Source organism: Lissotriton vulgaris, chromosome 7 (genome assembly GCF_964263255.1).
Source record: "Lissotriton vulgaris chromosome 7, aLisVul1.2, whole genome shotgun sequence".
Taxonomy (NCBI): domain Eukaryota; kingdom Metazoa; phylum Chordata; class Amphibia; order Caudata; family Salamandridae; genus Lissotriton; species Lissotriton vulgaris.
The window spans coordinates 1,710,590,208-1,710,734,386 of record NC_141695.1 but is presented as its reverse complement, the minus strand read 5'-3'; positions in this window follow the sequence as shown (position 1 = coordinate 1,710,734,386).

The window sequence follows — 144,179 nt, the reverse complement described above, 5'->3', positions numbered from 1 at the left end:
ATATGGGAATACATGTATTCTTTTTTTTTTTTAATTTTTTAAAACCTTTATTGTAACAAAGCACACAGCTATTCAGCCTAACATCCCGGAGGCAAGGCAGCATGGTGTCAGAAGAAGTAGTGCGCAAAGCGATTCACATCAGGACAATGCAGGTTTGTTTTTTATTTTATGTACAAATAAGAACCTAAACAGAGGCGCCCTAGGGCGCAGAAGAAAGGCAATTGAGAAGGATAAAGGTCGATGAGTCAGTAGGAGGCGTCAGAGGTCAGGTAAGATTTAGAAAAGAACGTAGGTAGGATGTATGAAGGGGGGGGGGAGGAAGGAACAGGAGAATTACAACACGAGTAGCGTAGCTGGTGTCATCGGCTATGGCGACAAGTGTTCGTCACGGGGAATCGGCTCTGGCGGCAGGCACAGGTCACCTCTGTATGCATTCCATTCCCCCCACACCTTATTCCATGTCTGCGGCCGCCCCCTGGCAGTATACACAGTCTTCTCACGCAGCATACACCAATCCATGTTGGCCTTCCATTGTACCACCAGGGGGGCCGTGTTGGATCCCCATTTCTGCGCTATATCCCTCTTAGCGACCATGTTGCTCAATGTAGCCCAACGAGTCTGCGCCGTGTTGTAGTCATTCGGCTCCCAAACATTGAGGAGGCACCTACGTGCCTCTGCTGCCAACTCAACTCCAGTCACCTCCCTCATCACTCGATGTACTCTCTCCCAATAAGGGACAATAACGGGGCACTCCCACAGTATATGCATGAAAGTAGCAAGGGCTCCGCAGCCACGACGACAAATGCCATCAGGCGAGAAGCCCATACGCACAAGCCGGGGACCGGTAACATACACCCGGTGGAGGATCTTAAACTGTACCAGCCGCAGACGCGAGGAAATGGCGACCTCCTTAGGGGAGGACACAGCACTCTGCCAGTCCTCGTCGTCCAGTTCCAGGCCATCGGCTACCCACTGTTCCCGCAAGCGCTGGAGGAGGTCGATTCTAACATTAATCAGCTTCTTGTAGGACAGAGAGATGGAGCTATCCGGCATATGCCCGTCCAGGATCCTGTCCTCCAAGGGGGAGCTTTCGGGGATGTCGCCCTCCTCCGGTCCAGCGGTAGTTATCGCATGCTTGAGTTGGGCATAACGGAAAAACTCCGTTCCACCCAGTTGGTATTCCGCCTGTAGTTGCGGAAAAGTCTTGACTGCCCCCCTGGCCAGCATGTCCTCCACTCTCGAAATACCTATGAGGTCCCATCTGTCGAAACCCTTAGTATGCCAGAGCTTGCCTAAGATATCAGAATCGTATAGAGGGGTGAATTTCGTCAGTCTGCCCTGCCAGCCCTGTATCTTATTGATCGTTCGCCACGTATGTACCGCCGCCTTGGTCGGGCCTGTGAGGCGCCGATCGAAGGATTTAGAATAGAGGGCTCGGTAGTAGTTGCCCCCCTGCAAGAGCCATCTATCCATAGCATAGCCCGGGCTGTCCACAGGGCCGTAGAGGCCATGGTTAATAGCGGTAAGTTGAGAGGACCAGTAGTACCTCCGCACATCCGGTAACGCAATGCCCCCATCATACCACGGCAACGTAAGCTTCTGGACAGCGACGCGGGGCCGACCATCCCAAAGCAGAGTGCGCTGCAGGCTCTCAACCTCCCTAAAATAACGAGCCGGAACAAGATCCTGGGTGTTCTGCAAGGCATACAAGAACCTGGGCAGGGACATCATTTTAAAGAGTGCCGCCCGGCCCAGGAGAGAGAGAGGGAGCTTGCGCCAGCCCTCCACATCCCTCCGCAATCGTTGGAGCGGAGGGAGCAAGTTGTGGTCATACCTCGCCTTAGGATTATTCGATATATAGATCCCCAGGTACTTGAAGCCTTGCCCGGCCAGTTGTATGTTGCAACCTCTGGGGAGGCGCGGCGTGTCCCCCTTGAGGATGTAAAGGGAGGACTTGGCCCAGTTAATAATTAGGCCGGAATAGCGCCCAAACAACCTGAGCACGTCACACGCCACAATAAGCGACTTACAGGGGGAGGTGAGGTAAAGCAGGATGTCGTCCGCATACAGGGAGACCCTGTCCTCGAAGTCCGGGGACCAGGAGATCCCATGCAAGTCAGGATGCGAACGCATCATAGCCGCGAGTGGCTCCAGGGCCAACGCAAACAGGAGTGGAGACAAGGGGCAACCCTGTCTGGTACCACGATGGAGCGCAAAAGGAGCAGACATGCGGCCATTAACTGTGACAGCGGCCAGAGGGCAAGCATAAAGAAGTTGCACCCAGCCTAGGAAGCCCGGACCAAACCCAAGCTTTGTTAGTACCGCCCATAAGTAGCTCCACTCTAGGGAATCAAAGGCCATCGTGGCATCAAGGGAGGCAAGTACCGCCGGTTCCGTAAGGGCGTGAGCTCTGGCCATGACCCCATGCAGGCGTCTCAGTTTGAGGGCAGTGTTGCGGCGGGGAATAAAACCGCATTGGTCCGGGTGTACCAAGTCGCTGATAACCCCGACCAGCCGATTAGCCAGTAGTTTAGCCAGGATCTTGGGCTCCACGTTAAGGAGAGAGATGGGGCGGTAGGATCTACAAACATCCCGCGGCTTGCCTTCCTTATGGATGACCACTATGGTGGCCAGCCGCTGGTCCAGGGGAAGGACACCTTCCTCACGGGCCCGGAGGAACATACCCCTCAAATAAGGGGAGATCACATCCGGCCGGATCTTGTACAACTCAACCGGTATGCCATTGGGTCCGGTAGCTTTACCCGCTCGCAGGGCGCGGATCGCCAAGGCAATCTCGTCTGCAGTGATATCCCGGTCCATATCGACTCTATCCTCTTCCGAAAGACAAGGGAGGTCAATCGCCGAGAGGAATTCAGCTGAATCGGCCTCGGAGCGATCCGAGCCGGCTGTATAAACACCCCGAAAATAGTCAGCAAAAGACTCGGCGATGGCACTCGGATCCGTAACCACCACTCCATCCTCACCCAGGATTTCCGGAACCACCCGGCTTGCCATCTCCCGCCTGTCCAGCCAGGCCAGCAATTTACCGGCCTTATCACCGACGTCATAAATGCGGCCCTGCTGCTCCTTGGCCAGAACCAGGGCAGCATTCGTGGCGAGATCATGATACTCTGACTGTTTCAGGGAGAGTTCGTGTAGGAGAGAAGGGTCAGGCTCAGGCCCCATACGGGACTCGAGATCCAAGACTTCCTCTTCCACATGCAGAAGGTCAGCATCACGAGCTCGCTTAGCCTCAGCAATGAGAGCTAGAGCTTCACCCCGCAACACAGTCTTGAATGCCTCCCACAGGGTGACCGCAGAGCCAACGGAGCCCGCATTTTCAGCGAAATACAGGTCGATGGCCTTCGCCAGGAGTGCTCGTGTTTTATGGTTGCGGAAATACCAAGGATTCACCGCTGCCGGATGGCTGGACAGGACGACACCAAAATCGAAGAAGACCCACAACGGCGAGTGGTCAGAGACGCCCCTTGCCAGAAAACGGGCCTCGGAAACAGCAGGCGATTGCGCCGCCAGGGTGAGAACATAATCAAGACGGGACAGGCTCCCATGGGCACCAGAAAGGAACGAAAACTGGCGGAGTGCAGGATGCAGTAGCCGCCAACAATCCACCAAACCCATAGAGTCAAGGAAGGTCGGCAACCACAATTGGGAGCCCAGTAGGTCCCTTGGCGGCTGACGATCAAGGGTGCCAGAGCAGACTGAGTTGAAATCGCCCCCCAGGATCAATAGGCCCGAAGGCAGGGACAAGATGGCGCCACCAAGGTCTTGGAAGGTGCTAGATTGAAGGCCTGGGGGAACATAAACCGAAAGCAGCGCCAAGGAACGCCCCTCCCATCTTCCCGCCACAGCTGCGTAGCGTCCTCTGTCATCAAGCAGTGTGACGTCTATTTCGAGAGGAAGGGACGCACGCACAAGGATGCCCGCCCCCCGGGAACCCGAGGAGAACCCAGAGTGGGCAACCATTTTGTAACCCTTACGATTGAGGGCCCTACAGGAGTTTCCCACCAAGTGCGTTTCTTGCAATAGCACAACATCAGGCATGTGCCTCTTTATCAGTTGAATTACCACCCCTCTCTTAACTCGGTCACCTAGTCCATTGACATTCCAGCTAAGCACTTTCAATTTCCTACCCCCCATCATCCAACAACCCGCCCCACCCGACTACAACCGACTCAAATATCAATTGCACAGTAAGACACCCAATCCATTGCCTCAAGAAAGAGATAGAGAAAGAACAAACAAACAATAAAACTTGCATAGTTGCACCCCCACCCTGCACCCCTGCATATGACTAAAAAGCCCCCCCAACCAGCAGTGTGCCTGTCGCCCCATAACTACTCTACAAGAAGACACCCAGAGGAGTGAGGAATCTCCGCGAACACCCCCCGCCACCCTCCATGTACTAACAGGAAAGATAATACGGCATTCAAACGCTACATTCGATAGTCAATGGAGGCAAATACAACAGACGAGGTATCACCCACTATAGAGCCAAGTCTCATAGGTCCGGACCGCCAGCAGCGCCACCTTCATGATCCTCCTGTGCGTCTCGGCGCGTCGATAAAGTGTCCAGCCAGTCACTTACATTCTCAGCAAAGTCAAAGAAAAGGGCACGACCCTCGTGCTCGATCCGGAGCTTGGCAGGGAACATCATGGAATACTTGAGCCCCAGGTCCCGTAGTCTTCGCTTCACCCCTGCGTAGCTCTGGCGTTGTCGCTGAACCGTCCTGGTGAAGTCCGGATAGAAATGGACGTCGGCATTCTGGAATTTAAGCGGTCCATGTCGTCTGGAAGCCTGCAGGACAGCGTCTCTGTCACGGAAATTGAGCAGCCGGGCTACGATGGGTCTGGGTGCCACGCCCGACTTCGGCGGGCCACCAGGCACTCGGTGGGCTCGCTCCACCGAGAAAAAGTTGCTGAGGCCAGGCGGCGCCAGATGGGTCTTGATCAGGTCTTCCACGAGGAGGTCCGTCGCCGCCGCCTCCGAACCCTCCGGTACACCGACAATGCGGACGTTCTGCCGCCTGGCACGGCTCTCAAAGTCATCCAGCCGCCTTGCGAACTGCTCCGCTGTTCTCTGCAGGTTCCGGACTTCAGTTTGTAAGTCCGAGACGTCTCCCGTCAGACTGGACGTCTTGATGTCCAAATTCTTGACTCGATCATTAGTTTTACCCAAGTCTGCCCTAATGAGAGTCAGATCGACGGCCATGCCATCCACCTTATGTGTAAGGACTTCATGCTGTTGCTGCATATCCACCCGGAAACTTGTAATGGCCCCCATAATGTCACTCAAAGTGGGCTCAGAGCCGTCCGGCGAGCCCGAGTGCGGGATGTCCTTGGTAGAGGGCCCAGTAACAGGCGGCGTCTTTAGTTGGGTATAGCGCTCGATCCTGTTCTGTTGTTGCTGTGATTTGCCGCGGACGCCTCTGTTCGATGTCTTATCGGGGTCCCCCTTGCCCGCCATGTTGGGTCCAAAGAACAAAGGGCTATGCCAGGCAAGTCCGAGCCCAGGGACCCGGAGATTCGTCCGGGACGGACTGTAGAATGCCGTCACAGGGTCACTCCGCTGTCCAGTTCACCTCGCCGTTGGTGAAGGCAGGCGGGTATTCCGCAGATCGGCAGTGCATAGTGGCGAAGTCTGGAAAGACAATGGCACTGCACTGGCACGGAGTCCCACTCGACGTAGCTCAGCGTAGGAGACACCGATTCGGGATCTGAAAACGGTTCTCGCCTCAGTAGACCATCGGCAACAAGTATCCACCCACGTGGATCAGGATTACGGGCAGGATGATTGCGGAGGATCGGAAGGTCCGCGGAGCTCCGAGCTTACGCGGCCATCTTGGTTGCCCGCGAAGCTCCTCCCCCCGAATACATGTATTCTTGAAGTCAGTTAGGCTTCAGGATATGTACTGCTAGAGAATCTTAGGCAGCATGTCTGTCAGGCCTCTTAGTTCCCAAATAGGCTCTATGCTGTGCAATAAAGATCCAGGGTGTGCTGTTGAAATTAAAAAGGAATGTTATGTCTTGCTTATATATATATGTTCTGTTTTTTTTGCCAGTAGAGACGGTGAGATGGTATGAGCACATGGGTGGGGCCCGATGATGAAGCATGACACTGACCAGGTCAGTGTGTGAGGGCCTTCCTACTCAAATTGAGTGATTGTGGTATCCTTCTATAATTTGCTCCAATTTTGTGGCAGTCTTGTGACTGACCAGACCTCTCTTTTTTTGTTGAAATACATGTAACCGGGGACTGAGAGAGTGTCCTTTATTCTCCCTACCTCTCCCTTTGTTGAAATATATCATAGCAGCGCACAGCTGTGAGAGTTTTTTTACTCCAAGCAGGATAATAAACCCCTTATCACTGCTTGCTCTCTTTGATCTCCTTACATTGATATCTCACTATGACGAACCTGGGTCTGACATACTCTGAGGCTGAAATCGAGGAGTTGATGTCAGATGCTACCATCTTTGCAGATCCACACATATCACAGGCAATAGCCAACACTACTGAATGGGAAAACTTATCAGAGAAAAAGAAAGACCATATACGCACTATTCTTCATGGCACAATCCTCAAGGGTTATTTGACCTCCAATACAGCACCTAAAGGTCTGTTGGTAACAAATGCCCCACGCATCTTCCTCAATGATGCTGCCTTCAGAAAGGACTGGGCCATGATCACGTGGCACTGCACGCGCGATTGGATGTTATTAATAATAAAGACAGCATTAAGACTCTCCGAATCACTCATGATAGAAATCAGAGAGACTGAGTCTCATTTTAAAGCCACAATTACTGGCTATAAGAAACGACTGGATGAATTAAATAAAGAAATGAATGAGTACAAAGACAACTTGATGCAACAAAAAGCCACCAAACTTCAAAAGGACCAAAAGAAGTTTGATTTTGAAAAGGTGTACCCTTATTCTGCTGCTACTTTTACTCCACCAACACGCAATACTAACAATGCTGATTACTCAGGCGATGAATCTTCCAACAGTAGTGGATCAAGCAGCAGTTCCTTTAAACAAACAAAGAGAAGAGGGAATCGTGGCAACAGGAATAACAGAGGTGGACATGGCAATCAAGGTAACCATCAACAATGGTACCCACCACAAATGGGGATGGGCCCACATCCTTATGCCTACCAACAACCACCTTATCCATTCATGGGCTGGAACCCGGGCTTTTTACGCCCCAGGCTAACTTTCAGCATCAGTACAGACAGCCTTTTTTAGAGAGCGGCCGGAGAGGCCGAGGCAAAAGGAGAGGCAACACCAGAGTATCCTGGCAAGAGGACGACTCGGTAGCGAACCACACCCGGAGCAACCAACAACCAGGGACGAGCGGAATATGAGCCTAGTGACAAATTTGTCTGCAAGAACATTAACTCCAATGGAAATCCAAGTATTAGAAAAGGGCTTAGGTTTCGTACCTACAGCAAAACCTGACAAATTTAAGTTGCATTGCGAACTCGCTGGCTTTTTTCGCAAATTGAAATTGAAAGCGTTCTTTGAGGGAAAAAACGGACCCAATGGAGTCAATTAGGAAAGGCGACACGGGAATAAGACCTAGTTCCACTTTTATTCCCCCTCCGCACACAATACCAACGGCTATAACAGCCTTTGAAGAAGCTGTTTTCGAAGACCTAGAAAACTCACAGAACCCAAAGATATTTGGGAATTTCAGTACTGCTGAATTCCAAGCTTTACATCAATTGCAGAACGATACCTCTATAACTATAAAACCGGCAGATAAGGGCGGAGGCATTGTTATCCAGAACACAACTGATTACGAGAACACCTGCAACGTGTTACTCGGGGATGCCAGAAACTACACCCCACTTACATCTGATCCCACTGCTGACCTTGCTAAAAGGATAACGTACCTAGTAAAACAGGCAGAGGAACAAGGCCACTTGTCCAAAAATGAAGCTGAATTTTTGAACAATACCAGTAGTGTCACACCCTACTTCTATACGTTGCCTAAAATGCACAAGAACAAATTACCACCCCCTGGACGTCCAATTGTCTCAGGGATTGGCTCACTTTTGGAGCCTCTGTCTTAGTTCTGTGACTACTTTTTAAAGCCTCTCGTACAGTCAACACCCACTTACCTGAAAGACACAAAAAGCTTGTTACGGCTACTAGCGGAGATCACATTCCCTGAGAATTCAATCACTCTCGTGACCCTGGACGTAGAAAGCCTCTACACAAGTATCCCACAAGATGACACCATCAAAGTACTAACCAAGGTACTTGGCTCCATTGTTTGGGAGTACCAGACACCAAAAAACTTCATCATCGAATGTGCTACCATAGCGTTAAAAGAAAACTTTTTTTCTTTCAAAGACCAACCATACCTCCAGTGCTCAGGTACATCTATGGGCAGTACTTTTGCACCGAGCGTGGCCGGGCTCTATGTAGCTGACTTTGAAGCCAAACACATTTTGCCACCCAATGCAGTCTTCTCGTCGTCTATGCTTCTATGGAAGCGCTATATAGACGATGTCTTGCTCATTTGGACAGGCAACAACAGTGATCTTGATAATTTCTTGACATGGGTCAACACTCTAGACCACAACCTGAGGTTTACCAACACTGTAAGCAAGACAGACATTGTCTTCCTGGATGTGGTCATTTCTGTCAGTAGGACAACACTTACCACCAAAACCCACAACAAACCAACTGCGAAGAATAACCTTCTTGAATTCAGTAGTTTTCACCCCCGTCCTCTGAAGGAAAACCTTCCCTATGGACAATATCTTAGACTAAGAAGGAATTGCAGTACCACTTCAGACTTCAAATGCCAGTCAACCAATCTTACAGAAAAACTAAAAAACAGAGGCTACCCGACATCCACCCTAAATAAGGGATTCAAAAGAGCAAAAAACCAACCAAGGGAGGCACTCCTTGAAGAAAAAATCTAACAATTCAGACCAAATTCCACTCACTTGTGTCACCACATACAGCAGTCTCTCGAATCCTATGAAAAAAAGCATCAACAAACACTGGAACATTGTGAAATATCTTAAAGAAAATTGGGAAAAACCCCTTTTTTCTTTAAAAAAAGGACGCAGTTTGAGAGATGCATTGGTGCACACTCGCCCAAAAGAAAAACCACTCAACACAATGCCGTCAGTGACGACAGCTTGGGGTCTGCCAAAAATCACCGGACATTATCCCTGCTCGGACTGTAGCATCTGCCACTTAACACAAGCTACCAAAACACTGTCACTTGAGGAAGGCAGAGTGTGGACCCAACGTCAACACACGAATTGTAATTCAGTAAACGTGGTCTACCTAATCACCTGTCCCTGCCAGCTCCGTTACGTAGGCATGACTACAAGAAAGGTCAAACAACGCATATGCGAGCACCGCAGTAATATAAGGTGCAAAAAAGCAACAACTAAATTGAGCCGTCACTTCCTGGACAACAATCACACTACCAATGACATGAAATGGACCATTATTGAAGCAATTGATGGCACAAGAAATGTCCAAAACAGACTGTTCGAAAAAGAACAGCGTTGGGTGTATCGTTTGGGGACCAACATCATTGGCCTTAACAACGACATCCCTTGGAACACTGTCCTATCATGAACCCCAGGACTGGGCTCCCAATGTCACTATCACTCTACTCATATTGTGTCTAACAACTATACACATACGCTTTCTGAATTTCTCTGTTTTTCCCTAATTGCCAACTAAATCCTAAATGCTACTGAAACATAATTCCCTTCCTTTTTAATAACTTGTGTTAATTAACACTACCGTGGAAAAACCTGCGTTTTATACCACTTTCATTCCCACAATGTTGCACATCATACCCAGTGCCCCGTCATTATCGCCCTCTTTTTTCACAGGAGCACTGTGAGTAATTGTCCGACATCACGTAAATGTTCATTGTTTCCAGGATTCACCTAACCGGTGAGCCGTCGAGCGATAGGCTCCGCAATCCAAGCCTCAGTTTGACAAACGGACCGCACCCCGCCCACACGGGCGTGTGCGCTCCAAGCCTCGCTCTCAGCGAGACACGCCACACCCGTAATCACGCACTGGAACACAAACAAGCGCATTTAAACTCTCCCTCCGGCCCCGCTCGTTATCGTCGGGGTCCGGTTCCGAGGAACTTTGAAGGTTCAAAGCGGGTTGTGAGCACTGAGGGCGTGAGTCTTCTTTACCGGCAGGACGAGTATTCCGATCTTCACGAGCTAAGTACCGGAATGCTTTGGAAGCAATGCCATCTAACTCTTTTCCTTTTCAGGATGTGCCAGGTGCGCTCCAATCCTCCTCCCGAGACCCATGGTGCTAGTAGCGCCCTGTTTTGAAGTGAGATATCACCCATATTTACCATCTTAGGGGGGTCACAGACCTCTTGGTCAATTGATCCCTCCTTTAAGGAGAATCCATATCGTGTTTTAATTCCCCCACCTACAACTGTAGTTTTAAACACTTCTAGCACTTCACTTCCCAGAGTTTAACGCTAAACATCCCCAAAGGGCTACTTGGATGGTGCTAAAAATAGCGTTTACTATGGGCACACTAATGTTTGCCACCATCTATGGAGCACTATAATAATTCACAATGACGTATATTAATTGTATGTATGTCTTTGTATGTCTGTTTGTGTATTTTCTCCCCATAGGTGCTGAGATACCCTTGATTTTGGGGTCTTTTTCTTTAGAATTGAGCCATTGGCTCTTCTAAAATTTAAGCACTTTTTCACTTTTTATCTTTTTTCACTTTCACGCCCCCAGGTTAGGGTGAACTATTAGAGTGTTCATACCGCCGGGGTATAGTCCTGAAGAATGCCTTGGTGAATTTATACCACTAGTATGGCAGAAACATGTTGACTGATTAATTTACTCTGTGGTATTTAGCTGAATTTAACCAAATCCTAACAACCTTGGCACGTAAATTCAGACACATATACCACTCACTTGTGTCTTAGGGATCACTCAATAAATAACTTTTTTGATACCCTCTTAGGCACTTTTAATTATATTTTACTCACATCACGCCCTCCTCACACTACCAGCTCCGCAGTCTTTCTGGCGTCGCAGCACACCGAAGGGGCACTCGGCCTCTTCGGTGGGGCCCGATGATGAAGCATGACACTGACCAGGTCAGTGTGTGAGGGCCTTCCTACTCAAATTGAGTGATTGTGGTATCCTTCTATAATTTGCTCCAATTTTGTGGCAGTCTTGTGACTGACCAGACCTCTCTTTTTTTGTTGAAATACATGTAACCGGGGACTGAGAGAGTGTCCTTGATTCTCCCTACCTCTCCCTTTGTTGAAATATATGGTATGAGCACAGACACAGATAGTGCAAGCAGACACAGACATGGTAGATTACATGTAACATCCTGGTGAAAAACTTTAAAAGTGCTCATTTTACTAAAAGCATTTATCCGAGTCATTTCTTTAAGACAGAGAACACAGCCCATGTGTTATTTATTTTATTTATTTTGGGAATTTGTAGAGCGCGACTGATACCTTGCAGGCTTCCTGGCGCTGTAGAGTACTCTGTTAGCGAATAACCGGGGGAACAATCAAACGGACAGTTATTGAGGGAAAAGCCAGGTCTTGATACGTCTCCTAAACGGAAGAAGCTGGGACATCTGACGTATGTCGGTGGGCAAGCTGTTCCACAGCTTGGCCGCTGCAACTCTAAAGGATCTTCCCCCTGTTCTGGCTTTATGAAATCTGGGTACCTTTACCAAACAAGCCGAGGACGAGCGTAGCTCTCTGGCAGGAGTGTACCACATAAACAGGGCTTGCAAAGGTTTAGGTCCAAGTCCATGCAGAGCCTTAAAGACAATGCAGAGGGACTTGAAGGCCACTCGTTGTTTTAGAGGTAGCCAGTGTAGCTCAGACAGAGCTGCTGTGGCCGAGGCCCTCCTCGTCCAGCCAAGAGCCAGCTTGGCGGCGGCAGATTGGATTCGCTGTAGACGATCCATCAGCGTGACTGGGGACTCCAGGAGCAGGGCGTTACAATAGTCAAGGCGACTGAGTATCGTACACCTGACTATCGACGCCCTGGCTTGTGCCGGGAGGAGAGGCATGATTTTTCGCAGTGAGCGAAGCAGGGCTGTGCAGATCCCTACAGTTTTCGTCACCTGGGTTTCCATACTTAATTTGTTGTCAAGCATGGCTCCCAGGTTGCGAACCGAGGGAACTGGCAGAGGTTTGTCACTGAACTCTGGGGGCCAGAAATCAGTCGGAAACTGACGGGGTATCTTGGTGCCTGAACAGAACAGGACCTCCGTTTTTGCGGAGTTAAACTGGAGGGAGTTTATGTGAAGCCATCCAGCCGTCGCTCTTAAGCAGTCGTGGAAGGTCGAAAAAGGAGTGGCATCTTCACCCTCCCAAGAGAGGATGAGCTGTGTATCATCCGCGTAGTTTACTGTTTTGATCCCAAAGGATTGGATTAGTTTGATTAGCGGGATGAGATACACATTAAAAAGGATGGGGCTGATGGAGGAGCCCTGAGGGACTCCCTGGGGTACTGGTGCAAAGGTGGATTGGAATGGGGGGAGAGAGACAGCCTGTCTTCTGTCCCGAAGGTAGGAGTGAAACCAGAGCAATGCAGTGCCCTCCACTCCCACCTCACCAAGTCTCTGCAGCAGCATACCATGATTGACCGTATCGAATGCGGCAGACAGGTCCAGTAATATCAGCGCCACTGGCTGACCCCTGTCTGCACGCATGCGAAGATCCTCCATGGCTGTCAGGACTGCTGTTTCGGTGCCGTGGGCAGGACGGAACCCGAACTGGTGATCATCAAGAAAGTTGTTTTGTTCTAGGTGGGCGGACAGGCACGAGCTGACCCATCGTTCGGCGATCTTCGCTGGGAAAGGCAGCAGGGAGATGGGTCGGTAATTTGACAGGCAGTCCGAGCTCAGGGAAGGTTTCTTCAAGAGAGGTGTAATCAGTGCCTGTTTCCAGGGAGTTGGAACAAAGCCACTGTGCAGAGACTGATTACATATAAGGCGCATGGTGTCAAAGAGCTCATTTCCAAAATTTTACCGACTTTTGGTGGAAGGGGGTCGAGTGGAGAACCCGAGGTGATACCAAGCGCCAGTCTTTCAAACTCGAAGACCGGAATCGGGGGGAATTCCTGAAGTCTAGCCAAAAGGACAGGGCCAGGAGGCGACGAGTTTCGAGAACTGGTGTCTGGTCCCTGCATATTGGAAATGCCTGAGGCTGGGGGTATTTTCAGGTTGTGAATAATAGTGTTGATTTTGTTGATAAAAAACGCTGCAAGATTGTCACAGAGGGCTTGGGTGGGAGGCTGTGTGGAAGTGACACAGTCCGGATTAGTTAGATTTTTAAGTATCTGGAAGATACTTTTTGAGCTGTTAGTGGCGTTGGAAATGATGGAGCAGTAATGTTTAGCCTTATTTTGGGCGATAGCCGTTTTGTACTCCCGGAGGTTTTCTTTCCAAAGAATTTTGTAGGTGTCAGAGTAACCCTGCCTCCATTTTCTCTCTGCTTGTCTGCATGCTAGTTTGAGAACTCTTAAAGAGTCATCAAACCATGGGGCCGGTGCCCGTCTCTGGGGTTTACCCTTTTTCAGAGGGACGAGGCGGTCCGAAGTGTTGGAAATTCTGGTGCAAAGGGATAGATAGTTAGCCTCCACTGGATGAGTAATGGAAAAGCAGTCTGCCACTTCAAATACTGGGCCATTCAGTCTGAGTTTGTCCAGAGCCTTCCAATCTCTGTACGGGGGTACAGGGCCGTGGAGTGCCGGTCTACAAGACCTGCTACCTGCTATATAAAATTTAATGAGTGCGTGGTCGGTCCAGCACATCGGCAAAATATCGCTCAGATGTGCTAACTGGGGGGAGGAGAAGATTAAGTCAAGCTGGTGCCCTGCTACGTGTGTGGGTTTGTTCACTAGCTGGCACAGTCCTATTCCTTCACAGGAAAGTAGGAGATTGTCAAGTGCAGAATCTAGGCTGCCATTGGGCCAGAGGTTGAAGTCGCCCAAGACAATCAGATTGTTGTGTGAAGTGGCCAATTAGTAAGGGTGGTGAGGAGCGACTGCTGCTGGGTGGAGTTGAAGGCTCCCGGCGGGCGGTAGCAAATCACAGCCGTAAAGGAAATTCCGAGATGACAGTCGATGGCAAGGCCAAGTATTTCGGTCCCGACCACTGGGTCCATAGCAATAGTTTTTACTGACCAGGACGCTCTATGGATTAAGCCGACTCCGCCGCCCCGCCCCTTAGGTCGTGGGAGGTGCAGGATTTTGAAGTCTTGTGGGCAGGCCCAATCCAGTTCTATATTACAGTCAGAGTGGGTCCATGTTTCCGTCAGGAATAAGGCATCAAGATGGTGATTGTCTATGAGCTGAGCGATTTCATGGGCGTGTTTGGGCAGGGACCTGACATTCAGCAGGCCACCAGTAAATAAGCCTTTTCGCGCAAAGTCGTGCAGAGGATAAGCGGTGTCTTGGAAGGACAGTTGGCCTTCGTGGGCGTAGTCTCTAAGTGCGGAGAGCTACTGGTGAGCGAGGAGAGCGGGGCCGCGGGTGGCACACCGGGCGCTGCCGAGGCGCGGACGAGCGCAGACGAGCTTGCCTTAAGCGCGCCTTCGGCGCGCATTCGTCGCGCCCGCTGCGCTCGTCCGCTGCGCTTCCGGCTGGTACTCATGTTTTGTAGAATGGACTTGGCAGTGGGAGGGGGGGGCGTGGCCACCGGAGGTGGGCGTGTCCCTCACGCAAGGAATGGCGGCAAGACTCGGGTCCGGGCAGAGACAGCAAGCGATCTGCTTCCCTGCGCCGACCAGGTAGGGAAATAGTGCAAATAAGCAGTTTTAAAAACGATACAATAACACCTAAAAACACAGTATCAGTCACCAAATGTTTTTTTAAAAAATTGTAGAGCTCCCGGCTAGTTCGCCTCAGGAGTATTCACAGAGTGGGAGCGGCGCTGCAGTCAGCGCGAGGTTATAGCGTCCTGGGAGGGGGGGCGTGGCCACCGGAGGTGGGCGTGTCCCTCACGCAAGGAATGGCGGCAAGACTCGGGTCCGGGCAGAGACAGCAAGCGATCTGCTTCCCTGCGCCGACCAGGTAGGGAAATAGTGCAAATAAGCAGTTTTAAAAACGATACAATAACACCTAAAAACACAGTATCAGTCACCAAATGTTTTTTTAAAAAATTGTAGAGCTCCCGGCTAGTTCGCCTCAGGAGTATTCACAGAGTTTATTAGACAGATTTGTTGGCATGAGCTGGAAGCCATTTTGTATTTCTGGCACCCATTTTGTTTCCCATGTGCTCTCTCCTACCTTTCTGTTAACTGTCCTTGTAGCCTGTCTAGAGACACACTATGTTTAACATACTCCACTTCACACATGCCCAGAAGGGCCTAACTAACAGAATGCACCTACTTCTCTAGTATAACTCTCAGACTATTTTGACCAGGATCACAGAGAGTGTCTGGGTGAAAGAAAGAATTATATTGGCACGTTTTTCTGTAATCTGTAAAGATGGTGCAGAGAGACGGTGAGATGGTATGAGCACAGACACACATAGTGGAAGCAGAGACAGACATGGTAGATTACATGTAACATCCTGGTCATGTGTCTAAGATCACACTGTGGGTGAAGCTTGATTTTAAATGAATCTGGGTGAATAATTTGCTTAGTTGATGTGTTTAAAAATATGGGAATACATCTATTCTTGAAGTCAGTTAGGCATTAGGATATGTACTGCTAGAGAATCTTAGGCAGCATGTCTGTCAGGCCTCTTAGTTCCCAAATAGGCTCTATGCTGTGCAATAAAGATCCAGGGTGTGCTGTTGAAATGAAAAAGAAATATTATGTCTTGTTTATATATATATGGTCTGTTTTTTGCCAGTAGAGACGGCGAGATGGTATAAGCACAGACACAGATAGTGCAAGCAGACACAGACATGGTAGATTACATGTAACATCCTGGTGAAAAACTTTAAAAGTGCTCATTTTACTAAAACCCTTTATCACTGTCATTTCTTTAAGACAGAGAACACACCCATGTGTTGAATATTAGACAGATTTGTTGGCATGAGCTGGAAGCCATTTTGTATTTCTGGCAGTCATTTTGCTTCCCCTGTGCTGTCTCCTACCTTTCTGTTAACTGTCCTGTAGCCTGTCTAGAGACAAACTATGTTTAACATACTCCACTTCAAACATGCCCAGAAGGGCCTAACTAACAGAATGCACCTACTTCTCTAGTATAACTCTCAGACTATTTTGACCAGGATCACAGAGAGTGTCTGGGTGAAATAAAGAATTATATTTGCACGTTTTTCTGTAATCTGTAAAGATGGTGCAGAGAGACGGTGAGATGGTATGAGCACAGACACACATAGTGGAAGCAGACACAGACATGGTAGATTACATGTAACATCCTGGTCATGTGTCTAAGATCTCACTGTGAGTGAACCTTGATTTTAAATGAAACTAGGTGAATAATTTGCTTAGTTGATGTATTTAAAAATATGGGAATACATGTATTCTTGAAGTCAGTTAGGCTTTAGGATATGTACTGCTAGAGAATCTTAGGCAGCATGTCTGTCAGGCCTCTTAGTTCCCAAATAGGCTCTATGCTGTGCAAAAAAGATCATGATGTTTTAGTAAGTGTAAGTGTTTTATTCCTTCATACTCCCTCAGTCTTCTTGTGTTTGTCTATTTCACTGTCTCTGTCTCTGTTGTCTATTTTTCATTTTCTTTTCTCTCTTTCCATAAATACTTGTCTCTCATTTACTTATTTTTCCTTTCTGTTAATATGCTTTTTTTTCCATCACTCCTTTCCCCTCACTCTTATATCCCTTCCCTCACTATCACTGCCCTTTACTTAATCTTACCCCTCTTCTCCCACTTCATGTTCTCTTCTCTGTGCATCACTCCCATTCCTTTTCTTCCTCTCCAATTTCATCAATACCCCTCAGTTTATTTTCCTCACTTCATCTGTCAATCCTGCTCCCTTATTTCTTTTTCCTCATTCCCTTCTGCTAACTCCCTTTCATTTACTCTCTCACTCATCTTTTGAACATTTTTCTCTCCCTCTCTTGCTGTGTCTCACTCAGTCTAACCTCTCTTCCTGTCTGTATCTCACCCCTTTTCTGTTTTCCACTCTCTTCCCCTTAGTCTCCCTCGCACTATTTCACTCATTTAAATCCTCAGAGGCAGATTTAGAAGCCCCTTGCACCTCTTTTACACCGCCGCTGCGTCACTTTTCTTACACAGTGGCAGCGCAAAAGAAGCGCTACAGTGTAGGGTATTTAGAATGTGACGCATCAGGGAGATGCGTTACGTTGTAAAGCCCTGCATCACATGAATCCAGTGTCAGGTTTCATGTGGGCGTTTCCACGCAGGGGTGGGTGTTCCGTTGCAAGAACGCCCTTGAAAAGTGATTTAGTGAAATCTACAAGATTTCACTGAGTCACTTTACCAACGCTGATGCATCAAAACCTTGCACCTGGTTGAAGCAGTTGTAAGGCTTGACGCACCACGTTACAGATAGGGCAAGTTGGAAAAGTGCTAGAGTTGCGTGCCGCATGCAACACAATTTCAGCACTGTGCCAACTTTACGCCCTAGATGCGACACGCATCTGTTTATTCCTGCGCCATGGTGCACCACATTGGAAATGCGGTGCATCATGGGTGGCGCAAGGATACACTTGTGTGCCGCATCTTTCCTGGTGCATCTCTGCTAATTTGCAGAGATGTGTCAGGTAACATAAATCTGTCACTCTTTGACTCCCCTTTCTTCACTCACCATACTCGCCTTTCCTCACTCATTCCCTCAGTCTCTTCTCTTTTCTTTACTGCCCTTCCCTTAGTTTTTCACTCCCCTTAACTCACTCCCCTACCCTTAGTCCCCTTCTTTCAGTCACTCTTCGGCTCTACTTTTGTCACTCACCATACTCCCCTTTTCTCACTCTTTCTCTCAGTCCCTTCCTCCCCTTCACTCAGTCATTTCAATCATTCATTTATGCACTACACTTTCATTCAAAAAAATGAATGACACAGTGTGTTAGGAATACAACTCTTTTTGGAGAAGTGAATGAGTTCTGAAAATAACTTTTTTTGTTGTTGTTTTATATTTTTTTTATCTTTTTTTAAAGTTTTATATATTTTTTGTTTTTTTGAAGAAGATTCAGGAACTGCAACTTGGAAATTATTCAACGAGAACAAAATTAATGAAAAAAAAAAATCCTTTCAGAGCATTTATGGTTCTGAATGCGGCGTTCAATTAGATTCCGGCTCTGTTCTCCATATACAATAAGATCAAAGCATATGTTGCACCGCATATGCACATGCGCCAAATATGGCCTAAGGTCAATTTCTGCTGTTGTTGGCGATGGAGGTGGAGCTGTAGATGTGCTGGCCACAGCTGGTGGAATATGCTGGGCCAGAGCTCTTGTGGCTGCTTGGGCATATTGCACAGGGTGCACATTTTTTACATGTCTGATCATGGTATGAATTGAAAAGGAGTATTTTTTGAGAGGGTTTCCCCTTGAAAGAACACCACCACAAAGGGTACACGTTACTTTAGGGGCATTTACCTTTTTCAGTCCCTCTGGGAAAGTAAAAAACTTCCAAATAAAAGAAGATGTCCCCTTCTTGGTTCGCAGGCAATATTCTAGGTGGGAGTCAGAAGAAGAAAATGTTGTTTCCTGTCTTTCTGCCATCCTGTTGATTTTTCTGCTTGCAGCTCCAAAAAGGGTCCTTCTTCCAGGAGAATAAAGCAAAGAATGAGGGAAGTGGGTGGGGTTTTTGAAGATTCCAGAATAGTAACTAGTATTAACCAATAAAAAGTGTTGTTTTTAAGTCACATGATTTGACATGCGCGAAAATGATGTATTACTCGATTATTATTAAAGTTTCAAAACACACAAAGGAGGCAAGGAACAGACTCCCTGACCCCCTAGGTTTTCTCAGGGGGTCCCTTAAAGACCCCGACGGCCCAAAAAAAACATTTTTCTTTTTTTTTTTTAACCCGAGGTGCACGAACGGTGCTCGCACCCCCGAAGCAGAAGAGAGTTCAAAACAAAAGTGGAAAACAGGAAAAGGGAGCAGGGTATACACTTCCTGACCCCCTAGTCTTTCTTAGGGGGTCCCTGAAGGTCCTCGAAGGGCAACAAAAATATTTTCTTTTTTTTTTAAATCGCATGGTGCGCGCACGGTGCCCACACCCTTCAGCCGCCATTTTGTGTTTTTTCAAACTGAGTGCAGGGGTGCGCGCACATTGAGAGCACGCCAAAAAACATACAAAAAAACAACAAACTAGTTTGAGTGTTTTGATGTTGTATTTATATTCATGATAAAAAACATAGATTTTCACACATATTTTATTTAGGGGATAGCATTTAAAAAACCTTGCAAATTCACTAAACAAACATAGGTTTCACACACGTTATAGTTCGGAATTAGCATTTAAAAAACCTTGCAAATTTGCTAAAAAAACATAGGCTTTACGCACATTATAGTTAGGAATTAGCATTTAAAAAACCTTGTAAATTCACTAAAAAAACATAGGTTTTACACACAAAATAGTTAGGAATTAGCATTTAAAAAACCTTGCAAATTCACTGAAAAAAACATAGGTTTCATATCAGTTATATTTAGCCGGACAATTTACTCATACAAAACCTTTGAAATTCCCACGTTATAGTTAGTTGTACTCACTATAACTGGCGCGCCCGCAATGCACTGCTAATGACGTCACATATTACATCACTCATGACATCACTGATGGCATCTCAAATGGCATCACTGATGACATCATACTTGTGATAGATAGATAGATAGATAGATAGATAGATAGATAGATAGATAGATAGATAGATAGAAATATAGATAGATAGATAGATAGATAGATAGATAGATAGATAGATAGATAGATAGATAGATAGATAGATAGATAGATAGATAGATAGATAGATAGATAGATAGATATAGATAGATAGATAGATAGATAGATAGATAGATAGATAGATAGATAGATAGATAGATAGATAGATAGATACATGTGACCAAGAGCTGGATGGCTCGAAACATGTCTTTTTTTTTGCCCTAAATAATAAAATACCTTTTGACAAACTTGGAACTAGGTGTGGGCGGAAAATCCGTTCCGCTCGCGGATTTTGCGGATTTTCGGGAAATCCGCAATCCGCGAGATTTGCGAATTTCCCGCAAAATCCGCAAATCCGCGAGCAGCGGATTTTGCTCGCACTGCTCGCACTGTTCGCGTGAGTTCGCGCCCCGCGAATAAGTGCAAAATTGCAGAAATACGATTTTAGCAAAACTGAAAGTAACTACTTACCAGGTTCAAAAGTTCAGGCACATCATTAGTAGCCATTTCCTGTAGTGCTTCCTGAGGGGCCCCTCCAGAGTTCAGTTGCCAGTTGAAACTATTATGTGACCCTGCTCCGAACCTCAGAATAGTTACACATATGCCACAAAGGTCCTGAATTACAGCTAAGGGAGACAAGCAGGAGCCAGGCTGGAAGTTAAAATCCATTAATCAGCCCCTAATTCATTATTGTCAGTTGGGGCAGGGCAGGTGTTGTAACTAATTTTGCAACAATGAAAGCACTTAGCAAGTGCAAAAGATCACTAATCAGGGCGCACTAAGGAAGCAGGTGCCAGCTAAAAAAATATTCTGTGACACATTAATCAGCCCCAAATTAATTCAGGTCACTTGAGGCAGGGAAGGTGTGCTTTGCTTTGCCGAAAATAATGTACACTGGACAACCAGAGGGTGTGATGATGAAACAGAGGGTGGCATGGGTGGGCCAGAGGGTGGCATGAGTAGTCAGAGAGTGGCAGTGGTGACAGAGAGTGGCAGTGATGAAGAAGAGTGTCCCAAACAGGCTGGACACGTAGAAACAACAAGTTCGCAAAACTTGCGACCCGACAGGTAAGTTCGCAAATTGCGAAATTGTAAAAACCCTCGCGAACTGGCAGAAACACGGGCGAACACAAAAAAAAAAAAAAATCCGCAAATTCGCGGGAATTCGCGGATTTTGCGGATTGCGAATCCGCAAATCCGCATAATTCGCGAACGCGAGATCCGCAAAATTCGCTCATGCCTACTTGGAACGTGTGCCTCGTGCTTACAGGAATCGGTAAGCTTATTGGTTGATATATATATATATTAGCTACTGGTGGTCGCCAGTAGGTATATATAGTTAGGATTTTTTTACTATGGGATTTCTGAAAATTCTATGTCGAATAACTTTGGCGTTTGTGGACGGAATTGGCTGAGGAAAATGGCACATTTTGTTTCTGAGCAGCCCCTGAAAATTTGGGGGGGTTTCGTCAAGGGGGGGAAGAGAAAAAAGGGGGGTCCCAAAACGCGTTTTTCCCATTCATTTTTCCATAGGGCGGTTGGAATCACTTTTAGCTTGAACGGCTGAATGGATTTACACAAAACTTGGCAAAATTGTAGATATGGTTTGCCCGACGTGCCTTTGCTATGTCTCAATATATGTGCTCCAGTGGATTTTGAGAAATTAACGTTTTAAAAAACAGATATATCTGTGACAACGCTCCGGTTAGCGCCCCGGTTCGCGTACCTGACGCGTAACGGAACTTCGCGAAGCGAAGCTGATTGGCTCTCCGGTGTCTGTCAACATTCTAAACAATCCGGAGCGGCCGCCATCTTGTCTCTCGGTAGGATCGAGAGACAAGAGGTGGAGAAAAACGAAGGGGGAAATGAAGGAAAGGGGGCAAGGTAGACCCTTCCTGACCCCCTAGGATTGATGAGGGGGATATTAAAGTGCCCCGCGGGGCAAAAAATAAAAAATAAAATGTTTTTGCGATTTTTCGCCGTAGAGGTGCATCCCGGTACGCGAACCGGGCAGCTAACCGGGCAGCTAACCGGGCAGCTAACCGGCAGCGTAACGGGAGTCTGAGGAGAAGCCGATTGACTGCCAACATTGTAAACAGTCCGGATCGGCCGCCATCTTGTCTCTCGGTAGGATCGAGAGACAAGAGGTAGAAAAGAAAAGGTGTACATGAAGGAAAGGGGGTAAGGTAGACCCCTCCTGACCCCCTAGGATTGATGAGGGGGCTATTAAAGTGCCCCGCGGGGCAAAAAAAAAAAATTATAATTTTTGCGATTTTTCGCGGTAGATGCGCTTCCCAGGACGCGAACCGGGCAGCTAACCGGCAGCGTAACAGGAGTCCGCCATCTTGTGTTTTTGGAGCGTCCGGTTCACGTACCGGGTAGCGTTCCAATAAGCGTAACAAAGGGAAAACCAAGAGAAACAGTAAAATAAAATTTAAGGGAATAGATTTCCACCAAAATTGTAGGGACTGTTTGTTTGATGTGTCTTTGCAAGGCCTCAAGATATGTGCACGTGTGGATTTTGTCTAATTAGGGTTAAAAAAATATATATATCTGTAGGCGTGCTCCGGCGCGCTTACGTTACGGGTTTTGTTTGCGCTGCAGAGCCGATACGTCACGGTTATGCGACGCGTCATGAGGCGTCTCACGTGGCTACGTGATACGTCACGTAATAAAGAATATATTTTACAGGTATAGATATTAGCTTTTAAAAAACCAATGAAATTCACTGAAAAAAAACCATAGGTTATAGACCATATATAGTTAGGAATTTGCATTTACAAAACCTTGAAAATTCACTGAAAAAACCATAGGTTAGAGACCATATATAGTTAGCTGGACATTTTATTGATATAAAACCAATGAAATTCCATATATAGTTAGTTGCACTAACTATATATTTTGCGCATCCGCAATCCAATGCTGATGATGTCACATATTACATCATTCATGACATGGTCAGTGACATCACTGTTGACATCTCAAATGACATCACTGATGACATCACTGATGACATCTCAAATGACATCACTGATGACATCTCAAATGACATCACTGATGACATCACTGATGACATCTCATTTGACATTACTGATCACATCACTGATGACATCATTCATGTGATTATACAATGAACCTCCTCAGACTCTAATATAACCTTAGATACACTCAGTGTAAACAGACACTCACAGACTGTCACTCATCCATGGAGTTACTCACACACCTAGTCAGTCATGCAAAGAATCAATCACACCTCCATTTCCTCAACTATACAGTTATACACACCTTACTTATTCAAACATATACTAACACATATTTACTCTCTTATACAATCCCTGATACAAGTTCACAATGATCCATACAGCCACTCACACATTCACTGGCTCTTATGCACAGTTATTGATATATGTCAACTCTCACATGTACTGTGTTTTACATATGTACTTACTTTGATATGCAGCACTGAGATATCCATTCACTCACCAATACACTCATGCACACAGTCAACAGCCCATACAGCTGTTTCCACATGCACGTTTGAACCCATACATCTAGTGAATCAACTGCTCACACATCTATGCACAGAGTCATACACCTCCCAGCCACCCACACACACTCAGTCTCCCATACAAATACTTGGGCAACCAATCAATAACCCATATAGTTACTCATATAGCTACTGATCAACACATGCAGCAGTTTACAGAACAACAGACATAATGATGCACAAATTAAGACAGTTTAGTCACTAACCCATGCACTCAGTGAGACACATTTAATCACTCACTCATACAGTCAGTCATGCACCTACTAAATCCTTCATCCAGACACTTATACATCCACTTATTCTTCAATATGTAAGACATATTTTAACTTTACAGAAACATACAGTCACTGGATGTTGTCATCAGTGATGTCATCAGTGATGTCATTTGAGATGTCATCAGTGATGTCATCAGTGATGTCACTGACCATGTCATGAATGATGTAATATGTGACATCATTAGCAGTGGATTGCGGGTCCGCGATATATAGTTAGTGCAACTAACTATATATGGAATTTCAATGGTTTTGTGCGAGTAAAATAAGGTTTTTTAAATGCTAATCCCTAACTATATATGGTCTATAACCTATGGTTTTTTCAGTGAATTTTCATGGTTTTGTAAATGCAAATTCCTAACTATATATGGTCTATAACCTATGGTTTTTTCTGTGAATATATATATAGATAGATATAGATATAGATTACCTACTGGCGATAGCCAGTAGGTATATATAGTTAGGACCTAGTTACCATAGGAAATCCCCAACATTCTATTGGGAATACCTTTGGTGCCGATTGAGGAATCTGTGTGAAATTTTCCCTAAAATTGCCTCCCTCCGCTCCGCTCCTTCCCTGAGAGGTTCGGGGGATTCGTCAAGCGGGGGCCGAGAAAAAAGGGGGGTCCCAAAACATGTTTTTTCCATGTTAATTTCCATAGGAAACTTTAGACAAGGCTACAGCCCGAGCGGCTGAATGGAATTACACCAAACTTGGCAAAATGGTAGGGACTGGTATGGAGATGTGCCTTTGCTATGTTTGGTGAAAATCCCTCCAGTAATTTTTGCAAAAATTGAACGTGAAATGTAGCCCAATGCAATTTTCCATAGGACCTTTAGACACAGCTACAGCCCAAACGGCTGAATGGAATTACACCAAACTTGGCAAAATGGTAGGGACTGGTATGCAGTAGTGCCTTTTTTATATTTGGTGAAAATCGCTCCAGTAGTTGTTGAGAAAATTGAATTTTCCCAAATTATATATCTATGGGTGGGACACTGTGAGTGCACTGTAAGCTTACTGTACTCTGTACCTTCCCGAGTATGAGCTGCATGCTGATTGGCTGCCACTGTCTGTCAACACTCCAAAACAGAAATTGTTGGCAGCCATCTTGTGCCTCGGTAGACTGAGGCATAGGAAAGCAGAAAAACAAACGTGTAGAACTCAAAAAGGGGGCAGTGTAGAAGCACCCTGAACCTCTAGGCCTGCTCAGGGGGTCCCACAAGGCTCCCCCGGGCCCAAAAAATTATTTTTGTTTCCGGAAAATCGCGGGGGTACGCACACCATACGCGTACTGTGCGCGTACGGTGCGCGTACAGTGCGCGTACAGTGCACGTACCCTCGCAATTTCCCCCCCAAAATTTTTTGGGGGGGGCCTGGGGGGGCCTTGTGGGACCCCCTGAGCAGGCCTAGGGGGTCAGGGTGCTTCTACCCTGACCCCTGTGCGTGTTGTGCACCTTTGTTTCACTGCTTTCTTGTGCCTTGGTTCTACCGAGGAACAAGTTGGCTGCCAACACTTCCTGGTTTGGAGTGTTGACAGACAGTGGCAGCCAATCAGCATGCCTTTCACAGGAAAGCAGCATGCTCATTGGCTGTCAACACTTCTAACCAGGAAGTGTTGGCATTCATCTTGTGCTAGGTAGACAGAGGCACAAAAGAAGCAGAAAAACAAACTTGTAGAATTCAAAAAGGGGGCCTGGTAGAAACACCCTGACCCCTAGGGCTGCTCAGGTCGTCCCACAAGGATATTAACATATTTAAACGTTGTCCGCTAATAGAATTAGCATTTGAAAGACCTTGCAAATTCACTGAAAAAACATAGGTTTCAGGCCTTATATAGTTAGGAATTAGCATATAAAAAACCTTTGAAATTCACTGAAAAAACCATAGGTTTCAGGCCTTATATAGTTAGAAATTAGCATATAAAAACACTATTGAAATTGCTCCTATATAGTTAATTGTACTAACTATATTTTGTGCACCCGCAATCCACTGCTGATGATGTCACATATTACATCATTCATGGCATGGTCAGTGACATCACTGATGACATCACTGATGACATAATTCATGTGATATTATGATGCACCTCCTTACACTCTAATATAACCTTTGATACACCCAGTGTTAAATCCAGACTACCATTCTTGAAACCATTGACACACCAATACCAGTTACTATATACGCACTCACTGATTGCTAGGTTTACACACACATCCACTTATTCACCCATAAAATCACTCATACATACAGTTACTCATCAATACAACACTAATATATGCACTCATACCCCTGTACAGACACTCACACACTGCCACTCATCCATGGAGTTACTCACACACCTAGTCAGTCATGCAAAGAATCAATCACACTTCCATTTCCTCAACTATACAGTTATACACACAACACCTTACTTATTCAAACATATACTAACACATACTTACTCTCTTATACAATCACTGATACAAGTGCACAATGATCCATACAGCCACTCTCAAAATAACTGTCTCTCATGTATAGTCATTTATATATGCCGACTCTCACATGCACTGTGTTTTACATATGTACTTACTTGGACATGTAGCACTGAGATATCCATTCACTCACCAACACACACATGCACGCAGTCAACCGCCCATACACCTATTTCCACATGCACTCTTGAACCCATACACCTAGTGAATCAACTGCTCACACATCTATGCACAGAGTCACACACCTCCCAGCCACCCACACACATACTCAGTCTCCCATACAAATACTTAGGTAACCAATCAATAACCCATATAGCCACTCATATAGCTACTGATCAACACATGCAGCAGCTTACACAACAACAGACATACTGATGCACACATTCAGACAGTTTAGTCACTAACCCTTGCATTCAGTAAGACACAATTAATCACTAACTCATACAGTGAGTCACGCACCTACTAAATCCTTCATCCAGACACTTATACATCCACTCATTCTTCAATATGTAAGACATATTTAAACTTCACAGAAACATACAGTCACCCGATGATGTCATCAGTGATGTCATCAGTGATGTCATTTGAGATGTCATCAGTGATGTCATTAGTGATGTCACTGATCATGTCATGAATGATGTAATATGTGACATCATCAGCAGTGGATTGCGGGTGTGCAAAATATAGTTAGTACAACTAACTATATAGGAGCAATTTCAATGGTTTTTTCAATGTTAATTCCTAACTATATAAAGGCTGAAACCTATTGTTTTTTCAGTGAATATAGATATAGATATAGATATATAGTCACTGTACACTTGTGTGCTGTTAGGTATAAAGAATCTCTACTTATCTCTGCTTAAAAATACAATATGTCATGGCCTCGAGATTCCCCTTTCTAAATTGCGGGGGCACACTGCTCCTTCAACACAGCAGTGACAGAGATGCCATTTTAAGGGTTTTAGTTCTTTTATTCAGTAATTCTTTATTTTGCCTGTCAGGTCATAAAAGACACAAAAAAACACAATGTTGCACAACAAAGTAAAAACAGCATCATAGAAAAAGAGAGGACCACAGATCAAGCATCAATAAAATTTAAGTGCTAATCCCGGCCCTCTAAGAGGAACAACATGGTATTAACACATCACATTGTGTATTACTTTCCAGAAGACCATATTCTCAACGTGGTTCAATCAATGTGTTGAGGACTGAAGCTTATGCAGACACATTCTGCGATTAGCCATTCTTCTACAATTTCAGAGCACACCAGCTTTTTCTTTGCATTATTTTTTGGTCACAGATGAATTTGTTCTGCAGCTACTAAGTTAAAGCTGTCATATAATTATCAATGAGTTCCTGCTTTCATGCAAATGATGTGCATCTATTTACTGCAATTTATATTTTGGAATATAATGGCAATCCAAAGCAGTGAATGCCTTTTCATGGCATTGTTCTGCCAGCATCCTTGTCATCCTTGGATGTCTTCCAATAAATTGTTTGCTCATTGTGGCCCAGAGAATGCTGCACATTCACAAGTTCCCTTTTGGGGGCTTGTTAGTCCTCATCAGTTTTTCTCTGGTAATTCTCTAAGTACTCTCCCATTATAGTCTCACATCCTCCCCCAACCTAATGAATTTTCCTGTCACACGCAAAAGGGGTGCCGTTGAGCCTATGAGTGCAAGGCCCTTGATGATCTGGGTAATGCATGTGTGTGAAAAGATGCATGAATGAATCGGTGATTGGTGAATCAGCTGCAGTGGCAGTGGTGGGAGGGGCAGCGCCATGGCACCAACTGGAGGGTGACCACATCCAGCAATCTGCCCTTAGCAGCCATGCACTCACTTTGCATCTAAAACAGTCGCCCACCGTGCACTCACTCGTGTAATCTTTTTCATTGTATGACCCATATCAGTGCTCCTTAACCCAATCATCCATGCACTTACCTATTCACTCAGCCATCTATGACTTTATTCACTATTCTTGCATTCACTCACCCACTCATGTACACACTCACTCATACATTTATTCATCCAAATCGGTCATGTATTCATCCAAACTTGCATTTTTTCATAGATGATGAATGAATTCTGTAACACTTTTTTTTACATTATAACTTAGATATCTCTATATAAATACTTACATGTGTAGCTATTCGGCACGCTAGCCCTGCCCCTATTGTCATCACCCCCTGCCTGAACGACTTTGTGTCTTACCTCACAGTACCCATAATTTCCTTTCAACTTACATCACTTCCAGCATCATGAATCGTTTTATCCCTATACATCCTCCCCCCCTCAACTGTTTTCTGCACACTGGCCACCCTGCTCGGTCTCCAGTCCGTTTGTTCCATTTTGTGGATGGCGTTTGAAGCTGACTACTTCAGGGGGATAAAGCAGGGTTGATCCCATGCCTGGGATAAGCACAGCTGTAAGGTTCTCAATGAAGAAAACTTTAACTTACCTTTAACAGCCCGGTCCCACGTTAAGTCTGCTCCTCTCCTGGAAGCAGGAAGCCTCCCTCCCCACCCCTAAGCCAATAAAAACGCTGCAATGGCAGCGTTGTGATTGGTTGGGATGCCGAACAGCCAGGCGTCTATGGGGAGGCCATTTTCTCCATGTCGGCTGCAGCCGACATGGAGAAAAAGCAGAGTGCATGTTAGAAAGGGGATATCTGGTTGGCTAGGGCAAGTGCCTAACCCAGGCAGAAACCAGCACTGTAGTCAGGGCAAGGGAGTTACACACTGAAGATAACCCCTGCTCACCCCCTTGGTAGCTTGGTACGAGCAGTCAGGCTTATTCCAGAGGCAATGTGTAAAGCGTTTGCGCAACACACACACACAGCAGTGACACACTAGGCAAACTACAAAAGATCTGCGCACAAGGTTATTTCGAAAATAGCCTTTGTATTATCCATAAAACACATTAGAACATCATCACAAATGTACACTGTGCCATCTGGCACTTAGGTATCACTTTACAGGGGATTATATACATTACAGGGTTGATCGGGCCACTGTCATCACCATTAGACCAGGTAGGGAAAATAAAACAACCAGTAACTGCTGGCAATTTCACAGATAACATAACTCATTACGTCTAAATCACATTAGGCACACAGCCTAAATTCGCAGTGCACCTCAGTAACACTGATAAGGTGCACACAGCTTGTTAGACTCTCCTGGGCGTAAATATCACTGCTCACGAGCACAACATGCCACCATGTCCCCGAGAGCCCACTTGCCCCCAAATGGCAGTCCCATCGCCTCTGCACTCTCTACCAGGACTGTCGGCTAGTTCTGTGGAGACTCCTTGCTCCACCCAGGCTCGGGGGCCTCCATTGAGTTTCCACCCCCAGTCAGTGAGCCTAATCAGTCCATGCCCCCAAACTCAGGGCAACACAAAAGTGATCCCGGGCAGTCTCGGTCCAAAGGGGGAAAAGGAAGCCGACACCTTGTTCCTCCTTTGCTGCCCCGCCCGAGCGGTTGGTGCTCCCGCCCTCACGGTGACCCAAGCTAAATGCAAGAAGTTTATTCCCACTCACCGGAGTCTGTCCTCTCCTAGGATCAGTCGGGGGTGACAGGAAGCAAGTGGCAGAAAAGAGCCTGTGAGGTCCTGGTCCTCCTTATTGGTGTCCGGTGCGCCTGCGAGGCTCCAACCCAATCTCACTGCCACAATTGCCATCACACAATGTGGGGCTCCCCTCGATGCTCCGGGAGCCCAGCCTCCAACCAGGCACAGACCTTTGCATGGCTTCTGGCCGTCTGCTTCATGGTTGGCTTCTTCCCTTTAGGCAGCCTCGCCCCTGGTCAGTCAAAGGGTGCCTGACTTCCAGTTTCTCTTGGCGATGACGGCTGCTTATTGCTGCAGTGCAGCCCGAGTCCAATTCTAGTGCTCCACAGGCGAACAATGGAAAAGTGCCCACAACGCGCTTTTGGGGGTGCGGACATCGCACTTTTGCCTGATACCAATACTGCAGGGTGGGCTCCAGCATGCGCTGTCTCAGCTGGGGAGCCCGTACCTTGGGCTCCGGGGCAAATTTCAGCCCTCCACCCTGCACATTCTCCATGGTGGGAGCCAGCTACACGCTCTCCTCGGCAGGGCAGGAAATCAGGAAAAATGAGCAGGGCTCCGCCGTCTTTTCCCCGCAGACACAGCAGGGAGAAGGCAGCGTTTCTCCTCGCGAAGGTGCACAGGCAGGCCAGCACACTGGGTCTCCTGGGAAGACGGCAGATCCTTCGGCTGCCAAGCAGGGCAGCAGGTTAGTCCCCCGGTGGCAGTTCCTCCTGTCAGTCCTGCAGCCAGCCGGCCTCAAGTAAGCACCAAGCAGTACACAGCACACATGGGGTACCAGCCCCAATATTTATATCAGCCAGGTCTTTGTTCTGCCCTGGCACAGAGCTTTGGGATCCAATAAAAACCAGTTCTGGGGGGAACGCAATATTTTATTTACAGTGCACAATAGCCACCTTTGACTTAGCAGGTTTGGACCCCAGACACACCACAGGAGGGTGGAGACAGCATTGTACAAGGCAGGCAGAGACCTATTCAGGGTCTTCCCACTACTCCAAATGCAGATCTGCCTATTCAGCCTAGCACTGACTCACCCAGGCCCTCTGGAGATACGGCACCTCCCCAGTCCCTATCACTCAGAGCCAGACATGCGATACACATAAGGCAGGCACAAAGACACATAGCACACAGAAATGCCAACTTCTAAAAGTGGCATTTCTAAAATAGTGATACTAAATCTGTGCACACCATTACGTAGCATTTATTACCACTATTCCAAACATACCAAACTTGACCACTCTTCTCCTCTCAGATCAGGAATTACCATTGACACACTTATCAGGGAATCCCCAATGCATTCCTATGAGAGGGAATTCTCACAGCAGTGAGAAACCAACAATGGCTGTTTGTCAATACCAGGACATGCCACACAGTTAAGGCATGTGTCCTACCTTTTACCTGCAATGCACCCTGCCCATAGGGCTAGTTAGGACCTACCTTAGGGGTGACTGATATGTAGTAAAAAGGGAGTCGCAGATGTGGCACCCACTTTATGTGCCACGCCACGGCAGAAGTAAGCTGCGCGCACATGCCCTGCAATGGCAGAGGCCTGAGACAGGTTTGAAAGACTACTTTGGTGGGTGGCGCAATCAGCATTGCAAGCCCAACTTAATTTACTCGCCCCGGGTATATGAGATACCACATTACTATGGACTGATAGGTAATTTAAATTAGCCAAACAGGTGTAGACCAATCTTACCACGTTTTACAATAGAGAGCACATGCACTTTACACTGGACAGCAGTGATAAAGTGCCCAGAGTCCTAAAACCACCAACACCAGGTCAGAAAAAATACCAGGAGGAAGGCAAAAAGTTCAGGGATGACCATGCAAAAAGGGCAAGTCCAACAGCACGCATGTCTGGATGGTCAGCACCCTCAGCAGGGATGAAGTCACTCCTCCCCTGCCTCAGAGCAGGACCACCCATCCACCTGCCCCCTAACCAAACACTTCTGCTTTCTCGCAGTTAGAGAAGCAGAAACATGAAAAGGTATGTATAATACCATTTTATGTCTCTGCTTCACGCATTCCTGGAAAGCAGTGGGGCGACGCTCCTCCGCCCACATGGAGGAGCTGCCCCTGTTCTTGTCATTGGCAGTACAAGCCGTTCTAATGCAAGCACCAGGTTTCACAGACCCTTATTTCACTGTCCAGTCTTAAATGGCCCTGCTTCGCTCCACTGCTGAGATGCGGTAAAGCTCTCTGGCCTCTACTCTAGGGGTGCAGGCAGGGCTTTAAGTGGGATGAGAAAACTGGGGGGCTCGCAAAGGGGCATGACTTATATAATTAAGGGCTTGGCTTAAAAGCATAAAAGCTGAAAATCAGTGCTTAGCTTACTGTCCCACCCACCTGGTATTTTGCTAGTTCTGTCATTACATCTAGATATATCATACAGCAAGTAACATTACACTTGCAACAAGCCAGGACTATTGACTTTGTCAATGGTTGTTAGTTGCATAACATAAATAAGCAGCAGCTATGGCTTCGTAGTATGCCATACAGAAAAGGCTTTGGTTCTGAAGTGGCGAGAGTGTGAAAAACCCATAACGAGTCTCTTTGAAGTTACATCAAAGGCTTTAAACAGTGGTACTGCTGCAGAGTTAAGATATTTTTGCATCCTGAGGGTAAGGGCAGAAATGGACAGCCCAATAGGGACCTGTCCTAGCACCTGCTTTATAGAACTGCTGGTGCTGAGCACCGGCAGGACCTGGTCCACTTACAGCCCCAGTGCAGGTAATTTTAGTGCAGCTGGTGCACACTAAAGTGGGTGTGAGGGATTCACTGCACCCCAGTTATCTCTTTCACTACCCAACATGGGGCCAGGGGGCCAGTTTTGCTTTCTTATATTGGGCCCAACCACTATGCCACGGATGGCAGGTCAAAGGGCATATGAATCACTTCCAATGCATCTGGCATTTTGGTGAATTGATCTTCAATAAATATAATAGAATGATGCTTCTTTTACAACTGCCAAAACTGGAGCTCCTTGTGTAAACAGCTCACACCCTGCAGCAACGCTGACTGTCCCTGCTTTGCCGCAAGAAGGCAACTCTTCTTCGAAGGGGGAGTGTGGCGCAGCGGCCAGAGGGTCTCACTCTGGAGCGTGGGGTTCACGTTTCGATCGCTGGCGGCTGCTCAGCTCAGCATCATGTGACTCTGGGCAATAGCTCACTGAATCTCCCCGACTGCCCCCCAGCACCTGAATACTCCTAGGGGTGCTCAGTTCATGCTTAACAAATGTGGAGTTTATTCAGTTTTAAGGTGCAAATTGTGGCGCACAGTGGTGCTGGTGCCACAGGGCCTCAGCCTGCTCAGCTTATGCAGCTGTCAGCCCCCCCCCCCCCACTCCAACCCTTGCACTGTAAATATAAGAGTCGAGTTTGTGCAGAATCATGCAGTCTTGCCATACTTGTGCAAGTAAGCATTTTCTGGCACCTGGTAATTAAGAAGCAGGGCAGTGCTGCCGAAACCGGTGCGCGGACGATGAATCAAGGCGACGCTCTGGAAACTGTCCATTGACCCTGTTTTCTGTTGGGTGCTTCATCATTCCTGCTCCAAGAAAAGCAGCGTAAGCTGTGAGGTGAGTGCGGACACACGCAGAGTATCTGAGCACCCACAGCATCCTGGGCTGCCCCTTCTATCCACTCGAAACACACAGGGGTAGAGCTGTGTCTATAGCTAGACGTCACAGGCACGCGCCTAGGGCGCCCTCTGTTAGGGTCGAGACAGACCCAGTCACCACCACCAGAACGCATATGTTTCCCAGCTGTTTGTGTGCTGGATGCAAACATCTAAGTATTCTTGGGCTTATTTATTTACAAGCCTCTTGCACCACTTTTGCGTCATTTTTAACATGGGAAAAGTGACGTACAACTGTAAATAGGCCCCTCAGTGCCTGTGGAGAATCGTTCATATGTACTTGGGCAAGGTGCACTGCTGTGTAAAAGTGACAAAAATGAAATGTGAATTCAGCCCACTGGCTACGATCTGAAACACCAAAAATGAATGCCACAGCACTAACTTTAGATGTCGGGAAGAGATGCACATCTAGTGGCTGAATTGCACAGCGTGAAATTGGAAAATCCGAGAATAATCCCAGCTTTCCTGTTTGACCAAATTGTGTGATCCCAGGCAAATAATCTATTACTGAATATTTAACATCCCTTTGGTGAATATAATTTGTAAATAAAAATAATTGAAAATAAACCATTCCCTAATAGTTCAGAAACATTAGCAATACTAAAGTATGACGTGTATTAATGTATTATCTACATAAAACACTCATGCTCACTTTCCACACACATGTATGTTCATAAAGTTGTAAACTGCTGTCATTGATTAGTTTTGCCACAAACCCAATGGCATTCAATTCATCAACATTGAGCGAATCAGAGGCTGTAGCGGTCAAGATCGAACCCTAAGAACCCGGATTACAGGTACAGGGGCTAAACCCACTGCACCATGTTATATAATCCACATGGGCTCAATAAAAGCCCCCTGCACCCTGCTTTGTGGCTTTGGTTTACTCAAGACTGGTAGAGATGCTGGAAGCTGTATTTGTGCCCTCGTTGCCTGGGTCAGATAAATCTGTGCAGATTCTGAGCCCTGTTTCCCGGAATATGCTTCACTGAGGAAAGTAAATCTGTAAAGAGAGGAGGAGATCAAAGTGCACAATCCCTGAATTATTTGGTGACTCAGTCTGAAGCTGGGAGCATTAGAAAGTTCAGAAATCTTCATTCACCCGTTCCCGCTCCTGTAGCAGTGTTCCCTTCCAGCGTTTTCATGCTACATATCAGGCAGAGTGTGTGTGTGTGTGTGTGTGTGTGTGGGTGTGTGTGTGTGTGTGTGTGTGTATATATATATATATATATATATATATATATATATATATATATATATATATATATATATATACATATATATATATTTTTATATATATATATATATATGTATATATGCGTGTGTGTGCAGATAGATAGATAGATAGATAGATAGATAGATAGATAGATAGATAGATAGATAGATAGATAGATAGATAGATAGATAGATACATACACACATATATATGTGTGGTCCATTTTTGTTATGTTTGCAGGACAGTTTTATGGTCAGCTGGGCCAGTTTTTAATGTTTATTTCCCTAATATTAAAATAAATTTTGCCTGCAGTTAACTCAAATCCATGCAGTTTTCCATACCTTACAAAACAGCTACACAGCAGGTCTTTACAAGATGAAAACATTTCCAATTTCCAAATGCGGGCCACTTTCAAAGCCATCTGATTCGCTAGTGGGGCCACTTTTATTTTGGGGCCCGGGCCTATTTTCTGACCCAGCCGGGCTGTGATGGAGAGTCTTTTTTACAGTGCACCCTGACCTGCTTTATGTCCAGTTGCTGATTACTCTACTGTACGACAGGTTAGATTTAAACCCATCTCTATCCCTACAGGGTATTTTATACCCACACACAGCTCTGTCTTTCCCCAACCTTACACTGTTAAACAGACATCAGGCACATTGTCCTCATACACAGCCTTTAATGCACACTATTCAAAAATTAAACTATTTATATTAATTACATTTTACTCTTTCTTCCTCACATATAGCTATGAATACAAGTAACTACGGGGCAGATTTACAAGCCGCTTGCGCCACTTTTGCGTCATTTTTAATATGGGTTAAGTGACACAAAAGTGGCGCAAGGGGCTTGTGAATAAGCCCCTACATTGCTACAGCTGGGGGAAAAGTACTTGCTAATGTGGCAAGGCAATATACAGGACATCTCTAAATGCAGACCAATAGCATACGCAGAGCTATCTTAATGCTATCGGTGTCAATAACTCGCCATGGGGATAGCTATAGCAGTGTTTCTATAGGTGTTTCATTTTGATAAACTAATTTACTGGTAAGCATAATACCGGCTCTTTTGTTTTGGGTCAAGCATATCTGCAAACTGATGGCTGGGAGTAACAACCTTCAGACGAGACCTTGGAAACAGTCACGGCTCGTGCAGGTAAGCGCGGTGGGGAGGGCGGAAGTGACAAACAACGGAATAGGGAAAGTAAAATAAATAAATAAAACCACTTACCTTGCGCTTGCTGCATCGCCATGTCGTTTGTCGCTTACTGCGCTTACCTGCACGAGCCGCAACTGCTTGGAAATAGACTGCCAACCGGCCAGTAGGTCTCGGTTGTTGGCTTCTATGTGGGGCTAATACTATACTGTTCCTCCTACTACTCCTCTTCTTCTTCCCCCAGCTCTACCCCATCCTGCTTCTTCTCTTCTTCTTCTTCTGTGTTGGCTGCTGTGACAGCTGCTTGGAGGAGGATTGGATTTTCTCCTGGGATTGTCTGTTGCATGGTGCAGCATTATTGCCAGGATCGTGTCCTCAGTACCTGTCAAGAAAGGCGATAAAAGTTGAAATGCCTAAGATAACATTTCTGCTTAGTGCTTCACTAGCACTATTTCACAATTAAGTTATCAAAAAAGTCACTCTTTAAGTTGGTAACATGAAAATGTACTTAATCATATGAAGGTAGGGGTTGACCCAGACATAGAATAGCTTTATAAATATGCAATTACAACTCACCTGCTCACCTGCTCTAGCAACGGACTGTACTTAATTTTTTACAGAACAATAAGTGCCAGGACCTTAGGTTTTGCTCAGAAGTCTGTGACTGGCACTATCTGAGTTCAGGGGTTACGAATATCAAGCCTAAGTAGTCTTGATTTCATCTCATGTCTCTTTCATCCACCATCAGACTCTCCATGCCCCTTTGTCTTCCTCTGACATGTTCTTTATTATCCCTGCTTTCTTCTTTTTAACTCTATTCCTATCTTTTCTCATCCTCCTTCTTTCTCCCTTTTGTATTTTTCTCCCTTTTGCTCTGGGTCAAAGTCTGATGAGAAACAATAAGTGCTGGTCCCCAAAAAAGAGAGCCTGTGGGCATCAACTGCAACCACCGGCTCAAATTACATACTGGCCACGGATGCTTGCATTGTGGATGTCAGCTGCTGAACATGTAGCCTTGAAGACGGGTGGTGATAAGTTATGCCCTGATTCAGCCGCTGAAAGAACATTAATGCAAAATCTGATAAAAAAGAGATTTGGCTTTGGGGGCAGCCTTCACTAGGGAGGTATGCCCCCCAGGGATATAGGGAGAATAGGTCAGCCCAGACTGCATATGGGCTTTATTTGGGCTACATTTGTTGGGATTGCAGCCCAATGTAAACAAGCATTTGCAAGACAATAGGTCTCGCATTAGGAAAGTGTGAGCTATTGGTATTGTAAATGACACATTTTGTTAATATGTGTATGCTTTGAAAATATATAAATTAATAGCATTGTTATTCACAAAGCCAATAGCTTACACTTTCCTAATGCGAGTCCCATTGGTTATGGCAATGCTTGTTGGTAGCAAGCAAGGACAGTGCTGTTGTGCTGCTGAGTGATGATGTGATTGGGCTGAGTGATGTGGTGGTGTCCCTGAGTGATGTGGTGGTGCCCCTGAGTGATGTGGTGGTGCCCCTGAGTGATGTGGTAGTGTTCCTGAGTGATGTGGTGGTGTCCCCGAGTGATGTGGTGGTGTCCACGAGTGATGTGGTGGTGTCCCTGAGTGATGTGGTGGTGTTCCCGATTGATGTGGTGGTGTCCGTGAGTGATGTGGTGGTGCCCCTGAGTGATGGAGGGTGGAGTTGGAGGGTAAAGGGGGAGTTTGAGGGTGGAGTTGGAGTTGGAGGGTGGATTTGGAGGGTGGATTTGGTGGGTGGAGTCGGAGGGTGGAGTTGGAGTTAGTGGGTGGAGTTGGAGGGTGGAGTTGGAAGGTGGAGTTGGAGGTTGGAGTTGGAGTTGGAGTTGAAGGGTGAGGGTGGAGTTGGAGTTGGAGGGTGGAGTTGGAGGGTGGAGTTGGAGGGTGGAGTTGGAGTTGGAGGGTGGAGTTGGAGTTGGAGGGTGGAGTTGGAGGGTGGAGGTGGAGTTTGAGGGTGGAGTTGGAGTTGGAGGGTGGAGTTGGAGAGTGGATTTGGTGGGTGGAGTTGGAGGGTGGAGTTGGAGTTAGTGGGTGGAGTTGGAGTTGGAGGGTGGAGTTGCAAGGTGGAGTTGGAGGTTGGAGTTGGAGGGTGGAGTTAGAGGGTGGAGGGTGGAGTTGGCGTTGGAGGGTGGAGTTGGAGGGTGGAGGGTGGAGTTGCAGGGTGGAGTTGGAGGGTGGAGTTGGTTGGAAGTTGGAGTTGGAGGGTGGAGTTGGAGGGTGGAGGGTGGAGTGTGGAGTTGGAGGGTGGAGTTGGAGGGTGGAGATGGAGGCTGGAGTTGGAGGGTGGAGTTGGAGTTGGAGGGTGGAGTTGGAGGGTGGAGTTGGAGGGTGGAGGGTGGAGTTGGAGGGGGGAGTTGGAGTTGCAGGGTGGAGTTGGAGCTGGAGGGTGGAGTTGGAGTTGGAGGGTGGAGTTGGAGTTGGAGGGTGAGGATAGAGTTGGAGTTGGAGGGTGGAGTTGGAGGGTGGAAGGTGGAGTTGGAGGGTAGAGTTGGTGGGTGGAGTTGGAGGGTAGAGTTGAAGGGTGGAGGATGGAGTTGGAGCCTGAGGGTGGAGTTGGAGGGTTGAGTTGGAGGGTGAAGTTGGAGGGTGGAGTTGGAGGGTGGAGTGTGGAGTTGGAGGGTGGAGGGTGGAGTTGTGGAAAAAGGTAGGGCCGATGACCTTTTTCAGAGTTGCCCGGCGTTAACCGCCTCTATACCCACTCAAGTTACCAAACAAAGAGGCAGGCGCTGGAGACTGGAAGGCAGGAAACAGAAGTTTTATTCCGACGGAGCAGAACACATCAAATCAGACAACAGGGTATCTTCTCGAGGTGCTCTAACCGCATCTCTGAGGCCTGGCCTCTTATACACGAGTTTATTGCTTTATTGTATGAAACACATCTCTGTCAACCCTTTGATGTACGGAAAGACATCCTCGGAATCCCCCCTTCAGGCCCGTTCCCACACACATTTACAGTTGGAGTCCCCACCCCGGTCACAACAGGTGATGATTATCGCGCAGCTGGATATTCCGCCGATTCACGGAATGTGTGGGGTTGATCGGATCTCATAGGGTGAGGGCTTTGATCAACTCGAGGGTCCTTTGATGGGGGAAGCTTCCTACTGTACTGGGGGGGCAATAAACAGTATCCGCAGGGCCAGGTGGCGGCCTGGGAACGAGGAGGACAAACGGGCACACAGGAAAAGGGGGTTGTATCAAAGGACCCGGGACCATGAAACGAATGAAGGGAGGTGTCGCGCTGGGAACAGGATGGGGTTGCGAGGCAGAGCTGCGCTGAAGAGGGGTTTATGACCCAAGGCATGTGAGAGCGGGGGTTGTCAGCGTGCGGGGGATGCTTGCGAGGTTAGGAGAGAGAGAGAGAGACGCGCTGGCTATCAGCGAGGGGCAGAGAGGCCATGGTACTCAAAATGGCTGCCGCTTACGCGCACGAATGGGCTCAAAAAGGGGCAAGATGGCGCTGATAATGTTGACGCTTTCGGCCTAAGTTTTAACAGTCCTCCCTTTTCAACGTATCTAGCCAACTTGCCTACTCAATGTCAATCTTCATCAAATTCCTAACCTCGGCATCATATAATGCTCCCATGCGTTCATTTCCAAAGTCCACAGTCTTAGGGCAAATACAATTCATACGTAAGGAACACAGAGGCGGCAGGCATTGGATTCCTAAGCACAACCCACATATAACAACTACAGGAATCAGGATAATCGTAAACAGTCTCCAGCCCCAGTTCTTAACGGTGTTCCAGAACCAACCACCAAGCGACCATTCTTCCTGTTCCTGGTGGACTTCTGAAGAGAGTCTGTGGAGGTGTTCGATGGCCTTGTATACTGAGGGTGAATTGTCCGGTATATATGTACAACAGCTGGACCCAATGATGCAGCATGCTCCACCACGGTCCGCAAGAACCACATCTAGAACCAGGCGGTTCTGGAGAGCCACCAGGCGGACCGCTTGAAGTTCGGCTGTGTTATTAGCAAGAATACCAGCTGTGATGTTCATTGTTGTCTCAACTGCCTGAGTCAGATGTCGGATGGCACGGCTGTTTGCCATCGGGCCCCAGAGTGGAACAAGTCCCTTCATAGCATCGAGGAACTGTGCTCCTGTTGAGTCGGCTTGTTCAATATCCTTGGCTCGCTTTTGTCTATGGTGATTTGCTGGGGCCACATAGGTCGGAGGAAGAATGAAGGAGATGAAACAAGTGCCCCCCCAGCCTTTGGGGAGCCAGGTGTAAGCCTTTGTGCCACAAACGAAATACATATTTGGAGAGGATACAAAGGAAGGTGGATCAGTGGAGTCCAAAGTTCTGGTGAAACGGCAGGCGCTGCGGCCTACCAGCTGTGTCCCAAGCCCTTCTATGCACATGTGGCCTGTGACGTTGATGACTGACAGGGCCACAGTCAGAGTGGCAGCCGTTCGTTTCCGCAGGTAGGAGAAGGTGGGTCTGGTTGGATTGTTGAACACCTGCATTTCAATTCGTTCTTTAGTAGGGATGTCCATGTGGATTGAGTCGTTGGAAGTCTGCGGGCAGAAGTGTGTCTTTGTTTTGTTTCGCCAGACCTCATGAAAGAAGTGCGTCATGGTTTTGCTGGAGGTGGCATTGTCTTTATAGCTTTCTTGCAGGAGGATCAGCCAAGCAAGGCAGGAGCCGTGAATTGAGAAGGGTGAAGGGATGAAAGGTATCGAGTGTCCAGTGGCGTGGGGTAGCAACCCACTGATCCAGCATTTGGTGGCATTGGTGGCGAGATTGTGCTGGTGGAGTAGCTGCACAAAAGAGTTGTTCCAGAACTCCCTTCGCCTTTCTCTGAGTTGAGGAGATAGTGAGATCAAATAATGTTCTTTCATGGTAGTAGGCTGTGCAGTTGTTAACAATATCTGATGAGCAGGCGTGCTCTCTTCCAGGATCCAGAAGGAAGTCATAAGGAGGAGGCAAAAGAGGAAGACAATGAAGAAGGCGATTGTCTTTGATTTGTGCATATTGTCAGTCTTTGGGTTCCTGTAATGGGTATTTCCTGTTGCTTCCATCATCTTCTTATCTGGCGCTTCCATCATCTTCAAGGTGCTCAGTAGCGGGCAGAACCACAGACTTTGTTTAGCTTCTCTCCGGGTAACCCTTGGTAGTGTTTAGGTCACCGTTCTGAGATTTAACTCAGTCCGTGGTCTACTTAGCCGAAGCTCCCTCCTTTCGACGCAGGAAATACCCTTCTCTGGTTGGCACAGTGGGATCAGAGAATTTGGCAAGTTCAAGGGCCTCGGTGTCAGGATAGCAGTTCAAAGATGGTCGATCCTTGTTCAGGAGCTCTTCTTGGTTGTTGATGTTTTCTGTCGTGGCCAGGGTCGAGGAGACCTTCTTACAGTGGTGTGCGTGCAGCCAGTGCCGTTTCCCCTCCACTCGAAGCGCCGTCCGGGTGGTGATCAGCACTTGCCAGGGGCCCGTCCACCGGGGTTCCAAACTCTTCGCCCGCTGAAAATTCCGGACTAGTATATAGTCCCCCGGTTGGATGTCATGGCCCGGACCCCTGGAAGCATCGGGGATGGCCTGCTGCACCTGCTGATGAATGACAGACAGAGTTTCAGTTAACTTGTACAAATAATCAGACATTAGGACGTCCGGGACGTCATGAATGGAGGTGGGTTTAGGTGCAGACCAGACGCTCATGGGCCGGCCGAAAACGACCTCGTATGGTGTCAGGTGGTGTTTGGTGGGGGTGGAACGCATTGATAGCAATGCCAGTGGGAGAGCGTCTGGCCATTTCAGTCCTGTGGTAGCCACTATCTTGGCTAATTTTAACTTCAGTGTGGCATTGTGTCGCTCGACTAGTCCAGCAGTCTGGGGGTGAAAGACTGCGTGGAACTTTTGTGTGATACCCAGCCCCTTTAAGATGAGCTGGATGACTTCGGCTATGAAGTGGGGGCCATTGTCGCTCCATAAAATTCGACAAAGGCCGTAGCGAGGGAAGAATTCTTTTAGCAGTACTTTTGCAGTGGCCATAGCAGTGTTATCACGGGTTGGGTATGCCTCCACCCACTTGCTAAATGCACACACCACTACAAGCACATATTTCAGGCCTTGGCATCTGTCTAGCTGGATGTAGTCCATCTGTAGGACTTCAAATGGGTGATTGGGAACCCCAAACCCTCCCCGGGGGACCACAGTTCCTTTCCCAGGGTTATGTTGCAGGCATATCAGGCATTGTTGGACCAGACGTTTGGCGGAGTCCGTGATTTTATCGTTGTGCCAAACTCTGGAGACAAGTTCAATCATGGGGGCTGATCCTATGTGGGCAGGGGAGTGTGCCATAGTCAGTATGGGAATCAGATATGAGTCAGGTAACAACCATTTGTTTGCGTCTTTTGTCCGCCAGCAGCCTTCATCGTCCTTTAGTCCCACCCGTGCCCATTCAGTCAGTTTGCGTTGTGTGCTAGCCATTTGAATATCCCTAACAGTGTCCTTAGCGTCGGTCCATTTTTCTGCTTGTGACCTGGTCACATACATGCGTGTTGTCGTCCTATTTTCAGCTGTCGTTCGAGCAGTGAGGTCCGCTAGTGCATTTCCCTGTCCAATAATGTCTGTCACTTTCTTGTGTGCCTGGCATTTGATGACCGCAAGTCTTTTGGGGAGAAGGACAGCTTCGATCAAGGCGGAGACTAAATCTCCATGCAAGATAGGGGTGCCATGTGAGGTCAAGAATCCCCTTTCCTTCCAAAGGAGCCCAAAATGGTGAACCACCCCGAAGGCATACTGGCTGTCGGTGTAAATGTTCGCTGTGGTACCTGCTGCTAGGATGCATGCTTGTGTCAGGGCAATCAGTTCCGCTGCCTGGGCAGATCGTTGTGTGATGCGGGCTGTCTCTACTACAGTTCGGGCCGTGGTGACTGCATAGGCAGCTGAAGTGGTGCCATCGGGGAGTTTGATGCAAGAACCGTCCACCCACAGCTCTCCGTCAGGGTCAGGAAAAGCCGTGTCTCTGAGGTCAACCCTACTTCTAGTCTGTTCGTCCGTAAGAGTCACACAGTCGTGTACAGGGGGCACATTGGGATTGTTCTCTGGTAGGGGTAGCAAAGTTGCCGGGTTCAGTGTGGTGCATCTTTTCAGGGTGATATGGGGTGCAAGCAAAGTCAGCTCGTATCCAGTCAGTCGTGCACTCGTCAGGTGTTGCGTCTTGGTTTGGTTCAGGAGGGTGTCAACTGCATGGGGTACTAGTACCGTGAGGGAATTCGAGAGCACGATCCCCTCACTGTCGGATAGAGATAGCAGCGGCAGCTACAGCTCGAAGGCAGGCAGGTAAGGCTCTGGCTACAGGGTCAAGAGTGGCCGAGAAGTAAGCGCACGGTCGTTGCTTTGGGCCAATGGACTGGGTTAGGACAGATAAAGCGCACCCCTCCCTTTCGTGAGTGTAGAGGGAGAAGGGCTTTGTGTAATCGGGGGTACCTAGGACAGGGGCCGAACAAAGGGCATCTCGTAGTTCCGTGAAGGAGGTTTGGCACTCAGGGGTCCAAGGGAGTGGGAAGGAGACATCTTTAGCTAGCAGAGAAAGCAGCGGTTTCACAATGAGGCTAAAGTTTGGTAACCACTGTCGACAGAAGGAGGTGAGGCCTAGTAGGGAGCGAACCTCTTTCTGAGTCTTGGGGACGGGGGTTTCGAGAATGGTTTTGATCCGGTCGGGAGTAAGTTTCCTTCCGTCTTTGGACAGGAGGTGGCCTAAGTAAGTGACCTGGGGTTGGCAGAATTGCAACTTCTTTTTGGAGACCTTGTGGCCATTTTCCGCAAGGAAGTGCAGGAGTTGATTAGTGGCTGTGACTGCTAGTGGAGTGGTGTTGGCCGCCAAAAGGATGTCATCGACGTATTGTACTAACACCACTCCATCGGGTAACTGGACTTGATCCAGTTGTCTCTTGAGGGCCTGACTGTAGATACTGGGGCTCTCAGTGTAGCCTTGGGGTGCTCGGCAGAACCGATATGAGCGGGCTTTCAGGGTGAAGCCGAAGAGATATCGGCTGTCTGGGTGGATGGGGATAGAGAAAAATGCATTTTTTAGGTCAATGACAGTGAAGGTGGTGGCAGTAGAAGGAATCAAGGTCAGGATAGTGGTGATGTCTGAGACCACGGGGTACTGGGGTACAACCACTTTGTTGATCTCTCGAAGGTCGATGATGAAGCGGTATGCTTTCTCATCCCCCTCTCCCTGTTTCTTGATGATGGGCAAGATAGGACTGTTGCAAACGTTGCTAACCACTTCCTCTACCACTCCTGCATCTATCAGTGACTGAATAATCTTTACCAATGCCTTCTCGCCCTCGGGCGATATCCGATATTGTGGAAGTTTTGGGAGTGTTGCGTCTGGTCGGACAGTAATGTGCACTGGGTCAATCATCATGCGCCCTACGTCCGAATCCGTCTTGGCCCACAGATACGGAGGCAGAGTGTCAAGTAGGGATGTGTCAGCGTCATTGATAGAAAACATGCGTTGGGAAGGCCAATGTCTAAGCAGAATGGGGTTGTCGTACAGGAAAACTCGAACTCCGTCTTGGGAACATCTAATGGTCGCTCTGAAGTGTTTCAGTAAGTCAAGTCCCATAATGGCGTCAGGAGTATTGGAGGAAAGCAAAAACGTCGTGTCAGTGGTATTGTTCTCTAAGTCGAAGGGGATGGGAGCGGACAAAGGGTTAGTGGAGGGCGTTCCATCGAAACCTATCGATGTCACAAGTGAGCCAGACAAGGGTGCCCTTGGAATCAGTCGTTTAGATAACGCACTACGTGTTGCGCCAGTGTCTACCAGAAATGGAGACTTTGTACCCAGGACCTTAGCAGTGACATAAGGACCTTGCTGGTCAACATAGAGCTCGACTGGATCCCTCCCTTGCCCTTGGCAGTCATATGCAAAGTCGTGGGCATCGTCGCAGTCAGACTGTTGGTACTGATTCTGTCTGGGTCGGTCAAATGTATTCGGTCTGTTTGATCTATCGTTAGTCATGTCATTTGTGAGCCCCCGCTGCTGTCCTCTATTTCTTGGTCCACCCGCTACGTCCTTGGGGTCCCTATTTCTGTTCATTGTTCATCTCTGAAAGAACCGGGCACTGGGATTTCCAACGGCCATATCCTTTACAGAAGGCACACTGGTCCTCTCTAATGTCTGTACGTCCAATGTGGGGTGTCGAGGTGCGGTCTTTAGGAGGTGCGTTCTTAGGGACATTCGTCTGATAGCTTCCTTTGTATTGCTCTCGTCCTATAGTCACCCCTTGCAATTGCGCAATCATCACCCTCTCTTTTAAGTCTTTCTTCTTTTTCTCTGTTGCTCTATCGTTTTCGTTTTTCTGGTGTTCGTAATATTGGGCCATCTGGAGGATAGCCGCAGGTTTGGAGGCGGCCCAACTACTCTCGCTGGCCTGCAGTTTCTGGGAGACCTCCGGTGACAAACCTTTAACGTAATTTTGGACAAACAGATGGTGTCCGGTTGCAGTGGTCATGTCCTGGCCGCTGTAATCGGAGAACACCGTTTCAAACCGGGAGAAGTATTCCGATACATCCTCCTGGGGTTTCTGACGACAAGCCGTTACTATCGACCAGTCCACTTTCTTTTCTGGAATCAGGGTTTTCAATTTCTGTACGATCTTATCTGGGAGGTCTAAAATGGATTTCAAGGGTTTCTGTCCAGGCTCTCGTTGCTTATCTATGTCATCGAGTTGTGACCAGGTATGTCCGAACAGCTCAAGGTTGTCGACTTTCCGGATTAGCTTCCACACATCAGCTGGGAGACATAGCCCGAAAAACAAATCGATATCAGCCAGGGTCATGATCGTTGAACCTAGGGCTGTACCTAATTCAGTATAGAAGGCAGTGGGGTTTTTACGTAAATCAGTCAGAGATTTTCGGAACGTCAGAATATCCTGCCGATCCCATGGCTGGTAGACCCAATTATACACTACCCTCCCTTTTGCATCTTTGTGGTTGACGTCATCGTGAGTTCCTAGACCTCGTGGAGGAACCCAGTAGGGAGCAGCCTCTCTAATTGGCATCATGGTGCTAGCTCGCTCAGTTTGGGGTTCGGTTGCTACGGGTGTCGGGGGTTTAACTTCCGATTCTTGTTCAGTGAGGTGGCGGAAAACCTCAAGCGTACGGGTAAGGAGGTCCGTCACATCACACTCACTCTCATCCCCGATATCGACCTTTCTGTATAGAGTCGTAAGGCTCTTGGGACCCTTTTCTCGATATCGGTCCTCGTACGCATTCAAGATATGGTAACACAGTCGTACGGTAAAATGTCGTCTGTGGCTCCCTGTATACGTGTTGAACATGTCCGTGACGTGCTCTTCACTTTCCTTCCTTTCTACCAATGTCCTCACTACCTTGTCAATCCCTGCTCGCTCATCCTTGCTTAATCTGTTCGTTCTTGCAGAATCAGCCTTCGGGGTCTCTGGATCATTTAACACTGCCACTTGTGTTGTACCTAATACAAGGGGTTCGGCCGGCACAGAGGCCACGGGGGCCGAAGCTCTGGTGCTACTCTCGCCTGTGCTTGGGGGTGTTGGGTGCTGTGCTAAGGGTTGGGAAGGGGCATATGGAGGGGGCATGTAGATGATCGGAGGACCTAACAGCAGATCATCGCTGGCTCGCTGTTTCAAGGGTAATTCAGGATAGAGCGTGGAGGGTGTTCTAACCGGACACTGGCTTGATGTTTCCATCTCTAGTTTCTGTTTGGCTTCCTCTCTTTCCTTAATCTCTTCTTCTAGTTTCTGAGCAGCTAGGTGGGCTGCTTTTCGCAGCTCTTTTCCCAACCTACTCTCAGTTCTCTTTTTACGTTGTTCGGTTTCTTTGCGCCACATGCCGAGACTATCAAGCATAGTGGGCGTTGTCTTGTGTTTACCAAGGGCTGTTTCTAGTGCGCTTATTTTATCCTCATCGAAGGATCCTATCAGTGGCCACTGACTTTCTCGATCCTTTTTCGTATATTTATGCCACAGCTTGCTATAAGCTATAGCGATCAGTCCATGCTTCATGAACATGTCCTTATTAGGGGTGCCTTCCAGTGGAGCCGGATGGTTCATCTCTAATAAGCGGTCCGGGCTAAACAGGCTACCAATCAGTGGGGAGAAGACAGGCATGACGGATTACAACGGGGACAAAAGTCAGCACTACCTATCTTATCACTGCGTGCAAAGACTAGACAGAATATTTCTATTCTACGTTGTTTGCAGGCGGTGAATACCTCAAAAAGAACCAATATCGAACAGTCAATGTTCGGTCAATCAAACAATCAATGGGGAGAATAAGTAGGCACGACGGGTTACAACGGGGACAAAAGTCTGCGTTACCTACCCTTTCACTACCTGCAAAGAGAGAACCTGTTCTTCCCTGTTTGCAGACAGAGAATCTCCTGAGAACAATCCACGAACAGTAGTTCGGGCCAAACAATCAATCAGTGGGGGAGAAAGATAGGCACGACGGATTACAATGGGGACAAAAGTCTGAGTTACCTATCCTTCACTGCTTGCAAAGAGAGAGCCTGTTGTTTCTCCGTTTGCAGACAGCGAATCTCCAAACAAACCAACAAAAGAGTAATACTAGTATTTTCCAAACAATCAAACAATCATTTCGCAATTCGTCGTGTTTACACGACCTTACCCGGACCGCATGGACAGTTTCTTGTCTTCCGAATCCAGCGCCCGATCGTCCTCTATTCTTCGTGATCCTCGCGGCACTCCTGATGGTTCCCAGTCAGGACCGTAGATCACTCGAGAGAGGTCTGTTCGGAACCAGTGAAGTTCGGATGATCGGCTGTCAGACGAGGGTCTATCGGACAGGTGCACTCCCGATCGTTGCAGTCGTTCACTCTGTCGTCAGGACCTCTCCCACTGGATCCACGAGTCTCTGATGGGCCCCACGTTTGGGAAGCCAATTGTGGAAAAAGGTAGGGCCGATGACCTTTTTCAGAGTTGCCCGGCGTTAACCGCCTCTATACCCACTCAAGTTACCAAACAAAGAGGCAGGCGCTGGAGACTGGAAGGCAGGAAACAGAAGTTTTATTCCGACGGAGCAGAACACATCAAATCAGACAACAGGGTATCTTCTCGAGGTGCTCTAACCGCATCTCTGAGGCCTGGCCTCTTATACACGAGTTTATTGCTTTATTGTATGAAACACATCTCTGTCAACCCTTTGATGTACGGAAAGACATCCTCGGAATCCCCCCTTCAGGCCCGTTCCCACACACATTTACAGTTGGAGTCCCCACCCCGGTCACAACAGGTGATGATTATCGCGCAGCTGGATATTCCGCCGATTCACGGAATGTGTGGGGTTGATCGGATCTCATAGGGTGAGGGCTTTGATCAACTCGAGGGTCCTTTGATGGGGGAAGCTTCCTACTGTACTGGGGAGGGCAATAAACAGTATCCGCAGGTCCAGGTGGCGGCCTGGGAACGAGGAGGACAAACGGGCACACAGGAAAAGGGGGTTGTATCAAAGGACCCGGGACCATGAAAGGAATGAAGGGAGGTGTCGCGCTGGGAACAGGATGGGGTTCCGAGGCAGAGCTGCGCTGAAGAGGGGTTTATGACCCAAGGCATGTGAGAGCGGGGGTTGTCAGCATGCGGGGGATGCTTGCGAGGTTAGGAGAGAGACAGAGAGACGCGCTGGCTATCAGCGAGGGGCAGAGAGGCCATGGTACTCAAAATGGCTGCCGCTTACGCGCACGAATGGGCTCGAAAAGGGGCAAGATGGCGCCGATAATGTTGACGCTTTCGGCCTAAGTTTTAACAGTGTTGGATGGTGGAGTTGAAGGGTGGAGTTGGAAGGTGGAGTTGGAGTTGGAGGGTGGAGTTGAAGGGTGACGGGTGGAGTTGGAGGGTGGAGGGGGGAGTTGGAGTGTGGAGTTGGAGGGTGGAGTTGGTGGGTGGAGTTGGAGGGTGGAGTTGGAGGATGGAGTTGGAGGGTGGAGTTGGAGGGTGGAGGGTGGAGTTGGAGGGTGGAGTTGGATGGTGGAGTTGGAGGGTGGAGTTGGAGGTGGAGTTGGAGGGTGGAGTTGGAGGGTGGAGGGTGGAGTTGGAGTTGGAGGGTGGAGTTGGAGTTGGAGGGTGGAGTTGGAGGGTGGAGTTGGAGGATGGAGTTGGAGGGTGGAGTTGGATTTGGAGGGTGGAGTTGGAGGGTGGAGTTGGAGTTGGAGGGTGGAGTTGAGTATAGTTGTACGCACCTTTGGCTAGGGTATTTCTTTTGCTGTTGGCCTCAAAGATGGTTTATAAGAGTAGCTGGCTTTAGAAGTGATGATGTTCTTCGAATTTTTGTTCTGCTTTTACAGTGATGAATTCAGGCGGGATTTGAGTTTTATACTTTTTTTTTAGTCTTGTGGATAAGTCATTTTTTTGGGGCGTTCACTATATTTGATGTACCAGGGGCAGAGGTTATTCGATTTGACGTTTTTCATGCATAAAGGGTGCAAAGTGTTATTATGACTTGGAGAATAGTGTTGAAAGTGAAGATCGAGACCCTTGTCAGAGGAATGTGTATAAGAGAGAGAGCTGGGGTTTTGTCTAGGGGGTTCCAACTGTTTTAGATGTTTTTTTGTTAAAATATTTTTATTACATTGTGTTTTTAGTTGTTACTGTGAGTTCTCCTCACCTTTGTGGGGACGAGGCTCGGGAGTTGTTACTTAGAAATGGATTGCAATTCTATTTCAGGCTTGTCTACGGGGGTTGCTTTCAGGCAGGCGATCAGTGGAGGGGTAAAGCTGACCCGTTTTAGATTCTTGTATGCAGAGGGTGTGGAGGTAGTGATGTGAGTTGTATTGTGACAAAATCCACGTAATCTCAAATGCTTTTGTTTAGGTGATCCCCTGAGATTTAACATTTTCGAGTTTGGCATTGTTGGTATTAGCAGTGGTGGCTGGTGCTTAGAACTGTGAAAAGTGTATGATTACATTTCTGAAGCCTAGTGCACAGTTTACGTTGCAGTGTGGTGGGCTAGAGGGGTGTGAATGTTAGTATGGTGGAGAAGCATTTGAAAGAGGTGAATGGTGCTAAAAGTGTTGTAAGTTGTATAATGGTTTTGGGCCTGACTGTAAGATGCCACCAGTTTGTGAGTATGTAGTTGGTGAGTGATTGTGGTTATAAGAGGGGAGTTTGTCAATGATGAGGGCTGAAGTATGTGAGCCATGTTTCTTTGATGAAGAGGATGTTTTGGTCGTTGTCTGATGAGGTCTGCCTTATCTGAGGCCTCTTCATGATTTCTGCATGCGTTTATGAATGTCAGTTAAAGGAAATCACTAGGGTTAGGTATGTGCAGAGTAACATATTTGTGGGGATATGAATGAAATTGCTGTGGCACATAGTAGGTATTTGCATGTGCCTGGGTACATTGTGGAGTTTGACAAAGGCATGCACTGGAGAAGGGAGTTGTCCTACCGAGATGATGGGTAGCAATGGTCTGGTCCACATCCCTTCAAGTGTTAAACAGTGGAGTGGCCATAAAAGTTGTCCACTCTTTTGGAGGACTCCTGGACTTGCATTGTTGGAGGGATTCAGTAATCTGCACCAAATGCTGATTGCAGAACCAGCAAGATGCACTAGCGGGAGAAAGTGTCTGTGCAGCAGGTTGTTGACACTTAAGTCATGTTTCCTACCTCTTAAGCTTGTGCTCCTGAGCACGCTGCAACAGACGATCTGTTCCGAAGTTCTTCATAGGCTCTGATTTGCACGTGATTCTAGCAGAGCCCTTCTAAAAGGTACATTGTTAGCTGGGCCTGCAGTTTGAGTGTGAGTTGATCACACGGCCTAACAAGTTATAGTTGCTTTTCAGACTCGCCCTCTGTATCCCAGTATTGTAAGTTGCTTGTGTGCCCCATTAGGTCTTTTGGCACCGACGAATGCAAAGCCATACAAGGGACAAGATGTAGGTTACATCTGACTGAGAAACTAATCTTCACCATGTTTTTGGAAATCGGGGTGATCGTCGGTTGCTGATCTCTGCCTCAAGTGTTCTAAAGGGTTGAGTCATGAACGGAGAATGCTGTGTCACGGTTCTTCAATGAACTTAATCAAGATACTTCTAGACTGGGTTGAGTAAAGTACTCATTTAATTAGCAAACTAACCTGTCCTGTTAAAAAAATTCTGTAGTACAACAAGTCTTCATGGCTCGATGCTGTTTGGGAGGTGGGAGGGGAGGTAGGAGAGGTGGGAGTGATCGGGATGAAAGCGCTAGTGGCCGCATGCTGGCAAATGGTGACCTGCAGAGCGCGTGAATGGGAAGAGCGGCTCTACTGGAGGTGGGAGGGGAAGTAGGAGAGTGGTGGTGTGCGATGTGCATGCGGGGGGCGGGGGAGCGGCAGTCTTTGAAGAGTGATTGGGGGAGCAGCAGCCTTTGAAGTCTGATGCGAGGCACAGACAAATGATGGTGTGCGAGCGACTTCCTTTCAAGTCTGATGGGGGGGCGGGGGAGCAAATGGCGAGCGCGCGCCCGGCGCACATGCACTGGCCACAATCCGCATTCCAAAGCCCTCATGGTGGTGCCCCTCTATATCTCTCGTCAGAAATGCGCAAGCGCATTGGCAGGGTAGACCTAAAAATGGCAATTTTAGGTGGCCTGTCACCATTTTGAAAAGGTGACATGGTGGCTGGAGTGCTAGCATTGTTTTTCCACTCCTGCCTCTCCCTATACATTGGGGTACCCCATCCTGCTGTTTATTTCCTTTCCTGGGCTGACTGTGCCAATGGATTTAAGCTATTCTGGCTGATGAGGGGTGAAATCCCGAAACCCGTCCGAGGATGACTGTTTCCGTTCCAGGGAAGACCTGGCTTGGCAGTTCGGGCTGGACTGTTCCCATGAGGCACAGGGTCAAGCTGATTTGCATATGGCCAGGTCTAAACTCGGGTGGCATGGTGAGTAAAAGAATGATGGATTTAACCCAGATCTCCTGAATGGGGGTGAATGTTTTGATTTGTTCTGCATTCTGTCCATCAATTATGTGTATTTTGTGTATTTCCTTTAGGCAGTTTTCCATTGAGCACAGGGTAGGGGGAGCAGGGTGGTTGTTTTTTAATTGGTTGTCGCTTGGAGAAGGTGCAAGGTGGTTGGCAGATAAGTTGGCATGGTTCTACATTAAGATTATTGTTGTGAACACAGGTGAAGCATGACAATAGGTGGTGACAATAAAGTTGCACCTGGATGAAGCAAGAAATTAATTGTCAAAATTCAGGATACTTAGTTAGTTAGATGTTAATAAATGTAGGTTAAAGTGCTAAGGGAGTTAAAGGTCAAGAGTTCAATACCAGGGTAGGAGTTACATAGTTGCAAGATAAAGATGTAAGGAGGGGCGGAATCCTTAGGGGTGGGGCTTCAGTGTCCGTCGGTGACATATTGTATAGTGAGGTTTCGTTTTGTAAGGCAAAGGCCTTCAGTTTTTAAATTGTGATGTGCACCTATCTTCAATAAAGCGCCCTTTCCCCCACAATAAAGTGAGTGTGCTGTCCGTGCTGCTCCCCTTTTCCCAAAGGAATCAAGGAATAGCAGTATAATTTGTTGCAAATGATGTTAATGAAAAGCGGCATGCATAAAAAATAAGGAAAAATCCATAACAAAAAAAGAATAATAATAAATAAAACATTTGAAACAGCATTCAAAAGATGCTTATATTTACAAATAATGAGATATAGTAAATGTCAGATGTTCAAAGACTTTCCTGATCGATGGATAGTGTTGCTGCCGCCAGAATGAGCCGGGATATAATCTGTGATGTTGGTTAAAAATCGGGATCCCGGTTTAATGGTATTTACTTTTTCAAATTTTCAGTCTGTATTTATCCATATTTATTATTTGCTCATTTTTATGTATTTATCCATTTTTATTTTGCGTTTTCTGTATAAATAAAGTTGCATGGGTATTTTTCCACATTCATTTGACTGATAAATGTATACTCTCATTTGAATGTCCTAAAGGTTTCAGCAGTATACAGTGGAATAGCGTTATCTGAAAGCACTTGCATTGTAGATCAGCATTAATAACTGTAGATCTGACCTTAATTAGGTGTAGTAAGGAAATATATTGTCTTTTTTCATATCCCCCTACCTCTCCTTCTTTACACTTACTGACCTGGCACTAATGATTGACAGTATAAAAAAATCATCCAAAGTAGGCCTATTTTCTGTATTTTTCTGTATTTAAAAATAAATACAGACAGGAAAATAAATAGTTTTCAGCCTGTATTTATCTGTAAAAATCAGTAAAAACAGAAAACTGGGAGCCCTAGTTATAATTAAGGGTGAGCGGGAAATCCGTTACGCCCGCGGATTTTGCGGATTTTTGGGAAATCCGCAAAAAAAAATCCGCGGACGTAACAGGTTCAAAAGTTGAACCCCCACTCATGGAACTATTTTACAATGGCTCACTCAAGGGACCCCTGCGCCCTTCGGGGCGATTGCATAGTAACACACACATGGTCGCTCGAACTAGTTGATGCTCAAATTCAGTGACTCATTCATTAGCCCAAAAACAATTGTGAGTGTCGTCAAGGCTGGACAGGTGTGCCTTCTTACCAAATCTACCGTGGAAAATCAGCTGTGATGCTGGATAGGCTTTGCATCCTTGACTTTCACGAGCGCAATACCCGTGCTGTTCCTGTGACCAGGAGCTTCTTTCTCTTCATCTGCTGAACTGATCTTTCTCTGACCTTTTATACACACAAGAGGCACATACCCTACTGGGTACATTGTGTTCGCACGGGTTTCTGCAAGGTCGCGAGCGTTTTGTACAATTTTGTAATTTGCGAAATTGTACAAAACCCTCGCGAACTTGCAGAAACCCGTGCGAACATTAAAAAAAAATAAACCGCGAGGATTCGCGGATTTTGCGGATTTTTGCAATCCGCAAATTCGCAAATCCGCAAATTCGCGGATTGCCAATCCGCAAAATCCGCCCATGCCTACGTTGATGTAAGGGGCTATTGTAGTTGACACAAGAGCATATACCAAGCAATAAGTTATTCAAAGCCATACATTATGATTGTACTATGACATGTTGTAAGCACAGTAAAGCAAACGCACGGATCCTCTCCTGGATATTATCAAATGGGCTAAGTGAAATATTCTTGAGCTGCCATTGCAATAGTAAATTACAACATTGATAAATGTGACATCATGGTAGTCAATAATTAAATAAAATGAGAACATGAGAACAAGTGCTTAGTAGTAGAAATACACTTACCTCGTCACTTATGACAAAAGTGATATGTTGACTCTCTACACGTTAATCCGCTGTATGCAGGAAGGCTTTCTGGGCTTGAACAGGACAAAAGCTGAGATTTTCATTCAATGAAATTTAGCGTCTTAACATATTGCCTTTATCTACCCCTTGTTCCATGTCAAGAAACAATAATCATAAAACAAAGTCACAAGCTAGGGGTAATTCATTCCAACACATTGGTCCAGTGCCAAATGAACAGTGTCACAATGAGACTGCGTTTCTAAATACTCCAACTTAGGAAAATGTTTACTTCTACACACCTGAGGAAAGGACCAAATCTGGCAACTTATTCTCACAAAATTAAATAAGTGCAAATGAATGTACTTAAGACTCCTCAAGAAACACTTTAAACAACCTGAATGTACAGACCTGAGGTGGTAGCAAGCCAAATTAGTACAGCTGAGCTGCAAGAACTGCAATGTTTAGAACAGTAACAAAAGAAACTTCAGAAACAAAATTGACATACACGAATATTGGATCCTTAACAAGCAATCAATCAATCAAGGATTTACAAAGATTTATAAAGCAAGGCAAACCACCCGGGTTTCAATGTGCTGCAGTAGCTGACTGCTTTGTCGGGATTTGTTCATTCGAACAGCCAGGTCTTAAGTCCTTTCCTGAATTCCTAAAGCGGTGGGGCAGTCCTGAGATGCAGGGGAAGGTCGTTCCAAGCTTTTGCTGCCAGCTATGAGAAGGAGAATTCTCCACTGTTGCTTCGGCAGATCCAGGGGATGTCTTCGAGGAAGAGGGAGGCAGATCGTAGGTGTCTGGTCTGTTGGTGGAAGGTCACGCCTTTGTTCATGTGTTCTGGTCGTTAGTTGTGTAGGGCTTTGTATACGTGGGTCAACATCTTGAACTGGCATATTTTCTGGATCGGGAGCCAGTGTAGCTTCTTGAGGTGCGGTGTGATGTGGGTCCATTTGGGGAGGTTGAGGATGAGCCATGCCACTGAGTTTTGTATTGTCTGTAGTCTTGTCAGGAGACGTGCAGTTATTCCTACATAGAGTGTGTTCCTGTAGTCCAGCCTGTTGGTGACAAGGCCCTGCGTTACGGTCCTTCTGGTGTTGGCTGAGAGCCACCTGACAATCTTGCGGCACATGTGTATGGTGTGGATGCAGTTGGATGGGACTGCGTTTACCTGTTTCTTCATAGAAAACCTGCTGTCCAAGAAGATGCCGAGGGTGTAGGCATGGTCTGTAGGAGCGGGGGAAGGGCTTAGTCCAGCAGGTCATCATGCATTGTTCCATATTGAGGTGATGTTCCTAAACATGAGGACTTAACTCTTGTCTGTGTTGAACTTGAGGCAGTTGTCCATCATCCAGTGCAAGACATTCATCACACATCTGTTGAAGTTGGCTCTGGTCATGGAGGGATCTTCTGACAGCGAGAGAACAAGCTGAGAATCTTTGGTGTGGGCGATGATGTTGAGTCCATGCAGTCTGGGGGTGTTGCCTGGGCTGTCACATAGGTGTGGAAGAAAGTGGGGCTGAGAAATTATCCCAGGGGGACGCCTCGGATGATCTTCTTGGGTTCCGAGGTGAATGATGGGAGATGGATCCTCTGGATTCTTCCGGTGAGGTTTGAGGCAATCCATTTGAGGGCAATTCCCTGAATTCCGAAGTGGTGGAGTCTGTTGATCAAAATGTGATGGGAGACTTCGTCGAAGGCGACTGACAGGTCCAGGAGGATGAGGGATTCCCTTTTTTCATGGTCCAGGAGGGTCCTGCTGTTGTTTGCGGCTGCGATCAGGGCTATCTCAATGCTGTGGTTGGCTCCGAATCCGGATTGAGAGGGGTCCAAGAGGCTGTTGTGTTCCATGTGTTCAGTGAGTTGCTGGTTGATTGTCTTTCGCAGAACCTTTGCTGGAAAGAGGAGCGGGGAGACGGGCCGGTCGTTCTTCGGTTCTGTTGGGTTGGCGGATGGTTTCTTCAGGATCCTTATAATGCCAAATCAAATCTAAATGATCCCTGTTTGGGACTTGTTAGGAATGGGGTTTCTTGTTGTCTAGGATATACACCTAAGCCAGGCAGAATCCACCACTCAAGTCAGGGTAACTGAGTTACACACCCAAGATAACCCCTGCTCACTCCCTTGATAGCTTGACAGAGCAGTCAGGCTTATCCCGGAGGCAATGTGTAAAGCATCTGCGCAAAACACACTCACACTCACAGCAGTGACTATCTGGGCACACCACAAAAAGAGACTCCATACAAGTTATAAAAAAATATCCTTTGTATTATAAAAACACATTAGACCACGATCACATAAAACACTGTGTCACTAGACACTTGTCATGACGTCACATGGATCATAAATCACTTGGTAGTATGCAAAGCAGAGTTAGACCACCACTCACATAAATCACTGTTCCACTAGGCACGTCTCATAAAACATGTAGATAATATAAATCACTTTGCCATAAGGCAATTGTAATACACATAAAAGTTAGGGCACTAGGTAAATCCTTATAACTTACACCTGTTACAAAACCTCTTGAAAACATTAGGCATAACAGTTCTGGCAGTCCTGAAGTAAATACTCATATATCGTTCAGGTCATAAATCATTTTGCCATAGGGCAATTGTCATAAACCATTGCTGCACTAAGGCACATACTTATAAGGTGCCCCTGCTATGCAGCCATTATGGACACATTATGCCCAACACCACCTTACACCATCACGGGACAGGTTATGCAGTTCTTGCAATAAGACAGGTTAGCCTGTCAATACAAGGAATGAGCATGAATACCTCTTTAACCAGGGCACAACATATAGGTTCTACTGCCCTTACATCACTCTCCTCACACGCTTGGTATTTGTCAACTGGGCACCATGTGGAGGATGTAGCCACACTTGCAGGACTCTTATCAGGACTACTATAACCTTGCTAACGTCCCGCAGGTGGGTGGAATGGAGCTAGCACCTAGGAGCGATAGAGGCCTTTGCTGTGGGTTCCTCCTATCAAACTGCCCATGCTCTACTTCTCCCCATGGTATGATTTAGCCGGAGGGGCGGGGCACACTTTGTGGAGGCTGGCATGGGGACCTTGCCAGGTTCCCCAACTTAACAATTGGCCAAAGAGCAGCTGCAGGGTGCCTCCAGAGCTGCTCCCGAATGCAGGCGTCCTTCCTCCGAAGTCTGTGGGCCTCACTGGTGGGCCCCCATCAGCAGGGAAGAAGCAGCAGCACTCCCCTAAGGTGCCAGCGAGACAGGCAACTGTTCAGCCTTGTAGCGGCTGGGGCAAATGCACCCAGCATGTTGTCATTGCCAATGCAACCAGGAGGGGCACCTGGGATGCTTACAGCTCCCTCAGTGCTCTTCCTGGTCTCTGGGGACAATGCAGGGGGCCTCCTGCCGCGCAGGATCCTACCGGGCGTTCGAGGCCTTTGTAGTTGCCGATCCTCTCACTGCAGCTCTGTAGGTGGTATTTGTGATCCTAGCAGCACAAGGCAGCTTCCCAACGAGCCCAGCCCCAGGTCGCTTTCTTTTCACAGCAAATGAAGCGCCTGGTGGTTTCACGATCAGTGTCCGAACTCCTCAGCACTAAGGTAGTTTCTCCCCCCCCCCAATTAAAGCATACAGAAGCTTCAAACAATAAAAGAACATGGAAGCTTCTAATTAAGGTAAGAGCATGGCTTGCAACAAATACACTTTCACTTTAGGAAAGGTGGAAAATGTGGCGCTCACCTCATGCTTCAAAGGAGCAACCATAAAGTGCTCAGCATGTACGTTTCCTCCAAACAGAGGAAAGAACAGTCCAGTCTTCGTCTGGCCCAGCCAGGAGCAGCAACTGCAGGCCGTTACACCCCACACACCAGGGGCAGCACTCCTCACACAGTTCTCAGCCCTCCTGTCAGGCAGGTTACTTTCAGATCCAGCCAGGATGAGTCTTGAAGTCTTTTGTATCCCTGAGACTTCCAACATGAGGCCAGCAGACACAAGCCTTTGGGGATTCCTCACAAACAGGATGCCACTGCAGGGCAAAACGAGTCAGTCCTTTTCTCCACTAGACAGAAGCAGCAACTGCAGGCCAACCCATTCCTCAAACAGAAAAGGCAGCACTCCTACACAGTCCTTCCGCTCTTCTTCTTGGCAGGGTCTTCTTATTCCTTGAAGTAATCTAAAGTGCTGGGGTTTTAGATGCACTACTTATACCACAAAATGTCATTGTTCTCTTTGTGGCAAGGGTCTCTGAATCCAGTCGACCCAGTCCTGTCCTCCCTGGTGCAGCATGACCACAGGGGGGGCAGAGACAGCATTATGAAAAAGGAAATTCCAGCCTTTTCAGGTGTAAGCAAAACTCCTCCCACAAATCTAAATGCAGACCAGCTCTATTCAGCCCCTGTGATGAATCACCCAGTCAAGGCTGGGCACACCTCAACCCGCCCAGTGACTGTCTAAAGTGAATGCACATCCCAGATCCTGTCAATCAAACACCAGACGCTAAATACACAAACAGCCAGAAGCACATAGAAAGGTAAAGTAAGAAAATGCCCACTTTCTAAAAGTGCCATTTTCAAACACAGAATTTAAAAACTAACTTGACCAAAAGGTGCGTTAATATATTCTGAGCTCAGGGAGCCTAAACCTAATTTTTCCAACTTGTCCCGATTGCAAGTTACACATGTAAAATTGTTACAGTGCAACCCCAATGATAAGCCTAAGGGACAGATAGCCTTCAACTGTGAAAAACTAATTACACAGTATTTCACTATCAGGACATGTCACACACACCAGTACGTGTCCTACCTCTCACATACACTACAACCTGCCCATGGGGGTAACTTAGGCCTAATATAGTGGTGCCTTACAAGTAAGGAAAGGGAAAGTTTGGGAACTGGCAAGTGAGTGCACTTGCCAGGACAACTTGGCAGTTTACAACTGTGAGTGTAGAAACTACAGTGGTAGGTCTGAGATACTTTTACAGGGCTACTCGTGTGGGTAGTACAACCAGTGCTGCAATCCCATGGTGAGCTAAAAAACGATGGTTTAGTCCCAGATCACTAAACTGGGGTGAATGTATGACATTGTTCTGCACTCTGTCCATCAATTGTTGTTTTTTTTGCATTTCTCACCCCGAGTAGGACGGGTATGCTCATTGGTCCTGTGCTCTCCATGCAACTGGAGTCAAGCTATCCTGGCTGTTCAGGGCTGAAAGCCCAAAACTGGTCCTTGTTTCCAATCCAGGGAGGACCTGGCCTGGCAGTTCGGGCTGGACTGTTCCCATTGGGCGCAGGGGCAAGACTGATTTGCAAACGGCTGGGTCCAAACTGGAATGGCATGGTGTGCAAAAAAAGATGGTTTTAGGCCCAGATCTCTGTACTGGGGTGAATTTATGACATTGTTCTGCATTCTGTCCATCAATTGTTGTTTTTGCATTTGCAATCCCACTAGTAGCATTTGATTTACAGGCCCTGGCACACACCGTGCATTTTACTAGGGGATTACTAGTAAATCAAATATGCCAATCATGAATAACCAATCATTTTCACAATTTATAGAGAGAGGATATGCACTTTAGCACGGATCAGCAGTGGTAAAGTGCCCAGAATCCGATAGCCAACGAAAACAGGTTCAGAAAAGTAGGAGGCAAAAAGGCAAAATGTTTGGGGATGACCCTTTGGAAAGGGCCAATTCTGACAGGCCTAGTGACGCAAATGATAACAATAAGTCTTCTCTGCCTAGTCCAAGAATCTTTCACTCATTATGAGTTATCTCCGTCTTCATTCTCTTCCCACATAAAGTCGCAAACTTTGGCTTAATTTCTGCAATCTCCAATAAAATCTAATTTGGAAAATAAATACAGAGGACCTCATTTATGAGGCCTAGCGTTAGTTTTGCGCTTCCAATGCGTCACTCTTTGTGACGCATCGGCGGTGTAAAACATGCCTGCTGTTGCACACTATTTACAAAGTGACGCATCTAAGCAGATGCGTCACTTTGTAAACCCCTGCGCACATTATACTTGCGCCAGGTATAATGTATGCAAGGGGGGGCGTATTGACGCAAGAAAGGGTCATGGAAGTGACGCAGTGAAATCTATGAGATTTCACTGTGCCACTTCTAGGACTCAAATGCGTCAAAATCTTACGCCTGCCTCACAGCAGGCGTAAGACTGACGCAGGCCCTTTCACATGGGGCAAGCCCCATGTGAAAGGACGCATTGCTGGAGTTGCGTCACTTTTGTGACACACTCCAGCAATGCATCACTTTTGCTCCATACAGATACGTCAAAAATACTGACGTATCTGTAACTCCTTGCACAATGATGCGTCATACTGCAAATATGACACATCATTGGTGTCGCAATGAAAAGTGAAGCATCGCTGTTTTCACGCAGCGATGCGTCAATTTTCATAAATGAGTCCGAGAGAATTTTATCCCTGTAGCTAAGGTGCAATATGCCCTAATGCAAGCAGGAAATATATGTGCCTCTTTTTTGGTAGTAAAGAACCTCTATTGTTGAGTGTATCGGGCCCCACCCTTACACCCCAGGGCTCCAGTGCCCCTGCACCTTCTGCACTATTGATAGCTATAGTCTGTCTGAGTTGCTACCTAAGAAAAATGAATATCTGTGAACTTAGAAGTCTGGTGGCGTGGCTAGACCTTAGGCTGACTGCGTGCGGCCACTGCGTCTGCTGCTCGCTGGAGGGGGGATGCTGCCGCTTCATACGGCTGCATGTAAGAGCGCAGGATAGGGGGCCGCCCTCTCCGCCCCCATCGCACCCCCTCACCCCGAGATACGCCCCAGTAGAATTCAGGGCCCAAAAGAACCACTTGAAATTCCAAAAGGCCCCTAAAACATATCTCTGCCATCAATTCTTGGAAAACTGTCTCTGCTGCCCCGTTTTGCTGTCTGTCTGTGATGACTCCTTGGTTTGTAGCTGAGGTAGAATACTGAATTGTTCTCTTTTGTTGTTTTTTTGTCTTTTCATTCATATGCACCACGATATGTACAGTCTTTCTCTTTTGTATTGTTGTTGCAGGGTTTGTGGATAATTTCCACGCTCAATAGGAGCCTCACTGTGCAAGTGGCGTCCCACAGAAATAAAAAAAACGTAGAAATCTATTAAATATTCTTACCACGTGGAGTTGCTTTTCATTTACAAATGCATTTCATACAGGTTTATTTATGCTTTGAAATGCGTTCAAAGTGCGTCTTACAGCATAGAATCTGAACCCTGGCATTCTTCGGATGTTGATTAGACGCAGACAAAATTGTTTGTTTTATTCCATAGTTTTCTTGTCAGCTTTTATTCCATAGTTAATCCACATAATTCTTGCATTGAAGCAGATTGCTCGTAAACCGTCATTCCAGAGAATTTCGAAAACAAACGATACCCTCATGAAGTACAGACTGACAGTGGGGAGAGCAGGAACAATGCATCGATTTTAGGCACACTGGGCAGGATTAAGCATGGGCGGAAAATCCGTTACGCTCGCGGATTTTGCGGATTTTCGGTAAATTCGCAATCCGCGAGATTCGCAAATTTCCCGCAAAATCCGCAAATCCGCGAGCAGCGGATTTTATGGCTTGCTCGCACTGTTTGCGTGAGTTCGCGGCTTCCCAGTTCAACTTCGCGCCCCGCGAATAAGCGCTAAATTGCAGAAATACGATCTTAGCAAAACTGAAACTACTTACCAGGTTCAAAAGTTCAAGCTCATCATTAGTAGCCATTTCCTGTAGTGCTTCCTGAGGGGCCCCTCCAGAGTTCAGTTGCCTACTTGCAACTATTATGTGACCCTGCTCTGACCCTCAGAATAGTTACACAAAGGTCCTGAATTACAGCTAAGGCAGACAAGCAGGAGCCAGGCTGGAAGTTCAAATCCAGTGACACATTAACCAACCCCTAATTCATTATTGTCAGTTGGGGCAGGGCAGGTGTTGTAACTAATTTTGCAACAATGAAAGCACTTAGCAAGTGCAAAAGATAACTAATCAGGAAGCACTAAGGAAGCAGGTGCCAGCTAAAAAAATATTCTGTGACACATTAATCAGCCCCAAATTAATTCAGGTCACTTGAGGCAGGGAAGGTGTGCTTTGCTTTGCCACAATAATGTACACTGGACAACCAGAGGGTGCTGTGATGAAACAGAGGGTGGCATAGGTGGGCCAGAGGGTGGCATGAGTAGTCAGAGAGTGGCAGTGGTGACAGAGAGTGGCAGTGGTGAAGAAGAGTGTCCCAAACAGGCTGGACACGTAGAAACAACAAGTTCGCAAAACTTGCGACCCGACAGGTAAGTTCGCGTTTGCGAAATTGTAAAAAAACCCTCGCGAACTGTCAGAAACCCGCGCGAACAGACACAAAAAAAAATCCGCAAATTCGCAAGAATTCGCGGATTTTGCGGATTGCGAGTTCGCAAAACCGCAAAATTCGCGAACGCGAGATTCGCAAAATTCGCCCATGCTTAGGCAGGATTGCATTTTGCCTCTGGAGTGCTCCCCGCACACCAATAAAAAGGTAATGTTTCCGTTTTCTTTTGTGATTAGCATGGCCTAGTGGTGGCACCCTATTGTTCCTACCTTACCTCTGCCCAAGAAAACACCAGCTCTGAAAGAGGGAAAGGAGAAGGGAAAAGGGAGGTCCCCAGAGGGTTGTGGAGAGTGACATTCAAATCCTAGGGCGAGAAAATGATAGAGACCACATCTCCATTTGAGAGGTTTGTAATAGAGGAGAAATCACCCGCACCCAGGACAGTCACTAGAGCATGAAACCACGAGGAGGAGAAGGGAGGTCAGTGAAGGCTGGGTTGGCAAGGTTAGGGCCCTCCTCCAGAACAATGAGGACTAACAAATAAAGTCTTAGGCTGAGGAGAAAGGGGTTGCAAGAAGAAAGTGTTCAGCAGCAGAAGCAGTTTATTCTTTCCACCAACCAAAGGTAAATAAAGTGGGGTCAACCTATAAAAGTGTACCTACACCCTACCAGGGAAGGTAGGTTGATGCAAAAAAGGGATCTTGATCTAGGCACATGGGTCAATCAAGAGGTATAGGGAGTGTTCTAGTGAGTTGAATGGTGCTAGCTGAACCCTGTAGGAGTTAGACAGCATTTCCTGTGATGGTGTTTTAGTGTGATCAGTAATATGAAGGAGGTTGGCAGGATGGTAGGATGGAATCCATACCTGCCAACTCACATGGTGCCACTGTGTTACAGAGGATATCGACTCCCATCACACGGTCTCTCGGTAAGGAGCCAATCTCACACGGTGGCAGAGAGAACGACCTGGAAATCAACTGTAAACAGTAGATTTCAAGCTCGTTTTCAGTGACTTTGAAATGCTGACGTACATTAAGGGGTGTAAAAACATCCCCAGGCATTGGCACCAGCATCAGCAAGATTTTTATTTTTTTGGGGGGAAGGAGGGGTCTTAAGGGCGGGTGGAGTTCATAAGAGCCTCGTAGGTACTTCTTGGCATGAGGCCCTGCCTTCTCCAAGGCCTCGCCCCCTCCTCACACAGTGAGATTTTTCTTCAAGTTGGCAGGTATGGGAATCAAAGGGTTCCTACGGTGGGTGTTTTTGTGGCAGCTCTCTGGAGGTTAGGGAAGCCGATATCAGAGCTGGACATGACCTAATACTCAGCCATGAGAAATGAAGAACAAAGAAGCATTGTGGGTCACCCAAAGAGCAAAGTCAGTGTTGGCATGATCTGGCGACTATAAAAGTCAACAGCGTGGAAGGATAGATCGAATGGGAGGGTCCTGGTATTCAGAGTACTCCCTCAAAAATAATTGATTATTGGAAAAGCTAGGGAAGGTAAGCGTTGGCACCCACGAACAACTGCATTGCAAGATAGCGACTGATTACCGGAGAGAGAAGGCATGGACAGTGAAAATGATGGTCAGACCAGTAGGAAATGAAGAACAGAAAGGCAAAAAAAACAGCAATCATTAGAATAACAATGTGGATATAGCATGGGATTAGAGGAAGAAGGTGTGAATGCTACTCGGGTAGCATTCCAACCCTTCATTTTTGGCCCACTGAGACACTCTGGACAAAGGGTTGCTTTTTGCAAATCAGTTATGACCCTGCTCCTTATGGGAACCGCCCATCTCAAACTGCCAGACGAGGCGCTCTCCAGAAGGGATCACAAGCAACCCCAGGCCAGTTTTGTCATTCTTTGGCATTACCAGTGAGATAAAACTCATTGATACAATAAGCAAAAGACCCAAGCCTGGGCATACCCCCGGCCACTTAGAGTGTTACCTCAATCACACAAAAGGTGGTGGGAGGAATGCCTGTAAACACCCTAATCGCTGGTGATTGCCCAGGGTAGCATTCCAACCCATCAGCTAGGGGATCCTGCTGCGATCAGTCACAGAGCAAGTTCTTGAGTACCTTTCTAAATTTAGTGAGGGAGAATGTTGATCAGAGGTGGATGGGCTGGTTGTTTTCAGGACTTGGCAGCGAAGCAAGAGAAGGAGTGTCCTCCGTGCGGCTTCGACAGATGCCAGGAGTGTGAGTCCAGGAGAGAGAGCACAGGTGTCTGGAGGGCTGGTGGTAGTGACAGAAGAGGATGATACATGCTGGTCCTTTGTCGTGGAGGGCCCTGTAGACGTGCATTAGCATCCTGAATTGGCATCTTTTCTCGGTGGAGAGCCACTGGAGGTTCTTGAGGTTGGGAGTGATGTGGATCCATTTGGGAAGGTTGAAGTTGCATTTGGCTGCTGAGTTCTGTATCGTCTGGATTCTCTTCAGGAGTTGGGTGGTAATTCCTGCACACAGTGAGTTGCCGTAGTCGATTCGGCTGTTGACTAGGGCTTGGGTGATGGCTTTCCAGGTGTTGACGGGAAGCCATCTCAAGACCTTTCAGATCATGCAAAGGGTGTGGAAACAAGCAGAGGTAACTGCATTGATCTGGAATTAAGCAGATGAGGGAGAAGCACATTGGCAGGAGAGAGTAGAATACGGATCACAGAGAGGCGGGAGAGAAACTCACTTGGGAGACAGCTGGAAAACACTTGTATTCCCATGGTGTGCTTCAACAAAAAGAAAATGGTCATGCTTGGAAAATTAGCATTGGAAGGACACGTAGTGAGTCCATGCTCCACAGGAGGGACAAACAAGAAAAGGAAGGAAAGCTCACACAAACTAATGAATAATAAACATGCAAAGCAAAGGAAAGTGGCAATGAAGCCAGCCAATGGTAAGCATTGGGCACACTCTAAGTCCCTGTAAGCTAACGCTACATCTCGCAACAGATAGAACATGCGTTGTTTAGTAGGCAAGACCTAAAAAAATAATTCTGAAGAAAAGTTTTACTTTCAAGGCAGCTCCAGCCTTGGGCACCACCCAGTGGTACATACTGGATACTGTCCCATGATGATGGAATACACCTGGCATACATTGCTTTTATTTTACAGTTTCTTGCAGGAGTGTAGGACCCTGAAACGCGTGGGAATCACATGAGCCTCCCTGTTTTAATGGCACTGAGAGAAGAGATCCTGGAGGTGTCCTCAGAGTATTGCTTAGATGCGGCTCCTGCTTTATTGGGAGTCACACCAGAGAAGCGGGGAACTCAAAATGTAGTTGTCTGCCTGCAGCTCGGGGGCGGAAGAGGTGGCGCAGACACCACTAAAGTTTAAATGGTGCCTTTGTTTCCCTGTGACTCAGTTCCCTTGATTTATGGAAAGCATATCTTGGTGATTCCCCTGACAGTGTGAGCTAAACTAGAAAATTCATTGAGTGTACATTTGCAAGAGGGAAGCCTTGAGGGCACACACATGAATTCTTTACCTTTGTCCTGCTGAATTGATGATCCTATTTTGATAAGTCTCGTGCACTTATTTGACCCTGTTCCTGCTTGAGAGCAGAAACAATGGCCAGAGTCTGAGATCTGCTTCTGCTCACCCACGTTGGGAACCATAATTCTGCAGTATTGTATTATTATTGTAGACTGTGTGTTTTTCCGCTGAACTTTCTGAACCTACAGGGAGGCATCCCTTCTTGGTTATTGTGTTAGGGTTCTGCTGAAAATCAATTGCTCCCAGTATTCAATTTTTGGAGCTGTATTGAATTTTTGGCAGAGAATGAATGGCGATGGGCCTGCTAAAATAGCAAAACTCTGCAAAAAAGAAATAGAGGCCAGTGAATTAAATTGGGCGTCCCAAGCTAGAACCAGGCTAGATAAGTTGTGTGTCACACTATCCTTAGATTCAGACCAATGGAGGTCGAGGCAGCAGATCCCTAAGTCAGCGTTGCATGCTATCATTAGCTTGAAGGCACCAAAAGGAAGATTTGGGTTATTTGAGGAGCAAATCGTCCTCCCGGTTTTTGATAAACGGGTGGACCAATGACTAACATTCCCCTATATCGAGGCCATGCCCAATCCAAAACTTAGAAATACAATTTTGAGATTTAGAGTGGGCCTGAACCCATGCAACACGGATCGGATGATAAAATCTGCAATGACGAATGAACAAGGTCTGTGTACACGTGGATTGCAAGTAAAAATGCAATGACCCACATATTTTGTTGGACTGCTTGTGGTTCTTAGAAGAACGGGAAACATTTTTGAAACCCCTTTGTATTGTCTATGAAATTTTTAGTAGGGATCAAGCGCTTAGCTTGTTGATAAATATGAGATTTTTAAATGTAACATGTGCAATGGGAAGATTTTTAAATGCCAGTCAGTCTGTCAATCACTTTTATTCGTTTTTTAAAAATCACAAAAAGACACAAGATACAGATCATCAAAAAGGCAAAAGAATACAACAATAAAGTACATAGAAAAATATTTCATATTTAAAATGAGCATATTTCATAGATTCAATAAAAGCGGTATATGTAAACATCGTTAAAAAAAAAATAATAATTGCCATACAGGAGTCACTGAAGGACCTGGTGATATGATTTATAAGGAGTGGGGTTGAAACGTGACGTTACCTATGCTAGGGGATATTCCGGGACCCTGTTTCCTATGGCGGATGCACAAACGTATGCCCACTATAAGTGATCCCCCCGCTGATGATGTATTAGGTACCACCTACGATTTGCATGAGATTCTTTGTTCAACATTATCCGGATTTTATTGTGTTTTACACTGTTTTAACGTTATAGGGCTTGTACAAAGCAGATTTTAATAGTATGTATTGTAGTTCTTTCTTTTTATGGCTATATATGCCAAATAAAAATATAATAAACGAACGAACATGTGCAAGAGGGAAGCCTTGAGGGCACACACATGAATTGTTTACCTTTGTCCTGCTGAATTGATTATCCTACTTTGATAAGTCTGGTGCACTTATTTGACCCTCTTCCTGCATGTGAGCAGACAAACTAGCCAGAGTCTGGGATCTGCTTCTGCTCACCCACGTTGGGAACCATAATTCTGCTGTATTGCATTAATATTGTAGACAGTGTGTTTTTCCGCTGAACTTTCTGAACCTACAGGGAGGCATCCCTTCTTGGTTATTGTGTTAGGGTTCTGCTGAAAATCAATTGCTCTCAGTTTGAAATGAGGCATTTCATGTTTAATTCTGTAATGGTCTAAAAGATAAAACCAATACAAGGCATTTCTGGATTTAAGAGACTCTTCCTGCATTCTCTTTTATTTTATGTAATAATAACAACCAGTAGGTCTCTCATCCCAGACAATGTGCCAAGAGCTTTAGCAATAACCGGTGGTCTTTTAATTCTACCTTCATTTCAGCTGCTGATTTTAGGCGCTTTGGGACTCGAACAACACTGTGCTGCCCACATCTGGCCAGGTGAAGCAATGGCACCCTCCACGGAGGTATGATGGAATTTTATTTATTTAATGTTTTATAGAGCGTGAGCGTGACCCGTTAGGGTATCAGAGCGCTTTACATGGATAACAAGTTGTATACAAAGTTCGGAATAGGCGAAATAATAAACAATTACATAGGTATGGATAGATGAACGTGCATACATTTGGGGAAAAACAGGTCAGTTACAATATTTGGAATACTTTGCTAGTGCCAAAGCGTGACAGATTAATCCAGAATCAAGGTCATAAATCAGAGAAGGAGAAAGAACTATAATTTTGGACTCTCATTAAGCATAGAAGACACATGGCACATTTAGATAGGCAGATCACATTACTTAATAATGGTGATTCAATGTGCAATTACAAAATCATCTTCTCAACTCTGGTAGTTTGAAGGTGTACAGTCTGTCCCACCTGTCTGGTAAGTAATCCTTGTAGGTTGGATACACAAATGTCAGTGAGTGTCAGGTAAGTGTTTATGATGTATATGACTTGTTGGGCGCTGCACCCAAGGGTGGTTGCATTTCCCAGCATCTTATTGTAGAATCAAATTCAAAGTTAGATTGTAGCTAGAACCACACTGTCCCTCGGGAGTAGAGAGTTGATTTGTTAACTGCCCAGAAACATGTGGAGAAGTGTGGCTCAATGGTTAGAGCGGCAGACCCTGATGCAGAGGTCTGGCCCAGGACCAGGGTTCAATTCCTGCCTTTGCGGGTCTTGGGCTCAATTTCCTCAGACCTGATAATTCTCGCCTCAGTGCCTAGTCTAATCATGGGTCACACTCTGCAACTCTGGGCAATATCTTGCTTAATCTCCACAATGGTCCCAACAGTGTTGGGATGCCTGGCTTCACCTTGGGGGTGCCCAGGAGTGGGCATTTCACAGGGAAAAGCCAGGAAGGGTTCCACAGCGGTATGCGTATAGCTCCAAGACACCTCAGGGTAGAAGTGCGCTATACAAGTACAAATTCATTACAATAGAGAGTACATTTTTATTGAAGGGTTTTGGATTGTACTCACTTGTGGTACCCCACAATCACCTATTCTCTTCCCTTATTCCTGATGTATCAAGAATCTTTCCTGCTCATCGTTCCCACCAGTTTGCTACACAGCAATAGATATTGCTTCTGGAGACGGCCAGCAGCATCCTGGGACATCAGCCATATGCACAGTTTCAGAAATACTGCTCACTAGTCGTGGTCCAGACTGGTGCCATTTTGAATGTTGAATGAAAGACACATCCCTTTCGATTGACCAACCTGAATAAGCAACGGAGCCTTCCCTGGTCCATGACATTGAATGTATCCATCTTGGACCAAAAATGTAAGCATAGGCTTTTTATCACAGTTCCTGTTTTTGACCACCGAGGTGTCACCACACTAACGAGCAGGGCAAAAGTAAGGTGTAAACACTAACCTCCAGCTATGTTTCTGCCTGTCAGCTGAAGGTAAACTTCTTCCATAACACAGGCAGAGCTAGGACTTTGGCAATATCAACACTGTTGAGCACCCTAGTACGTCAAACGCTATCTGCAGACTTGCCTTCACGAGTAACAACTTTTTGTTATCGTGATTAGTAAGTTTTATCTATCAGTTTTCCTCCCAGATCTTGGGGCCCTGTGTTTCCTGCTAATCGGAACACTAAAGTGAGCCACACAACTGTGACCGGTGGGAGGAAGCTACAACGGATTTAGGGGTACATTAGCAAGAAACTCGTTAAAATTATCGCCGTTATTGCAGCAGGAAAATGCCGCTAAAACGGCGATAATGGGCTTGCTAATATGCGTTATAGAATTCCAATAGAAGCCCAGGTTAGATGTGCAGGACATCTCACCTGGGCTTCTATTGGAATTCTATAATGCATATTAGAAAGCCCATTATCGCCGTTTTAGAGGCAGTTTCCTGTCGCTAAAATGCGCATAATTTTAACGAGGTTCTTGCTAATATGCCCCATAATGTTAAGAAGGCAACCATTGATGTCTAACTCAGTTCTCCACTTTTCGGTGCATTCTGTCCTACCTCGGCACCTTAATGTTCTGCCTCTTGCAGTACCTTGACAGACACAATCAAGTGTCTCTTTGAGGAAAGCCCTACAAGCCATGGGTTCCATTTACCTGGGCCCACTCACGTCTCCTATGGTAGTGTAAACTGTGAGTCACTGGAAAATAACCAACTTTTAATTTCACTTTCTGTCATTGAAGTTCAAGCCCATTACAAAACCACGGTTCACCACATTAGTCACTTCTATAAGGTTTTGGTGCTTTAAGAACTAACTTCCAGATTAAATGCATAGATTAATATTGCTTCAAATTGACTCCTGTCAACCTGATTTTCTCCTTTAAGCAATATGCTGTTGTGCATCGTGTATCCAGAAAAGAGCGTGATAGAATCATCTCACTTTGACCTTTGCAACGTTCTTCTGTGTGATCTATTAATGATAATCACAAAGTTGTTTATTTTTATGCAAATGGCTCTGGGTGGACAATTTTGACTCACAACACCGCACATACTCCTATAGATCTCCTTGACCTCTGGGATGCCTAAAACCATTGAGTACCACTTGAGTTAGGCCTATATGCCCCTAATTGAAATGAATAACATTATGACATAAGTCGTAATATTTAGAGTATACATTTGACCCTCCATGATCCTAACGAAAGACTTAGGGCCTCATTTAGAGTTTGATGGGTAAGCTGCCTTACAGCTTGTGAAGATTAAGCCTGGGCGGAGCTGGAGGAGCCGCACTACGCTGAGGTCCATGGAGTTGGTGACCAACTCCGTGGAAAAACTGCTCCGCCGTCCGCCTTCACCCCCCTAGGAAGAATTACATCAAATACACTATAAAGGTTAAAAAAATAAACACTTACCTTGACTGCGGCGTCCCCGGGTCGCCGTCCTCCTCTTCTCCGGTTTCACGATGATCTGTGCATGTGAGCCTACATTTCTCGCAAGGAGTGCGCATGCGCAGATCATCGTGACACCAAGGAAGAGGAGGACGGCAGCCCGAGGATGTTGCAATCAAGGTAAGTTTTTATTTTTTTACCTTTAATGTATATTTAATGTAATTCTTCCTAGGGGGGTGGAGGAGGGGTCTGGGCAAATCCGCTCTGCCATGGCGTACGCGGAGGTGCGCCTACTCGCCATTCTCCGCGGAACACAGAGTAGGCACAACTCCGCACACTCCACAGGCGGAGCGGAGTTCTCCCCCCATAGTTAGTTAACATCTTAAGAGCATCGAACGTTCAGCGCCCAGTGCTGAACGTTCGATGAACGAATGCTGGCCCGTCGGCCAACGGTTGTGCGCAGCACTGGCAAGGTAGTGCTCGCGACGACCGTTGGCCGACGGCAGCACTTAAGGTGTTAAGATGCTCCTTGTAAATATTGGACGATCTCACATATAGCCAGTTAAAACTCTGGAAGCAATGCCTGGGATCACTTTTACTTCCAAGGTACAGAAATTCAGAAGTCAATTTTCCCAATCCAACCCAGGAAACCTGCAAAAGTATCAATGTGGATAAACTGTGTAATAAAAATATTAAATGCATTTCCTGATATAAATAGTTAGTCTCCATTAATGACTTCCCTTTTGTCTACTCACCCTGTGCCTCCTATATAAGTCCTCAAAAACATTCCAGAACCTGATTGGAAGACAAATAAGCAATCTCCTGATTTAGGTACTGTGATGTTCAGTTGTGTACACTTAAACAAGCTCTGTTTCTTCAGCAGCCACGGACCATCCATATGGGCTGCGGGGCCGCGCCCCTCACATTTTCCTGACAAGGAGGATGTATGTCAGGTTGTGCAAAGGTCAGCCTGCCAGACACTTTTCCTGTTCAGGTCAGGGAGCCAGGCGCTAGACATGCTTAACCCCTTAGCTGTGGCAGCTATTCTGCCGCAGCACTAGGGGAGAGGGGGGGGGGCGCGCGAAGCGCCCGTACTTGTGACGGAACTGCTCCGTCACGAGCCTCGGGGGGGCTGTGCTTGTGACGGAGCGGTTCCGTCACGGCCCCGACTGCTCTATAGAATGCGCTGCGCAGGCGTGAAATCTGCCCCGCGCAGGCGTGGCAAGCGGGCAATGAAGGAACCGCTCCGTCACCAGCATAGCCCACCCGAGGCTCGTGACGGAGCGGTTCCGTCACGAGCATGGAACGGGTTAAAATGTGCTGGCTCCTGGCTGCCCAAGCTGAGGATTTCACTGCCCTGTGGTTGTGACCTCCTCAGCCTGGCAAAGCTGCCTCAAGGGCCTTCCCCACAAGACAGGGGGTCACGTCACAGATTTCCCTTAGACCAGGGTGTTCGGTTTTAAGCCCATCAGCAGTCTCACTTACCGCATCTCACTCTGTGACGAGCGAGGGACTGCTGCCTTCTCTAATTGGCTGACCCGAGGTCAGCCAATTAGAGAAGGCAGCAGTCCCAACCCTCCAGGGACCTCTGAAGCCACTACCCGCCCACCCCCCTTCCCCTCCGACAGCTGCTGTCAAGGTAAGCTTTGTTTTTTTATGTTTGGTGTGTTCGTGCGTGCAAGCATGTATGTATGAATGTATGTGTGAATGTGTATTAGTAGGGTGATCAGACGTCCTGGTCTTCCCCGGACGGTCCCGTTTTTTTTCATTAAGGGTCCCGGTGTCCCGATAATTTGCTCCAAACTGAATAACTGTCCCGGTTTTTGGATAGCGGCTGGGATGAGCGCAGAAATGTCCCGGTTGTTGAGTGGTGGCTGAGTACGCACTGGTGTTAAAAAGTTGTGCGCATGCTCACTTCTCACTACTGGAGATGTTACTGCATGATGTCATTCTAGATGAGGGTGTTGTGGGAAGGGAAATCCTGTAAAGAGAGGCATTTTCTCTCAGAATTTCCCTTCTCTTTCTACAACGCAGCAAGAATGTCATGATGCCAGCCATCAGCGTGTCCGAACCACCAGCATGACCCTGTTACTGGATATGGCTGAGATACCCGCCACCCCCTCTCAACACAATCCCCAAAAGGAGGGAAACCGGAAACAGTTCTTAAAGTTTTTGGATGTGGGAGGGAGTGACCCTCCCGGCCGTATTTATTAAAACAAAAAATTAAAACATTAAACGTTTCATGTTATGTACAATTTCATTATCACATTGCGATGTTTGGCTAACCTTAACATATTCTCTAATACAGAGGTTCTCCTAGCCGAACTAGCATCCTACAAAAAACATTCTCTAGAAACACTGAAATTGTACATCCTAACGTTTAAGGGCCAACAGCAAGGTCATAACCGGTGTCAAGATCCCTAACCAGACTTACCCCTCCCACTTGGGAGGGGCGACAGCACAGAGGCTTACCTCAAGTGCAACTACTAACAATTTCCCTTGACTTGACGGGGGCACTTAAGACTCGACGCCACTTAAAGGTCGTTCGAAGACTTGTGTGTGGTATCTAGAAGGTATCGTGGACCTCCCCCCACCCCACACAACTTACCGCATCTGCCGTCGCAGATGACACTGGCCCCGGGAAATTCCCCCAGGAGGGGGCTGTAACCCCTCCTACAAAGGAAGGGGCCTTGACCGCCTTTCCTTTACTTCCGGCGACCCGCCCTTAGACGGGACCGCCTCCCCATAGAGGGGCCAATGGCCACCTCTCCCGAGCGCTCCCATCCGTGTTGGGTGACGCCCACTCATAGGGATCTACCAATTAGTGCTCACCGATCATGACCTTACCGCCTACCAAAAAATAAATACGACAATTCTTACTCAAGCCTAAGAAAACATTGGTCGCTGCGACCGAAAGAATATGTTTAAAAATGCAACACTACATCAAATCATTTTAATCGTAACAACTTACACGATATTCACCATACTTTATTATGATCAACAACAAACTGATACTTTCACAGCCTGCAAACGAAACGGAAAACATACTTATAAAAATTTACTTTATTGCACAACGACTTGCTGTCCTCAGGGGCTGGTGGGTGGGTCAAAATTGGCTCTTCGTTCTGTCCCGAGCTCACGGGTAGCGAGGGGGTGCAGCTTCGGAGCACAAGAACAAGAGGACGTCTTCTGGTCTTGCGTCTCTTTTTATCCGTCTTCAGGGCGGGCGAGAACCCGCCCCTGCCTGCCCCTAGGGCGGGGCTGGCTACGTCGGTGTCTAGGCCAGCCCACTCTAGGGCGGGAAAAGGCGCGCCCCGGCTACGCCGCTTCGGGCATACCAGCCGAGACGCGCCTCCCGCCCAAAAATGGCTTCCCGGGGGGATCGAGGCACTCTGCCATACGTTCGGGGGGACCGAGTGGTCGCCCCTTTCCATATGGCTGAGATACCCGCCACCCCCTCTCAACACAATCCCCAAAAGGAGGGAAACCGGAAACAGTTCTTAAAGTTTTTGGATGTGGGAGGGAGTGACCCTCCCGGCCGTATTTATTAAAACAAAAAATTAAAACATTAAACGTTTCATGTTATGTACAATTTCATTATCACATTGCGATGTTTGGCTAACCTTAACATATTCTCTAATACAGAGGTTCTCCTAGCCGAACTAGCATCCTACAAAAAACATTCTCTAGAAACACTGAAATTGTACATCCTAACGTTTAAGGGCCAACAGCAAGGACATAACCGGTGTCAAGATCCCTAACCAGACTTACCCCTCCCACTTGGGAGGGGCGACAGCACAGAGGCTTACCTCAAGTGCAACTACTAACAATTTCCCTTGACTTGACGGGGGCACTTAAGACTCGACGCCACTTAAAGGTCGTTCGAAGACTTGTGTGTGGTATCTAGAAGGTATCGTGGACCTCCCCCCACCCCACACAACTTACCGCATCTGCCGTCGCAGATGACACTGGCCCCGGGAAATTCCCCCAGGAGGGGGCTGTAACCCCTCCTACAAAGGAAGGGGCCTTGACCGCCTTTCCTTTACTTCCGGCGACCCGCCCTTAGACGGGACCGCCTCCCCATAGAGGGGCCAATGGCCACCTCTCCCGAGCGCTCCCATCCGTGTTGGGTGACGCCCACTCATAGGGATCTACCAATTAGTGCTCACCGATCATGACCTTACCGCCACAGGTCCGGATAGTTGACCGGCTATCCGGACCCCCCACAAAACTCCTACCTAAAGGTCATGTTTTAACGATGTTAACCAAGCTAAGAAGTCACCTATGAGTAACTCATTCCCCACCCTCGACAAATGCACACCATCCCCCAGATACATACTGTCATCCTTAATACAACTATGCGAGATCGAATGCAATGTCTTGGAACGGAACAACCTACTCAGTTTATTATTCAATTTTCTAACAGAATGTTTCAAAGCAGGGATCGAGATAGCCCCCCGCCACACTTTTCGTGGGATCATATGAGACCACGCAACTATGCACCCCGGAACTCTCCTCGCTAACCAACTTACTGTGGAAAGCATAGCCTCCAGGAGAAGTCGTCTACCGGTGGTGACCAAATCATTGCCCCCCAAATGCACTATGACTATGGACGGCGGTGACCTCATCCGCTCTAACAAACCCTCAAAAAATTCCTGAAACTGGTCAATACAGAGACCGCCCCTTCCGTAGAAGGACACTCTGTACCCGTATTCCCCAGGTACGTGAATCATGTCACCTGCTTTGAATACGTCTGCGGCCCGTCTCACGTATGAGTGGCCCACGACCCACACCTCCTTCCTCACAGCCGGTGACGTGCGACCGCTGGCCGGGTGATGGGTCGACTGCACAGTCCGCCCTGCCGCGTAGGCTTGCGCAACTGAAAACAAACAAAAGACAAGAAGCGTGAGTACATGATTACCGCTTCACAACATGTGCAATCGCACATACCTCTTATAACAATTGGAGGACCAGCGCCCCACACGTTTCACTTGTTCCACATTAAGACCCCTGGCTGTAGCTTCAGTGGCAGCCCCTATTCGAAATGAATGGGTCCCAAATTCGCCCGGGTCCAAGCCCGCTGCGGCAATGGCCATTGCAAGCACCCGCTGAAACTGAAACCTCGTCAGCGGGGTGGCGTCTGCATGCCTCAACAATATCCCCCCCCATGATGCCACCCTTCGTGCTAGGTAATCTTCTAAGCACTGTACCGGACACATGGACGACTCGGGGTTCCTGCGAATGATCGTGTAGTCCCCTCTCCCATCTTGGTCAGTCTTGGACCTGAGAAAGGAGACAATCATCGCATCACCCCTGAACTGAACATGTTCCCTGCACAAGCCCCCCGTCACATCCTGTTTGTTCCTTGCAACTAGCTCACTAACTCTCATAGCCCCGTGAAATGCCAGCGTAAATGCAGTCCGGAACAAACAGGTCTCGAAAGGGGACGAGCATGTGTTAGGGAGTGTGGCCAGTAACTGGGACAACCTGTCTAAACCTATCGGTCGTCTTACGTCTACTCTGCGACCCTCTAGGCGTTGCCACCCACGCAGCGCTTTCTGTACTGTAAAAGACGCTGTTGGGTCCAGGATGCCATGGGCCCTGGCAACAAAAGAAATGGCGGCACGATGCCTTTGGGCCGTAGCCACCGATTTCCCAGCCCTACGTAAGGACATCAGAAAAAGTACAACCCACTCTTCCTGACCCCAAAGTCCCCCTCTCTCTGCCCCCAAAAAGGCTAAATAGGCCTGGAACGCCCCTTCATATGCCTTCCTTGTCCTGGGTGCTAGACTCTCTCCCACGAGGTGACGAAGTTCGGGGCACCGAGAGACCAGAGAGCTTCGGGGAAGGGTGCCGGCTCCGGGTCCGCTGAAGGAAGGAAACCCGAGAAAGCCTGCATGTGAAAACGAGACAGTGCATCAGCAGCCTGATTCATCACCCCTGGGACATGTTTTGCTCTGAATACCACGTTCAGTTGCATACACAGTAGGACAATTTCTTTGAGCAGCCTCAAAATCAATTTACAATGGGCTGCCTGACTATTGATGCATTCTACCACGGTCATATTGTCGGACCAGAACACGACAGAATGATCTCTGAACCCTTCTGGCCAGGTTCTCAGGGCCACCAGAATGGGAAATAGTTCAAGGAAAGCAATATTACTCGTTAGCCCCTTCTCGTGCCACCATGGGGGCCACCTTTGAGCAGACCACTTTGTGCCGAAGATGGCGCCAAAGCCTATGCTTCCTGCTGAATCTGTCCATAGCCCAAGCTCTTCTGAGGACACGGCTGGCTTGTTCCAGACGACTCGGCCATTGAAGTCCGCCAAAAATGCTAACCAAATCCGCATGTCCTGGCGGACCTCAGCCGATAACCTCGTGCGATGATGACCCTCCTTTAGGCCAACCATCGCTTGGGCAATTGAGCGGGAAAAAGGGCGAGCCATTGGGATCACCCTCAAGGCAAAGTTCAACTTTCCCACTAATTGTTGCAACTGATGCAGTGTAACCTTAGATGCATTCAAACATACTTGGAGGGCTGCCCTGAATTTTAACACTTTGCTAGCTGGTAAACGGAAACACCCCTCCCTTGAGTCCAACTCGATCCCCAAAAACTCGAGGCAAGTCGTGGGACCCATAGTTTTACCCGGTGCCAATGGCACGCCAAAATGACCCATCAACACACAGAATTCAGCTAAGGCCTGAGCACATTCTGGATTTCCGGCGGGACCAAGGAACAAAAAATCGTCAAGGTAGTGCATTACATTTCGGAAACCCGTTTTCTTCGTGAACACCCATTGCAGGAAAGTACTGAATTGCTCAAAATAAGCACATGATATAGAGCATCCCATTGGCATACACCTATCCATGTAAAATGACCCCTGGAACCCGAATCCCAAAAGACGCTGATCGTCTGGGTGTACCGGGAGCAACCGGAACGCTGACTCGATATCTGATTTCGCCATCAACGTCCCGGGCCCCAGGCGATTCAAGATGGCTACTGCCTCATCAAACGATGCGTATCGCACCGAACAAACTTCTGGATCAATTGCGTCGTTCACCGAAAGGCCGTGCGGAGCAGACAAATTATGGATCAAACGAAACTCACCTGGGTCCTTCTTGGGGACCACCCCTAACGGAGAACAAACAAAATCCGGTACCGGGAGTACACTAAACGGGCCAGCGACCCGTCCCCGGCTAACCTCTTTCTGAATTTTTTCTTGCACCACAGATGTATGTTGTAAAACAGAAAGTTGATTTTTGCAAATCCCTACACCCTGAAAGTCCCCTACCGGGATGCGGAAACCATGTGAAAAACCGTTCCGCAGCACCCCAGCAGAAGTACGATCCGGGTATTCACTGAGCCAGGGAATCATTGCCAAGGTATCAATCGGGGTTGGTAAAGGCGCCCCTCGGACTAGTTTAGACCTGTTTGGCGCCTCCCTTACCCCCATTCTCACCCGTTCTGGCTCTACACGATGACTCAGGATGGGACGACCCACACGTACTACACTCATGTTTGAATTTACACGATCCCGGAGGTCTGGTACATTTCCCTTTGTTGAAATTAAAGCAGAAACCCTTCCTCCCTGTATTGCCTGCGGGCCTCGACTGATCGTCGGTGCTCGTACTTGGTCGAAAGGGCGTCCCCACATTTTGGCGGGAGTAATCTACAACATTGCTCCCAACCAATGGCATCTTTAACATTCCTGATTCTTTCATTTTATCCCATGTTACAGAATCGTAACAATCCCAAGTCAAACCCTTGTTATGTTCCTTTTCTTTCCTGAACAGATTGTCATAACAAAACCAATGGTTACCTTGATACGCTGTCGAGTAACCCATAATTCGTGATTGATAAATGGGAAATTCAGAAAGCAACTCGGGCCTACGTTCCCCCAAAATCGATGTAAAAATACCCCACGCATTGCCCCAGTTGCCAATATTCTCATTTACCTTAAAGGCGGCCATTTTTGCGCGCCAAACACTCGGATGCATTAGGTCCTTCTGACTTTTAACATGCTCCACCTCATAATGATCAACAAGCAAGGAGAAAATATTCACGTACTCCCCCGCCCAGATCTTTTCTTTTATAGCTAAAGGCACATGTTGTCCCAATCTCTCTCTACGAGAGGGTGCTGACTCGTCCCTTGCAATCGGCAATGGCCGCTTACCTGCACCGGACGCAGTTTCGGCCGCTTGCGGCTTGTCTATTCCCGCCAACGGCGCAGTCACTTTGGCTGCATCTCTCTTCTCACGAAGCCCTTTTATCAGCGCCTGTGCCTCGGCAGCCGTGGCGCCATCACTACTATCCCCCAACCAAGCTGCTAGCAGTGCTGCCAGCTCGGGGGGCATGTCTTCTTTGGATGTCGGGGTGACGACAACGGGGATTGGATTCCCCTCCATTGGTACTGGGGTCGGCGCTTCGAGCGGTACAGAGGGGACCGGGGCGTCTCCACCGGCTGGAACCCTTCTCGGCCTCTTAGGTCTCCCTCCAGCCGGCGCAGGGCCCGAACCCTCCTCCCCGTCCCGTTTCGCCAACTGTTTCTTTATGTCGGACACCTCTTTGCAAAGGGCCCGCACCATCTGGTCGGTCGTCATCCTCTTTGCGACTTTCTTTGGCATTTCTCCGACAAAGTATCTAGAAGACAAAGAAAAGGATCAAAACACTCAAAATTGGCTCTTCGTTCTGTCCCGAGCTCACGGGTAGCGAGGGGGTGCAGCTTCGGAGCACAAGAACAAGAGGACGTCTTCTGGTCTTGCGTCTCTTTTTATCCGTCTTCAGGGCGGGCGAGAACCCGCCCCTGCCTGCCCCTAGGGCGGGGCTGGCTACGTCGGTGTCTAGGCCAGCCCACTCTAGGGCGGGAAAAGGCGCGCCCCGGCTACGCCGCTTCGGGCATACCAGCCGAGACGCGCCTCCCGCCCAAAAATGGCTTCCCGGGGGGATCGAGGCACTCTGCCATACGTTCGGGGGGACCGAGTGGTCGCCCCTTTCCAGTCAGAGGTCACTATAGGCACCAAGATCCAGCCAGCCACCAGTGTAAACTGTAGTCCAACTTTTTGTTTATGACCTGTCCCAGTATTCAGTTTTGGGAATCTGGTCACCCTAGTATTAGTGCATAAGTGTGGTGAATGGGAGTGTGTGTGTGAAAGTGTGGTGTGAGTGATTGTGTGTGTGTGTGCAGAGAATCACCAAAGAGAACACACAAACTATATTAATAAAAGAAAATATAAAGTTAGGTGAATTTGTCTAAAATGATAATACTGCCTCAAGGAAGGAATAAGGCAGTACAATCTGCCACAAGAAGTGGGATTATCATACATGTTAAAACGGCACTTCTGGTACTCCATGATTGCTTCATGGAACAGACTTGGTGTTGAAGCACTGGAAGGTACAACGCTACTAAAGGCTCTTCTCTTATGTGCAAACCACATCGGCCGAAAAGTGAGTTGAACGCAAGAAACTAAAGAGGTTCGGCAGAATTCTGCGTAGCTACTGACTGCTCATGAATCTGTGCCATTATGATAGTCTGGGCTGTGCCTTGGATCATCACACTTAGAACCCTAGTGAACCCCAGAAGAGCACAGGGAGGTGATCCCACGGTTTCTGCAGAGAATTGATTGTTGGTTCATAACATCAATGTTTAGGTCTTAGATTTACTATGGGAAACCACTTGGTGAAACCAGTGATCAGATTTGCTATCAGACGTAAGACTTCTGCAAGGGAGTAGTACCAGTGCTTCATTTGAGCCTGTGGTTTCAGTGCTCAGCACCAGCACTTAAATGTCAGCACCGGCACTTATGACAGTGTGGCACATGGTGGCACTGTTTGATTAATTTAGAAATGAGCACTAAAACAGTTGTTTATTACTTCAATATACATCTAAAATGGCCAATACCTGCTGCCAAAGCCATTCTCACAGCTTTGGAGGCCTGGAACAGTCTGAATGATCACACTGGTAGAGTGTGATGGTTAGTTGTCTTGTTGGTATTATTATTGGCAGGATTGCAGGGGCAATGTGTGATGCAAGCTGCAGTGGCCTCCTGACAAGAACACATTAAGCACTGTTGGAGATGAATTCATTTGTGGTTTAGTAGAGTCTTATAGGACAAGGGCTTGAAACCTCAGAAAAATAGGAGGCTATTGAACATTAGTTTGGGTGTGGTTGTTAACATTTTGTGAGACGCAAAGATTCATACCACCAATGACTCCTTGTGTCTAAGCATTGGTGCAGTTATCTGCCCAGATTTAAGGTCACCCCAGGGCAGGGGGTGCTTTGCATTGGCCAGCGTGGGTTAGTCCAGATAAAAGAGGCTTGTAAGAAACTTTGTTGACAATTTTTTCTGTCAGGATGTATTACGACACTTGCAAATGAGACCACCTTTCCTGTGGCATATTTCATTAGCAGACAGTAGAATGAAGGTTTGTAGCATAAACCAGTTTTACATTCAAAATAGAAACACAAAACAACAGCCCACTCATCATGTGTGTATGGTCTGTTTTGCAGGGGGATTTTTGTACCATATGAGAGGGGAGCTTGGGGATGAGACAATTAAGATGTTAATCAAGTTTACGCGAAAGGAAGGAAGAGTAAAGAATTTTCATCGGGGGCGGTTCCTCCACTAAGGTAGAGGAGCGTCACCCCACTAATTTTCGCCAGAGCAAAAAACGAAAAATAACATGATAACATGGTGGGGCCGATTTATGGAACTAATCTGAGACACAATCCTAAACTTACTACTTTTAGTATTCACAGAAGGCATTTAGTAGTAGTAAAGTTAGGATTTTGTCTTGTTAGGATTTTGTCTTAAATTATACTTAAGTTTGTCACAAGGTTTGGTCTTAAGACAAAATCCTAACTTTACTACTACTAAATGCCTTCTGTGAATACCAAAAGTAGTAAGTTCAGGATTTTGTTTTGGATTAGTTCAGTGAATCGGCCCCGAAGTTATTATCATTTTATTTTTCTCTGCTGACGTCAGTTATTTTTTTAGGGCGGGGGGCATTGCAGGCTTGGCTGTTGTCACAGCCAGCAGTGGAGGAGTGGTGAGTGCACTTAGCATGGCCTCCACCTGGCTGTATTGCACATCCTGGGTGGAGAACATGCACAGGCTCCCACTCCCTGCTGCTCATGAACCACAGCACTCAGAACAATCAGGGCACTGCTGTCATGCTGGTGGCAGCAGCGTTATGAGTAGCTAGGGGAGTCTGGGAGCCTGTGTGTTTCCGGTTCACCGAAGGAGAGGGCAGAGGAGAAGTGGCAGCTGGACAGCCTTTTTTTTTTTTTAACCCTTCCTGTCTTTCTGGCCTACCACTGCTGCCTGAGAGCAGCTGTCACTATTTTTTATTGCTTGTCTATGAAAATAGTGTCTATGTATCATTATTGTTTTTTATTTACGACTCATCTGCCTAAGGGGTTTGGAATTTTAGGAATTAACATGTTTTTGGAATCAGGTGTTTGCTGTCTTGGGGGTATTGATTACAGAGACAGAGATGTTTATAATCTGTCCTACTACGCTCTTCGGTACACTACACCAATATCTTATTTTGGTCCTAACTCATCAGGGAGGTATTTATATTTACGAGCACAGTTTTTTTTAAAATTCCTGTGGTATTTCCATAGACGTTATTTCGGCTTGTCAGGGGTTGCATCTGTAACCCCTTGCTTGCCCCTTGCGATCCCTGGCACTGCGTTTGCAACTCTTGGACACAGAGCTGGTAAAATCAGTGCCAGAAACACAGGGCCACCCAGTGCTTAATTTGTGCTGTTGCTTTCCGGTGCTTAGCACTGACACTTATTTCTTAGGGCCGGGTCTACACGCAATAACTGTCTCCCTGGCAAAGAGATTATATTACAGGGTAACTGGTAAATCCATGCCTGCCTGGGTTTAGTCAGTGGTGCGGTGCCTGATTGGACTGTATTTGTTTAGGCTGTAGTAAATATTTAAATTTGGATGGAGCGGCTGCCCACCTTAACACGAGGGACACGGACGCCAAACGTGGACCGTCAGAAACTGCCTGGGCGGGGTGATGTCAGCCCCTTCCTCCCTCCTTGGCTTTGAATAATCAAGTGTCCCCCCCTACCCCCCCCCCTAACCCCCCCCCGTCAGATGGACCAATGCCGATCAGAGTCCCCACTTTTGTCCTGCCCCGGCGTAATGGGCAGCTGCATCATTAGTCATTCGAACGAAGCAAGCAGCTAGCAGCAGGCCTAGAAATAAAACCAAAAAAAGGCAGTAAGTAATTATTTCATTTTTGTTTATCAACATATGCTTTGGAAGCAGGTCTGTTATTTTAATGGTTTTGGTACATGCATGCCCAGTAAAAGTTCCTCCTCTGCTTTTATTCTAGTGCTTGTTTTTATGCAAAAGTATTGAGGTTGCATGCGGTGCCGGCAGTCTCACATGTGAGCGCCGGGTGTGGGTCAGTACTAGACTTCGCCTGGATCTTAACCTTATCAATCAGGTATTGGGGGCATCTGCCAAGTAAGTGCTGTGTGCTAAATAGCGTAACTTTCGTTTTGCTTGCTTTTGAGGTCTAAGGCAGCCTTCATTCAGTGCCTCTACTCTCAGGAGTGCCTAACATTTGGCTGTCCACTTGCAAAGATTGCCGGCTGCCTAGTTTATCTTTAGTCGTTGGCATTGTGTCGCTACGTAGTATCAGGCACTGTTTAAGGCACCCAGAGTCATTATCTTCTCTAATGTTAGCCGTGAATCAAATATCTCGTCAAGTATCAATTATACCATTTGTTTCTCTGCCCAGAAAGGTGCAAGCAGTTTCTGCAGTGCTGGTAGCATACACCATAAACTGATACCGCAAAGGAGAACAATGCATTATGTACTGATGATGTGGTCTGTACTGATGATTACTTGCTGGCGATTGATTTATGCACCTTATAGATACTGCCACAGGAATTATGCGATTCTGTGGCTGCCGCGTTTTTCGCAATATTATGGGTTTGCTGCATTGGCCACATAACCCTTGGTCTGCTGCAAGCTCTGCTGATTATAGCACAAAAAAAAATATTTCTTCATCAAATGGATCAAAAAACATGTTGGCGTGTTCCAGTACAGTGGAAGGCCATTGGTAAAGGTTGACAGATCACGTTTCAGTTGCTTATGAAGTTTTATCTCAAATTATATTCAGTCGCAAGGTTTGTTTGTCTGTAATTTCCTGCAGGTAATACCTGGAAAAACAGTGCAGCAAAAACAATGTGCTGAGGGTAATGTGGCCTTGTACTGGTCACTAACAGGAGTTTCCTGGCTCTTGTATCTTGGATAAAATTGACTTGTCACTTGGATAAATGTGTGTTAAATGCTCCCATTCATTTATAATTAAATTATTGGTATAACATTTTTTTGATACAATTTACTTCTAGTGACTCACATAGTTTGACCATATCTATATTGTTGTCTTCTGGAAGCTGCAGCTTGAAGGAAATCATTGTTTGCTCTGCCACAATTCATTTGCTATTTGGCTGTTGTGGTTGTTTTGCATGTCCACATTTACTATGTTTTTTAGATATAATTTAAAATCGGTGTTACACTCGGTGTTGCAATCAAGTTATTAGGTCATTTCCCACAGTGGTAACGTTCACCTTCTGATGACATGTGAAGTGCTGTTTATCACAACACATATATCAACAAAGGGAGAGGTAGGGAGAATTGAGGACACTCTCTTAATCCCCGGTTAAATGTAGTACAACAAAAGAAGAGAGGTCTAGTCAGTCATAGGACTGCTAGGACTATGGAGCAAATGATGGGAGGGTTTTCACACAATCACTCAAGTTGAGTAGGAAGGCCCTCACACACCGACCTGGTCAGTGTCATGCTTCATCATCGGGCCCCACCGAAGAGACCGAGTGCCTCTTCGGTGTGCTACGACGCCAGAAAGACTGCGGAGCTGGTCGTGTGGGGAGGACGTGTTGTGAAGGAATAATGATTAAAAGTGCCTAAAAGGGTATCAAAAATTTTTTTTTAATGAATGATCCCTAAGACACGGTAATGTGGTATATGTGTCTGAATTTACACGCCAAGGTTTAGGGTTTGGTTTAAATTCAGCTAAATACCACGTGGTTATATTAATCAGTCAACATGTTTCTGCCGTACTAGTGGTATAGATTCACCAAGGCATTCTTCAGGACTATACCCCGGCGGTATGGACACTCTAATAGTCCACCCTAACCTGGGGACGTGAAAGTGAAAAAAAGAAAAGTGAAAAAAGTGCTTAAAAATCAGAAGAGCATTTTGCTCATTCCAAAAAACCCCAAATTCAGGGATGTCTCAGCACCTGTGGAGAGAAAATATACAGACAAACATATATGGACATACATACAATTAGTATATGCTATGGTAAATCATCATAGTGCTCCAAAGATGGTGGCAAACAGTAGTGTGCACACAATAATCAATATTTTATGCACCATCCAAGTAGCCCTTGGGGATCTTGTAGCAATATACACTAGGAGGTGAAGTGCTAGAGGTGATTTAAAACTACTGTTTGTAGAGGGGTAAAAACACGGTATGCATTCTCCATGAGGAGGGATCAATTTGACCAAAAGGTCGGTGACCCCCCTTAGATGGTAAATATGGGTGGTATCTCACTTTAAAATAGGGCGCTACTAGCACCATGGGTCTCGGGAGGAGGATTGGAGCGCGCCTGGCACATCCTGAAAGGAGAAAGAGTTACATGACATTGCCACCAAAGTGTTCAGGTACTTAGCTTATGGCGATCGTAATAGTCGTCCTTCTGAAAACGAAGACTCACGCCCTCAGCGCTCTCAACCCGCTTCTTAACCTGCAAGATTCCTCTGGACCGGACCCCGACGATGGGGAGCGGGGCCGGCGAGAGCGTTTAAATGCGCTGTGTATTCAGTTTCACCGCGCGGTTCCGGGTGGGCGTGGTCCGCTCAGGACGAGGCTTGGAACGCACACGCCCATGTGGGCGGAGTGCGCATGGGTTCTCAGAGCGAGGCTTGAATGTTAAAGCCTATCGCTCGTATGTTCGCCGGTTCCTGCCGGATTAAATGTAATACTGGCAGGCTTTCGTCTTTACAGTGGCAACAGAGCTATGTTTACATTGCTACAATGATGGCAATAAACACGGGGTTATTTTAGATACACAAACTCTTTTGGCTGTGGAAAAGTGATGGGATGATCACAGTATTTTTGTGATATAGATTGGGAGATAATTATGAGGCATAGATTGTGTAAATGCACAGACAATTAACAATCAGGGAAAACAGTGCATATCAGAGGGCTTTGATGTTTCTTTTTTGTCATAAACGATCCATAAGCATGGTCTTGGTAGACGAGTGTACAAGATTGTTTGCAGTGATGGGAGTAGGTTAATTTAGACCACATTTTTTCTCATGACAGGACGCTGTTCCAAGGGATATCGTCATTAAGGCCATTGATATTGGTCCCCAGACGATATACCCAACGCTGTTCCTTTTCGAACAGTCTGTTTTGTACATTCCTTGTGCCATCAATCGCTTCAATGACGGTCCACCTCATATCATTGGTAGTGTGATTGCTGTCCAGAAAATGGCGACTCAATTTAGTTGTTGCTTTTTTGCACCTTATGTTGCTCCGGTGCTCGCAGATGCGTTGTTTTACCTTTCTTGTGGTCATACCTACGTACCGTAGCTGGCAAGGACAGGTGATGAGGTAGATAACGTTTATTGAGTTACAGTTAGTGTGTTCACGTTGGGTCCACACTTTTCCTACTTCCAGTGACAATGTTTTGGTAGCCTGTGTTAGGTGACACACACTACAGTCCGAGCAGGGGTAGTGTCTGGTGATTTTAGGAAGGCCCCAAGATGTCGTCACTGACGGTATTATGTTTGGTGGTTTTTCTTTTGGGCGGGTGTGGACCAGTGCATCTCTCAAACTGAGTCCTTTTTTAAAAGAAAAGAGAGGTTTTTCCCAATCTTTTTTCATTGTTTTAACAATGTTCCAGTGTTTGTTTATGCTTTTTTTCATAATATTTGAGAGACTGCTATATGTGGTAACACAGGTGAGTGGGATCTGTTCTGTGTTGTTGGTTTTTTCTTCCAGGAGGACCTCCCTTGGTTGGTTTTTGGCTCTTTTGAATCCCTTTTTAAGGGTAGATGACGGGTAGCCTCTATCTTTTAGTTTTTCCGTGAGGTTGATTGATTGATCTTTGAAGTCTGTGGTAGTACTACAGTTCCTTCGTAGTCTAAGGTATTGTCCGTAAGGGAGGTTTTCCTTCAAAGGACGAGGATGGAAGCTGCTGAATTCCAGGAGGTTATTCTTTGCGGTTGGTTTGTTATGGGTTTTTGTGGTAAGTGTCGTTCCACTAATTGATATGACCACATCTAAGAACACAATATCTGTTTTGCTCGTGGTGTTAGTAAACCTCAGATTGTGATCTTGGGTATTAATCCATGTCAGGAAATTATCCAGGTCACTATTACTCCCAGTCCAAATGAGCAGAATGTCGTCAATGTAACGCTTCCACAGAAGCATTGACGAAGAAAAGGTTGCATTGGGTGGAAGAATGTGTTTGGCTTCAAAGTCAGCTACATACAGCCCGGCCACGCTCGGCGCGAAAGTACTGCCCATGGATGTCCCAGAGCATTGGAGGCACAGTTGATCTTTGAATGAAAAGAAATTTTCTTTTAGTGCTATGGTAGCACAATCAATGATAAACTTTTTCGGTGTCTGGTACTGCCACTCAATTGAATCAAGTACCTTAGTGAGGACCTCGATGGTGTCGTCCTGTGGGATACTAGTGTAGAGACTTTCCACGTCTAGTGTCACAAGAGTGATTGAGTTTTCTTGGAATGTGATCTCCGCCAGCAGTCGTAACAGGGTTTTGGTATCTTTCAGGTAAGTGGGTGTAGACTGTACCAGTGGCTTTAGATAGTAATCACAGAATTGTGATAAGGGCTCTAAAAGTGAACCAATTCCTGAAACGATGGGACGTCCAGGTGGCGGTAGTCTATTCTTGTGCATTTTAGGCAAAGTATAGAAGTAGGGTATAGTGCTACTTGTGTTGTTCAGAAATGCTGCCTCATTCTTGGATAGGTAGCCTTGATCCTCCGCTTGTTTTACCATGGAGGTGATTCTTTTCGTGAGGTCAGCAGTTGGATCCGATGTAAGTGGAATGTAGTTTCTGACATCCTCGAGTAGACCTTTGCAGGTGTTCTCGTAGTCGCTTGTGTTCTGGATAACAATCCCTCCGCCCTTGTCAGCAGGCTTTATAGTTATGGAGGTGTCGTTCTGTAATTGATGTAATGCTTGGAATTCAGCTGTACTGAAATTTCCAAATGTTTTTGGGTTCTGGCAACTTTCTAGATCTTTGAAAACGGCTTGCTCAAAAGCAGTTATAGCCGCTGGTATAGTGTGTGGAGGAGGAATGAAAGTAGAGCTTGGTCTTAATCCTGTGTCACCTTTCCTCACTGATTCCATTGGATCAGTTTTTTCATCAAAGAATGCTTTAAGTTTCAATTTGCGGAAAAACCCAGCCAGCTCGCAGTGCAACTTGAATTTGTCAGGCTTTGCTGTAGGTACAAAACCTAACCCTTTTTCCAATACTTGGATCTCCACGGGAGTTAATGTTCTTGCAGATAGATTTGTCACTAGACTCAGACTCCGCTCGGGCCCGGCTGTTGGTTGCTCCGGGTGTGGTTCGCTATCGAGTCGTCCTCTTGCCAAGTTACTCTGGTATTGCCTCTCCTTTAGCCTCGGCCTCTCCGGCCGCTCTCTAAAAAAGGCTGTCTATACTGCTGTTGAAAATTGGGAGGGGGCATAAAGCCTGGGTTCCAGCCCATGAATGGGTATGGTGGCTGTTGATAGGCATAAGGGTGTGTGCCCATCCCCATTTGTGGAGGGTACCATTGTTGGTGGTTACCTTGATTGCCATGCCCTCCTCTATTGGTTCTGTTGCCACGGTTCCCTCTTCTTTTCGTTTGTTTAAAAGAATTGTTGCTAGAACCACTGCTGTTCGATGAATCATCGTCTGAATAATCGGAATTGTTGGCATTGCGTGTTGGTGGAGTGAATGCAGCAGCAGAGTAGGGGTACACCTTTTCGAACTCGAACTTCTTTTGATCTTTTTGAAGTTTTGTCGCCTTCGATTGCATCAAGTTGTCTTTATATTCGTTCATCTCTTTGTTTAGTTCATCGAGTCGTTTTTTGTAGCCGGTGATAGTGGCTTTAAAATGAGACTCAGTCTCTCTGATTTCTATTATCAGGGATTCCGATAGTCTTAGTGCTGTCTTTATTATCAGGACCATCCAGTCGCGTGTGCAGTGCCACGCGATTGATGCCCAATCCTTTCTGAACGCGGCATCATTAAGAAAGATGCGCGGGGCATTTGCTACCAAAAGACCTTTTGGGGCTGTGTTAGATGTTAAATAGCCCTTGAGGATCGTGCCATGGAGAACAGTACGTATATGTTCTTTCTTTTTTTATGATAGGTTTTCCCATTCAGCAGTATTGGCTATTGCTTGTGATATATGTGGATCTGCAAAGATGGTAGTATCTGACATCAACTCCTCGATTTCAGCCTCAGAGTATGTCAGACCCAGGTTCGCCATAGTGAGATACCAGTATTTGGAGATAAAAGACCAAGCAATGATAGGGAGTTGTTGTTACCCTTTTTCCAATACTTGGATCTCCACGGGAGTTAATGTTCTTGCAGATAGATTTGTCACTAGACTCAGACTCCGCTCGGGCCTGGCTGTTGGTTGCTCCGGGTGTGGTTCGCTATCGAGTCGTCCTCTTGCCAAAAAGGGTTAGGTTTTGTACCTACAGCAAAGCCTGACAAATTCAAGTTGCACTGCGAGCTGGCTGGGTTTTTCCGCAAATTGAAACTTAAAGCATTCTTTGATGAAAAAACTGATCCAATGGAATCAGTGAGGAAAGGTGACACAGGATTAAGACCAAGCTCTACTTTCATTCCTCCTCCACACACTATACCAGCGGCTATAACTGCTTTTGAGCAAGCCGTTTTCAAAGATCTAGAAAGTTGCCAGAACCCAAAAACATTTGGAAATTTCAGTACAGCTGAATTCCAAGCATTACATCAATTACAGAACGACACCTCCATAACTATAAAGCCTGCTGACAAGGGCGGAGGGATTGTTATCCAGAACACAAGCGACTACGAGAACACCTGCAAAGGTCTACTCAAGGATGTCAGAAACTACATTCCACTTACATCGGATCCAACTGCTGACCTCACGAAAAGAATCACCTCCATGGTAAAACAAGCGGAGGATCAAGGCTACCTATCCAAGAATGAGGCAGCATTTCTGAACAACACAAGTAGCACTATACCCTACTTCTATACTTTGCCTAAAATGCACAAGAATAGACTACCGCCACCTGGACGTCCCATCGTTTCAGGAATTGGTTCACTTTTAGAGCCCTTATCACAATTCTGTGATTACTATCTAAAGCCACTGGTACAGTCTACACCCACTTACCTGAAAGATACCAAAACCCTGTTACGACTGCTGGCGGAGATCACATTCCAAGAAAACTCAATCACTCTTGTGACACTAGACGTGGAAAGTCTCTACACTAGTATCCCACAGGACGACACCATCGAGGTCCTCACTAAGGTACTTGATTCAATTGAGTGGCAGTACCAGACACCGAAAAAGTTTATCATTGATTGTGCTACCATAGCACTAAAAGAAAATTTCTTTTCATTCAAAGATCAACTGTACCTCCAATGCTCTGGGACATCCATGGGCAGTACTTTCGCGCCGAGCGTGGCCGGGCTGTATGTAGCTGACTTTGAAGCCAAACACATTCTTCCACCCAATGCAACCTTTTCTTCGTCAATGCTTCTGTGGAAGCGTTACATTGACGACATTCTGCTCATTTGGACTGGGAGTAATAGTGACCTGGATAATTTCCTGACATGGATTAATACCCTAGATCACAATCTGAGGTTTACTAACACCACGAGCAAAACAGATATTGTGTTCTTAGATGTGGTCATATCAATTAGTGGAACGACACTTACCACAAAAACCCATAACAAACCAACCGCAAAGAATAACCTCCTGGAATTCAGCAGCTTCCATCCTCGTCCTTTGAAGGAAAACCTCCCTTACGGACAATACCTTAGACTACGAAGGAACTGTAGTACTACCACAGACTTCAAAGATCAATCAATCAACCTCACGGAAAAACTAAAAGATAGAGGCTACCCGTCATCTACCCTTAAAAAGGGATTCAAAAGAGCCAAAAACCAACCAAGGGAGGTCCTCCTGGAAGAAAAAACCAACAACACAGAACAGATCCCACTCACCTGTGTTACCACATATAGCAGTCTCTCAAATATTATGAAAAAAAGCATAAACAAACACTGGAACATTGTTAAAACAATGAAAAAAGATTGGGAAAAACCTCTCTTTTCTTTTAAAAAAGGACGCAGTTTGAGAGATGCACTGGTCCACACCCGCCCAAAAGAAAAACCACCAAACATAATACCGTCAGTGACGACATCTTGGGGCCTTCCTAAAATCACCGGACACTACCCCTGCTCGGACTGTAGTGTGTGTCACCTAACACAGGCTACCAAAACATTGTCACTGGAAGTAGGAAAAATGTGGACCCAACGTGAACACACTAACTGTAACTCAATAAACGTTATCTACCTCATCACCTGTCCTTGCCAGCTACGGTACGTAGGTATGACCACAAGAAAGGTAAAACAACGCATCTGCGAGCACCGGAGCAACATAAGGTGCAAAAAAGCAACAACTAAATTGAGTCGCCATTTTCTGGACAGCAATCACACTACCAATGATATGAGGTGGACCGTCATTGAAGCGATTGATGGCACAAGGAATGTACAAAACAGACTGTTCGAAAAGGAACAGCGTTGGGTATATCGTCTGGGGACCAATATCAATGGCCTTAATGACGATATCCCTTGGAACAGCGTCCTGTCATGAGAAAAAATGTGGTCTAAATTAACCTACTCCCATCACTGCAAACAATCTTGTACACTCGTCTACCAAGACCATGCTTATGGATCGTTTATGACAAAAAAGAAACATCAAAGCCCTCTGATATGCACTGTTTTCCCTGATTGTTAATTGTCTGTGCATTTACACAATCTATGCCTCATAATTATCTCCCAATCTATATCACAAAAATACTGTGATCATCCCATCACTTTTCCACAGCCAAAAGAGTTTGTGTATCTAAAATAACCCCGTGTTTATTGCCATCATTGTAGCAATGTAAACATAGCTCTGTTGCCACTGTAAAGACGAAAGCCTGCCAGTATTACATTTAATCCGTCAGGAACCGGCGAACATACGAGCGATAGGCTTTAACATTCAAGCCTCGCTCTGAGAACCCATGCGCACTCCGCCCACATGGGCGTGTGCGTTCAAAGCCTCGTCCTGAGCGGACCACGCCCACCCGGAACCGCGCGGTGAAACTGAATACACAGCGCATTTAAACGCTCTCGCCGGCCCCGCTCCCCATCGTCGGGGTCCGGTCCAGAGGAATCTTGCAGGTTAAGAAGCGGGTTGAGAGCGCTGAGGGCGTGAGTCTTCGTTTTCAGAAGGACGACTATTACGATCGCCATAAGCTAAGTACCTGAACACTTTGGTGGCAATGTCATGTAACTCTTTCTCCTTTCAGGATGTGCCAGGCGCGCTCCAATCCTCCTCCCGAGACCCATGGTGCTAGTAGCGCCCTATTTTAAAGTGAGATACCACCCATATTTACCATCTAAGGGGGGTCACCGACCTTTTGGTCAAATTGATCCCTCCTCATGGAGAATGCATACCGTGTTTTTACCCCTCTACAAACAGTAGTTTTAAATCACCTCTAGCACTTCACCTCCTAGTGTATATTGCTACAAGATCCCCAAGGGCTACTTGGATGGTGCATAAAATATTGATTATTGTGTGCACACTACTGTTTGCCACCATCTTTGGAGCACTATGATGATTTACCATAGCATATACTAATTGTATGTATGTCCATATATGTTTGTCTGTATATTTTCTCTCCACAGGTGCTGAGACATCCCTGAATTTGGGGTTTTTTGGAATGAGCAAAATGCTCTTCTGATTTTTAAGCACTTTTTTCACTTTTCTTTTTTTCACTTTAACGTCCCCAGGTTAGGGTGGACTATTAGAGTGTCCATACCGCCGGGGTATAGTCCTGAAGAATGCCTTGGTGAATCTATACCACTAGTACGGCAGAAACATGTTGACTGATTAATATAACCACGTGGTATTTAGCTGAATTTAAACCAAACCCTAAACCTTGGCGTGTAAATTCAGACACATATACCACATTACCGTGTCTTAGGGATCATTCATTAAAAAAAAAATTTTGATACCCTTTTAGGCACTTTTAATCATTATTCCTTCACAACACGTCCTCCCCACACGACCAGCTCCGCAGTCTTTCTGGCGTCGTAGCACACCGAAGAGGCACTCGGTCTCTTCGGTGGGGCCCGATGATGAAGCATGACACTGACCAGGTCGGTGTGTGAGGGCCTTCCTACTCAACTTGAGTGATTGTGTGAAAACCCTCCCATCATTTGCTCCATAGTCCTAGCAGTCCTATGACTGACTAGACCTCTCTTCTTTTGTTGTACTACATTTAACCGGGGATTAAGAGAGTGTCCTCAATTCTCCCTACCTCTCCCTTTGTTGATATATATCATAGCAGCGCACAGCTGTGAGAGCTTCTTTTACCTCAAGCAAGATAACAACAACTCCCTATCATTGCTTGGTCTTTTATCTCCAAATACTGGTATCTCACTATGGCGAACCTGGGTCTGACATACTCTGAGGCTGAAATCGAGGAGTTGATGTCAGATACTACCATCTTTGCAGATCCACATATATCACAAGCAATAGCCAATACTGCTGAATAGGAAAACCTATCATAAAAAAAGAAAGAACATATACGTACTGTTCTCCATGGCACGATCCTCAAGGGCTATTTAACATCTAACACAGCCCCAAAAGGTCTTTTGGTAGCAAATGCCCCGCGCATCTTTCTTAATGATGCCGCGTTCAGAAAGGATTGGGCATCAATCGCGTGGCACTGCACACGCGACTGGATGGTCCTGATAATAAAGACAGCACTAAGACTATCGGAATCCCTGATAATAGAAATCAGAGAGACTGAGTCTCATTTTAAAGCCACTATCACCGGCTACAAAAAACGACTCGATGAACTAAACAAAGAGATGAACGAATATAAAGACAACTTGATGCAATCGAAGGCGACAAAACTTCAAAAAGATCAAAAGAAGTTCGAGTTCGAAAAGGTGTACCCCTACTCTGCTGCTGCATTCACTCCACCAACACGCAATGCCAACAATTCCGATTATTCAGACGATGATTCATCGAACAGCAGTGGTTCTAGCAACAATTCTTTTAACCCCTTGGCCGCTAAGGCATCCTGAGTCTTTCCATTCATTTTCCATTGAAATATATGGAAAGTGCATGACGAGTTACCCTTGTCATTAGCGGCGAAGAGGTTAAACAAACGAAAAGAAGAGGGAACCGTGGCAACAGAACCAATAGAGGAGGGCATGGCAATCAAGGTAACCACCAACAATGGTACCCTCCACAAATGGGGATGGGCACACACCCTTATGCCTATCAACAGCCACCATACCCATTCATGGGCTGGAACCCAGGCTTTATGCCCCCTCCCAATTTTCAACAGCAGTATAGACAGCCTTTTTTAGAGAGCGGCCGGAGAGGCCGAGGCAAAAGGAGAGGCAATACCAGAGTAACTTGGCAAGAGGACGACTCGATAGCGAACCACACCCGGAGCAACCAACAGCCGGGCCCGAGCGGAGTCTGAGTCTAGTGACGAATCTATCTGCAAGAACATTAACTCCCGTGGAGATCCAAGTATTGGAAAAAGGGTTAGGTTTTGTACCTACAGCAAAGCCTGACAAATTCAAGTTGCACTGCGAGCTGGCTGGGTTTTTCCGCAAATTGAAACTTAAAGCATTCTTTGATGAAAAAACTGATCCAATGGAATCAGTGAGGAAAGGTGACACAGGATTAAGACCAAGCTCTACTTTCATTCCTCCTCCACACACTATACCAGCGGCTATAACTGCTTTTGAGCAAGCCGTTTTCAAAGATCTAGAAAGTTGCCAGAACCCAAAAACATTTGGAAATTTCAGTACAGCTGAATTCCAAGCATTACATCAATTACAGAACAACACCTCCATAACTATAAAGCCTGCTGACAAGGGCGGAGGGATTGTTATCCAGAACACAAGCGACTACGAGAACACCTGCAAAGGTCTACTCGAGGATGTCAGAAACTACATTCCACTTACATCGGATCCAACTGCTGACCTCACGAAAAGAATCACCTCCATGGTAAAACAAGCGGAGGATCAAGGCTACCTATCCAAGAATGAGGCAGCATTTCTGAACAACACAAGTAGCACTATACCCTACTTCTATACTTTGCCTAAAATGCACAAGAATAGACTACCGCCACCTGGACGTCCCATCGTTTCAGGAATTGGTTCACTTTTAGAGCCCTTATCACAATTCTGTGATTACTATCTAAAGCCACTGGTACAGTCTACACCCACTTACCTGAAAGATACCAAAACCCTGTTACGACTGCTGGCGGAGATCACATTCCAAGAAAACTCAATCACTCTTGTGACACTAGACGTGGAAAGTCTCTACACTAGTATCCCACAGGACGACACCATCGAGGTCCTCACTAAGGTACTTGATTCAATTGAGTGGCAGTACCAGACACCGAAAAAGTTTATCATTGATTGTGCTACCATAGCACTAAAAGAAAATTTCTTTTCATTCAAAGATCAACTGTACCTCCAATGCTCTGGGACATCCATGGGCAGTACTTTCGCGCCGAGCGTGGCCGGGCTGTATGTAGCTGACTTTGAAGCCAAACACATTCTTCCACCCAATGCAACCTTTTCTTCGTCAATGCTTCTGTGGAAGCGTTACATTGACGACATTCTGCTCATTTGGACTGGGAGTAATAGTGACCTGGATAATTTCCTGACATGGATTAATACCCTAGATCACAATCTGAGGTTTACTAACACCACGAGCAAAACAGATATTGTGTTCTTAGATGTGGTCATATCAATTAGTGGAACGACACTTACCACAAAAACCCATAACAAACCAACCGCAAAGAATAACCTCCTGGAATTCAGCAGCTTCCATCCTCGTCCTTTGAAGGAAAACATCCCTTACGGACAATACCTTAGACTACGAAGGAACTGTAGTACTACCACAGACTTCAAAGATCAATCAATCAACCTCACGGAAAAACTAAAAGATAGAGGCTACCCGTCATCTACCCTTAAAAAGGGATTCAAAAGAGCCAAAAACCAACCAAGGGAGGTCCTCCTGGAAGAAAAAACCAACAACACAGAACAGATCCCACTCACCTGTGTTACCACATATAGCAGTCTCTCAAATATTATGAAAAAAAGCATAAACAAACACTGGAACATTGTTAAAACAATGAAAAAAGATTGGGAAAAACCTCTCTTTTCTTTTAAAAAAGGACGCAGTTTGAGAGATGCACTGGTCCACATCCGCCCAAAAGAAAAACCACCAAACATAATACCGTCAGTGACGACATCTTGGGGCCTTCCTAAAATCACCGGACACTACCCCTGCTCGGACTGTAGTGTGTGTCACCTAACACAGGCTACCAAAACATTGTCACTGGAAGTAGGAAAAGTGTGGACCCAACGTGAACACACTAACTGTAACTCAATAAACGTTATCTACCTCATCACCTGTCCTTGCCAGCTACGGTACGTAGGTATGACCACAAGAAAGGTAAAACAACGCATCTGCGAGCACCGGAGCAACATAAGGTGCAAAAAAGCAACAACTAAATTGAGTCGCCATTTTCTGGACAGCAATCACACTACCAATGATATGAGGTGGACCGTCATTGAAGCGATTGATGGCACAAGGAATGTACAAAACAGACTGTTCGAAAAGGAACAGCGTTGGGTATATCGTCTGGGGACCAATATCAATGGCCTTAATGACGATATCCCTTGGAACAGCGTCCTGTCATGAGAAAAAATGTGGTCTAAATTAACCTACTCCCATCACTGCAAACAATCTTGTACACTCGTCTACCAAGACCATGCTTATGGATCGTTTATGACAAAAAAGAAACATCAAAGCCCTCTGATATGCACTGTTTTCCCTGATTGTTAATTGTCTGTGCATTTACACAATCTATGCCTCATAATTATCTCCCAATCTATATCACAAAAATACTGTGATCATCCCATCACTTTTCCACAGCCAAAAGAGTTTGTGTATCTAAAAGAACCCCGTGTTTATTGCCATCATTGTAGCAATGTAAACATAGCTCTGTTGCCACTGTAAAGACGAAAGCCTGCCAGTATTACATTTAATCCGGCAGGAACCGGCGAACATACGAGCGATAGGCTTTAACATTCAAGCCTCGCTCTGAGAACCCATGCGCACTCCGCCCACATGGGCGTGTGCGTTCCAAGCCTCGTCCTGAGCGGACCACGCCCACCCGGAACCGCGCGGTGAAACTGAATACACAGCGCATTTAAACGCTCTCGCCGGCCCCGCTCCCCATCGTCGGGGTCCGGTCCAGAGGAATCTTGCAGGTTAAGAAGCGGGTTGAGAGCGCTGAGGGCGTGAGTCTTCGTTTTCAGAAGGACGACTATTACGATCGCCATAAGCTAAGTACCTGAACACTTTGGTGGCAATGTCATGTAACTCTTTCTCCTTTCAGGATGTGCCAGGCGCGCTCCAATCCTCCTCCCGAGACCCATTGTGCTAGTAGCGCCCTATTTTAAAGTGAGATACCACCCATATTTACCATCTAAGGGGGGTCACCGACCTTTTGGTCAAATTGATCCCTCCTCATGGAGAATGCATACCGTGTTTTTACCCCTCTACACACAGTAGTTTTAAATCACCTCTAGCACTTCACCTCCTAGTGTATATTGCTACAAGATCCCCAAGGGCTACTTGGATGGTGCATAAAATATTGATTATTGTGTGCACACTACTGTTTGCCACCATCTTTGGAGCACTATGATGATTTACCATAGCATATACTAATTGTATGTATGTCCATATATGTTTGTCTGTATATTTTCTCTCCACAGGTGCTGAGACATCCCTGAATTTGGGGTTTTTTGGAATGAGCAAAATGCTCTTCTGATTTTTAAGCACTTTTTTCACTTTTCTTTTTTTCACTTTCACGTCCCCAGGTTAGGGTGGACTATTAGAGTGTCCATACCGCCGGGGTATAGTCCTGAAGAATGCCTTGGTGAATCTATACCACTAGTACGGCAGAAACATGTTGACTGATTAATATAACCACGTGGTATTTAGCTGAATTTAAACCAAACCCTAAACCTTGGCGTGTAAATTCAGACACATATACCACATTACCGTGTCTTAGGGATCATTCATTAAAAAAATGTTTTTGATACCCTTTTAGGCACTTTTAATCATTATTCCTTCACAACACGTCCTCCCCACACGACCAGCTCCGCAGTCTTTCTGGCGTCGTAGCACACCGAAGAGGCACTCGGTCTCTTCGGTGGGGCCCGATGATGAAGCATGACACTGACCAGGTCGGTGTGTGAGGGCCTTCCTACTCAACTTGAGTGATTGTGTGAAAACCCTCCCATCATTTGCTCCATAGTCCTAGCAGTCCTATGACTGACTAGACCTCTCTTCGTTTATCACAACACTTCAAGAGGTGCAGCTGTACTTTTTAACTCCTTTTCTTGCCCTGGCAGATAAAGTCTTACCTATATTTACTTTACTCCTGATAAACTGTTCAACAGTGTTTGCCAAAATGTATATTTTTTCAGTTTCTTCATATTTTTCTTCTAAAAAAGAGGTGTCATTTCTTATGTACCACCTACAATCCGCATTATGCCGGTAGGAATGTTGACCCTACAGATCGAGACCCTTCAAACTAGTAAGTGAGTGCCTACAGGTTTGTTGTTTCCACAGATGTTAAGTTGGGGGAATGTAGGGGAGCAAAAAATCATGGCAGTTTGATATTATTCTAATATTGTAATAGCTATCACACCCTGGAATAAAGAGAAACTTAACAAAAACCCTATTTCTGGCAAACGTAAACACACATTGGTTTTATTTTTATTTTTCAGTGCAGGGTTAGTACTCATGATTAAGATTTCAACTGGTATTGAGCATTCCACATTTAAACCGTAGCAGAGCAGTGGCCCAATTTTAATATAATGCAACAGAAATGCTTGTTTGGTTCTTTTGCTACTTAATCACAGAGATAGGTACCTGGGCTACAATATAGCATATGTGAGAAACTGGGTTGTTTATTGAGGAGTGTGAAACCCTATGCAAGAAACAGCCAACATTTTTGATAGGGCAAACTTCAAAAAGTCATTAAATTAACCTGTGCTTATCGCCAGAGACAATAGTCTTTGCTGTCCTGATTATTAGAAAACACATTCACAAATGTCATAAAATACAGATTAAATGTAAAATGAACAGTTGTTTCTCTTCACTAATACATACTTCAGAAGATGCATGCATATGGTATGTGTAAGGGACTGCGGATGATGTTTGCGCACAGTGTGGATGTTTGGATGTATAGATAGAATGTGCTAGGGGTTCTCTGAATGTTTGTAACTGGTACAAACAATAAAAAAACAGCTAAAACACAGAACTGTTTAAGGGTCAAACATGATGTAGGCCACTTAGCAGCAATGAATTACACACCATAGTGGCCTAGTGGTTGTTATAGGTGATTTCTACTGTTTCTATGTAGTGATGAGGGCTCTGAATCCATCTAGTGGGTACTAGGAATTCTCTTCTATCACTACTTCTATTGAGAAGGTTGGTCTTTTACTTCAAAAGAGAGCTATCAGAGGTGGTTGGGTATTAACCTTGGGGAAGGGTAGTTGTAGAAGTAGGTATTTGTCGGATGAGATCAGGACCTCATCCTGAAAATTCTGCAGCACACAGATCATTGTCCAGCTGTCTATGATAGCTAAGGGTGGGCGTAAAATCCATTTCGCGGGTGAATTTGCGGATTTTCCGCGATTTCGCGATCCGCGAATCTCGCGAAATCGCGGTAAAATCCGCGAATCAGCGGGGACGAATTTTCAGCCAAGCAAGGGTTACAGCAGCAGGTGCAAAAGTTGAACCTAATTTCTTTGTAACCTTTTACAAAAGGGTTACAAACAAATTAACTTCAACTTGGACACCTGCTGCTAATTGCTTCCTGGCGCCTCGTTGCCTACTTGCAACTATTCTCTGACCCTGCTCTGACCCTTGAAGCAGGGTCAGAGAATAGTTACAAGTAGGCAACAAGGCACCTGTCCAAGGAATTAAACCTCATCAGGAAACACTTACAGATATAAAAAACAGGAAGAAGGGAGAGGATGGCAAATACACCCATTTTGAGTTGTCAGGAGGGGTTAAACTAAAAGAGACCTTTACAGCACAATTTTCATATGCATTTTGCTAAAAATAAAAAGCTGTATGTTCTGTAGGGGCAACTCAGGAATCTGGCCCTTCTTTCTTTCTCTCGTTCTCTCTCTCCCTCTCTCTTTTCCTCTCTTTCTCTCTCTTTCTATCTATCTATCTATCTATCTATCTATCTATCTATCTATCTATCTATCTATCTATCTATCTATCTCTCTCTCCCTCTCCCATAAACGACTGCATGGGTAACTTCGCTATGCAAGCGGCTCGCGAAGACGCAAAAAGCCCCGCGAACATGCAAAAAACCCCGCGAACACAAGCAAAAAACCCCGCGAACACGCAAAAAAACAAAAATCCGCAAATTCACGAATTTTGCGGATCGCGAATTCGCAAATTCATGGATCGCGAATTTGCAAAATTCGCCCATGCTTAATGATAGCTCTCCATCAGGTGAGGAGTCACCGTTGGGAGGAAAGATCTTTCTTCTTGTAGTCAGTTGCTCGCTGAAATTCAGATTGGGTAATAAATCTGTCTTTCAGCAGTGCTAGTTGTGGCTGGAGCCAATAGAGGAAGTGGGTGGGGCCAGTAGAGGAAGTGGGTGTGGCCTCCTGAAAAGAATTGAGCACCTGCACTTAATATTTTTCAAATTAAGCACTGGGGCCACCTTGTCCTTATGGATGTCAGTTGGGGAGCAAGCCTGCTGGTTTTTGTAATTTTTTTATTTCACTAATAATGAATAACAGTATATTATTCACTGTTAATGTAATAAAAAATGGAATATATTTAGATAGAATATAACCATGCGGGAGAGAGTATGCGAACGTGTGTTTGTGTGTTAATGTGTAGGCATCTGTGTGTGAGTCAATGTATAGGTTAAATGGGGCAAGATGTCACTTCCGCTACCCCAGGGCTTTCGGTGAACTGACGTTCAAGGGTATTTCATGCTTCTGAAATGGCGCATGACTGAAAGGTGAAATTTCATTACGCCTGAGTAATTTTAACATAATTCTGCAAATTTCACATTACGTTTGCTACACAAAATTCCCTAAATAATGTTGTAACACAAATTGTAGCATGGTAGCACTGGAGCAATGTGTACAGCTAGTATCCGACCAGATATTTTTAGCAGCACGTGTGCTTTGTAATGCTTTTTTTAAGTACAAAATGAGACTTTGTGTCTAAAATGGACGTAAGGATACATTTCACACTAAAATATAACAGTAAATGCTGTTTTTGCATCTTGCGTAATGTCACTAAATTTTTGCTGTATTTTGTAAAATGGCGCAAAGGCAAATTATGAGCATTTTGCACAAACTTAAATACAAAGTACAGCTGCTGGTATTTCTTATCCATCTAAAGCTGTATTTTTAACAACATTTCCAGAATTAGAGGGAGCAAAATCATGTGAGGGGCCTTGCATATGTGCACTGCTCTGTAGTGGCCCATTCTACCAATTATGTAAATACCTTTATAAACCTTAACTGAGTTACCCGACCTCCATTTGTGACAACACGGTTCGGTTAAACAATTGCAGTCAGATTAAGAACAATATGTTATATATCACTTCATAGACTCACTTCTCGAGCATGTAATGAGATCTGAGTTACATATGAAAGTCAGGTGGTGACACACAAAAGGGAATTAAACCTACTCTTTGCAAGATATCTTAGAAATTCAGATACTGATAACGGATCCATCATCTCCACCGAACACAATGCCTGCTGATGGTGTACATCAAAGGGATGGAGGTATGAAACTCACAGAATTAATCAAAGTCACATAAACGCAGTGTCAGATACGAATAGCAATTACACATCATATTCCCAGGGTTCGTCAGCCTACCCCTCCACTATTACATTAGGTGTTGCAAATCTATGTAGATTTATACCAGGGCTGTGTTGTAAAGATGATTACACCTCCAGGGCTTGCCTTTCCCTAGTCACAATTTTTTTTTCTCAATAAGATCTTCCTTTGTTATTAAAAGATGTCATAAAAAGGATCATTTATTTCCCAAGCAGGATTCAAGGGTATGCTGTCAAGAATAGGAAGGAACAAGAAATAAGAACATGGGATGCAGTACATTCTGACCAGTATTGAAGGATTAGGGCCTCATTTAATGTCACAAGAGAGACTGCAGAAGATGGGAGCATGGAACTAGTATAAGATATGGTGTAGTTACACTTCCGGGTTATGGGAAGAACTTCCGTAGCATTTAGGGCAGAGATAGTATATAAGGCACTAGAAAGGTGCTGGTAACATACCTGGTTATTCCAGTTTTTTTTGCTCTCAAACCAGTTTGTCATACAGGTTTGCGTCCTAACACTTTGCTACTTTCTTTCTACACAGTTCCATTTCCCTTTTCTGTATTTGACACCTTGGGGCCTGATTGTGAGTTTGCGGGTGTGGCGCTGGGTCCGCCAAACCCATGTTCGGCCGTCCACCAGATTACAAGTGTTTCCCGATTCTGGTGGGCTTTTTCTTACGTTCCCACGGCATTGCCCCGCAATGGGACTGCCGAAAACAGTTCCTGCATGGCATGCACTGAAAAGTCCATGCCGTTCAGGAACAGGGGGTGCATGCACGCAGGGGGGCACATGTTGTGCCCCTCTACATGCACCCCATGGTGCAGAGGCACAAGGAGGCTCTGTAGGACCCCCTTTGTTTCCTCTTCTCCACGGTTTTCATGGAGGAGAAACCCCAGTGGAGAGGAATCTTGTAATATGCTTGGCGGGACCACTGCGGTCGCACCGAGCACATTGCAGCCTCTACAGCACCCCACTACCAACAGGGAACAGTAGATCCCTGCAGCTGTGACGGGTTAATGGTGGTCCGGTTGGCCTAATTGTAATAGGGCGGTCGGAAGTCTGCCATCGCTAAGCCTCCCCAAGTCTGGAGGTCCGTCGATCGCCAGACTTGTAATTGAGCACTTAGTGCACTGGCTCTCTCCTTGCGATGCAGGATTCCTGCTCCTCAATAATTCACCCCCTTTGTGTCTCAGTTCATGTACATTGGTTCTTCAGCTTCCTACCTCCACCCGCATTGCTGCAGTTTTGGGCCTGTGAACTGGTAGGAATAAGAGTCATCCTGAGTCAGTCGAAAGGTAACGTGCCTACACTTTTCATACATGCATTGTGCATTTTGTTTTTTGTTAAATCGCAAAAAGTTAGACAAGGAGTATGGTTTTAAAATGTATAAACCTTATTGAAACATACTGGAAGGCCAAGTGCCCAAGCAGGGCAAGACAGAACTTTTCACCTCCGGTATATACTGAAGCTAATTGGGGCAAGGAGGGCCATGGGAATATTTCAACTGAAAAATTTTGGAGCAAATATGTAAATTTAATTAATTTTGACAAGCTACTGGTTTATAGCCTTGGGTATGACGATGGATTATGATAACATGGCTATGCCCATTAAGGGCAAGATTGGGCTGATTTTCTTTGGCGATTTATATCATAATGTGCCCAGACAAACAGGTATTGGGCTAATAAAATTGAAATTGTATGTGGCATTCAAAGAATACAACTGCAAATATACAAACATGTTTTTACCATGGAAATAGTGGAATATGTAGCTTTGAAAAGAAAAATATATAACTGTATAATAAGGTTTTAACATGTTTCAAGATGGCAATATGCTGTTTGGAAAGGTTGGTCCTCTTTTATGTTGATTCCCATGTTGGGAAATGGGAAGGATTTTGACATTAAAAATGGCCGTTTTGAAATCCGACTCCAGAAACGGCTCAGTCCTTGCGTCTAAAGCAGCAAGAACACAGGGAATATCTAAAAAAAGCGACTAGGTCATGACTGAAGGCTACACAACATAAGATATATGAAACCGTTGACAAGGCCGGGAAACTCCTGGCCTGGCTCGAAAAAAGGGAACAGAGAACACAAATGGGCTGCTAGTAGCTGACCCACAGAAAATAGTGAACACACTAGCTCACTACTTTCAGCAGGTGTATACGTCACTGTCCACCATGACAACGGAGGAGGCGTGGACCTATATACGAGTTATCAATATGCCCAAACTAACGCCAGAGGAGGCCTTCATGCTTGAGGCCGACCTCTTGACCGAAGAGTTACAGGTGGTAATTGGATCTCTAAAATCAGGAAAGGTGATGGGACCCATTGGTATACCCATCGAACTCTATAAAACGACAGCTGGAATAATTACTCTGCATTTTTTGCATATGTACCGTAAAAGTTTGCAGGCAGGAGAACTTCCGTGACACCAGGAAATGGCCACTAAGGTCATGATCCCGAAACCCGGAAAGCCTCCTGAGGAATGCTCCTCATATCGCCCCATTTCATTAAATAATGCTGAGGCTAAAATCCTTGCTAAACTCCTTGCGATGAGACTGACCCCGTACCTTACGACCCTAATACACCCGGATCAGTCGGGACTCATCCTGGGCAGAAACACCCCTCTTAACCTGAGACGTCTACCGTTTCTGGAGTCGGATGGCCCGTATACCATAAATCCAAGAACCAGCTGTTATCTTTTCACTAGACGCCCGAAAGGCATTTGATATGGTCGAGTGGCCCTTCCTTTTCGCTGGACTTACACACTTAGGCTTTGGCCCTAAATTCTGTGCATGGATATACTTATTACACACAAAACCACTGGCGCATGTTACGGCTAACGGTCACATATCAAAGGAATTTCAGCTGACACGTGGAACGCGCCAGGGATGCCCATTGTCCCCATTACTATTTGCCCTTGTTCTGGAACCACTGGCGGTGTGGATTAGATGGGAACCGATGATTCGAGGGCTCAGGTGGGCGGCAGGATGGGAAGACCGCATTTCATTGTAGGCGGATGATGTATTGCTATACATGACCTCCCCTAAGCGATCCATTTTGGTGCTCCTAAATATATGCGAACTCTTTGGTCAGACGTCTGGCTACACCATAAACTGGTCAAAATCGTTCATATTTGTACTTCACGGCCTGCCGCCACAACTCCCTAGAGATTGTCCACTGCCGATCACTGAGGGAACCTTTAAATACTTAGGTATCTATGTGACATCTAGGCCAGATGAATTTTTGAAAAGGAATCTGCTGCCCCTCCTGGAGCGTTTGAAAAGGGATGCGACACACTGGCACACTTTGCCACTGACACTGCCGGGAAAGGCAGCACTCTTTAAAATGATGGCTCTCCCCCAATTCCTTTATTCCTTAGAAAACACTCCGTTTCCAGTACCGCCAAGTTACTTCAAGGCAATTGCGGCAGTGGTCTCAAGTTTGCTATGGGGGAACAAACCGGCATGCATCGCACACGGCAAATTAGTCAGGGGATGGTATGATGGCAGAATAGCTCTCCCAAATATACAATTGTACTATTGGGCAGCACAGTTGAAAATAATCAATCAGTGGTTACACGCCCCACAAACAGACCCATCGTTCCGAGCAGACAGACATGGATTGGGAGGAGTTATGTCAGCACTCTAGAATAAAAAACGATCCAACCCATTAATTGGGCCAACAGCACACACAGTCAGCATATGGCACATGACACACATCAAGTTGGGCTGGCAAAGAGTTATAACCCAACTTACTCCACTTTGGAATACACAGCGGCTTGGGCGACTCAGAAACAGTAAGGGGTTTAGACAGTGGGACGTGATAGGCATCTCCACAGTGGGTGACTTATGGAGTAGGGGGAGATGGTCACATTTGAACACCTAAAAGAACAGTACAAGCTGGCACCCTCTGAAATATTTCGAAACATACAGATCAGGCATGCATTACTAGCAGTTTTACCATCCGGCACCGAGGTCCCAGAAGCTACCCCCTTAGAGGATAGGCTATTAACTGATCATATGCGTGAAAAGGCTACTTCCCTCACCCATCGAAAACTGTTTAACAACTTACCTGATCCAACTGCGGCACTTAGTGGAAAATGGGCCCGGGATCAGGGGGAACTCGATGACACAGACTGGCAGGAGGCATTGGCTTCTCCACGTGAAGTAGGAATACCTTCGGAATTAAGATTAGTGCAACTCAAGATTCTACATCGCACATACTCCACCAGACTAACCCTCTGCAAAATAGGGATGGGCATGCACCCATTCTACCTGAGGGGCTGTGGGGAGGAGGGTACATTATATCACACCATATGGCAATGTACAAATAGAACTGCTAGCCTGCTTTTAATTTTTTTAACTTGATTGTGTCTCTGCGCCGAGCGCTGTGCGCTAGCCTGTAAATATCCTTTTTCCTCCTGTTCTTCCGCTTAGTGGGAATTGAGGGAGCTACTTACCCGCATTTAACTAACTGCACACCCACACTTGTGGGGTAGAAGGGACTCGGGGGCACTGTTTACTCCTCGCGCCGATTGGAGAGCGCCATTTTGGATTGGGGGAAGCTCTCTCTTGTGGGAGCGCCATCTTTGCTGAGGGAGAGCCACTCGCCCTGCCAGGACCCACGCATAGGAGGTGGAGGTACTATAAATAGCACCTCCTTCCTTGCCTCGTTTAGATCTTAATCCCTGCACTCGCGCTGCACTCGCGCTGCAAATAGAACTGCTAGCCTGCTTTTAATTTTTTAACTTGATTGTGTCTCTGCGCCGAGCGCTGTGCGCTAGCCTGTAAATATCCTTTTTCCTCCTGTTCTTCCGCTTAGTGGGAATTGAGGGAGCTACTTACCCGCATTTAACTAACTGCACACCCACACTTGTGGGGTAGAAGGGACTCGGGGGCACTGTTTACTCCTCGCGCCGATTGGAGAGCGCCATTTTGGATTGGGGGAAGCTCTCTCTTGTGGGAGCGCCATCTTTGCTGAGGGAGAGCCACTCGCCCTGCCAGGACCCACGCATAGGAGGTGGAGGTACTATAAATAGCACCTCCTTCCTTGCCTCGTTTAGATCTTAAACCCTGCACTCGCGCTGCACTCGCGCTGCAAATAGAACTGCTAGCCTGCTTTTAATTTTTTTAACTTGATTGTGTCTCTGCGCCGAGCGCTGTGCGCTAGCCTGTAAATATCCTTTTTCCTCCTGTTCTTCCGCTTAGTGGGAATTGAGGGAGCTACTTACCCGCATTTAACTAACTGCACACCCACACTTGTGGGGTAGAAGGGACTCGGGGGCACTGTTTACTCCTCGCGCCGATTGGAGAGCGCCATTTTGGATTGGGGGAAGCTCTCTCTTGTGGGAGCGCCATCTTTGCTGAGGGAGAGCCACTCGCCCTGCCAGGACCCACGTGACCTCTTGGTCGGGCTTCTTAACATGGCGGCTGGACAGGCGCGCAGCGACGGCGCGCAGCGGACGCGCCGTAGACGCGCCGGAGGTGCGCCAGAGGTAAGCCCGTTTGCGCCTGTTCGCGCAACGGACGCGCAAGGGGCCGCTGCCTCTGGCCACCTGCACTCTTCCCCTCTGGTCTACTCTCATTCAGACCTGTGCGCTCTGAAACCTCCGGGTGACCCCTCGACACTCGGAATTATGTCCCGCTCGCCGCCCCAGCCACTTACATGTGGTTTGCTTAATGTGCGTTCACTCTGCAAGCACCACACGGAGATCGCCTATTTGGTTGAATCTTCCGGGCTGGATGTGTTGTTCATGACGGAGACCTGGACTCGGGAGGACTGCCTAGTTGAACTAGGCTTGGCTTGTCCCCCGGGATTCAAAATTATTCACACTCCGCGCCCACTGAATCGTGGCGGCGGAATTGGTATCATCTTCCGCGAACAGTTGGGTGTTTCCCAGCTTAAAATCAGCGAAGTATTGGGTTTTGAGCTCATGGGCTTCTCGTTCAGTAACCCAGAGAGAACGCTGGTATCTGGCGTGTTATGTTACAGACCGCCGGGCTCGGCCTCCTCGCTGCCGGAGTTCCTGGACTTAGTGTATGATCTTTCTAACACTCATTCTAATATGCTCGTCCTGGGAGATTTTAATCTCTGGCAGGGGGGTCCTTCAGATGGAGCGTTTACTTCACTCTGCCAAGCTTTGGCCGACATCCATCTGCAACAACTTGTTGGCTCCTCGACTCATAGGGGCGGTCATATGCTCGATCTTATTTTCGCAGGGGCCCACTTAGCGGCGATCATTGACATCCTTGCCCAATGCTGGACGGATCACGCGCTGGTGGTCTTCTCTCTATGCCTTGGGAACAACCCCCCGGAGGTTGCAGGGGTTGGATTCTCGCAAATGGGTCGACCGTGGTCCAAATTGCTCAGTTTAGCCCCTCTGCCCCCTTTGTTATCTGCCAGTTTTGACCTGGGGAACTCAGTGGAAGACAGCTACTCCTCCTTCTGCCGGTCTATTACCGAGTCACTCGATAACATCGTGCCACTTCGGAAAGCAAGAGCCAGGGTGAACCGGGCCTTTCCTTGGTATACGGTGGAGTTACAACACCTGAAGCTGAGCTGCAAACGGGCAGAGAGAGCATGGAGAAGGGAGTATTCCCCCTCGGCTAAAGCCTTGTTTAGACTTGCACTGAGAGGTTATAAGGAGCAGATCAAGCAGGCTAAGGCGACCTTTATACAAATGTCCCTATTACAGGCGCCTAATAAATCTCAAGCCCTGTTTAAAATTGTTAAGGACTTGTCCCATCCCGTCTGTGCGGCTAACTCAGTGCGGGCCTCTCAGGCTTTATGCGACTCGCTGGCGTTGGCTTTTGAGGAGAAGACCGCCAAGATCCTGGCTGGCCTAACACTCCCTGTAACTGAGGAGGCCTGCCCTGCCAGCCTCGCGGACAGGGGGCGCGGTACCCTGGGTAACTCACCCAGTCGACCCCAGGAGGTCGTGGTGGGAGCTCCGGGGGAGCAGCCCAGTCGACCCCAGACGGTCACTGGCGCTTCCGCTCTGGGAGCTCCGGGCAGCTCACCCAGTCGACCCCAGCAGGTCGTGGTGGGAGCTCCGGGGGAGCAGCCCTGTCGACCCCAGACGGTCACTGGCGCTTCCGCTCTGGGAGCTCCGGGCAACTCACCCAGTCGACCCCAGCCGGTTAGTATGGGAGCTCCGGGGGAGCAGCCCAGTCGACCCCAGACGGTCACTGGCGTTTCCGTTCTGGGAGCTCTGGGCAGCTCACCCAGTCGACCCCAGCCGGTTGGTATGGGAGCTCCGGGGGAGCAGCCCAGTCGACCCCAGACGGTCACTGGTGCTTCCGATCTGGGAGCTCCGGGCTGCTCACCCAGTCGACCCCAGACGGCCGTTTTTGCATCTGGGTCGGGGGAGTTGAGAACCTCACCTAGTCCACCACGGTTGAACTCTTTCCCCCTCCCGTCCTTTGAAGAATTTTGCAAAACGGCTTTCATGGTGTCATCTGGTTCCCCGCTTGACCCATTGCCCCCCAAATTCTGGAAAATTTTCCTGAAGAATTGTTCCCGCCTTTGTTTTCAATCTGTCTGCAATCTCTGAAATCAGCGTCTGTCCCAGATTGCTGGAAGCTAGCAGTGGTGTCGCCTCTGCTAAACTATATAACTAACTATATACTAACTATAGGCCGATCTCCTTACTTCCCTTTCCTATTAAGATCTTAGAGAAGTGGGTAACTCGCTCTCTTTCCGGCTACCTGGAACACATTGGGTGGTTCGATGAGGACCAGTTTGGCTTCCGACCTGGTCATGGGACGGAGACCGCACTTGTGACCGTGCTGGACAATCTGCGTTCGCGTGTCGACAGTGGTCGGGCAGCCTTTTTAGTGCTGCTCGACATGTCGGCCGCGTTCGACACGGTCTGCCATCAGACCCTGGCTAGGAGGCTGGAAGAGTGCGGGATTTGCGAGGGGGCCAGAGACTGGCTGATCTCATATCTTGAGGGCAGGCAACAGCTGGTGTCACTTCCACCTTTCAGCTCGGAGCCAAGGAAAATCGGGCAGGGGGTGCCACAGGGCTCGGCCATCAGCCCGATATTGTTCAACCTGTACCTTCGTCCACTTGTCCAGCTAATAAAATCTTTTGGGGTCTCGGCATTTAATTATGCCGATGACACTCAGCTGGTGTTTTCCTTGGAAGGGAACAATGCGATTTCACTGAGCACCTTCCATCGCTGTATGGCAGCTACAGCGGATTGGCTTCGAGCAAATTCTTTGCAATTCAATAGCTCGAAGACGGAGGTGCTCCACTGTTCCACTGATCGGATCCCGCGGGCTCTACCCACCGATTTTTGGCCTAGCACTTTTCCCGAACCAGTGTTGGCATCGGAGTCAGCTCGTAATTTAGGGGTCATGTTTGGCCCTAACCTACAACTAGACCTACATGTCAACAAAACCACGGGAACATGTATGATGCTGCTCCGTATGCTACGCAGAGTTCTGCCTCTGCTCCCCGCCCAGTCCAGGCCAGAAATAGTCCGTGGGACTATTTTAAGCCGGCTCTATTATTGTAATGGTCTTCTCCTGGGGGCCCCAAAAAACTTGATAGGGAAGCTGCAGAGGGTGCAGAATATGGCTGCCAAACTGGCCCTCTCACGACCCAGATCTAGCTCTTCTACTCTTGCGCTTCGCGATCTGCACTGGCTCCCGGTAGATCTACGGGTCCAATTTAAAGCGGCCTGTTTGGTGTTCAAAGCGGTACACCGCCTAGGCCCTATCCCGTTACAAAACATGTTTGCATGGTATTCTGCCCCACGGCCTTTGCGGTCGTCATCGGCTCACCTTCTGGTGGTGCCTAGGTTTCAAAGAGTGAGGATGGGTGGCCGCTCATTTAGAGTGGCGGCAGCCAAATTGTGGAATTCTCTCCCACTCACTCTTAGGAGCTACCAGGACTATCTTCCATTCAGGAAGGCTTTAAAGACCTATCTCTTTCCCAAGTAATGGTTGTGCGTCTGTGCTTGTCTAGTGTGGGGGTTCTCTGATCAAAGCGCCAGGATGCCCTCTGGGTGACAGGTTTGCGCTCTATAAGTATGCTAAATAAATAAAATAAATAAATAAATAAATAAAAATGGGGTTCAGGAGAATCATTGACGCTGGTGCAGGGACATGGATGCAGCTATGGTGGCGGAGAAAGCGACAAACGTCAATTGATGATGTCCCCGAAAATGGGGGAGAATATGGGGGGCGTGGAGTAAGTTTAGGGGCTAAATCTGTGAACCACCAAGGCAACAGACTGATGAGATTTCTTATGGGGAAGAAGGAGAGAAGAGACGGGCTTGGTGAGTGGACGAGCGATATGTTTTGTATACTGCAGATAATAATGATGTTCACAATGTCAATGGAATGTATAACAATGACCAGTGATACGTATATGTGTAATGTTATTATATTTTGCCCTGAATGTAATAATAAAGAGTTTAAATAAAAATGGCCGTTCCGGCGCGCACAATTACCATTGAAGAAGGCGACTGCCGAAACGCATCTCGTGTAACTGGGTCAGTGAATACATTTTGCTGTGTCTCACCCCTGCGAGTGCTCTGTTTTGTACTTCATTCGTGCAAGTCTGGTAGCGGATACCCTTCCCACGCAAGGGCACCCGTTCGAGAGTGCATGAGTTAGTGCACTTTTGGAGCTGTTAATATATATCTATATACATATATATATATATATATGTGTTTCTGTGTTCAATATGAAATTTTTCAACAAACATCCAATAAGTGTTCCAATAATGGCGCAATATTCAGACTGACTGTTTTGTCATCAATGTTTCCTCTCTTATAGCAGCTGACTCCATTGACAGTGACTCAAGTATTGGCAAATCTTTAAAATGCAACAGGGCAATAAACATTTAATCAAGCAGAAATTGCAGTGGCAGAGAATCTTAAGTTCCATTTCAATAACTACTGCACAATCAGGGTGTGAGGCTGTTAAGTGATGGAAATTCACATTTATTTTCAGCAATATTATCCTCTCAGGAGTGCAATCACTCTTTAATTAACTGACAAGTTTTACAATATGTTCACACTAAAATACATCTCCAAATGCCTGCACAGGATTTCAAGTAATTATGAAAAATGTTACATTTTACATAATAACATAACAGGAAACTATGCAGATTTCTCACATCCTTACTTGCGGTGTGTAGTACTAGATAATCCTATGCTAAAAGAATTTACTGCAAAAATGGCAAAAGGCTTTGTCACTTTTCTAGATCGGCATGGATAGAACTGTGCTAATCCAATGGTTAAAAAATTTGCTAGAAATCAGACATTTGAGGTGGGCAGATTTTAGTGTCACTGGTATTATAGATGCTTCCCAACTGGAGCAGTTCCACAATTAAACTTGGATCTACCCAGAGTTCCTGTCCTTACATAATTTATGCAACACTCCAAGCATGTGATTGTTTATCATAGCCAACGAGTAGCCGTAATGGGATTACAAATCTCTTTTTCCTTTAGAATTGCGTTCTCATCTTCTCAAATTTTAGTACTGAAGCTTCATTGAAACATAATCAATACCAATTACATACACAAGATAATTATTTTCATATGTTACTTACCCCTAGGCTTGAAACATCATATTGCATGTTTAATGAGGAACATAATAAGACATTTTGAGGATCAAGTAATTATATTCATTTAGAACAGATTATACATCATCTAGAAGCTGTTTATCTTCATAAATGTGACTGTAAAACCAAAAATCGTAGCTCAACATAAGTGTAATCCACTAGTAATATGCCACAATTTAAGATGGACGTCTTTTAGAACTGCCAGTACTGTCAAGCACGCTGAATAGCAGAGGAAATAAATAGTTAATATTTGTTAAGGGAACCTAAAAGGCATTTATAGAGTTTGGGCAAATCAAATAAATGTTGAATTTATCTTTTATAATTGGAGAATTTGTTAGATTTAGTTTGAGTTTTCCTGTAGACTTCATACATGAGAGTCAGCAACCTACCTAAATGCTATGGTTGCCAGCAAAATAATGATGCTACAATTGTATAAAATGCATGCTCTCCTCTGATTCCATACAATTTATTCTAAATTACAGTTTGGTACCACTCATACACAGTGCTTAAAGTACCGGCACTTTTTTATTTTGACAGGTAGAGTACCGGCACTTCTCAAGAGGAATGCTATACTTTTAATTGGAGAGTACCGGCACTTCTCAGAAACAAGCAGGTACTGTGCCACAGAGTACCTGCACTTCTATTTTTCCATTTCAAGCACTGCTCATAAAAGTATATATTGCTAAGGTCATACCAACTCTGATTTACAACTTCCCGATTTGGCTCCCTGCCGTAAATAAATCTATTGCTCTTGTTGAAGCGCGCTATTTTACATCATCTTCTAGCAAAGAGCTACACAACTCTCTTGGAAATAATTTGGCTGGAGCTAGACCTTGCTTCAACTTGTACATTAGAGCTGCAAATTATGTCAAATTAATTTGTTTCTATTTGTTTCTCACCTGTTTATTTGACTTGCACAAAGGAGGGAAACAGTTCCTATTCCGTTTTCATACCCTTTGTATGACTCGCTTTAACCTGGGGGAATGATATACCTGATCCCTTGGTTTCACATTAAATAATTCAAGGTCAGATTAAAATCCACAGTTGGATATTTCTCAGACAAGGTAAATTACTAAAGTATGAGTTTGAAATATTCACATTATTTATACAGTCCAGTATACAAAGAGTCCACATTATTGGTCTACATGATAGCATATTAAATATTCATAGACTAAAGGATTGATTTAGAATTTGGTGGATGGGTACTCTCTCCCAAACATGACCTATATCCTGTCCTTCTTATTACAAGAGCCGTAGGATATAATGTAGTAAGGTAGCATCAGGATTCATTCAAGAAGACAGACCAACTGGAGAAAATGTCACTAAACAACTAAATCTTAGTGGCTCCAAGTCACACCTTCCCTGGAGTTGGAGTAATTTCTGGGTCATGAGGGGTAGAGTTCTATTTAATCATTCTGAAAAACTCCATCCTGTGCTTGGCAATATGCTGCATGGTTACAATGTCTTTCAGATTCTTGCTTTAGTTCACATCCATTTTGGTGTCTCTTCAATATTAGGTGTTTCCCTTCTTCAGTTCTCTTGGGTCTCTTAGTGGGATCCATGCCTTTCATGACTGATTATCCTGTCTCTTGTCTTATTTCTTGCAGAGTTTTACCTTTGTGCGTTAGCAGTATGCAGGGGCCTGGACCAGTTCCCAGGTCGGCTCCCAGCACGTTGTGGAACGATCTGTTGCTAAAACTAGTAATACATACTGTACTCCCTATTTCTTCCAGCTGGTTAAATATATTACCTATTGTAGCATCCAGACAGAATGGTGCTGTACCTAGAAACTGCTGAAATCTCAGCGAGTGGGCTTCAATCTAGATATTCCCTCTCTCGCTCCCTTTCCTGTTTCTCTCTTGCTTTCTCTGTCTGGAGATATGTTCCATCTGGTTCACCAATTCAGGTATGAAGGGACGGCAGGGGCTTTTATAGGTTCCTCATTAACACAATTTGACAGGCAGACTGGATATGTCACAATTGTGAAGGAGCACTCATCCACCAAATTTTAAATCTGCCCCTAAAACTAGCAGTCCTGTCAGATTTGTTCTCAACTTAACACTGGATAATATTTCCAAATGGAATGGCAATGTTTTTTTTAATACGTCAAGTAATTATTGCAGGCGACATCTTGGAGCATTATCAATCATTACCTCATGCACTAATGTAGTGTGAATTCCTAGCATGTCTATCTACCTATTTCCTACGTTGTCTTTCCACTCAGCTATTGCGTGTATGCTTCTAAATTGTATTATGCTGAAGATGTAAAACCTGCTGTAGTAAACTTTTCTTATGAAATCTAATGTGGTGTTTAACCGCATCGCTGCGGCGGGTATTTTCGTGCTACACGGCTTTTTTCTAAAAGCCGCGTTAGATGACGAGCTCAGCTCGTCATCCGCACACGCCCCCATGGCTGATGACGAGCTGAGCTCGTCATCAGCATCGAAGGGGTTAAATCTGCATGTTAATGTATTCATCATAAATGAAATAATTTTAGCTATATTTTAATTTTCTTAGATGGTATATAGAAATCAAAATAATGTGTAAGATTTACTGTGCAATTTAAGTTTTTTTAAGTTATGTTATGCAGTGTTGACCTTTTCTTATAGGTTATTTTGTAAATCAATTTTAAAATAAAATATTTGAATTGCAATCTGGTAATGAAGCTTTAGGAATTTAGGATGTGATAAAGTTCTGTAGAGAAAATTTGTCAAACTATCTGTTATCTAACAGTGCATGATTAAGGAATCCTGTGGAACAGACTAGCATGTTTGGGGAACTGTAGAATAGTCCTGTAAAACAGACTTACTCTCATTTTCTAGATTACTTGATGAGGTTTTCTGGTTAAGACCATTTCTTATCAATAGAGTACCTTTATATGAGTTATGAGAGAAGGTTTGGTACTGAATACAAAAATACTATTGCCAAATTACCAACTACAAAAGTATATATAAGTAAGCATAGGTGTATTATAGTTCACTCAACATACATGCACTTTGACAGTATATGTATATATCTTCAAGGTATGTAAATGAGGAGTTAGGAATAGTACATTTATATTTGCTAATATATATACCTTTACAGTATTTTAGTAATCAATATTTTGGCTAAACTATTTTATAGCTCAACATTTTTATAGTTGATATTCTGACATAAAACCTGTCAGGAAGCAAGTTTGGAGGTATGGCTTACCATTTAAGACTTGTCAAGCGCAGGACATTGATACTCCAAACTCACATGCACTGTGTCCAACTCAGTGCAAGAGGGTTTGGAGGGCCTTGCGGGGCTGCTGGCCCTTGCTGAGTGTTGGTCCTGTCTAAAGAGGGACTTTGTGTGCAAGGAGAATGCTCTATTTAACAACCCTTTGATAATGTACAACATTTCTCAGTAGGCCATGAACTCTCACAGAGTTGATGGAAACAGTGTCCATCTTGCAAGTCTGGATATACCAACACTCATGGCTGAAAGCATCTTTACTGGGTAATTGTGCTAGAGTGTTGCTGCAGCTAGGTCCTTTTTTATGTAGTTCTAGGACTCCATTTGCAAAGTACAGTTGCTTCCTTTGTAGTTGTTTAAAGTAGGCATGTGCTAAATTTAAATTACAGTAGCATAAATCATGTAACTATGGTAATTTTGTGTTACGCTTGTTATGTAAAATATCAGAAATTATGCCATTATGTTACTTTACGTAATTACGCTCCCTTCAAGGTAAAAAATTACTGTGAACGCACTAGAACAGAATATGAGCAGCTGTTGTTCACAGTGATTTTGTTTAAATGAGCCCTCATGCAAAAACTTGACACAAGGATGCATTTTGCATTCAAATATAGCACAAGATAATGAAATTGCATTTTGCATATTTACATGCAATTTTGCATAATTTTGTTGAAATTTTGGATAACTACCCAAAACAAATTGCGCATATTTCACACACCTCTATTTAAGAGATACTGCAAATAGAGAACTGTGTTCTGAAAGTTGACTTTTCTGGTGGGAACTAACTGTGAACTAATTTTAACATTTTTAACTTTTCTAAAGACTGTAGAATTGTCGCAATACACTTGAGATTTATCCTATGATGGAATAGGAAGCACTCTTAAGACAGGATATGGTGTTCGCTCAGGCTGTGTGTGTAAATGTATGTTTGTCAGGAAATGCTGGAAATAATAGACTGGCAAAGGCGGACAACAGCCATCCCAGCTCCCATCCCACTAACCAGCGTGACCGATATATTGCAACACATAGTGAAACTAAACTGATTAAGGTGCAGGGCTGGACTGGGAACCCAAAGCTGGCCTGGCAATTTTGTAGAACCAGCCCCCCCACAGTGGTAGAGGGTGCAATTGTGAAGCACTGCTGCTTTTGTTACTCAGGGCCGATATTGCAAAACTGTACCCCAGTAACAAAACACAGCCCCACGGCTGCAAAACCGGTCCCCACACTTCCAGCCTCCCGGGAAAACGCCTGATGCCCGCTACGGCCAGTCCGGCCCTGTCAAAGGGGATGGGAGATTAGTGGGGACAGAGAGACATAGTTGTCATGATGTACCACAAAGGAAGAGTTTTGTCTGTTCACTCTCTAGGAAGAAGGGTCAGAAAAGTTACAAATTCAGCACTTCAGACAAAACAAGAGCATACTATTAATTATTAGGCAGGCTTGTAAAGTAAGGAGAGTACAGGTTCCAATTGGTGCCATATGGTGACCAAGTGAAGTACTGTGCCATAAAAGACCTTTAAGAAGCCCAGGCTCGACATCCTGTGGAAGTGAGTGGAAGTGAGTGCTACCATAGTAACATCTGCTGTAAAAGATACCAGAGGCAATTGCAGGACCATACCCTTCTAACCCATGGAGACTGAATGGAAGAAAAAAGCACCTCTTCAGTGTGCCATGTAGAAGGAGAGTGCCACAGAATGTTTATGTTCATGTTTATAGATTTATAAAGCGCGTAGCTGGCCGAGGGTTTCCCAGTGCTGGGAGAGGCTGAGTGAGAGAAATAAGAATCGTCAAGGGAAGAGCCATGTTTAAAAATTCTAAAAATTAGTTCATCTCTTAACAGCTGCATTTCTTTGGGCATGGAGTTCCAAAGCCTGGGAACCAGATGCGAGAAAGATCTTGCTCCCCATCTGGATCTGTTATCCTTGTCTTCTTCATGAGCAGGTCTAAGGTGGATCTCAGAGACCTTCAGCGGACATAGGGGTGATGGGTGTTCTCAGTAGGGCTGGTCCCTTGCAGTTAATGGCTTTGTGGGCTAGACATAAAGATTTAAATTTGATCAGCAGCCAGTACAGCAGTTTCAATGAGACTTATGCAGAATTTTGTCTGGGCATGCCTCAAAGTATCCATGTTGCCGTGTTTTGAACCACCTGTAGGCTGTTCACTACATATTGAGGGGAGCCCAGGTAGAGGGAATTACCGTAGTCCAGCCGAGAAACTACCAAGGCCTGTACAACGGTTCTCCGGGTCTGTGTAAGGATAAGAGCTAAAATCTTCTGATGCAAACAGAGTATACCAAAGCAGGTGGCTGACAATTTTTTTAGTGTGTATTTCCATAGAGAGATTGTGATCTAGCCACATTCCCAGGTTTTTATAGAGCTCTTTTGAGTAGGGGACTGCCAAGTTATAGTGGCCAGCTAATGGTAGCCCTGGGCACTGAATTGTTGCCCAAGAACATCAATTCTGTTTTATCTCCATTCAGTTTTAGGCTGCACCTGGTCATCCATTCAGTTACTTTTTCCATGCAGGGAGCCAGTTAGTTGTGATTGGACTGAGGGCCCTCCGTCACTGATACTACAGGTTGAGTATCATCTGCATATGAAATGATGGATAATCCACATTTCTGCACTATATTCGCCAGTGGTTGCATATAGAGGTTCAATAAAGTGGGACTAAGGGCCGATCCCTGTGGGACTCCCCATGAGATCTGTAAGACATTTGAGAAGTGTGCACCTGCCATTATCTGGAAGGTTCTATCTTTAAAACAAAGAGGACAGCCAGCCTCATGGCACTGTCTCTAATACCTGCCTCCGTCAGCCTGAGGATCATGGTGTTGTGATCCACAGTATCAAAAGCCACACTAAGGCCAAGTAACAGGATTGCGGCTACACCCCCTGATCGAAAATTCCCTTGAGTTACTCAGTGACCATGAGCAGGGCTGACTTTGTGCTATGCTGCAGTCTGAAACCCATTTGGTTCTGATGTAACACCTCATTCTCTTCCAGACACCGGGACAGGGTATGGTTAACGTGCTTTTCCACTATTGGCAGTAGTATCCCGGTTCTGTAGGGTCTAAACGGAGTTTCTGTAGTAATGGTCCAACTATGGCGTGTTTTCATTTTTTTTTTATTACCACTTGTGTAAGAGATAGTGATAGAAGTTCTGATATAGTGGCCAGTGTTCTATTTCCGCCCTGTATTAGAATGGGTGGGGGCACCGGATCTTGGGGGGAGTCTGATTCAATGTTCCGCAGGATCATGCTCGTGGTTTCTATAGTTAGCACCTGGAAATTATCTTATAATGGTTCCATGGCCTGTCCTTCAGGGTGGTTGGTTCCTGGAGGGGCAACTGTGCTGCCAATAAGATTGTTCCCTTTCATTGAGTTATAGATGTATTCCACATTGTTTTTGAAAAAGGTTGCAAGCTTGTTGCATCTCTCCTTTGAGGATTATTATGGGGAAGTCTCCTGTCCAGTGGTAGTAAGGGATCTAACGACCTCAAAAAGTTCTCTAGAAGAGTTGAGGGCTGAGTTAAATTTTTTCCTAAAGTACTTGGCTTGGGCTTGTTTAATTTCATTGTGGTAGTGTCTGATGGCCTTCTTATATTGAAATTTGATAATGGGATCATATGTTTTCCTCCAATTTCTTTCAATTTTGTTTTGCATGTTTTTTTCAACAAAGCTAGATGGGTGTTGAACCATGCTGTTTTTCTACGGGTGCTGCGAGCCCTTGGTCTATCTTTCTGGATACACAGTTCTGCCGCTTGGTTGAACCAATCAGACCATATCATGTGTGCCTCCTCTAGATTTCCTGTCAGAACCGGGGTCTGGGCTTCCAGAGTACTAACCATGCCATCCAGTATAATTCTAGGCCATTTCCTGCCTTCCATTATAGTGCTGTGAAGTGCTGTTTGAGTATGTGTTTAGACCAGGGTGAGAGGAATAAAAAAGTGAACTGACCAAGGAACTGGTATAGGTGTATCTACTTCTATTTTAGGGTCATTCGAGAATATTGTGTCATCACATGACTAGTCATTATTATTAAGGCTCCTTGTTTTCCATTTTTACTGATAAATATAGAAAGTCAACCATTCACTTTCCTGTCTATATTTATTTTAAAATGGTGATAAAATGGAAATAAAGCTATTTTCTGATTGATTCTAAATGCTATCAGTCATGACTGTCAGGTCAATAGCTGTGTGGATTGACAGGTAAAGGGTGTAATAAATAAAGAAAGCTTTGTAATGAGGCTTAAATTTTAGCAGATATGCATAAGGTTGATAATAAAATGTTCACATTTTCATATAATTGCATTATTTTATCATATGGGAGTTTTCATATTATTAAAGCCTGTCAGACATTCAAACACGTGTGTACATGTAATGGTTAAAAGGAAATGTACTATTTTTGCTTCGTTTTTTTCACAAAACCTTAAATAAATATGGAAAAACACAGAAAAAAATAACAAAAAATAAATAAGGATGAGTACAGACATAAATGTCAAATCATAAAATAGTGAAAGCATAATGTTAAAGACGTCATTGGGTAGCCATTGCAATATCAGTTCCCTTATTCGATTTTTGTGATGTTGGAGTTGTTTCCTATGATCCGGCCTGTAGTTGAAGGGGCTCATAATATTTGCTTTTTTTCCTTTGCAGTATGTTTTCCTTATTGATTCCAAGTGCTTAGGCTAGAAATCTGGCCTGTCTTGTCAAAAGGGAGATAGTGGGCACCATTATAGAGAAAGTTGTTTGTAAATTCCATTGCGTATCCATCTTTATAGATTGTACTACTGAATATCAAGGCCATGAATATAGTGGTACAGAAATATTGTGGTCAAAATATTGAATACCAAAATATCAAAACGTAAGTGCATAAGGAGGAAGAATAGAGTTACTATTCTTAATTCTGCCGTTGCGTACCTTATAAATATATATGTCATCAAGGTACATATGTGGAATTAGTTATAAAAAATCTATACTTACCTTTTAATATTTTGAATTTGACATTTTGTCCTTGATCTTTGCCTCCCTCGATATTCTAGCTTCAATATTTAGGATGCCCACCATCTTTTTGGGCAAAACAATTTCTTGGGACGTAGTGGACAAAGCAACTAGGTATATCACAAGAAAGTCAATGTTGCTGTATGTTTGGTTGGAATTATCCGGATATTACCTATAATGACCTGATGGCTGGTTCAAATAATTGTGAGAGACCCTGGGCTGGGATACACATTGATAGAAATTGCAATCATACGTATTAGATACAAGTCTGAAATAATGGATACAAGCATGAGTTGGCCAAATCTCTGCTCAAATCAGGCAAATTTGCCTGAAGCGAGAAGTTGAATTTCAGTCAGTAGCGGCCACTCCATTAGAGCGGAGTAGCGCCAATCTCTGCCACCACCAGCAAATAAATGGGTTTCAAGACTGTTTTATTTTAATTCCATGGACCCTCCCCCAGGACTCTGATGAGTCTTGGAGGGGGGGCCAGGGTATGACACTGCTGGTGGGGGAGTGGTGGGCACTCCCTTCACTGCGCATGAGGGTTTGGACACCCATCTCAGGCTGGCCAAACCCTTATGCGCAGTGAAGCTCTGTCCAGCCCCAGCTGCATTGCTGGGGCTGGAGAGAGCAGGCACAGGCTCCCAGTCTGCCTGGGAGTGCAAGTTGCCAGCTCTCAGGCCAATCTTGGAGCTGCTTCAATGCAGCATCAGGATTTGCCGCAGTGCAGTCTAGGAGCCTGTGCCCAGAGGAAGAGCGGAACAGCGTGATGTGGCAGGTGGCATTGTTCAGTTAAGCTTTTTTTTGTCAAACCTGCCTCCTCAGGCCCGCTTCGCCACTTTGGCAGGCGACAGGCCGCTACTGCTTTCAGTCAGGGCCGGCTTCAGGGCAGTGCGACTGGTGCCGCCGCACTGGGCGCTAAGCAGTGGAAGGGCGCTGACCTCAGAGGGGGCGCTGTGTTTAACCAATAGCTTTTGATTGGAGAGCTGAGGGGCACTTTTGCCTGGTGGTAGAGAGAGAATTCGAGGCGGTGGTCAAGGCGTACAGGGACGCCAAAAATTATTGTCGCACCAGGCGCTACCAGCACTAAAGCCGGCCCTGCTTTCAGTGACTATTTCACCAAGTTGTCATCATTCAGTAGGAATCATCGATGGGAGCACACTGCTAGCCTCTCCTCCGGGTCGCCCCTTTGCATTCTGGTATATGCAGTGCGTATAACTTGAAGAGTTGGAACAAAGTTCGTGAGTGTTTCACCAAGGTTGGTGCAAGTAAGTACTTGATATTTCCAGTATCTCTAGAGACGAGACATGGCTCGTTTTTCGGGATAATATCCCTCATTAGTAGAGAAAGGTTCTGGGGTGGTTGAGAAGGCCGCCAAACAACCGTCACAGGCTTCATTGCCTCTCAGGCACGCAAGTGCATCTCCAAAAGCTTGTCAGCTTTGGGGCTCACGGGAGCCCTATAACAGCAATCATCGGTGGGAGCACACTGCTAGCCTCTCCTCCGGATCGCCCCTTTGCATTCTGGTATATGCAGTGCGTATAACTTGAAGAGTTGGAACAAAGTTCGTGAGTGTTTCACCAAGGTTGGTGCAAGTAAGTACTTGATATTTCCAGTATCTCTAGACACGAGTCATGGCTCGTGTTTCGGGATAATATCCCTCATCAGTAGAGAAAGGTTCTGGGGTGGTTGAGAAGGCCGCCAAACAACCACCACAGGCTTCGTTGCCTCTCAGGCACGCAAGTGCATCTCCAAAAGCTTGTCAGCTTTGGGGCTCACGGGAGCCCTATAACAGGAATCATCGATGGGAGCACACTGCTAGCCTCTCCTCCGGATCGCCCCTTTGCATTCTGGTATATGCAGTGCGTATAACTTGAAGAGTTGGAACAAAGTTTGTGAGTGTTTCACCAAGGTTGGTGCAAGTAAGTACTTGATATTTCCAGTATTTCTAGACATGAGTCATGGCTCGTGTTTCGGGATAATATCCCTCATCAGTAGAGAAAGGTTTCGGGGTGGTTGAGAAGGCCGCCAAACAACCGTCACAGGATTTGTTACCTCTCAGGCGCGCAGGTGCGTCTCCAAAAGCTCGTCAGCTTGGGGGCTCACGGGAGCCCTATAACAGGAATCATCGATGGGAGCACACTGCTAGCCTCTCCTCCGGATCGCCCCTTTGCATTCTGGTATATGCAGTGCGTATAACTTGAAGAGGGGCGATCCGGCGGAGAGGCTAGCAGTGTGCTCCCATCGTTGATTCCGGTCATCATTCAGTAGGATATTGAGCAGAGGACCACAGTGATCAATTTGAATTTTTCATTCGCCGAAAGCGAAAAACGAGAATTCTATGCTATATGTTTATTTGTTGGAAAAGGAAATAAAAGAGACATAAAGTGATAAATGGGCACTAGCTAAAAAAAGACTGCTGAGCCAGGCTGTCGCTTCCACCTTTCACGCAGGCTAACCAGTTATAAACCATACTTGCCTCTATGGCTGCCATTACAGCCAAACATCAAGGACAATTTAAAAAAGGGGGCGGTACTGTGCACTCTCCTAGGGAACCTGAAAATTCACTGCCCAATAATAGCCTGAGCAGATTAAATGTCCCTTCCCCATTGGCCCCTTGGGCTGATTCTGACGGGAGCACGTGAGCCAAAGATCCACGCAGTGACGCAGCCAACGTGCACGTGCTGTTTGAAAGCCTCCTTGTCTCTTTGGACTCCAGACTTTTTCACAGGTGGGAAAGCCCGCGCCACCTAAGGTACGGTATAGTCCCTTCTTCTCTTCAGCTTAAACACTCATGAAATATTCATTTGTTTACCAAGCGCTCTGGATTGCCTTTGAAAAGATATTAGGCAGACAAATTCTATAAATGGTTGCCATTACGTTCTCCCAGGGCTGCCTTCCAAGACACGTTTTAATCACAGTCGGCGGCTCGCGCGGTGTGTTCCGGGGGTCAGCCGTGCAGCTTCGAGCTCCAGCCTGGCCATGTGAGAGGCCCCTGGGCCCCCATCTGAAGATACAAATCACCGCGCGCCTCGCTTCCTCGTGGCGCGTGGCTATCCTTGAGTCGCCTGCATTTCAAAGGCCTTCCATTCACTTGGTCTTCATTAATCTTTGAAGAGCTCTAATAAAGACAACGGCAGGAGAAATTGAAGATGCGAACGACTTTATAAAGAGAAAAGTAATAGCGGTGGGCTGTTTTTTGGACTTTGATATAGTGAACCTGGCTTTGCATGCAAAATTACAGTCTTCGCTAAGGTGAACAAGTTGCATGTTGACTGTATTTAGGAATGTGGGAGATGGCCACTTTGGGGCAGATTTGTGAGGCCATTGCGCCTCTTTGCGCCGCAATTGCGTCACTTTATTTGACGCAACTGCGGCGCAAACAATGCACCCTATTTACAACATGACGCATCTAGGAGCACTGCGCCATAAGGAGGCGTTCCTGCGCAGGGGGGGGGGGGCATTCCTGCGCAGGAACGCCTCCTGAAAGTGGCTGAGTGAAATCTATGAGATTTCACTCAGTCACTTTCAGGGTAATGCTGCGTCACAACCCTGCGCCTGCTTGAAGCAGGCGTAGGTCTTGACGCAGCATTGTGTAGATGGGGCACCCCCGAGCCGTGCGACGCAACTCCAGCAAGGCGCCACATTTCCGGCACAGATGCGTCACGCATCTGTGCCGTTTTTGCACCATGGTGCGCCGCATTTAGGGTGGCGGAGCTGTGGCGCACTGTGGCGCACGTTAACTGGCGCCTCCCTGGGGATGCGCCAGTTAACATAAATCTGCCCGTATGTGTTTTAAAGGCGTGGCCAGTATGGTGGACATAAACTGTTGTTCTAAAGCAGGTCGAACAGGCCTTATGTTTGATGTCTGTTTATCAAGGCCTCTAAATGTTACTTATATAATTATCCTGTTAGGGTGCTCGAGAAAGCTAAGGCCTCTGGGCCAGATGTACCAATATTCTGTGCCATGTAAAGCCACCAAAAGTGAGACAAACAGGTGCAAAGTGTTGGTTTGAGATTCACTTTCCAGCACACAACTTGTTTTGTGCTGTAAAGCAGCCCTAGAGCAATGCAAAGTAGCACAATGTGATACTTTACACTATTTTAAGTTAAGGAGACATCGCAGAAGATGCTACAAAGGCATTCCATGCAATAGCAACCCATGGTTTTTGATGCAAATTATATAGGTTTTTGCACCAATAATTTCAAAATAGTCTTCTTTTCTCCAGACTTTTCTTCCTCTGTATGTATGTATGTGACCAATAACATCCAGTGCTTTAAATGGGCCAGTACTGTTCGTTACTGAGTACCAGCACTTCTTTATTTTGTGAGGGAGAATACCTGCACTTCTCAAGAAAAATGTAATACCTTTAATTGGAGAGTTCCGGCACTTCTCAGAAACAAGCAGGTACTCTGTTACAGGGTACCGGCACTTCTATTTTTCCAATTCAAGATATGATAACAGCATACAAACAGCGCTGGAAAATTATTAAACATGTGGTGAGCTTTGAGTTTTGTACTGGAGGAATGCCCTTTTTATTGCAAAACCAATGCTCAAGCCATGCAGATACCTTTCCACTATGACCCTAAGCAGCAAGGAAGTGTGTCAGTGCAGGGGACGATAGACGCAGTAACATATCTTGGTTGGTTGCTGTGCTGCAATAAGTGAAAACAAGTACATTTGCCTCTATTATACCATCCAAGCATCAATCCGACTACAACGAGGGTATCTTAGTTTGGCTTGAGTCACAAAATAAAAAAGAGTAGAACACGAATTAACTGGAAAAAAAGAAATTCACAGAGAAAAGAGTGGTAAACTATTCACATCATTTGATACAGGACCTTCCTTGTCATTTACCTATTTTACTTCTTGTAGAATGATCATAAAGAAGGCACATCTTAAAATATGCTCGTAAAAGTATAAATAAATGCACAGGCAAGATGCCTGACCATATGTTTTGCATACATAGCACCTGCATGGAGTATGCCTACCCCATGCATCCATTGTGCAAGCATATGAATGTTGCATTTTTCACTCACAAATCTCCATACAAGGACTTGCATGTTGTAAATGACAATACATGTCAGCCATCAGTCCTTTCTTTTGGAGCAGCAACCATTGTGGGCATGGCGACCATTGTAGTGGAACTGTTTAAGGTGCCTTGAAGGAGGCTTATTTTATTGAAAAGTATATAATGATAGGCTTTCTGGTGCAGGACAATCTAGTGCTACAACGAAAATGCGATGTTACAACGCATGCAATACATCGCATGCCATCACAACGCAGTCGTTACAATGACAGCGTTGTTACATCGCATACCATTCCAATGCAAGTTGTTACAACTACGTACTATAGGGGGTGCTGGATGCTGGAATAGTATAATTTACAATTCCAACTCCAGTCTGTGCAACAGTAGGAAAAGTGTTGGATTTTAAATCCAAAACTTTCTGACCCCTACAGCAAGTTGTTGAAATGACTTGCGTTGTAATGGTTGGTGTTGTAACAACGCAGTCCCTGTAACAACCGCGTTGTAATGGAATGCGATGTATCGCATGCGATTTAAAGTATGTCTCCCGCTACAACGTATTCATTGACATAAGAGGAATTTTAGACCCAAGGCAGACCAAATGGCTGCAGGAAAACTAGCATAACAATGCTGTGCTTTGTTATGCACAGCCCGGATGCAGACAAGATAATATGGTGCCAGAGAAGAAGCATTGCATAAGGAGCAAGGACAAGTTCCTGTGGCAGCTGCATTCTCAGTAGTGATTTGTCACATCCATCAGGGGCTGGTTGGCTCACATAGGAAGCAGGTCTTGGCTTCCCTCATTAATCAGTAATGAAACACGTGTTGAAGTCTTAGCCACTAGCAACAGCCTGGACTGGATTCTGTTCTGTAATTTGTTTCCTGTTATGATACACCGGAAAGGTGACTTGATCTTCCTACAGTGGAAATTGTCCAGCCCAAACTTGTAGGCCAGGTGCTCATTTCATTCGAACACTTGCAAACGTAGACCACAAAATAGGATTGGCTCAAGTGCCCGAGCCACCCTGGATTAATTAGCCTTACGTAATACCTCTAACAACCATTGAACAGCTGTTAAACTAACAAACAACTTATACAAATATACAAGCTATCCTGGCTGATGAGAGGTGAATCCCCAAAACCGGTCCTAGGATGCTTCTTTCTGGTCCAGGTAGGACTTGGCTTGGCAGTTCGAGCAGGACTGTCCTATTAGGCACAGGGTCAAAACTGATTTGCAGTCGGCGAATTCTAAACTGGGGTGGCATGGTGAGCAAAAGAATCATGGATTTAACCAAGATTTCTGGTCTGGGGTTGAATGTATTGATTTGTTCTGCATTACGTCCTTCAATTGTATGTCTTTTGCTTCCCAGAGTGCCAGCAGGAGTCCTTAATTCTTCTCTGTCCAGCAGTTGTCCTTCAAAATGTTTTCTTCCAAGGTACAGGAATGTTCTGAAGATGTGGCGGTGAGCTGCCATTCTTATATTTGCACCACCTAGTGCTTGAAAAATTCTCTGCACTCAAACCTGACTACATTCTTTCAAAGTTCCTCCTTTTTCTGCACTTCCTTTCTCAGCTTGCATAATTGCTTCCCAGAGTCCTTTAGCCAGATGGCCCATATCCTCTTTTCACCTACAGGCGCCTAGGCTCTGTCTCAAGAAGGTCTGCTATAGAGATGAGGTTTCCTCCTCTCTGTCAGTGACAGAACTGGTTTTCCCTCGTGCAGACAAAAAGCCTAGGTGGGTGCTGTGAATCTGTGGTTTCTGTTCTTGACAGCCTAATTTAGCTTTAGACTTCAAATGAAGAACTGTAAAAGCTGATTTTAGCAATGCCATCTGGACCTGCCATCCTCCCAGCTGGCTGATCCTTGCTAAGTGGCCATTGTGTACCCCTTCCACCCTTCGTGCTGTTGGAGGCCAGTCAATTGTCCTTCAGCAGGGCTGTGGTACAAATCTGGTCTAAACTAGTTTACTTTCATGCATTGCAAAGTGCACTTTCATAAAGTGGCTTTTCCACTAAAGTTATCGAAAATCTACTTTCAACAGTAATTTCACAGCTCTGAAGCGAAGTAGAAGATAATTCTTATGACCATTGCACAATTTTCAATTGCCTCAATATGAAAAATTTAGATCCATTCCTGTAACAAGCATTTAATATGCAATAGGTTTTGCACTTGTGAGATTTTTAGCTATTGATATTGTAAATGGCAATGCCTTTTAAAATAGTAAAAGACATTGGGCCAGATGTACCAAGCAAATTCGCATTCTCAAAGGCTAAAATTCGCAGAATTTCGGCCTTTGTGAATGCGAATTTGCTAAATGGAATGTATGAAGCAAAATCTGTAGCAAAATGAGGAATCGCAAAATTTGCGATTCCTTATTTTGCAATTGCATTTAAGGAATCACAAATTTTGTGATTCCTTAAAAACAATGTATGTAGCAAAAAAAATTAGCAAAATGCCCTTAAGGAATAGCAAATTACCACCAACTTCTAGTTTGTGGTAAGTTGCGAATTCCTTGAAAAATGCAAATTTTTGCATTTTTCAAAGTGCCATGTGACGTACATACATGCCCTTAGGGCATGTATGTACGCCACATGTGCACCAATGCATATTTCAGGGATGCAAAGGGTGTCCTTGGACACCCCTGCACCCTTGAAATTATTCTTACTTTGCAATTAGCAAATTGCGAATCGCAAATTGAGAATAACTACCCATTCATTCCTATGGTCCTCCTGGCCCATAAAAATGAATTGGAAATTATTCCTTAATTGCGATTAGCAATTTGCTAATCGCAATTAAGGAATTTTAAGAAATCACTAAAGAATAGCGAATTTCTACATACATCCCAATTTGCAATTCCCAAATAGCGATTTCTAAAAAATCGCTATTTGGGAATCGCAAATGACGGTAATGATACATCTGCCCCATTGCCATTTAAAATATCAATAGGTCAACCTTTTGCAAAAGCAAGACCTGTTGTATTGCAGAGTGTGGTGTCCGTGAAGCGTGCGCCGTGCTCACAAATAAAGTTAAAAAAAAGAAGAAACAGAGCGCGCTGTTACTGAAGTGGGCGCCGCAATAACAATTAAAGTTGAAAAATAATGAAACAGAGCGCGGTGTCCCTGAAGCAGGCGCCACACTCAACATTATAGTTAAAAAATGAAACTGAGGGTGGTGTCCCTAAAGTGGGCGCCACGCTCAGTATGACATTTTATTTCAAACAAGTAAACGCTGAGAGAAAGCGCGGTCTCCCTGAAGTGGACGCCGCATTCAACTAAAAATAATAAAATACAAAAAAAGTGTTGCCATTGTGCCATTGTGTACATTTTAAAGTTAGAGCGGTATAGCGCTCAATGTGAAAAAATGTCTGCCATTGTCCTGTGTGGGTGCGCTGCAAATGAAATAAGCAGCCACAATTGTCCCCATTAGTTAGTTTATAAACAAAATAGTACTCACCTTCTTAAAACGTAGACTGTGTAACAGTCCAAGAAAAAGGGCCAGTCACCATGGGAGGGTACAAATGAAGAGAAGGCAGTACTAAGAAGGGATTAAAAAGCATATTTTCAAATCAGAAGCCAGCATTTATGAAGGTCAATGACACAAGCCAATGACAAATATGGGCGGAGAGTGGGCGGGGCTTCCAGTGCATACTCCATTACAGCATGCTTTGCAGAGCGAGCAGCACGTGCGCGCTGCTGCAAGCTTCGACCCAAAAAGTAGCGTTACCTAAACAGCAGACATTTCTGCCTCTCTGTAAGGGCATTATCTTCTCAATATCTAGTATGCATCATTTTTATATACTAACCACCCAGCGCTGTTGGCTTACAAGGCACACTTTAGAAAAGACTTACCTGATGAAAAGAATTGGGGTTTTCTGCATGACAAATTCACTTTTCCTTGCCATTACAAATGAAATACTGCTATTAGTTCATTTAAATGGGAAATATCCTTTACCCCACAGTCTCAACAATGACCGGCCTTTACAACGCAGTCACTACCCTGACTGCAACGTTACCACGTGTTACTTTAACCTGCAATTCTTTACGATGACTTGCTGTAGCGGGTGCATTGTTGGACTGGTGTTGTATATTTAGGTAAACACCTTCCCTACTGTTGTGTAGACTGGAGTTGGAATAGTAATTTATAATATTCCAAAGTCCAGCGCCCCCTAAAGCAAGTTGTTGTAACAACTTGCATGGTAAAGTAATGCATGGTAACATCGCAGTCGGAATAGTGACTGTGTTGTAAAGGCATGCAGGGTTCCGTCATACAACCCGTTTCAACTAATGCTGTCATAAATAGATGTTAATATCTCAGGAGCAATGCCATATTGTCTATGTAATGTTACTTCTAAAGTTGTTTTCGCTGCATCTTCTTGGTTCTCAAATATACGGCACAGGCAATTGAAATGCAGATCAACTACCAGTGATGCAGATAGGTTTGAAAAAGGTCAGTAAAGTGGCAAAAATTTGATTTGGCCTGAAGGTAGAACTGAAGAGAAGTGCACATTTTTGCATCTGTTGTACAAAAGGCTCTATCACCTAACCTAATTGTTCTGGATTGGAGGATTGCAGCTAGACATTGAGAATTTGACCGTAACGTCCATCTGGGTGTACAACAAGGAAATGTTTTTTCTATAAATTCTGGTGATTGCTGATAAAGTGCCATGTTTTAGAAATTCTTATCATTGCTGATAAAATGTCCTATGTGCTGTTAATAGAGCCATGAAGGTGACACTTTGCTTTATAGGCAACTAATGATTTTCCGGTAGTAATTTGATCCTTCAGTGAAAGATCATTGTTGATTCAATTCCCAGATTATCAACTGATTTAGAAGGTATACTGCAAGGGATCATTTCAGATGGCCGGACTAGTAAATTGGATAACTATAGCTCAATTTAAGTGAGCGGAAGCTCTGTTTTAAAAGCACTAAGGTTAGCAAAGTTCTTTCACATCACCATATAGAGTATCGAATAAAGCCATTATAAGAGCAGCTAAAAATATTTTGGGATTCTCTTCTTTCCCTAAACTGAAGGTGATCTGAATATCGTCAGTTGACATGTAAAAATAGCTCCCATCTGATGAAGTTCAAAGGACAAAGGGAGCATGTAAATAATAATAGGGGAAACAATATTAACCCTGGTCAAACAGCAACCACGATCCTAGTCAGGGTAAGGTACAGGCAAGCCCTAAATTAACCTGTGCTCTCCCTTTGGTAGCTTGACTCAAAGCAGTCAGGCTTAACTTAGAGGCAATCTGTAAAGTAAATGTGCAACACTTCAAACAGTAAAAACTGTGAAAATACACCACACAAGGAGTCCACAAAAGATTTAGGAAAATATATTAACTTTTAATAAATAAAACAAGACCAAAATTACAAGAATCCAATGAATAGAACGGAGATATTGAGTTTTAAAATTTACAGTGAGAAATAGCACCAAAAAGCTCAAATCACTTTTAAGGGCATCTGGTCGCACTGGGCGAGGGACAAAGTCATAAGTTCTGGCCAACCACGATGGAGCGTAGGCTGGCTACAGGGACACAGATAGGCCCACTGAGCAGAATACCTTAAATCCTGGTGGCAGAGTGTTGCGTGGATCTGTGTCATGCAGCTGAGGTGACGTAGCAGTTCACAGAAGCCGCAAGGGTGTGGTGCGAGGTCCTGTTACATCGACGTTGATAATTCCATCGACAGGGCTCGCGATGAGAAGTCCAGTGTCAAGGATGCAAGGCGCAGGTAGGGCGATGCACCGATTCTGATGAGCGGTGTTATGTTTCGTATAGGTACCCCAATATAGGCTCAGGTAGCAACGTAACTTTTCACTTATTTTCTCCCCTACCAATGCACTACATAACGTCCTTGGGACAGACCTTTACCTAGTTATGTTACTGATTACAGGATGTGGGGTCTTCCCTAAAAACTAGCCTCATTCATTATGCATGCATGAGGATTCTTGGAAACTCTGCAGGACTACCATCTCCGGCATATTAACTATGCACAAGGGTTATTCCTTTTGTCATCCTAAGTCCGACATGACAAAGCAAGGTAGAAAACCTGAGGGTACAACGTTGGGTATATAATCACCATATCTTGCTGAGGTCATCAGAGGAGAAAAGGACTTCCATGCCGACACACTGACATGAGACACTGAGGTTCCTGCAAGCTGACACTCCAGCTTGCAGTGGTCTGACATCCCTTGCGGGGTGTCGATCTCAAGCCCTAGACGTAGTCCCACAGTCTTTCACTTCAGGTAATGGGGTTGACTTTATCCTAGAAGGATTCTTGGCTTTTACACCCACATACATGCTAGGTACACTTAGGTACATCTCGTTAGGGTCGCATTTCAGGAATATGCATTATACTGTGATGTATTTTATATACTTGCCTGCATTCATTGTTTTAGCAAACTGGTAGAAATCAACCATCCTTTTACTCAGTTAGTGCTTATAATCATTCATATCTGTTACTGTCTAGTGGTTGTTTGTATTGTCAATGCTCCGTCCATCATCCCCTTTGGTTTTTCTTTGTTCGCCCTAAGTTGGCAGGGTATGCTCAGACGTGAGTCCCATGCTCACTTTGCCACTGGATTCAACCAAGCCCGGCTGAAGACGGCTGGAAAGCCAGAAACCGGTCCTGGGAAGCTTGATTCCGGTCCAGGGAAGACATGGCTAGGCAGTTCGGGCTGGACTGTTCCCATGAGGCACAGGGTCAGACTAATTTGCATATGGCCATGTCTTAACTGGGGTGGCGGAGTGAGCTAAAGAACGGTGATGGATTAAACCCAGATCAGTTGACTGGGGGTGAGTGTTTGTATTGTCAATGCTCCGTCCATCATCCCTTTTGGTTTTCCTAGTGGTTCTTTCAGCACACCTATATTAGAATGACGCTGGTTCAATAAACACTTCTTAAAAACCATCCCCACCGTTTATTCTGTGTATATCTCTGAGACCAAGTGAGCATGAGTGACTGAGAGATAGGTATTACATTGTTTCCACGATCCAAAGGGATCAGCGTTGTCATGTTTGATAGTTGCCAAGAACTATTCGTTAGTTGCCAAGAACTATTCTATTTTACTAACTATTAGCCTGTCTGCATCCGTCAGTGCTCAGGACGGCGCCAGGGGCCAGGACCCCTGGATCTTCCATTAGGCATACAAATTTTTATTCCGCAGAGGAACTGGTGGCCCTTAGAAGTGCAGTGGACACTAACTGCCTTTACTCAATGGTGGTCGATAGCAGATCAAGGGGTTGTATGTACTGTGACTTCCTCCTGCCATCTGTTGCGGAAGGAAGGAAAAGAGGGAAGATACTGAGAACAGTAAAAGACCCATTACTCTTTCTATCTCTAAATTTTAGGTCCTTAAGCAAAGACAGCCAAGAAATGCATGACCTACTTGTGGACCGAAAACCGGTTGGGTTATTTTTAGTGGAACCCTGGCTTAATGAGCAATCTGCTCCAGATATCTTGGAAGCGCTGCCTGAAGGTTAGGGTCGATAGATCCGGGCAGAGGGGGGTTGTCCTATTGTGATATTTCTGAAAGAATTTCAGTTAAGGATGTCTAAACTGACGATGTCTAGCGGCAAAGCAGCCTTTTTTAATTTGGCTACCAATAATGTAAGCTCAACTGTACGGCTTCTTAGTTATAGACCCGCTGGCCCTGCAAGAGCCTTCCTTGACGATCTGGCAGAGACAGTGCCCCTCTACACTATCTTCTACCCAAATTTCATTCTTCTGGGGATTTGAATCTTCATTTGGAAGATAAAGAAAGTAGAGAAAACGAGGAGCTGACTCAAGGACTACATGCAATGGGTTTAAAACAATTGGTCCCCACCCCTACACGCAATAGGGTCATACTTTGGACAATATTTTTACTAACAGTGCTCAGGTAGATGCACTGTTGCTTGTGCTCATAGTCTAGTCTGACCATTTTATTCTCCCTTTCAGGATTGTGATCCCCAGAAAGGTTCCGCAGGGAAAGCCTTCTGCGCCCATACTGGTCCGGAAATGGGCTGTGTTAAGCCATGACACCTTTGGGGAATAAGCTGGCTTCAAGCATTGCAGATTTAGGGACCAAAGTCCAGATTGCAGAGAGCCAAGTCTCTCAATGGATTAAGGAGGCAGTGGACTCTATAATACCTTTGAAACCCTGTAAAGGTACCCTTATTACCCCTTCTGCGAAATGGTTCTCAGAGGAATTGACACTAATGAAAACTGATTGTAAGCACCTTGAACGCCCGTGGAGGGGGAATATCTAAATGAAAGTAGGTTGAAATATTTAGCTGCACTCAAGTTGTAACATCAACAAATCAGGAGAGTACGTAGGGAGTTTTTTACTAAGCAAATTGAAGCAGAAATTTTTTTCACTAAGAATATTTTTAACATAGTGAAACAACTGTCTTCTTTAGAATGTGTGACAGCCACATTGCCTGCTTCTACTGATCATTGTAATCAGGTTGCAGATTTCTTCATGGGTAAGATAGAAAAATATACGCTGCACTCCCTGAAAGCTGCAGGAATAATATCCTGGCTCCAATTATAGAAGATTCCAGGATTGAGGACAGGTTTGTCTTTCACCCTCCTGAAGAAAGTGATGTCCTTAAACTTATGGAAGTGGTCAAATGTGGGTCGCGCTTGGATCCAATCCTCCCGAAATTTTTATTTCGAGGGAAAGAAGGTATTGCACTGGTTCTCACCAAACTTTTGAACATGTCCTTTAGCTTGGGGCTGGTTCCTAGAAATTGGAAGCATGCTATGTTGGTACAACTGCTACAGAAACCTTCTTTAGACCCTGCTCTTCCAGAAAACCTGGGACCTTTATCCTTGCTACCCTTTGTTGCTAAAATTGCAGAGAAATATTTAAATAGCCAATTGTCTATGTTTTTGGAAGATAGTCTGGCTTCAGGTCACTTCATAGCACTGACTACTGCATAGATCCTTCTGGATCTGAGTGCTGCGTTTGACACGGTCTCCCATGGCTTCTGATGGAACGGCTGGGGGAGGCCGCGGTCAGTGGCGGGACACGGGATTGGATTAAACATTTTCTGCAGAACAGATCCTTCCAAGTTTTACAACATCCTTTAAAATCCAGAGTTTGTCCTCTGTCTCCAGGGTTCGGCCCTTAGCCGTACCCTATTTAATATCTACATGTGCCCCCTGGCAGATATTGTGTTGAGAGGTGGGTTGAAACTGGTGTCATATGCCAATGACACGCAGTTGATTGATACCCTGGAGCAAAAGGAGGCAGGAACAGCATCTGATTTTAAGGTCTGCTTGGGTGAGCTTGCTAACTGGATGAAGCTCAGCTGCCTGCAGCTGAATGCTGGAAAGACGGAGGTGATGGTGGTTGGCAAGCAGCCTTCTTTATGGTCACATTTGTGGTGGCGGGAGGAGTTGGGACCTACTCCGATCCCTAAGGCCAAGGTCAAGAATCTAGGAGTATGGTTCGATGACACCCTCTCCTATTCAGAGCAGATATCAGCTGTGGCTAGAGCCTGCCTTGGCATTCTTAAAATGCTGCGAAAAATCCTGGACTTACTCCAGTGTCAGTGTCAGTGTTAATCTTTTTTTGGCGTCGGCTGGGCAGCTGTGGCGGTTTATAAGTCTCAGTAACATAACATAACATACCTCCCACTAGATGCCAAACAAACCATTTTACAGGCTCTTGTTACGTCCCGTCTAGATTATTTTAACATCCTTTACTTAGGGGTGGCCACAAGAAACCTGAACATCTTGCAGAAGGTTCAGAATGCTGCAGCTCGGCTAATTCTGAATATCCCTAGGCAGGTCTCAGTGGGGGAGGCCTGGAGAGAATTACATTGGCTCTCTATACAGGCTAGAGTCAACTTTAAGGCCTTGTGTTTTGGCTACAGGATCCTCAACAAGAAAGGGACAAGTTTTCTGCCCCCCTTCTCACCGCATATAGACCTGCTCGTAGCCTGAGCTCTTTGGGCACGGCAAAGATGATTGTGCCTAAGGTGCAGAAGGTGCGGGCTGGAGGGAGCTACTTTGGCTTCCTTGAGACTAAGGCCTGGAACGTCCTACCTGTTGATTTAAGGACGTGCCCATCGGAGATTCTGTTTTGAAACAAAAGAAAAACATGGCTTTACCAGCACCCCGGGGGGGCGAAAGTAGGCTTTTTACCTGTTGTTCTGGGGCCATAGGCTAGAGGGAGGGAGGGAAGTCCAGGAAAGTTACCATTGAGCCGATGGCGTTCTAGTGCAGGGACACTCCGTTGGAGTAACCAGGTGCTGAATAATAAATAAATATTCTCTCCTTGGTAAAAAGGGTTTCTAGTGGCACTGTGAGCTAGCTGGTAAAACAGGCTAATATACCCGGTGGGGGTGTCTAGAAACAGTCAGGACAACAATCCTATAGTGTAAGTTGTCTAAACGCGCAGATCCTATAGAGGTTTATAGGAACTACACGACCGCGGTGAAACTTAGATGCAGAGTTACGTCATCGAGGGTGCTGTTGTCGAGAGATGCAAGAGTAGCATTTAATTTACAGGCCCTGGGCACTTACTTTACCACCTTACTAGGGTAAATATGCTAATTGGGTATGGGCCAATATTACCATGGTTAGAGGAGAGAGCACATTCACTAAAGCACTGGTTTGCAGTATTAAAGTGCTCAGGGTCCTAAGGCCAGCAAAAATGAAGTCAGCAAAAAGTTGAGGAGGTAGGCAGCACTTTTGGGGGTGACCCTGCAGAAAGAGCCATTTCCAACAACAACCAACAAAAATGGGGAGATGGGAGGAAAGTCCCCCAATTACACCCTCACAACTATAACTAACAAGAACAGATGTATTCTAAGTGTAAAAAAAGACAATAGTAACTCTCAAGTAAATCTTAAGGAAAACAATTTTTTTTGTATGAAGCCTTTATCCACCCTAAGGCGGTTTGCTTCAACATAGAGTTTATCTTCACATTAGTTAAATGCAAGTACCAATGTGGGTGAAACCTTACAAAGGATAAATATTTTTGCTGTGTGTCTATCAGATAAGTACTGTTACAAGTGCAGAATGCTTGGATGCCATTTTTAACTGGAATGTAATTATGAGTTTTTAACGAAATGTGACACACAGCTTATCCAATATCAGTGTGCTTCCATCAGTAGTGTATGTGGTCCTCCCTGTAAACATTGATCAGCAATTAATTGGGCTGCAGATTTATTTATTTATTTAGTCGTTTGTAGAGCGCACAGCTACCTCCAACGGAGGTGTCCCGGCGCTGAAGAAATACCCTCACCAAGGGGCAGTGGGAAAATGGTGCGATTGGAGAATTTTAGACAAGGGAGAAGAGCCATGTCTTGAGTTTTTTCGGAATAGAGGTTCCGATGTCAAGAATCTTAATTCAATGGGCAGTTGATTCCACAGTTTGGAGGTGGTCACTGCAAAGCCTCTTCCACCCGTACGGGCCAGGCGAAAGCAGGGGCAGATCATAAGGCGGAGGTGGTTGGATCTGAGGTTCCGGGAGGCTAGTGAGTGTTTGATTCTGTGGCGCAGGTAAAGAGGACCTCGATCATTCATTGCTCTGAAGGCCAGGATTAGGGCTTTGAATTGGATACGGCGTCTTACTGGAAGCCAGTGAAGATTGATCAGATGTGGGGTGATAGAGTGGCGAAATGGGATGTTGCAAATCAACCTGGCCGCTGCGTTCTATACCCTCTGAAGTTGGTTAATGAGATAAGCCGGGGCACCTACGTATAGGCTATTTGCGTAATCCAAGTGAGCTGTGATGAGAGACTGGACAACTGTTTTCCGGGAGTCAGATGGTAGGTAAGGAATAATTTTTTTTATCATGCGTAATTTGCCAAAGCACGCTGAGGTAACTTTAATAATTTGCGTCTTACTGGAGAGAGCAGTGTCAAATTGGAAGCCAAGGTTCCGGGCTGTATGAACAGGTTCATGGGGAGGGTCCAATTCAGTTGGCCACCAGAGGGTGGAGGGAATTGGGGATTTATGATTAAAGAATAGGACCTTGGTCTTGTCCGTATTCAGTTTTAAATTGTTAGCTGACATCCAGGAGGCGATATTCATCATGCATTGGCGAAATTTGTGGAAAGATTTTTCGGAGTGGTCTTTGAAGGAGAACACCAATTGGGTGTTCGTCGGCGTAGAAGGTTGCTTTGACGCCCCAAAATTCAATCACTTTGGCCAGGGGTTTTAAATATACATTAAATAAAAGTGGGTTGAGAGCAGAACCTTGTGGCACTCCCCAGATCTAAGCATGGGCGAATTTTGCGAATCTCGCGTTCGCGAATTTTGCGGATTTGCGAACTCGCAATTCGCAAAATCCGCGAATTCTCGCGAATTTGCGGATTTTTTTTTTGTGTGTTCGCGCGGGTTTCTGCCAGTTCGCGAGGGTTTTGTACAATTTCGCAAACGCGAACTTACCTGTCGGGTCGCAAGTTTCGCGAACTTGTTGTTTCTACGTGTCCAGCCTGTTTGGGACACTCTTCTTCATCACTGCCACTCTCTGTCACCACTGCCACTCTCTGACTACTCATGCCACCCTCTGTTTCATCACAGCACCCTCTGGTTGTCCAGTCAGTGTACATTATTGTGGCAAAGCAAGCACACCTTCCCTGCCTCAAGTGACCTGAATTAATTTGGGGCTGATTAATGTGTCACAGAATATTTTTTTAGCTGGCACCTGCTTCCTTAGTGCTTCCTGATTAGTGATCTTTTGCACTTGCTAAGTGCTTTCATTGTTGCAAAATTAGTTACAACACCTGCCCTGCCCCAACTGACAATAATGAATTAGGGGCTGATTAATGGATTATGGCTCCTGCTTGTCTCCCTTAGCTGTAATTCAGGACCTTTGTGGCATATGTGTAACTATTCTGAGGTTCAGAGCAGGGTCACATAATAGTTGCAACTGGCAACTGAACTCTGGAGGGGCCCCTCAGGAAGCACTACAGGAAATGGCTACTAATGATGAGCCTGAACTTTTGAACCTGGTAAGTAGTTTCAGTTTTGCTAAGATCGTATTTCTGCAATTTTGCGCTTATTCGCGGGGCGCGAAGTTGTACTGGGAAGCCGCAAACTCACGCGAACAGTGCGAGCAAGCCATAAAATCCGCTGCTCGCGGATTTGCGGATTTTGCGGGAGATTCGCGAATCTCGCGGATTGCGAATTTACCGAAAATCCGCAAAATCCGCGAGCGAAACGGATTTTCCGCCCATGCTTACCCAGATCAGAGGATTCATCAAGAGGGGGTGTGAGTGTCCAGTTGCACCCCAATAAGAGTGCTTTATACCTTGGAACGAGGAGTCGAAGGCCCATTTTCCTCGTTTGCATTAGTGTCCAGTACACCCTTGCTGTGCAACTGGGTTTGTCAACTGATACAGTAGAGCCTGCCTATTGTACAATGGATCCTGAGCAGGGAAACCAAAAGCCCTTGCAAAAATGTTCATACCAGCCACGCACTTCAGGAGATTGAGCCCAGAATGGGCCATAGTAGCTTTCATGGTAAGGTCATAGTAGCCCTTGCTGCTCTGAAAACAGCCCCCTATCCGCGGAATAATGACTATTATAGTCCTTGCAATAAGGAACAGGGTATGAGAAAAGGGAGAAGGGGATGGGGATGTGGCAGCAAATGGTGTTAGATGCTATACTCTATTGGTCAGGATGGGAGATAAAACCTTGTAGTACCCGATTTGTCCAGGCGTGATGCCCAAGAGCAAATGGTAAAGGCTGAGATGGTAAAAGGCTGATTGTCACTATTAAGAGCAGAGAGAATGAGTTTGAAAGCATGGCCTACACAAGTCTCTCCTAGCACCCTACCTTGGTTTGGAGTGAATGTTACAGAGACTGAAAGCAGAACTTTCAATTGGTTAGGTTTTTCAAGCTGGTGGACTAGTTGGTCTCTGAAGGTGTTGCCACACCCAGCAATGCTTTTTCTAACACACAATTTAAAGGTAAATGGCTTGAATAAAGTCTGAGATTTATAGACCTTGGGTAAAGTCTTTAGAAGCTATCTGAGTCAGGCAAACAGATGTCCCAAAGTTCCCGGGCCAGACCCAGGTTTTTATTGCTTGGTCTTGGCATTCAAACGCTTTTCCCAGAATAAAAAAAAATTCCTGAGTTTGGGGGACAGATTGACGTGACTGATTTGCATATGGCTGGGTCTGAACTGGGGTGGCGAAGTGAGCTAAAGTACAGTAATGGGTTCAACCTGTGTCTGTGACTGGGCGTGAGTGTCTGAAAAGTTCCATCGCTCCATCCCTCATCTCCTTGTGTTTGCTTTGTTTGCCCTAAGTTTGCAGGGTAAGACCAGACCTGGGTCCCTTTTTCACTTTGACACTGTAATCAAGCTAGCCTGGCTGATGAGGTGTGTTACCCCAAAACCAGTCACAGGGTGCTTGTTTCCGGTCAAGGGAAGACCTGGCTTGGCAGTTTGGGCTGAACTGTTCCCATAAGGAACAGAACTGAGGTGACAAAGTGAGCTAAAGAACGATGATGGATTCAACCCAGGTCTGTGACGGGGGGCGAGTGTCTGAAAAGTTACAGTGCTCCGTCCATCATCTCCTTGTGTTTGTTTTGACTATGAGCACTACAAGAAAAATATTGCTCTTGTCTTCATCTACAATGGGCCCTTCTCACAACAGTACAGTACAGTAGGATTCCTTCAGCCAGCACACCTGCTGCCTTATCTCACATGTCTCCAAGAGAAGCAGTGCTGTCAGAGCTTGGAATGTAACACAGCATGTCATGGCTCGTCAAGCTGTTGTGCCCTGCTAATTTTATTTAATCTTTTACAAATTTGTTATTGTTCTATTGCTCAAAAAACAAGCTTCCCATTTCTAGAAAAAAGGGTCCGCGCTGGTCAGATAGCATCACAAGCTCAAGGGAGACCAGTGACCACATTACAACCCTAATCTCAAAGGCAGACCACAACATTTCCCTTATATTGCTAGTTTATGATTACCACAATGCTGCAATAGTTTGTACTTTTGAAGGTGGATACAGTGCTTTTTGCTTTTAAAGTGCCATATACTGTATTTTCTGGCGTATAAGATGACTTTTTATCCCTTGAAAATCTTTTCAATAGTTGGGGGTCGTCTTATACGCCGGGGTCATTTTATAAGCAAGCGAATATAGCCCAAACCCTATATTTTAAAAGGAAAAGTAGGGGGTCGGCTTATACGCCCAGTCGTCTTATACGCCAGAAAATACGGTAGATATCAATGTCTCTACGAGCTGCGCATTACCATGGTACTAGATTGGTGAGTGTTATTAGTTTACCTCTGTGCTAATACCTACATTTAGTAGTCCTGCTTCTATGTTTGTAGCCTGCCTGGTTTTCTGCTCTGCAAATCTTGTCACCCTATATCTGTGTGATGGAGCAGTCTACACCTTTGTATTCTCATGGTGCCATCATATGTGAACACTAAAAATCAGAAAAATAAATAAAAATTAACCAATAAGGACAACATAGGTACCTTCACCTATTTGCCTTCTCCTCTTGTTGGAAAGCACTAGGACTCTGTCAGGGGCATATGAAGCCACCTCTAATAGCAGTGTGTTCCGTGACTTAAAACTGAGACCCATCATTTCCTAAATTGGTATCTATGGCAACCGGAGAATTTCAGAGCTGGAAACCATTGGTAACTCTGTGTCAGACTCCCATTTAAAATAACAAAAAACCGTGCATACAAATATTTCATTTTCAAGGCTAGATTGAGGCACATCGGCTGCATTAGTCGAAGAACACGCTATGCTAAGATGTTAAGGCTATAATCAGAGAGTAAATATGACGTCTGCTTTGCATTTTTTCCAAAATCCGACATGGATAGTGATTAGGAGTAACCTGGTGTAGCAGCTTCTAACTCTAGCTTGCCCTTTGGTTGGCCTGTCTCTATCTTTGAGAACCATGATGGTCCAGGGGGCATGAGACATGGATAGATTAGAAAGCGAAAGTAAAATGTCTTTAACAGACATATTTACTGACTTTAGTTTCCACTTCCTCCCTGCCTGTATCCCCTGAGACCCAGTAGGAGAGGGCATGCTGAGTCTCCAAAGTCAGCAGAAAGGGGCAATTCAGGGATAACCATTGGTGGTCAAAAGAATCAGCAATGTCACTGTCATGATTTAAATAACATTTTAGATCAAAAAGGAACATTAAACGTATAACTAATTTTGTCGTGTTATGACCACCTCCATTTGTGATTGTGTGATTCAACTTGAACCATACATGGTTTAAAATATATATTATTTTTAATTCTACAGTTCATGGCTTATTTTCTATGTAAATTATAATCCAAATCAATTAAAAAAAGGGGTCATAAAATTAATTATGAGCTCGTAAATGTCTGCATCCACTAAATTCCTTCATGGGGAGCTGGTGAAGCCCAGTAAAGTGATTGACAGAGTTCATATTGCTTCTAACCCAGGTGTTTGAGCTTTGATAACTTAAAAGGGACTATTTCCCCCTTAACATTAGAATTGACACATTTCTACCCAGGGCGGAATATGCAAACACAACAGGTGATGGACCGAATGTGGATCAATGTCACACACTCAACCCAGTCCAAAGATCTGGGCCCAAATCCATCGTTATTTTGCACTCCACACCACCCGGGGTTAGACAATGGCGATATGCAAATCAGCTCTGACCCTGTGCCCCATGGGAACAGTCCAGTCCGAACTACAAAAGCCATGTCCTTCCCAGAACGGAATCAAGCATCCGAGGACCGGACCGGTTTCGAGGTAACACCTCTCATCAGCCCGGCTAGCTTGACTCCAGTGGTGTGGAGTGCCTGGGACCCACGTCTGGGCATCCCCAGCGCACTTAGGGCGGAATATGCAAACACAACAGGTGATGGACCGAATGTGGATCAATGTCACACACTCAACCCAGTCCAAAGATCTGGGCCCAAATCCATCGTTATTTTGCACTCCACACCACCCGGGGTTAGACAATGGCGATATGCAAATCAGCTCTGACCCTGTGCCCCATGGGAACAGTCCAGTCCGAACTACAAAAGCCATGTCCTTCCCAGAACGGAATCAAGCATCCGAGGACCGGACCGGTTTCGAGGTAACACCTCTCATCAGCCCGGCTAGCTTGACTCCAGTGGTGTGGAGTGCCTGGGACCCACGTCTGGGCATCCCCAGCGCACTTAGGGCGGAATATGCAAACACAACAGGTGATGGACCGAATGTGGATCAATGTCACACACTCAACCCAGTCCAAAGATCTGGGCCCAAATCCATCGTTATTTTGCACTCCACACCACCCGGGGTTAGACAATGGCGATATGCAAATCAGCTCTGACCCTGTGCCCCATGGGAACAGTCCAGTCCGAACTACAAAAGCCATGTCCTTCCCAGAACGGAATCAAGCATCCGAGGACCGGACCGGTTTCGAGGTAACACCTCTCATCAGCCCGGCTAGCTTGACTCCAGTGGTGTGGAGTGCCTGGGACCCACGTCTGGGCATCCCCAGCGCACTTAGGGCGGAATATGCAAACACAACAGGTGATGGACCGAATGTGGATCAATGTCACACACTCAACCCAGTCCAAAGATCTGGGCCCAAATCCATCGTTATTTTGCACTCCACACCACCCGGGGTTAGACAATGGCGATATGCAAATCAGCTCTGACCCTGTGCCCCATGGGAACAGTCCAGTCCGAACTACAAAAGCCATGTCCTTCCCAGAACGGAATCAAGCATCCGAGGACCGGACCGGTTTCGAGGTAACACCTCTCATCAGCCCGGCTAGCTTGACTCCAGTGGTGTGGAGTGCCTGGGACCCACGTCTGGGCATCCCCAGCGCACTTAGGGCGGAATATGCAAACACAACAGGTGATGGACCGAATGTGGATCAATGTCACACACTCAACCCAGTCCAAAGATCTGGGCCCAAATCCATCGTTATTTTGCACTCCACACCACCCGGGGTTAGACAATGGCGATATGCAAATCAGCTCTGACCCTGTGCCCCATGGGAACAGTCCAGTCCGAACTACAAAAGCCATGTCCTTCCCAGAACGGAATCAAGCATCCGAGGACCGGACCGGTTTCGAGGTAACACCTCTCATCAGCCCGGCTAGCTTGACTCCAGTGGTGTGGAGTGCCTGGGACCCACGTCTGGGCATCCCCAGCGCACTTAGGGCGGAATATGCAAACACAACAGGTGATGGACCGAATGTGGATCAATGTCACACACTCAACCCAGTCCAAAGATCTGGGCCCAAATCCATCGTTATTTTGCACTCCACACCACCCGGGGTTAGACAATGGCGATATGCAAATCAGCTCTGACCCTGTGCCCCATGGGAACAGTCCAGTCCGAACTACAAAAGCCATGTCCTTCCCAGAACGGAATCAAGCATCCGAGGACCGGACCGGTTTCGAGGTAACACCTCTCATCAGCCCGGCTAGCTTGACTCCAGTGGTGTGGAGTGCCTGGGACCCACGTCTGGGCATCCCCAGCGCACTTAGGGCGGAATATGCAAACACAACAGGTGATGGACCGAATGTGGATCAATGTCACACACTCAACCCAGTCCAAAGATCTGGG